The following is a 144,179-nucleotide window of genomic DNA, read 5'->3' on the forward strand; positions in this document are numbered from 1 at the left end:
GAGGTTTTTGACCTAATTCCTTTCACGGTCCCATGCCCCATTCTTCAGATCCATAAAACAATGTAGCTATTCACAAGAGCACAAGGAAATGGCAAGGAAGGAAAGCATCATGGTGTGTTGGTTGTGATGCATCAGCATCCATCCCTGCTTACATTCCCTGTCACCACTGAATCTCATAAGCTGCAGCCAGCAATTTTAAGCAGAGCATGGCAGGACAAGGTCCTTTAAAACAGGGAGTCCCGAGCAATAGCCCTGCTGTAATTGCAGCTTGTTATGGCAAAAGGACTTGTCTCACTGTGCTTTATCAGAGGATCTAATAAGCATTTGCAGTTTTTATTGTGCATCTGTCTGGTTTTACAGTGATAAAACTCACTTCAGAAACTCATTGTAAATCCAGTGAGAACATGCTGCAAATCCATGAATTTGTTTTAAGTGTAGGAAAGTATCACAGATACAGCACACACCAGATATCTTTCTTACTCTCAGCAAAAACACTGAGCCTGATTTCTTTTTCATGTCCAAGAACTTGGCAACTTGGCACTAAGGTCCTTCACCCCATCTTGTCAGCAGGTCCCATAGTTTCTCCCATACTTCAGTAAGGGCATGCTGTCTCCAACCAGGAAAGTGAGTGGCTTGGCCAGCAGTGGAGCAACTTGAGAAAAGTCTCCTGCAATTTTTTTCCTCTTTCTTGGTCTAAATGCTTTCTGATTACTAGGAGAGGTTAGGGAACCTTAAGAGAGAGTAGAAGGCCAAACACACTCATAAGAATGATTTCGTTAAAGCTGGGTGGCTTTAAAGGAGTTGTCACTCCTACCTGAGCCACAGGAGAATGTAGTGTCCCTTCCCTGACCACATATTTCAGTTCTTCAGTGTTAGAACATGGGTTATATCTCCAAAGGTTCACAATCACTCCTGCATCCAGATTCCTCTATGAGCTTCTCTCTACAGGCATCAGCTTTTGAGATATTCTCTACACCACCACAGTTTTAAGACCCTCCTTGTTGACATGGCCTCTAGCCACTGAAGTACCTGATCGTGTTGCTTGTGAGACACCATGCTGGCTAGGCCAGAATAGACAGGGACGTATGTTTCCTTGGTTCTCCATGGCCTCTGTTTCTTGGCAGCACAAGGAGCCTGTTTCTGGCCCAACCTCCACCTTCCCTTGCCACACTGATAGATATGCTCAGTATGCTAATGCTAACTGAGCTCCAGCAAGCTTCCAGCTGCCATGTCCCTGCTGTCTCAGAGTACACTGCACTTCCCCCACAACTAACCTCCCTTTCCATTTCTTTAGACTTAAGTATTACAGCAATAGGAGTAAAAAAAAAAAAAAAGTAAAAAGTGCCCCTGTGAGCTCTGAGTGGCCTGTTAATGAATATTACAGGTTGCCTCCATGTTTTACTCCAGGCGCTGTGGGTTGGAATGCTCTGAGCCCAGTTCAAAGTATAAACTTGAAACAATATAGATAAAACCTTTCCTTGCCTTTTCCCCCATCTCCTCCCATATCCCCCTCCACCCCTGGGAGAAGGATATATATCCTTGTCAAATGCTTTGCAGGCTGCAAAGCAGATTCCTGGGGCCAGATGAAGGACACTGAACCCAAGACCTGCAGCAGAGGGTACAGACTGTTTGTGACTTGTGAAGCCAATTTTTTTGCCAAGCCCTCTAATTTATCTGTCCCCTCAATTTTACTCTGAGTGAGAAACCACTTCTGACAAGTCTACCAGCTGGACCAGCTGCACAGCAGTGCCCCTCTTCCCCTCATGCCCCAGCCAAGTATTTCTTCATGGTCCAGTAGCTACTGTCTTGCTCTTCCCCACCCAGGTTTCATCATAGTCTCAACAGCAACCGGTTTCTAATGTTTTGTCTAGCCAAACTGTTTTCACACCTAGCAAATCCTCACATTTCCAACAAGTGTACGTGTACCCTCTTGAGTTCTCCAGCAATCCTCATTGCATATTCCTTTTTTGATCTTGCTCTTAATCCCTTTCAAGTTCTTCCTATATATCATATCACATTTATTTCTTCCCCTTTTGCAAGAGACTGGCCATGTCTCTGCCCTGCACCCACATCTCAGTGGTGCAAGCAGCCTGAGGTACCAAGCGCTCAGGTACCCTGAGTTTTGAGGACCCCTGGACACTGCTGAGTCTCAAGAGGCTGGAAACATGAATTAGCAATTGAAGCTTGGGGGAAGGGAGGAAGGTACTCTCCCCTTTGGTGCTCTCCCCTACCTGCTGGCTTTAAGTAGGGTTGACAATGAGACAGACAAATTGTGAGAGAGGCTGATTTAGTGACCAGTGCTGTTCAGGCATGTGCTTGTCTTCCTAAGGAAGACACGGATAGTAGCTGTGTACCAAATGCAGCAGCAGGAAAAATCAACAGAACTTGGCTTGACTTAACTGCTTTTCTCCTTCCCACTCCAGGAAAACTAATATAGATTTGACTATTTGCCCCTTTGCACAAATCACGTTGCACACACAACCCATTTTTTACCTGCTTGCTGAAACACTCTGAAACTGGGCCCCAGGTAGTCAAAAGCCCTTCTGTCCAGATGCCTATGGCTGTTTGTGCACTGCTGTGTTAGCCATCACCTGCTGTGATGCAGCTGTCCACATTTAGAAGGGGGAGGATGGAGAAGTCATACAGCTGCTTTTGATCTGCTGCTGCTTAAATGTGAGGTCTGATGCTAAGGGAAGAATGTGGATGTGTATATATGCATATATAAAAGATAGTTTTGTGCTCTACAAACACAAAAAGCTCTAATTTCATACAGCCCTGCTCCCTGTACAGCCCTGTACTTAATTTGATGGAAGCTCACAACCCAATAAGCACTTCCTCACTAAAATACTCTCAGGTTTTTTAAATGTTTCTGGTTCTTGCTGTACTGTTTCAGACAGATGCCTAGACCTTTCTATATGTGAGTGAGACTGGCTGAATATTTCCTGGAGGGGACACACCAAAATATTTCTTGGTAGTAACACTATCTCATTTTTTTGGATCACCTCTCCCTGAAGCATTCTTTCACATCCTGTTTTCATTTGACTACAGCTGTGATTTGGATTAAAGCTACTGCCATTTCTCCCTTGTCAGTGTATTTCTAAATCATAGGAGTGCATCTTTCTTCATGCAAGTTTTTAAATTATTTCCCTACTCATTGTCCTAGTATCTGTATAGCTAAAGGCAGGGGAAAAATCTCCCATTGCTATAAACAATACATTGGCATGCACAGTCACTGAGCTGTGACAACCAGCCCAAATAATACCTGACTGTGGCATTGCCAGACTTGCACATGCCAGACAGTGTTAACAGCTCTCCTGTGTTTTCCCAAGTGTGGGAGAGACCATTCAACAATACCAACAAAAAGGAACAGAAACCAGTACAAATGCAAAGACTGCTTGATATGCTGGTAAGAATTTGTCTGTTCTTAGGAGAAGAAAAAGTAGCACTTTAAAGGTTAAAGTGCTTCCTTTTAATTGAATAAAGCAGCATCTCAATTCAAATCCATGGCAGACAGCAAACACACTGCTGATGAGGCAAGCAAATATGTAACTTTTCCTCCCACAAGTGTTACTGGCAGAACACTTCTAGTGAAGCGTTGAAGGCCATTATCCATTTTTCACAAGAGGAAAATTACATATTTATTCTCTTGCAGCTCAAATAAATGTTGCCAGAAGCCTTGTGCAGATGGGCCCTATTTATGGTAACACTTGCCAAGATAAGATTACAAGATGCTTTCAGACCTGGTCAGATGCTGTGTCTTACACAGTGCTAGTATCAAACCCTCACTTCAAGCACCTGCTCCTTCCATCAGTGGCCTGTCCCAGCTGCTTTCCTGCCCATCCCAGGGCTCTTCGGTCACCCTAAAACTGCGGAACCAGAAGGATGATGTTCCACAGCTTCAGAGGAAGGTTCGCTGGTACAAGATGGTTTCTGACCTGAGCAGTCATCACTATGCTGCTGAGACAGGCAGAAAACAGCCTGGGGCACAAGTTACCAAGTGTCCTCTCCTCCCCTGCCTCCTCAGGAAGCTGGATTCAATAGTTACAAAAGGGAATTGCATCATTGACTTTGAGGGATAAAGACATGGTCCGCTGAACAGCATCTGACTTTGCTGGGTTTCCTGGGTCTGCTTATGTACAAACCAGAATTCAAAATGTATTTGAGTATCTGTGGAAAGTAAAGTTAAATTTACCTTTCCAGAAATCTATATATTTAATAACAGAAAATGTTGAGATGAGGAAAATGCTTTTCAACTGTAGAAGAGAAAGTACTGCTGACAATATGAACGTGGGACAGATTTCAAAATAAAACTGTGGAGAACAAAGTATAGGTCAAGAATTAGTGAAATAACATTAATTCAAGAGTTACTTAAGATGATAAACGTGCTAGAAAACTGTCCCACCTACTCATGTCCCCACAGAAATCAAAGTTGTCACTGAACTTGGCTAGCAATTGCATAGTATTAACTCTGTTGCTACTCTTAAACCCTTCTGATGAACTCAAGTCCACTCAACCCATTCTAAATTGCAGATGCCTCAGGCACAGAAATACCATTAGAGATCCATCAACAAGCACATTAGATTTTCAGGACAAAATTCAGCTTCCAATATGTCTTGTTTATTGCAAATTCTGACAATTCCTCCCCTAAAGGATTTAGGCAAAAAAATTGTCAGGCCTGTTCTGGTCCTTACACATGGTAACTGCTGCTATAATTTCATCTCTGGAAAATGTAAACTCTTCTTGGAAATACAGACTTGCACTCTGGAGTGGGGTTCATATTATGTATTTAAGTGGCTCAGTGGTTCAGTTTACCTTCAACTCTTTTAGCTAAAAATGTAACACAGGTGAGCTGAGGGAACATAACGTGATGTTTGTAAAAGCTCAGTGAAAATTAATTTCCAGACCTTAACAGATATAGAGGATGAAACTGTAGCACATACAGGCATTGTTATGTGTATTTAGCTTTATTTGTATTAGGACATAAGTTTCAGCTATTTCAGTTTTCTTTTCTGTGTTATTCCCAAGCATGTGTGATGGGCTGAGCTGCAGTATGTGATGTGTAAATCATGGCAGTGTTTTGGCAGTGAAGCTGACATCAGATGCACAGTCAACCTCCACCTTGCCAGCTATTCACACTGGGTCTGGTAATGCTGGAGCTGTTGAAGTGCAGAGAAGCAGCTACATCAGGCTTACGGTAAGGATCTGTGAGAACCACAGAACAGTGCTTGTGCAGACTATAGTGCCTGGTGATTTAGTTCTGGATTTCTCCTCTGGATTTCGTTTCTGGTGGAAATCATGCTACATAGTAGTCTAAAACATGCAAATCCCCTGGAATGATGAGGGCACTCAGCCTCTGGTAGTTTGGGGCTGAACCTGAAGAAGGCACAGACAGCACAACAGAGGACAGCGCATGCTAGTGTGACTAGTCTTGTCTCTGGTAAATGAGAATATGGACTACAGCAGTAGGCAGTGGGCCAAAACTGTTGAGTGAAGGACACAGGCAATGCTCATGTGCTCAGAGACATGCTTTAGAAAGCCAAGGAGCTTTGTGGCAGTGCTGGGCATGAGCTGGATCTAAGTTGGGTCACTGTAGCTCTTACTCAAGAGACCCCTCAACATCTCTTTTTTGCCCCATCAGTGAACAACGAAGCACTACAATTTCCTGCCATCCACAGAACTCTAGCAATCAGTATTAAACAGTCCACAGGTTTAGGATGCCACAAGAATGGTCCTTCCTTTTAGATAGACTGAAAAGATCAGAGGGACCATCATGTTCCTATACCACCTAAAACACTTCATAAGCTGACTGAATTTGTGATCCCACCTGTACAAATCCAGAACGTCACTCTGCAACTGCAGATAAATAATTGGGATTGAAGCCTAACCTGGCCTCCTTTACACAATCATTATAATATATTTTAAGTAGTGCCAGACTACTCTACCACAACATCTCAGAAAACCTGGATGCACACATATGCAGAATTATACTTAGGATGTAGGATTTGCAGCACTTGACTCACCTTATCTAGTCATCATTTTCCTCTACTTCACCATGCTCAGCCCAATTAAAACCAAGTGCAGTAATTCTTATTAGTGTCATAAGTTTTCAAATGAAACCTTGGACACTGGAGATGGTTAAGGGCCCCCAAAAAGAGACTGCTGTCTCAGGGTGAAGGAAATCCCCCAGGGCCTCTGCTCCTCCTGGGAATGAGAACCCCTTGCACCTTTCTGCCCCAGCCTTTACCTGCTTTTTTATCATTACCATCTCCCTGAGAAAAAAACATTGACTGCTGCACGTCACCACAGCAGGCATCACAGCAGCAAGCAAAACTACAAAGGCTGAAAGCCTGATCTTAGCAGTAGAGAAAGTCTGATGTTTATAGAAAAAAAACCCCTAAACTGAGGGCCCAGCTTCCCCAAAAGCTCTATCCCCTCTCACTGAGATGACTGGGCAGTGACAATCGGGAAGGGTCCCCATCTACTGGAGACAAGCTGCACGTTATTGTTTAACTGCTATAACTTTGGAAAAGATCTCTTTTCCAAACCAGGGTGGGCTCAGTTGAATGTAATTTTATTGGGTATCGTCTCTGACACAGCTCCTTGAACGTGTACTTACCAAAAATGAGGTGTTTTCTCATTCTGCTGAGGAATACAGAAATGAGAACAACAAAAAGAAGCCACATCATGGTACCTCATGGTAATGTTTTAAACCACAAGAGATAAAAGTAATCTTCCACATTTATTTTCCAATTTGTAAAGACAGATTGGGATTTATCTGATATTTAAATAGTCATTGATCTTTAGAAAAAAAAATCCTGTATAGTAGGATAGGGACTAAAGGAAAGGGAAAACTTAAAAATACATTCATACACAAAGACAAGAAACATGTCAACACCACTTTACCACTTTTGTATTTTATTGTGGAACTGAGTTTATTTCCTTTACATCAAATATCCTCAATGGAAGAGGGGATATTGCACACAAATATCATAAAAGCACTACATATTACTTTCACTGGAAACTAATTTTCTACATTAGATATGACTGGATAGAATAGAAGTGATGCAGGATTATAAGACATAATACCATACACAGCTGCAGACTGACACAAACACCATTCAGAACAAGAGAGAGGAGGTGTGTGAGGTGCTTCTCAGCCAGCAACAAGACTTTCTTTCCATAGTTTGGAAGATAATGGCTGCATGCAAATGCGTGAAAGCATATTTCAGACTTCATCTTTTACAGTTGTGATTACAGCCCAGTCTTGAAGAGGCAGCCCCTGCCACCTGGAGCTCCTAGCTAGTCTAGTAGAGAGAAGCCGCTTTCAAGATTTTTTTCTTTCTATATTTTACGCCATTGTTTTATTTAATTACTTAAATTTTTTTAGATTTTTTTTTTTTGTAAAGTCACAACAAACAGACTTTTTTCTTTTTTTTTTTTTAAATTTTAAATAGCAAACATTTTTAAACCAGGTGAATAATATAAGCATTCTAAGAAATGCTTACCCCTAGATGCTCTTAGTGTTTTTTCAATTACTAAGTGAAAAGATGAAAGCTTACAGTTTCTTTCAAGTGTAAACATTATATTTTTTCATCTTCTAGTAAATCCAGACCCACAAAATTACTATTTCTCTCAAAAACATCATTACTGAGCAAGAACCTCTGGTGACAGATGAACAAAGAGAAGCGTATGACAGAAATGTCCCAAATGCACAGTAAGCGCTCTTTGGAGCTTATTTGCTTATGGTGGGAGGGATTGAAAATTCAATTAACAAATTTATTAAATCTTAGTAAAAGAGTACCAGAACTCTCCTAAAATGCATAAGCTATCATAGACAATTAAAAAAACCCCAACATTCATATACACAGTTATCTCCATTCACCACAGTATGTAAAGTAAGTAAAAAAAAAATCAAAAGTGATTTCTATGAAAGATGGGGTGAAAATAGAGGTCAATGAAGTCAGGCCCACCACAGGACTTTGAAAAGGCATGCAAGAGAAGCCCTGTCCAAGTTCAGGAGTGGGAAGGGATCCCCAAAGTTAATTCTTCATTGAATTATATGAAGCAGAATATTAATAGCATAAAGATCATGACTGGGAATGCTGTTATGGGTAATACCATCATTGAAACAGAGTGTCCTTTACACTCAGATATTGAATCTTTACAATTAGAGTAATCAATAATAAACCATGCTCCTAGAAATCTATGCTGATCAACAGCACTCATCGTTAATGTACACAGTACATTTTGATGACTGTTACACTAAACTAGTTGTGTAGTACTAGGATTAGCACAGGTAGATTAGTTCGACAGGCAGGAAAGACATTAAGGGCAAGAGGAGCTAATGGAGGAGCTCATCGCTGTGTTGAACCTAGGTGCCATTGCCATTTGGAAGGGAATGGATGGAACAGGCATTACAATACCTCAAAATAGCCAGACCAGGATTTTAATATTCTTGTAGCAGCAAAAAAAAGCAAATGTACATGTTAAGGTAATCTGTAACTGTCTAATTATCGCTATTATTTCAGAAGTAAAACAAATGCTTCAGCCATCATAAACTTGCTCAGGGATATTTAAGGCTTGATTCCAATTTAATTTACAGTAGGACCAGATGACAGTAACTTCCCTGACAGTAATGAAATTGCTCCTAATTCACAGGAGTAAGTGGTGTGAGATTAGTCACAAGACCACTGATATACTTAAAACAAAAGCAGTGATACAAATCATTTCAGGTATTGTCAGAAAATCAGAAAATCTGTTCCCACCCACTCAAAAAGTCTGAATTCTGACCTATATAATAAAGTAGACAAATCAGAAAGAATTGTAGAAATAGTGTAACTTATTCTGCCAAACATTTTGCCTGTATCTTCGTAGACTATATATAAAAGCAGTTTTAAGTGAATGATATGAGCTCAGCAAACATGCATGTTTCCACAATACATTTCCATCTGCCTTTTGTGCCATAGTCATTCTGAGTTTAACTACTTAAAAGGTATAGCAATAAATAAAACAGCATTGCTAGAGAGACCTAAAAAAAGAGTAGACATTAAAAATAAATCAAAACCCCAACAACCGACAAACAGGAATTCACAGCATTAATGGGCCTCAGGGAGCCCATATTTAGAAGACCCTAAAGCAATATTAAAAAAAAAACTCATAAAATTAGGAGTGCAAACATACACCTATTAAACAAAAATATCCTAACACTGTAAACTGAAATAAAGTATAAGTAAAGAAATAAAATGAGGTCATAGTTCACAGCCACAATGGTGAATCATACAGACCAGCACATATGTCCATGCTGGAGGCCTTTACACCTTTTTCAAAATCAGATTTGCAGATCTTCTGCAATGCAACAACTTTTTTTTAATTGGGATAAAATTTCTGAGACTAAAAAATCCAAACTGTCTTAAATCACAGAGCAGTGGTGCTGTTCCTCTGCAAGCAGTCCAGAAAAGGAAGGGAGATATGAAGGAGGAAAGGAAAGGAAGAGTAAAATAAAAGTAAAGGAAAAAGCAGGGAAAGGAAGAGGAAAGGAAGAAAGAAAGGAAAGAAGAAGAGTAAAAGAAGAGGAAATGAGAGAAGGAAAGAGGAGGATAGGGAAAGAATAAAGGGAGGAAAGGAAAGAGGAAAGAGTAGGAAAGGAAAGAAGAAAGGAAAGAATAAAGGAAGGAGGAAAGAGGAAAAGAGAAAAGAGGAAAGGAAGGGAAAGAGGAAAGGAAGGGAAAGAGGAAAGGAAGGGAAAGAGGAAAGGGACTTATTTTAGCTTATTGCTTCTTCTATCTTTTTTCAAGATCTTGTGAGGGTTGAGAATGTAGGTTACATCCTTGTAAGTACTGGGCAATCAAATCCTCAAATCCCATTTTCTCTCATCATCAGTAGAGTAATCTTATAACCAGGGTGTCCTTCCACTCCCCTCCCACCCAAAAGGTACTGGCAGTTGACTGTTTTCAATAAATTGTACCTCAATATCCATTCTCACTAGAATCTTAAACAACATTATTCATTATCTTACAAAACTACTAAAAAAGTTGCCTTCGCCTGAAAAATTTTTCTTTGCATTTACCTGCAAATGAAAATGTTTGTTAAAAAATCATGTATTAAAAGTTCATGCAGCACTAAAAAAAAAGGTTTCTGTACATTTGTTCCCATGTTCACTCTTAAATTAAAGAAATAAAATAAGGTAAGACAAAGGAAGGTTGAATACTGTACAGGTTCGCAGGTAACCTTTTTCATCATTCTGAATGTTTCACTAAGTTTTGTAACTCTGATACTGGACACCACTTCAATCTTGCTTCCACAGTACGAAAGAAACTTTGAAAAAAAATGCTCATCTTGCCTTGTTGAGCTGTGCAAGTGCATCAATGAAGTGTTCACATATTTAACATATGTAATTCATAGCACCAAACCGTTTGACCCAGTCAGATAGGTTCCTAACACCACAATGCACATTCATACTTCTTTACTGGTGTAACTATGATCCTACACAGATGTTTTATAAATACGCTGTCTCAGCATTAAAAAATAAGTGCATCAAGTTTCTTTGTACATTCAAGTCACTTTCTAAGGCAAATTGTCTACTGTATGTATTCCCGACTGCTTTGGTATTTTGCTTCAGTTAATTGACAGTGGACATGGGTGTTCAAGCATGTGGACTGGTCAGTTCTGGCTAGAGTGAGTGGGCTTTCACTGGAAGCATGCCTTAGACCAAAATTCTGCATGTTGAAAAAAAAAAGGTTCTAGATTTCTGGATAGGGTGCAGACTACATGCATATTTGGCCTATGACTGTTATGGTATGTCAGTATGCAGAGTTCAAATTAAAGTGGAAAACTGCTGATGAGTGATTAGGCTGTACATCCCTTCCTAGCTACGTTCCATTTCTTTTTATTTTTGAGCTAACTTAATTCTTTAAAAAAAGGATCCCCATAGTGATAGCTCAGATTAATACAAATTTAAAACTTTCTTCTCATGTAAGAATATAAGCAGACTGCAGTAAGCGATACATCTATTGCCATGAGACTAATGCAGACCTAATTATTTACTACATTCTCCTCCTACCCCTCTCTCTCTTTGTGTTTCTTTAGAGGGCAAATGCCTCTACCTGGCAGAAGTCAGTTGGGGTTGCTAGTGCATGGTTTCCAAATGTTCAGCAGAGATGCAACTGGAACTGTATTTTCGCAGTAATTTGTACTCTACAATGGGAAGACTGTTATTTCCCTTAGCAATCAACAAAGACTGAAAAATATTAGTGATTTGCATCACTCTGACACAGTATAGCATTTGGCAGGTATATAGTTCAGCAGTTGAAATAGATGAGTTGAATTTTTAGAAAAGGTGTTTTCAAATTGAAGAATTTCTGGAAGTAAAGTTTAATCTTGTGATGCACGGTTTTGTTCTTACAATTCGATCTTGCATGCAGGAAAGATTCATCTTGCATAACAACGGTGCTGCTGCTTGCCAAAACCATGATGTTGAGGTCCTGCTGTTTCTCATGGGTCTCTTGGTACCATTCCCTCATCACTTCTGAGTCATGCGTTGGGATTAATGTCACCTGCAACACAAAACAGAAGTTCTGATGAATGGACAACAGAAACGGTTGATAAGCAAAATGTCTTTGTAAGAAGCCTGAGCCAACAAGTATGTTTCCCTTTTGGAAAGAGTGGGTCTTTGCACTGATACTCTTTAGATAATGGACAAATATTTTATTTCCTCATTTATCGTGATGGAAGGCATATGAAGTTTCCAAATGCATGTAATAACTGTATAAAGTGTGCAACATACGCTTTTCTTCCCTACTTACAAAACACAACGTTTCCAAACATGGATCATATCTATCACCAGTAAAAGATGAAACAGCAACTGGCCCTTAAGGCCAGCTCTCAACTGTTTTATTCACCAGGAACAAGTCTGAAGGGCCAGAAATATGGGAGCAGCTGAGTGTTGTTCAGTCCTGTGCTTCACTCATGCATCCTCTCTTATCATCAGTGAAACAAGGTGCCCAGCTTGGGGACTGCATTCCCTGGCAGCTGCCAGCCACTCCTCAGAGGTGCTCTAGCTTCTCAAAGCTGTTCCCCAGACAAGGTTAAATTTCCAGGCAGAGATATGAGTGAAGAGCCTACCTGCATGTTACTCTCCCACTGTGCCTTGCCCTCCAGCAGGGAGTCCAGAACAGCCCTGCTTGGCTCCTCGGCTGCAGAATCATTCCCGCTCACCACATAGTAGGATGACCGCACCCTCTTGAAAAACTCAACGTCAACATTCTTGCTATTGCTATGGTTGGGAATGTATACCAGATCCAAATACACTGGAGGTCCTGGAGGCACTGCTGAAGATTTTGTCACCTTAGTATTCCCAGGTCCTTTGGAAACAGAAGTATTTATCACTGGTTAAAAACATGCACTTATTAATTACTGTTATAACTACTGAGGTGAATGTGTCCAATTATGGCATTACCCTCATACCTACAATGGCACGTTCCACTTTTGTTGTACACCAATTGTGACTGTAAGAGGAGAAAAACCTGAATAACTGGAACTATATAATACAACAAAAAAATCACTACCACAAACAAAAACTCATCTGAACCTTACACAGTAAAATACTACTATTATCCAATAATTACTATGCAGGGCTGTGATTACTGAATTACCATTCAATAAATGGTGGTATTATTTTCCAGGTGAAGAAGTGCAGCTTTTTGAAAGTCTCACGCACACAGGATTATAAAAGGACTATAAAGGGTCTCACAGGGAGCCAGGCAGATTTGAAGCAGGCCTGAAATTTGAGGTAGACAGCAAGACATGGTAGCTATTGATATGCTCAGACTGCCTTACAGGTGCTTTAGAAAGCACCTGTAACGTGAGCAGAAAGAGGGTCAAGGAGGAACTTGGAAGGACAGAGACATTTGTAAAGCAATTCAGGGAACAGAGTCAAGTGCTTGTTTGCCTGCTGTATCCTAATTTGTACACTCAAATCAGCCACTTATCACAAAAAGTAGGAGGAAGCATGTCTTTGCTGTTGCACATAATATATACAGTACTTGTTCTAAGAAGAGCTTCAGCGAAAAGGAAGTACAACATTTAAACACACTGAAGATAATACACAAAAACCCCTGTCTTTTGCTACAAACTAGATCATGGTGTGAACTGAAAACTGGGATTCAACCAGTAATTTTATCCAGATGATCACTATTCACAGTCTATTAGCCTCCTCATGTTGATGAAGCTTGGTAAACAATTATCTGAGCAATACACTCAATTTAGGGTGACACAATGTAAGGCCAATGAAGTCCAGTTGTCTAGCATATCCTGCCATTCATTAAAGGGCAATACCTCAAATGATATGATAAGATTTCCTGAATTAGAGAGTTTTACCATTGGGGGTTTTTTACAAAATATTTTATCATCTCTGATGAAAAAAAATCTGTGATATTTCTTTTTGAATTGTGCATACCAACACTGAATAAGTTATTAGTTACACTTTACACTTAAACGTCATTACTAATAGAGCCCTGTCTTATTCTGGCATATAGCTGAGAAGTATGCCTTAAGGAAGAAGACTCAGGTGGAGCTAAAGTGATGGAGAAATGCACACCGTGAAAAACTATATTGCTGCTTTGAAATGTATCTACTAACAGAGATATGCAAACGATGGTGTAAGAAAGGAACAGTGCACTACTAAAAACAGGGAAGACAGTTGAATGCTGCTTTGTTTGTACAGAATCCCAGACCTGCTCCTTGTAAAAAAGCTTTTGACAGAACATCAGTCCTCACAGCAGCAAAATCAAAGTATGCTCCAACACTCCCTAACAAGGTCTGCCGGAAACAACAGATTAGCACAATGCCTCCTTCAGATATCTAAATCATATTTTATTGCTACTTAGAATATACAACAGTCGTTCAAAATGACATTAACTTTCTGTATGTTTAATCATCACCGATGGTGTAAGACTTTAATCCGATTATGTGACGTACATGCTTAGTTCACTGAAAATGCTTTCACTAATGTTATAATTTTTTTTAAATGCTTCTTTTAAAATCAATCCAGTAATGAGAGCATCCAAAGACTGATCATGACTTTGTCTCCCACACTATTGAACTGCATTAATTTATGTTAAAGAGAATTGTGCCTACCTATTTCCCGCAATGAATAAAAGAGATCACTTTGCTACTGATTTCACTTCACCTACAGCAGTGGTACTTTTAATACTATTAGGTGATTAACCATTTAGACAGATAGTATTAAATTCTTTCTATTTTATGTACTCTCTGGGTAAACTGACACATCAATTTTCTCAGATTACAACAGTAAAACTAGTGAATTCCATGCATTTAAACGTGGTCTTTACATGCTGGATTTACACTTAAAACCGGAACTTTTTTGAGGATTTGCTACAAACCACATTCTCAGCTGATAAAAAGCTAACTAACTTCACTGCCACAACTAAGAAATTGTAACACTAGGGAATTGCTATTTGTCTTTACCTGTGGTTGCAGTCTTTGCTGACTTGGATGTTGTTGTATTTGCTGCATTCTTGGTGTCCTTATCTTTCTCTTCCACTCGAGACTTTACCTCTGGATTAGACACATTTTTGGTTGCCTTCTCCACAGATTCCTTCTTTTTTGGAGAAGCTGTTCTGGAAATTTTGTCTAAAGATTCTTTTATAGCTGGCTTTGGTGAAGCCACTTGTTTTGATTACCATCACTTTTTTTAACAGGAGAAGATGACTTGGCCTTTGTACCCTGCTTTTTTGTCTTTTGTCTTTTCTTTGAGGTCTTCTTCAAAGGTTTACCTAAATTCTGATCAACTGGTAGAGCTTCTGGATCAACCATGGTAACATCAGGGTGCCGAGGGGAAGGGCTGCGATCCTGCATTGGGACAGGTGGTGGGTCAATGTGTTTGTACGTAATTGTCTTGTCCGTTGGAATGGTTTCTGACTCATCTTCTGAGTCAATGTTAGCATCTGCAGTGATGGAAGGACATTCCTCAGTCTCTGGTGGAACATCTGAATCAGTCTGAGATGGGGCAGACTCGCTCACAGATGTGGGAGGGGTTTCATCACACTGCCGCCCTTGCTGCTTTCCCCCAGCAGGCGGCTGAGCTCCCCCAGACTGAGTTAGAGGCTTCTCTTGATCTTGAGACTGTTCTTCATTTGCAAACCACTCAAGGGGGTTTGGGTTGATAAATGAGGGTGAAAGTTCAGTTTTCGGATGTTTATACTCGCAAGAGGACACAAGGCATAAGTCAACATCTTGACGGGATTCTGCTAATGATTTACTTGGAGTGAAATGTGCACTTGTGTCATAGGAATAGCTAGTAGCTTCGGGTGACCTGGTGGCTCTCCCAGTTGTCTCAAATGAGTAATCTGTGGCTTCAGGTGAACTGGAGGCCTTCCCAGTTGTCTCATAGGAGTAAGCCATGGCCTCTGATGACCTGGTGGTTCTCCCAATTGTCTCATAGCAGTAGCCAATGGCTTCTGGTGACTTAGAGGTTTTCCTTGTTGTCTCATAGGAGTAATCCATAGTATCAGGTGATCTGGTAGCTTTCCCAGTTATCTCATAGGAATAATCTGTGGTCTCAGGTGACTTGGTGGTTTTCCCAGCTGTCTCATAGGAATAATCTGGGGCCCCTGGTGACCTGGTAGTTTTCCCTGTTATCTGATAAGAATAATCTGTGACCTCAGATGACCTCATATTTTTTCCAATTATCTCATAGGAATAATCTGTACCCTCAGGTGACCTAGTAGTGTTCCTGGTTATCTCATAGGAATAATCTGTGGTTTCAGGTGACCTAGCAGTTTTTCTGGTTGTCTCATAGGAATAATCCATGGCTTGAGGTGATTTAGTAGATTTTCCAACTGCCTCATAGGAATAGCTAATATTCTCGGGTGACCTAGTAGTTTTCTCTCTGGCCTCATAGGAATAACTAAGTTCTTCGGGTGACCTTCTGCTTTTCTCTGAATCTTCTTTCTCTGGGCTGAGTAAAGGTTCTGGACTGCGCTTTGTTAGGGATTCCTGATAACCAAAGGCTTTGACAGAGGACACTTGCTGTGACAACAAATGTGTGTGACTAGTTGATACTGCTTCTTTGATTGCAGGAGGTGAATCTGGAAAAGTAGGAGAATACAGAGGAGAAGATTCCCTTGGAGTTAATGGAGATAGGTCAGATTTTGGTGACAGCTTTTCGCCTAGGCTCTGCACCTTTTCTGAGGTAAAAGAAGAATATAGTGACATATCTCTGTGTGGAACAGCACCTGAAAAACTTTCCTCTGGCAGTGGTGAAGCTACCTGGGAAGGTGTATGAGCTGATGAAGTTGAGGATGAAGCTTCAATTTGAGAAACTGAAATAATTTCTGAAATATCTTTCTCTTGAGAGTAAGACGACTGCTCCGTGGGTGAAATTTTCCGTGCAAAAGGAGGCTCCTGTATATCTGAAGGGCTATAATCTACTTCTGTTGGTCCATTTTCAGATATGGTGTATACTAGCACCTACAGCAGGATATTCTGGAGACTGCCTAGTAAAGTCCATTGCTAAAGACTGCTCAGGGGAGTCCTGACCATATGCTACTGACATAGCTGACTGCTCAGGAGATCTGTGATCATGCACCGGTGTTCTTGATTTTGCAGTTTTAGGTGAGAAATCTGGTGGAGAAATAGACATGGGCCTTGGGCACTCTTCTTTAGATGGAGACATTTCTGTTTCCTGAAAAGTTGTTGGTGTTTGTACAACTGACACTGAAAGGGAATCATCAACTTCAGTAGAGTGGGGAGAACCAACCTCAGCATGCAAAGAAGGAGATACATCATCAGTAGTTGGTTCTGGAAATGAACTAGTGGCAACAGATGCTGTAGAGACAGAAGCTACTCCTTCTATATGGGAATAGGTGTCTTCTGCAACAACCTCATCAACGGGAGTTGCAGACTTGTCAGAAACAGTGCCTTCAGAAATTGACATTTTGGTATCTTCTTTTAAAGAGCCAAACTGACTGCTATCTACTTGAGTTGGTGAGAGATCATCTGCTAACTTCCGCTCATGCAAGATCAGTGAAGACTGAGAGCTGCTGGGTTCTGTATCCTCCATTTTCCTTTCCAAGCTGAAGCTTTCCCTAATAACCATAAACTCCATGCTTTTTTCATCTTGTCTCTCCTGGAAAAGGCCCACAGAGCTGGCTTCTGAAGCTGGGCTCATCTGAACAGGGGATTTTTCTTTTTCAGGTTTCCCCTCAGAAGGACTTCCATAATTTCTGGTGGAAGACTTTAAATCAGCACTCAAAAATGTATCATAAGTGGTCTCTGAACCTATCAGTGGTGGACTCCGTAGAGGCGAGAGAACCTTTTCAATAGGAGATTCTGAGTCTGGCACAGGCTCATCCATAGGGCTTATTCTGCATTTTGTAGACTCATCTTTGACTTCACTGAACTCAAAGCTAACAGGTGCTTCTGTTGACTTTTCACTGGTTTCAGAGGGAAGCTGACTGGACTTTTCATCAGTGGGAGACTGATAATAAGGTGTGTGGCCAGCACTACCAGCAGCAGACTGTGAGGGAGATGCTACTTCTAATGTTTTATCTTCAGGGCTTGCACAGTGCTCCTCAGCAATTTCTTTGTGTACATCAGGCAATCTAGCAACAGGGACTGACTCAGAAGGGACCTTGATCTCGTTTGGAGTAAGTGAAAAGTTCACACTACGTTCACCCAGTGGTGTTTTGGCAACAGGTGATGGAGGGGACAAACTGGCAGCTGGACTCTTGGCTGAACTACGTTTTCCATCAACATCTTCTTGATAGGGTTCTTTGACGTCTAATTTGGCAGTGCCATGGATTTCACTTTCTTTTTGCTGGTATACATCTTGGAACGCAGATTTGCAGAATTTGTCTTCCTCTAATGAAGAAGGTGGTGAGATGGTGGAAGCTGAGGCATTATAATCCTTACCTTCTGTGGCCTCTGTTTTGGATCCTTCAGATAATCCATTAAAAGCATCTGGAAGTGGAGAAAGTTTAGGTCTGCCAAACCCTTGAGAAAACAGTGATGTCTCACACTTGGTAATGTTCACATACTCCTGAGAGGGTGACTCACTTTCCTCATTGTTAGTTTCATCACTCATGACATCTCGGGGTGTTGACATTTCATCCATTGGAGTTGGTTCACTGGATATTTCAATGGTAGACTGTGTGTAACCTGAAGTAGCAGTGAATTCCTCAGGTTGATCTTCTCTATTTTCTTCATCAGAAACAGTGGCTTCACTTTCTGAACCACCAGGTAGTGTCTCATCATGGATAGAAGAGGCTGGTTCAATTACTGGAGACTGAGACTCTGAGCGTTTAGTTGGTGTAATTATGAGTAAGCCATATTTATCTTCAGCTTCACCCGATTCTGCAGCTTTGTCTACCACAGCCATCACATAATCTTCTTCAGCTTCTATTTTTTCAGTTTCCTCTTCATCTCTGATGTCTTCTGCTTTGTCTTCCTCATCTTCTTCAGTCTCTTCAGTTTCTGCCTTTTCTATTGCTTCTTCCCTGTCTTCTTCAGCCCGTTCATCAGACACCTCGTAGTCTGCCTTTTCAATATACTTTTCATCTTTAATGTTAGCATCTACTTCAGTCATTATTTTTTCTGAGCCACCTGCAACTTTTCTTGCTTCTTGCATGTACAGTTTTGTGGCATCCAGATGGGTCTTTTCTTCTTCATTTTCATCTCGTTCTTCAGCTTCTTCTGTCTCTGCCTTTTCTTCATAATCTCCTGCTTCAGATGATTCTTCCAAGCCAGTTCCCTCATCTTCAAACTTTTCATTGTCATCAACGCTGTGCTTTCCCACAGGTTCCAATTCTTCAGGTGTCTGTTCACACTCACCCTCAGCCTCTGTGGTAGTTATGCCTTCATCAGAGGACTCTGCAGGTCCTTCATTATCCAATTTTTCTTTTTGTACTGTGCCATTGAGTTTCAGTTCATCCTTTATAAGTGCAACTTGAACTTTTGTTTCTTTTGTTGTTTCTACTTCTTCAGCTTTTAATTCCTCAAAATCCTTTGTTAAGTCCTCTGGTGAAGACATAAGGGATCTCTCTGCTTCAAGCTCCTTTTCACCAGCTGTAATTTCTGCAGCTGCTACAGTTGTGGCTCCAACTGCTGCAAGGGCAGCTTGTGTTCCACTGACTTTGAGGTCCTTCTTCACAGTTTTAACTTTTCCTTTCTCCTTTGGTTTTCCAGCAGGTATTACTTCTTTTTTAACAGGTTCGTCCTTCTTTTGTGGTTTAGGCTTTGCTGCTGGCTTTTTAGCTTCATTTGAAGAAGCAGCTGTCTTCTTTGTTTCTTTAGGAATCTTTTTTACATCCTTTTTGGCTTCTTTGTCTTCCTTCTTAATTTCCTTCTTCTCTTCTTTTTTAGCTTCTTTTTTAGCTTCTTTTTGTGAAGCTTCTTTCTTTATTTCCTTCTTAGTTTCCTTCTTCTCTTCCTTTTTCACCTCTTTTTTAACTTCTTTCTTGATGTCCTCTTTTTTTGGTTTCTCCTCTTTTTTGATGGGTGTTTTCTCCTCTCTTTTAGAAACCTCTTTCTTTAGTTTTTCTTTTTCCTCTTTCTTTTCTTCAGGTTTTGCTTTGCCTTCCTTTTTCACTGTCTTCTCCTTCGACACTTTTGGTTTTACATCTGTACTTTGTTTCTCAGGAGTTTCGGATTTTACTAATTGTTCTTCTTTACTTACTATGTCTTTTTCCACCACTACGGGTTTGGTCTCTACTTTTGCTTGTTTTTCTTTTTTAACTGGAACTTTTTCTTTGCTTTCCATCTTCTGAGGCTTTTCTGGTACCAGACTAGACTTCACAGGCTCTGGTGTTTCCTCTTTAGATTCCTTTCTCACAGGCTTATTTGGTGGTGTCTTTGCAGCAGGCTTGAGACTCTCCTTGCTGTCTGTTCGTTGTTTCAACTTCGCCTGTTTCACAGCTGGACTAGCAATGTTCCCAGTTAGGTCTTTCTGTGTAACCATTGGTTGTTTAAGGAAGTCTAAGTGTTTGAGTTTTTCTAGTCCTTCTAGAATATTATATTGGGTGCTGTTTCCAGGAAACAGAACTCGGATTATTTTTTCTGCAGGATTAGCTGGATGCCACACAATCAGGGATGAGACAGAGGTGAAATAGGACAATGGAATGTCTAGTTCTTGGCCATTCGGTAGCAGGAATTCAGCTTTATCTTTGTTAGTACCACTCCACTGCTGCATAAAGTATTGCATCTCTTTGCTACTTTTGACAGGATTAAGCACATACATCTCAAGCTTGCCAACTCCCATTTTCTGAAATAAAATTATGGGGTCAATGGTATTTCCTGTGTTTCTGAAAAGAGGTTCTGGTTTCATAGACAACTTGTTTAAATACTGGAGAGTAAAACAAGCTTCTTCTACACTCCTTTTGACTCTAAAATTAGGATCCAGGTTTTTCAGATTCTCAGGTACATTAAGAAATACAACTCCTAAATCAGGTGAGATCAGATTTTTCATCCAGTCACTGTTGGTAGTAGACCCTTGGGACTGTTCTTCTTCTAGTTCAGCTATCTTTCGCTGAAGCATGCTATTGATTCCTGGCAGATTGTCATCTCCAATGTGAGTGAGCAGAATGGAATCTACTCTGTCCAAGTGCCGGATAAGTTTCCAAAAGCAAGACTTTCTTTCAGATCCTCCATTGATAAGCATATTGAATCCATTCACTGCAAACAATGCAGAGTCCCCCCTTCCCCCTGGGAAAATATAACAGCAGGGTTTGGAGAGTTTCAAGAAACCACCTGAGGTTGGAGGTTCCAAAATGTCAAAAGGTGATGGCACTTCTACTGATTCTGACAGATACTCTGTGAATTCAGAGAGTCCTTCCATTTCGGGCAATATAGAAGCCGAGTTGAGTTTAATGTTAATAAAGTCTTGAAGGTTGTGTCTGTCAAGGTTGGAATTTTTCCAGTCCCCTTCCTCAGGGCAGAAAAGAGTTAGGCTGGCTTTGTTGGCAGGGTGTGTGGTGCTCAATAATTCACCAATCTAGGGTTATAAAACAAAAACACAAGAAGATGCACACAAATTCACTTTTTTAATTACAATAATGTCAGAACATAATATTTCCTGATCAGTTAGATAATACCTTTTTCATTTACTTCTGCAGTGGTGAGTACCCATCCCAGAAGCCAAAGTAACCTGTTACTACAATTAGTTCACTGCCGTATTTTTTAAAACACAAAGGAGGACTTTGTCCTGGTCACTATTGCCCAAAGAACAATAGCACCCCAGGTTTCCTAATTCCTTCCTCCATATAGAAGGATGGTACAAACTTTTATATTGAGAGGGTATGAGGATTATGAAGCTAAGGCAGCCTGCACTGCCACTACATCTCTACCATTGACTCATGAGTCTGCCTGATGCTCCAGTTCAACCAGAAGAGCCAGCAAAATATCTAAAGGACAAAGCAAAACCTCTTAACAGTCAGAAAGTAACTGCATCATGGAGGAGGCCAGCATCCTCCTAGGGACAGCTGCCATCCTTTGTCCTTTTCTCATGAGATATATTGCACCGCACCATCATTACTGCAGGCTGGCTCCTTAAAAGCCAGTACTGCTCCCAGATGTATCAAGACTGGCTGCAGAAGAGTTTTTCAGCACAGTGGCAATGATAGTGGAACTCAGGATCCTGTGTGGAGGAAGCAAAGAAGTAAGCAGGACTAGAATCCTGAACTTTGACCTCTTCCAAGACCTACTTAGAGGAATCCCACAGTTTAGGCCTCTAGAAGACCAAGAGAGCTAGTCAATATTCAAGCATCACTTCCTTCAAGCTCAAGACCAGTGTATGCCCATGAGCAAGAAATTAGGCAAAAGAGGCAAGAGACTGCCATGGATGAGCAAGGAGCTTCCAGCAAATCTCAAATGGAAGAAAGAAATTCATGGGATGTGGAAAAAGGGACAAGCCACGTGGGAGGACTAGAGGAACACTGTCAAAGTAAGACGGGATGTAACGAGGAAGGCCAAGGACCACTTGGAATTGAGTTTGGCAAGGGATATCAAGGACAACAAGAAGTGCTTCTACAAGTACATCAGCAGCAAAAGGAAGATTAGGGAAAATGTGGGGCCACTGCTGAATCAGATGAGTGTCCCGGTCATGAAAGACACAGAGAAGGTGGAACTAGTGAATGCCTTTTTTGCCTCAGTCTTTACTGCTGAGGCTGGCCCTCAGGAATTTCAGATCTTGGACGTAAGAGAAGAAGGCCATAAAAAGGAAGACCTTCCCTTAGTCGTAGAGGGTTGGTTTAGAGATCACCTAGACAGACTTAACACCCATAAATCCATGGGCTCTGATGGAATGCACCCATGGGTGCTGAGGGAGCTGGCAGACGTTGCTAAGCTATGCTCCATCATCTTTGAAAAATCATGGAGGACAGGAGAGGTGCCTGATGACTGGAGAAAAGCCAATGCTACTCTCATCTTTAAAAAGGGCAAGAAGAAAACTACCAGCCAGTCAGCCTCACTTCTGTCCCTGGAAAGGTGATGGAACAGATCATTGTGGAGGTCATCACCAATCAGGTAGAAGAAAAGAAGGTCATCAAGAGTCATTACCATGGATTCACCAAGAGGAAAATCATGCTTGACCAACCTGATAGCCCTCTGTGATGGTATGGAAGGATGGGTTGATGAGGGGAGAGCAGTGCAATGTTGTCTACCTCGACTTCAGCAAGGCTTTTCACACTGTCTCCCATAGGTAAGCTCAGGAGATGTGGTTTAGATGAATGGACAGTGAAGTGGGTCAAGAACTGGCTGAATGGCAGAGCTCAGAGGCTCAGGATCAGTGGAGCAGAATCCAGCTGGAGGCCTGTAGTCAGTGGCACTCCCCAGGAATCAATGCTGGGTCCAGTCTTATTCAACTTGCTTATCAATGACCTGGATAAAGTGATAGAATGTACTCTCGGCAAGACGATGATACGAATCTGGGGGGAGTGGCTGATACACCTGAAGGCTGTGCTGCCATTCAGTGAGACCTGGGTAGGCAACAAAGGCAAGTTTATTCCTGCACCTGGGCAGGAATAACCCCAAGTACCAGGACAGGCTGGGGCCAACTGCTGGAAAGCAGATCTGCAGAGAAGGACTTGGAAGTCTTGGGGGATGATAAATTGAGTATGAGGCAGCAGTGTGCCCCTGTGGCCAGAAGGGCTAACTGTTATCCTGGGTTGCATTGAGAAGAGCATGGCCAACAGGTCGAGGGAGGTAGTCTTCCCACTCTTCCAGGCCCTAGCGAGGCTACACCTGGAGTATTGTGTTCAATTCTGGTCTCCGCAGTTCATGAAAGACAAGGGGCTACCGGAGAGGGTCCAGTGGAGGGCCACAAAAATGGTCAGATGTCTGGAGCATCTCTCTTATGAGGAGAGACTGTGGGAGCTGGTCTTGTTTAGTCCAGAGAAGACTGAGAGGGGATCTCACTAATGCACATAAATGTTTCAAAGGCAGTGCCAAGAGGATGGTGCCAGACCCTTTTCAGTGGCACCCAGCAGTAGGATGAGGAGCAATGGCCATAATCCATAAGCTGAAACACAACAAGGTCCACCTCAATATAAGGAAGAACTTTCATGGAGGGTGGCAGAGGAATCTAACAGGCTGTCCAGGGAGGTCACATAGTCTACCTCTCCAGAGATACTAAAAACTCACAAGGTAGGTGACCCTGCCTTGGCAGGGGGGTTGGATTGGATGATCTCCAGAGGTCTCTTCCAACTCTAACTATTTTGTGATTCTGTGATTAAGAAATAAGTTATTACTTCAGAGGTGGAAACAGCTACAAGTTTTTGGGCCATTCACTCCAAGCAAGACATTGGAGATGCTGGAGTGTGTCCAGAGAAGGTCAACAAGGCTGGTGAAGGGTCAGGAGCAGAAGTCCTTTGAGAAGTGGCTGAGAGAGCACCAAACTTCTTTAAAGAAGTAATTCAGATGTAAAATGTCAGTGGAAAACATGCCAGCACATCATCATGGAGAATACCATAGCCTTCTTTGCAGAGGCTCAAATATCAGTTCAAGCTGTAAGAACAGTTTTCATCAGCTGAATAATTGGCAATTTTTGGACCACAAGCTGTATCAACAGCAGAAATGAATATATAACAGATTAAAGATGTTTGATTGCATTAGATCTCTGTGTGCATTGGGCCTCTCTGTGTGTAGGTCTCACTTCCTTTCTTTGTGTTACATAACTTATTTTCAGCATTTACCGAAAATAGGACTCAACAAAGATACAGTGGTTGTTTGTAGTTTGGTTTTTTTTTTTTAAAGTCCAACCAATAGATAAATAAAGCTGAAAATAAATATTTTCTACCTTCCTTTGTCATCCTTTGTTGAGTATCAAAACCATTTGACAGGAGTATAAATTAATCTCACCCATATATCAGACACGGCCCTAATCTGAAAGGGAGCAAGTGAAAAAAAACACGAAACAAAACCAAATAAATGGAGAAAAGCCTGAAAAGGCTGAAAGATAAGGACAATAAGGTAAGCACTGCTGTTGTCTACTGGAGAAATAAGAAAAGAGGGGTAGCACAGACCACAACTCTGAAATGGATTTAGGATCTCAATGAGATGTCTCTGATCAGGGTTGAAAACACATTATTAGGGAGAGTTAAATGTAGTAAAAAATCACTTCCTCTGAATGAATAAATCCAAGTCTGTTGCATACATAAGGAGATAACTTGAGTAAAGACTGTTTCTCATACAGAGCCAATTTTCTGCCTAGATAAAAAATCATATGGTAATACAGTGGATAATTAATATATTGCGCCAATGATATACTGCACCAAAGTCTGGGGTTAATCCTCTCCCATTTATATTAATAAATCCATATCTGGATTTATGCTCCATACTTCTAAATTCTGACTTTTGCTCCTAAAAGTTGGCATGCATAATGCAGACAGTGTTAAGCCACTGGTAGTCCAGGCCAATGAAAAGCTGAAGAAAGATTATTCTAGATATAGATCAAAACTGTTAGGAACAGCAAGTTCAGAAATGCCCCAGAAAAGGTCTCAATGGGTTTGCATTTCAGATGGTGACACGGGGGACATCAACAGTTCCACTCATTTGATAACATGGAGATGGAACTGCTCCTTCTCCTCTCCAAATTCAAAGTCAATCTGGGAGCAAATAAATATGTCTATGAACCTGATTGTCTTTGTGAACATTGAGAGACATCTGTTGAGGAATCCTTAAGTTTTAAAAGTGCTGGTGAAGACAAACAGCAAGTTGGCTGCTCAGAGAAAACACAATATTGTTTCCTACCCTGAACCACAAAGGTGCTGGTGTTGAAGAAGCAAGGGACTATGACATTTTCAATCTTTCAGCATGGGAGAAATTGAAAATCCTACTTTTAGATATTGCGTGAAGGGAGCTCTACATGTTAGAGATGGATTTCTGGTTAGACTTTATACGAGTATGTGCCAAAGGGTATTTACTTATTCGTAAACACATTCCTTGACCATAGCTCAGATTTGGCTCAGTGAAGTGGAAATGGGCAGAGGCCAGAAACACCAACTCTATGCAGTACTCATCAAACCTTACATGCTTATAGAATCATATAATTGTTTAGATTGCAAAAGACCCTTAAGATCATTGAGTCCAACTGTGAACCTTGCAGTGGCAAGCCCATTGGGATCAGGATTGCACATGAATTCTTTCATCTCACTGCCACTTAGAAAACCACTTACCACTTTTTTCTAGATCTTTTTTATGATCTTTTTTTTCCTCAGTTTTTAAAAAATGTCGCACACATGAACTGCAGTATGGCAAGCGTGATCTTTCTTTGGTTTTGTGAAAATGTGTAGAAACAGCAAGACCCAGAGGCTTCAGAAACAATAGGCTGGAAGCTGGTGCTTGCCAAGAGCCATGCCAGCTGGCTGGTGAGCACACTGCCAGCTGCAGGGACGAGCCAAATGAGGCTTAGTCATAGCCCATGGGAGTATGCCCTGCACACTCACTACTGTGGCAATCCCTCAGCAACTGTAACTGATAGCCAACCTCCCAACTCTGCTTCCCAACCAACAGTTTTGTTTCCTAATAGTAATGGTGGTATTTGGCCCTAGTTTTTCATTTATCACAGAATCACAGAATCAACCAGGTTGGAAAAGACCTCTGACTGAGATCATTGAGTTCCAACCTATGTAGTCATATAGTGATTTTGTGTCGCTAACTAGAGATGTAAGGAGCTTGGGTTTGTAATTTCAAAGAAAAGTAACTCTGAGAAGTGCTAGTGAGTATTAGGTCTCGTGCATATTTCAGAGAGCAGGAAACCAGTTCATTCCCTAACCTACAAACATATGTTGAACAAAGAGGCTCTGGGAATAGATCACATGGATACAATAAGGTCATGCAAACTTTGCTAAACTTTCAAATCTCAGTCCACTGACATGCAACTAATTAATATTGGAAACTAAATCCCTAGGGATTGAGCCATCCAGTTTATTTAAATATATACTTTACACAGCAGCCAAATTAAGTGTGACAGCTTGTTTACTATGGATTCCTGCCCTATGGGAGCTTTCAGACACAGTACATTAAGAAAGACAGCAAAATAACAAGTCACGAAACAAATGGCATTAAATACTGGTATAGCTCATGCTTATTTTTGTGGTATGTAAAAACCAAAGGTTTTACAGATTTACTGGCCAAATTTTAAACACTAATATAAAGAAGTTAAGCAGGTAGATGGTACCAAAAAATACAACTATTCCGACAGCCACCCTCTGTCTTATTAATGCCACCCATTACTTAGCTGCTCGAGTTCAATTTGACTGCTTTTTATCTGCACCTCAGATGAATAACCTGTATACTTTAAACACAGCACTCTCTCCTTCGATTATCAAAACTTCCTTGATTTCCTCTTGTAATTTAATTCCCCAAATCAAAATTTAATACTTTTGTTAAGCAATTTACATGAAATCTAAAATAAAATAAATAAATATTTTGAAGCCTATAATTAAGAGTAAAGACCAGCAGTACCATGGCTGCTTAAGCTAACTCTACCAGAGAGCCATTTTTAGTATGCTAGAAACCTCTGCCATCACACAACAACGTACGGAAGACGCTTTTCCAAACTAACCTCTTGATCTGTGAAGATCTCAATGAAGTTCTGGAAGGAGAAGGACCCTGACTGAAGAATAAGTTCTCCCGTGTTTTCAAAGCACTGTCCAGTGAGAACGAGGAGCTTGTGCCTCGCAGCATCTGTGATCATTAAGCGCACCTAGAGTGAAGGAAAGAAATACATCAATAATGGGATTTACTATGTGTTTCTGCATTCCACTGAGAGCATACAGTTTATTTCTCCTAATTTAAAACCGTTGTCTGGACCAGGACTGTCAAAACATTATCAAGTATAGTGCTGTTTACAAAAGACAATGAGAAAGGTGAAAAAGGGAAAAAAGGAAGGACTAGATGCAATTAAAAAGAAGGTCTGAAGAATAAACCAAACTAATGACATGGAAAAAAGAGCAAGGAGCAGAATAGAATACATTTTGATTGAAAAAATAATTTTTTCAATGAACAAACATATTAATAATATAACTATTGGTATACTTCAATAGTATTGTATCAGGACAAACTTGGTAAACTATTTAAAAGCAGATGCTTGTTACTTTACTTGACCCTACTACAGCTACTAATCATTCTTGTTTACTACCCCCAGAGGGAGATTTACTTGCATGCTGAGAGAAATCCATGTATTCAGTATACTTCTATTGGCTGAACTGAACTCAAGAACAGAACTAAATAAAACCTATGTAAAATTCTGTACTGTTGAATAAATATTTTGCAAATACTTCAAAAGTATTTACGGAAAACTGAAAAATCAATTCAGCCTATGGTCAGGTACGAATTTCAAGTCCTTTGTTAAGGAGGAATTAAACTAAATTAAATTCAAATAAATTATTAAATGAATAGTGATTCTAGAACAAGGCTATCCACATACTAAACTAAATGAGCAAATGAGCAAAGTCCATCTGGGACAAATCCACATGATGTTGCATCCAAGCTCCATCTCCATGGAGATGACACAATCACCTCATCTCTCCTTGCAAGACATTCTTTCATTTTTTTTTTATTGATTGTTAAGCAATCAGTTGTTCTAAAAAACTCCTGGTAATGCCTGGGAGGCTGAGCCAGGAAGGCTTAAACAGAATCTCTGCTGAACAACTCACATTTTCAGTATAAGTAGAAAAGAGACACTGGAGAGTTTACATCTAAAATAATATCCCAACTCTACCACGTTTTCATTGTTATTTTACTAAACATGTGACCCTGATGCCGAGCAGCAAAAAGTTCCTTTCCTTTAATTAAACGTAAGACTAATGCTGGTCTATCACTGATTGAACTAACTATAATACTGAGATATCCTTGATGGATTGAATAGATTGAGTGTATCTATTTCTATTTTAGACAAAAATATAGACAAGTGCAGCCATCTGTCTGATGTGCATTGCTCAAATTTTCTCTGTTTTAGCTGTATTAAAACAATATCAGAACTGGCTTCCTCTTCTATGTTTTCTGTTGTTGCTGGCAGCAGTACTCATCACTCTGCCAACTTTGGTGTAAACTCACCGGGTTTTGCAACAACAAAACTGTTTCCTGACTTGTGAATCACTGATACGTGACTGTCACATAATTCCCCTTCAACCTATTTTATTAACTGATGATAAAATACATTCTGCAGAGCTAGCAAAGTATGGGAAGAAAAAAAGTAAATAAATGCTTGCAGATTACAGAGCATAATGTATCATACACATGGAAGACCTTAAAGATACACATAAATTCTGTGTCTGGGTACAAGCAAGGCTTCCTGAAGGACTAGCAGAAATTTGTCTCCTGATTTCAAGACCACTCATTTTCATAAAGTACTGCAAGGTGATGATTTTGTTCAGTTGAACTGTTAGTTAAATTCCCAAATTGTTTGAAGGAAGTGCACAATCAAGAGGTAGCCTCAGTCCAAATGAAGGTAAAGACAGAGTGTATACAGAGATGGGCACACGAGCAGATCAGTGTTTTACCAGACTTATGGTAGGCACAGGAGCAACAGAGAAGGGACTTCCTAAGAAGGAAGTAAATATTCACGGGCATTTCAGAAACTTGTTTTCTTCGGGAAACTTGAAACTCAACCTCTCTCTCTTTGGGCCTCTTTCTTCTGGGAGTTATTTTGGCATTTGACAGAATATGACAGGAGCTTCAGGCAGAACCTTGCTTGGACTGCCACTAGGTATGGCAAATAGCAGCCAGAATAAGAGGAATATCATATTTCTTTCTGATTTTTATTTTATTTTGTTTGGGGCTTTGTTGTTGTTGTGATGGTGGTGGTTTTTTGTTTGATTTGGGGTTTGGTTGGTTGGTTGGTTGGTTGATTGGTTGGTTTGGTTTGCTTTTTTCTGAATGAATAGTTTCAATTTCCTCTTCCGGTAAAGTTAGAGCTTCACAGTATATCACTGTCTCCCCAGATGCAACTTGGAAATCTCTTGATATGTGAAACTAAGTTTTCTATTTGCCATAGTGGGCAGAGCATGTCTACTCCAACCTCTGATTTAATTCTTCCACCTCTTTTTTATTGTCTCTTTCTGGATTGTGTCCAGTCAGAGCCTTGCTTAGCTAGCCAACTTCAAATCTCAGCTTTTAACTTCTGACTGTGACCAGTTTGGCAAGATGAACACAAAGAAAAGATTGGCTCCCACAGTCTAGTGAGATGAAATTAACAGTAATGTAGCCAAACATCTTCCAGAGCCAAAAAAGTAAGGCCAGGGTTCAGAAGTCATTAATGGGCCTCAAATCATGTTCTTCCATGTGGTCATCCATCAAAGGAATGACAGGCACTAGAGAAAGAAATAGCATTTCCCAGCTTTTGGCAGTTTTTTAGTTCTTCTACTCCTCCACGCAGGCACACGCATTATAGCTTTATAGTCTGAATAAATGTATTGAGTGCTGCTACCCAGGTGACACCCTTGTTCTTACCAACCACCTCTAGTGGCTTGTAACAGATTTTCATGCGTGGTTTTTTGGTGAATGAGCTGCCTTTAACTAAGATGACTTTTAAACTTTTACAACTTCAGAAATTTCGTTTGTTTTGGACTCCTTTCTTCTGTTTGCATTTAACATTACTTAAAGTTGGTAACAAAATAGATTTTTTACCATGCACCACAAGCTTCACTTCCCAACAGAAATTATATTGTGGCAGTACTTCCCAACACAGGCCAGCAATGAAATCATCCCTATTATTTCAACCTTCAGTTTCACTAGCTAAATATACCAGTTTTGTCTTTGAGCTACACAATCAGTTCTTTGATTCTACCGAGTTCATAAGGAATTGGTAGTCTTCTTGTAGGCACTCTCCAGAGTCCATTAATCATGCCACGTGGTTTTTGAAGGACAGATAGATCAACCTAGAGTCACTACTACATAGTTGGTAATTCCTCTCAAAGACCCAAATTTGTCCCTGGGCACCTTCAGGCACTTTCTTCATATGTAAAATTGACATCCAGAGCTAACAATGGCGAAGCAGAAGAAAATCAGATGTACTTTCACCAGAGCTGCCTCCGCTGCATCAAGAAGAGAATTTGGTGCATTAGGAGAAAAACAATGCTGGGATCAGAAGCATGTTTCTCTCCTATGCCTCTGACAGTTTGTCAGGAGTCTGGGAACCCAGGGAAAAAATCCAGGGAATAAATCTAGGAATGCCTGATGTTTTTCATATTTGCTCCTAATATGCCCTTTCATTCAGAGTTAGGACCTGCTCAAAGTCTGCTACAGCTCTCAAAGACAGTATTGGAATTTGTCAGTCACTAAGCTGGAAGGCAGTGACTGATTCTCTATAATCATCTAACTATGTCTGCTTAAATGCTCTCATCATGTCCACTTAATGGACCCTGTATGAGATGTCCAGTGAAGTATTTCTGACTTACCTCAGTACTAACTGCTTCATCTGAGGGATTGATGAGGACTACAGTCTCTAAGATATCACTTCTGTGGTGAAGAATCTTCTGACCTGCAAGCACAGAGAGAAAGAAAAAGATAAGAAATTAAATTCAACCATCATGGTGTAAGCAAAGTTTCCTGTGGGGATGGTTGGACACTTGCTGCGCTGTCCTGCTTTGTCTTCCTCCTGCTTACAAAAACTGCAGCAAGCGATGTCAGGCAACAAGAGTGAAAGGGTATACAAATAGCATCCAGATACTGATTTAATAAAGTCTGTGCAAGTTTGGAGGAGCCTCGGAACCCACTGCCTTTCATAGTATGTCTCTGTAGTTAGTAGTGATACTCATCGACTGGGAGTGGATGCCAGAAAAACACAACAGGACTGTTGATTTTTTTTTCCTTACATTAATTGGCAAGTTCTTATCAGACTCTCTTTCTGTGAGAACTGCAGTGAGATTAATTAGAAGCCATACTGTCATTCAGAAATCCAGACTGGTAATTAGTCTAAAAAACCAGAAGAGCTGTCCCTTCTGAGCAAACTGCTTGGCTGCTTGGTGCAATACTAAACAATTAAAATAATTAATTGGGCTTAAAAGGGAGTATGAGGGACATAGAGTAAGTTACTTATCTGCCAACTTAGAAAAACTCCCCTGTCAAGAGATGTAAATTAACGAGCTTGAGGATAGTCAGGCTGAAAGGAGCTCTGCATGCCTGAGGGCATCGTCTGAGAGGACGGGCAAACAGCCATTCCCACACTGCCCCCGGCTCGGGCAGGCTCAGTGCTGCCCCCGCCCCTGCCCCGAGCAGACTCAACCTTGCTGCCGCGAACTCTACCCATCCCAGTGATGCCCTCCTCTTCGCTGACCTGCCTGCACCCCTCCTGCCTTCCTCCTCCTTGCCCTCTGAGTTCCCACTGTGCTGAAGCTGTCGCTGTCGCTCTGGAGAATCTCTACATTTATAAGCATGCAAGTTTACAATCAAATGGCAGAAAGTTAGGGAAAAGGGAAAAAACCCCACAGCGTTTTCAAGTAAAATGTGAGATGGGGTTGTAGTCTATTCTCTTTGTGCATGACAGTGCCTAGAGTCTCAGACTAATTAGTTTAAAGAAACCTAGTTTTCTTATTTCCTTTTTGCTATACTTCCTCAAAAGAAGGAGACAGACTATATATTACAAAAGGGGAGGAGGGCAGGTCTCTTTCTCTCAGGAACATCCAGTTCTGGCATTACCCTTTGCAATTCAATTTATTTTTATAACTTTGCTCCCTGTTTAACAGGAACGCACATCCAGATGGCTCTGCTACTGCAGGCTCCTTCAGAAGATGCTCTATGGTCTGATATTTCAGTTGTTCTTCAGATTTCCCTTAAATTAAGATATTAGGTGGAGTTTATTGAATCTAGTTTATTGAATCATCACCCTTTAGCTGACACAGAAATTTCTTGCTTAATAGTTGGTGACACTGAGCACATACTTTGCTTCAGGCCAGACTAAGACTGATATATCATTAGACATTAACACATTAAACACAGGTAGAAAAGAAATGCAATTAGCCACATGCTAAGTTAGACAACGATGCACAGTGTCCACCTGACTCAAAGAACACACTTTGGATTTAACTGAAGCTGCTCCAGGTCAGGTGTCTGTAGCTGGGAGGGATTTGACCCCAGCAGCTACAAATCCTGCTGACCAGCACCAGTGGTGGTTACTTACATCCTATGTTCCCACGGGTCAGATACCCAGCTTTAGTGCTTGTGTGGGTTCATGGGCCTTGAGACTGATTTCCAGAGGCAACCCTGTTGGTCTGCACCATGTACACAGTGCCTGCTGGGAGATGCATGCGTGACTGTCTCTCTTTTCAACTCCTTGGCATCAACATGTGTTACTGCTTACCATACAGGGTGGGGACCCAGCACTGGCACAGTGAGTCACTACAAGGGCTCCCATCCCACAGAACACCTGGGAAGTTTGCAGCTATTTGCTGATATTGGTAACATGGTCCCATGTCACTGCTTGGGAAGTAAAAAAAAAAAAAAAAAAGGCTTTTTAAAACTATTTGCAATTTTATAAGAGCAACACAGGCTTGCTGCCCAGGTTGATACCCTGAGATGCTCAGCTGGAATGAAGGAAAGTCTCCCACGGGAACAGTTTTATCAGACAGAAATTAATTATCGCAGCGTGGGAGCAGAAAGCTCAGCAAGAGCATGTCACAAATTGGCAAGAGACTGCAACTTACTAAATTACAGATGGAGCGGGAGAATCTGAGACTTATGTGGAAGATCTGGGATTGCTTTAACTCTACTGGATTTTTGCAGCCCCTCCCTGTGCACATGATAGATCATTTTTGTGATGAGACAGGAAGAAAGGAAGGAACTTTCAGGTCGCACAGAAGTGGTTAAGTGAAGAGATTTTACCTGCTTATAGTTTCTGGGAAGCAAGTCAAAGCCCTATCTTTGGGGCTTTATATCTTTCATATATAAATATTATTTATGTTTGGAAGAAATCATCCTTTGATTTTATTAAGTAAAGCTTCCAATTAATACCCTATATGAGTAAAGAGTCTTGGCAGCTGTTTGATTCAGAACCAGGAGAGAAGTAAACAACAAGTGACAGTTGCTTAAAGGGTGACTTCCGCATGCATCATCCCATTTCCTATGGCCATAAGATGCTATTGCTCCCCTACTCAGCCAAATATCAATGCAATTTCATTTTAGGATTATTGAGATGGGGATGGTGTCAGTAATACTTCCTAGAAGTGACTGAACAGAATTCTTAACTTACACAGTTGATCTTTTCAGGCCAGTTAAGCAGTGTGAACATGAGGCCCATTTTTAACTATGTTAAATTCGTGCAAACACAAAATGCAAATGAATGGCAAGGGAAAGAAACCAAATCCTCTTTCAGGTCTTGTTTAACCAAGAATCACTACTGACACACTTTTACTGGGCGTGCCTGTGCCGCCTCAGCCCATGCATTTGCATGCTGTAGGCAACAAGTTACTGAACAGAGGGTTCCCATCAGCTTCTCCTGCCACTCCAGGTGAACCTCAACACTCACTTGCTCCCCATCAATGCTATTCCCACACAAAGTAAACGCAGAGGAAGGAGGTAAATCTCTCCTGCAGTAATTCTTGGCAGAAGGGGTGAAGGTATTCCTTCTCTCTGAAGATGGTAGCTGTTTTGACACCTGAGCTGGCATTCAAACACATCTCTTTGGCAACTTTAAACATCTCTTGTTTTTCATTGTAAAGAACTTGAAAGCATTATTTCACCAGCAGAAGACATGACTGCTGTGTTACTAGCTGCTGTGTTACATCAGCCACCGTGTTGGGTGGTATTAACAGATGGATGGTACAGCCTTCAAGGCTAGCTAATGAAACTTCCCACAAGCCATGAATAAGCAATGAACTGTCTGCAGCTAGAAACTTCCAGTGCTCTGCACCTGTAAGTACCTCCAAGATGCAGTCCCCCCAGCTGCCTCTGTCTTGTGGAGGACAGTGAGGAGAGAACACTGAGGGGAGAAAAATCCTCCAAAATGAACCGTAAAATATCCATTCCTGGAGTTCTTTTTTAAACTCTGAGAAGACACTTTTAGCAGACAAATACACTCACTGAAGAAAAGACATTTTCCCAATAGGGCAATGCTGCATTTGAGAGCAGAAACACGTAAACTTTTCCCACATTTCTAGGTATAGATGGCAGAAAAAGCTTGGTGTATTTTAATTCCTATTCAGGACAATACTTTGTTTATTGATGTCCACATGTAATATCACCTTCAAAGCTTTTGTCCTTTTTGCCTTTACATTCATGGTAAGCAAGAGCTGGATGACTGAAAAATATTATTAACTAAATGGTTTTGTATTTATTGGTGCATAGGTGGCTTGGAAGAGAAGTGGGAGAAGAGAGGAGGGGTTTTACACTCCACTTCTATGCACCCATGAGCTAAAGGTCAAGGCATGTGCAAATCAGACATTCTTTCACATTCAATTAAATTGGTAGAAGAAAATACACCTTCAGCAAAACCAGAAGTAATAAATAGCCTACAGAATACAACAAAGGTATTCACAACTGAACAAGAGGTCATATGAAGCATGATCTTTGGGCTGCTAAGCCTCTGAAAAATAGTACCAGGGCTTGTCAATGACTATGCTGGGAAGCAATAACTGATGTTCAAGAATCATCTCAAGTAAAATCTTTTTCAAATTTACCATGTCAGATGAAGGTTATTGGAAGGTTATAATATCCCTTGCACATAATACATTTAAAGCAATAAATTCCTTTGGAAAAAAGAAGCTTTTTGCCTAGCAAACAGTAATCCAATAATTCATAAATCTTAAATAATTTTAAACTGTTTCATCTTCTATTTCTAGGACATCAAATTTGTCCTCCAAAATCAGATGTGTTAACATTCTGTTCATCGTGGTTGTTCTATATCATCAGCAGAGTACTCAGAGTCTGGATGACTGGCCATCTGAAGGTTACTATGTCTTATACTAACTGAATAAGTCTATTTTAACTTGTTTTCAATACAAAAATCTGTGGGTATAAATTGTCAGTAATGTTGTAATTGTGACCAGCCCCCAGACACCCACACTATCAGCCTGGAGGGACTACATTGCAACAAAAAATTCCAGACCAAAGAGAAAGGATCACGATCCCCTTTTACAGCAGATTATTGATTATCTGAAGAAATCTTGCATAAATTATATGGAACACTCCATCATCTCCACCTTCTTTGTTGAGACAGGGCCACCAAAGCATGCTAAGTTTCCTGCTGAACGAAACTGCAAGCTGGAGAAATAGGTAAGCGTATCGCATTAAGCAAGGGAGTGGGTTTTATAGTCACTGAAGGAAATCCTGACATCGTAAAAATCTGGAGTTCTGTATCTGCAAGTAAGAAGAAAATGATTTGCACACTTGATGGAAAAAAACATCCTGTATAATGCCCAGGCACTGTACTACAAGAACAGGACTTCAGAAAACCCCTTCCAGGAATGGTGTAAAAGCCCTGCAGGTGATGCCAGTGGCTGCGGAGAGTAATCAGCCAGCCTTGTAATTAGCTGACACGATGGGGAGTGCATAACACAGGCATAAATTCATTTATGCCAGAGAATACAGATTCACTGCCTCCAGGGCTCAATTCAGCCCAAAGGCTTCTTAAATTTAAGATGCCTGCAAGGACAGCATAGTAATTTTTTCCAGCAAGAACTCCTATATATGTGTGAATATCAGAGTACTTTACACATTTCTATGTGAAAATAAAATCCATATACCTGCTAGGATGACAACAGGTGACAGCTGTGAACAAAAAGTCAGGTCTACTAACATTGCTGAGCTCTCTGATGGTGACATGGACTTGGAAGAATGACGCTTACTGCAAAGAGTGACTGCAGTTGACAACTTCCTCATGAGGGGAAGTGGAGGGGCAGGCACTGATCTCTTCTCTCTGGTGGCCAGTAAAAGGGCCCAAGGGAATGGCCTGAAGTTCTGTCAGGTGTCGGGGTTGACAGCAAGCCTGTCAGCAGCCTGGCATTTATCAATGAAGCAGTGGACATAAACTGGATTACCGTATACCCCCAAAAGGAGGAGAACACACCATGCAGAGGAATGTGGGCAACTTTCAGAAAGGAAGAAGATGGAAGACAGAAATGGACTTCCTGTACTTTCCGCAAGTCAGGATGACTCAACAAAAACTGTGTTTACTAGTTTGCAACCAATCCTGGTGTGTGTATACACGAAAGTACCAATAGCAGGTTGACATGTGGATGGCCTAATGGCCTGATGTATGTATACCAATAGAAAGTGACATGTGTGTGGCCTGATCTATGTGTACCAATAGCAGAATAACATGTGTATGGCCTGATGTATGAAGGCACCAATAGAAAGTTAACATGTGTGATGTGTGAAAAGTATGTTTGCAACCTGTTGCAATAAAGTGATTACAGCCTTCTTGTAATCCTGTCCCTGCTTTGAAAGAAGATTCTATGTCACTCTGCCCATCCCGACTTTAACAGCAACAGTCAGGGGAGGTTTAGGTTGGATGTCAGGAAGACGTTCTTCACCCCAAAGGTGGCTGGGTGGGGGAACAGACTCCTCAAGGAAGTGGTCACAGCACCAAGCCTGAGAGAGTTCAAGGAGTGGTTGGGGATGGTTCTGTGCAGGGCTAAGGGTTGAACTCAATGATCCCTGTGGGTCTCTTCCAACTCTGCATATTCTGTGATTCTGTGATTGCAGGGGACCTCACTGCTCTGCAACCATTCCCATTGAAATATCCTGAAGTAAATTCAAGGCATTATATCTTCTTTTTACACACCCCCTTCATCAATAGACTATTTGTATTATCTTTTCACACTAAATATTGATTTCTTGCATGTTTGCCAACTTTGTGTGACATCTAGTTTGCTGTCAAAATACAGCTATTTATCAAGTGGAAGCAAACTGCTGGCCTTTCACTAACATATCTGTTCCTGTCAGGGCAATTTATTACTTTCAACTCCAATTTCTTACCTTCAGAAAATTGGATTTTTCACATTCTTGCTATTTTACAATTTCAGGGCTTTTGAAGGACTGCTAAAACATTAAAATCAAAAAGGAACTCTGAAGAAAAAGTTGAAGCAAATCAGTCTAAAGTACAATAACAAGAAAAGTTTATATAATATAAAGTAAACTAAAACTGGTTTATCTCCCAAAAAAGGGAGTATGCTACAAAAACTGAACCAAGTACCCTAGTGATTTCATTATTGATTTCACTGAGGCTCTGGACAGAAGTGAAATTTAAAACCAAAGACTGCTGAAGACCCCAATAAAATCAGTCAAAGAAAAAAAGATTACATCTCCTGCTTATATACTGAACTTGTAATGGTAGTGGAATCCAATGCTCCCAATAAACGGATTCACCCTTGACTTTAAGAAAAAATTATATCCAGTAGTCAGTCAGCATTCTCATTTGATGGCATGGTCAGGCACAGCTGTCTCCAAACTCTGCCATTTCTGTTCTTCCATTATCTGTGTCATTTACAACCCATATGGTGGGTAAAATTTAAATCCCAGAAGCCTTGTCCACCATTGTTTAGCAGCACTGTGATTTCAGTGAGAGAATGGAAAGCAAAGGACATAAATCTGAACTGGCACAGCTGGAATGCTTTCCAGACACAGAAGTGCAGCTGAATGATCCCACTCCAAGAAACTATATCCTGTAATTATAGGAAGGGGGGTGGTGGGGGAAATAGGAGTGTTTAGATAGCTGAGCAGTTTAACATCTGGGCAGAAAGTGAGGGAAGAGTAATGTTTGTTTACTAGAGGGCCATGCAATGTCCCTAGTCATGAGAACTGCCTTGTTCAGCAGCATGGTTGTAGTCAGTGTAGCTTCGAGAAGACACCTGTTTCCAACCCAAGTGTCTGACATGGGCTTTCTTCCTCATGAATCACCTTTCCAACCTTGAAACAGAGACAGCTAAAAGACTGCTGCAGTCATCAACTAGTTTACCCTTACATCCTTTTTATATGAATTATATTTTCCATTATTTTCAAGGCAATGTATAGCACTTATTAATAATACTCCATATAATTAAAAATTAGGATCTTCCTCCAAAATATTCACAGTTCAAAGTGGCTTTCTGAAATGTATATCTTAATCTTGTTTGGGAGTATCTCCACATATTGATTTTGTAGATTAAAACACTATAGACACTGTGAACTCTGAACAACTACTTTCACAAATAATTTTATCTTTAGAACATGTCTGATAGGTGTGAAAGTATTTTAACCCCATAAAATACAGATAGGAAAAGAATTTCCAAGGTCATATGGAAATAGAAACATGAATCTTTAGAAGCCAACCAGAGTGCTGCAGCCACACAATCCTTTTGGTTCTGCAAGTACATCACTATCCTGTGTTTTAGAAAATACTTAAAAAGCTAAGTTATGCATAATGGATTATTTTTTGAGGCACTCCCTAAGTCATCTTTAGCTACTTCCCAGAGCTGAAATTCTTCCATAAACCACTTGCCTGACTGTTAAGATATCAATATTATCTAACAATAACAATATTATCACTGCAGACCTTGATAATCTAGCTTCAAATGGCAAGAAAAAGAGAAACCAATGCCAACAGAAATTTCTCAGAAATTTGTCTGGGGCTATCTAGGCAAAAACCAAGCAACTTTATCTTTTCCTCTCTTAGATTTTGTATGTCATAAACTTGAGGGCAAGCAGGTAGGTAAATATGAGGTTCTCTGTAAGCAGTTGTCTTGAGTTACACATCTCCATTACAAGTAATGATCTTAAAAAGCTCTTCAGAGCAAGAAAGTGGTATGTGTACCACAGTCAGCCCTATTTTTTAAACTGTAATCCTTTCATTGTCTTTCATTAATCTCTCTCATTAATCTCTCTCCTATGCTTAAATCTTAATCATGAAGAAAATGGCAAGGACTGCTCTAGGATGCACTGTAGAAATAATTTGTGAACCTGGAGATTTAGTTTTCAGCAGCAGAGCACATTGCCCTGGTACTGCGTAGAAACTGGCAGCCAACACACACCACGATGGGAGACTGCAGTGATGCAGAGCTGACTCATCAGTACTGAAGGTCAATAAAAGTCCTCATCTGAAACTGCATTTGGGAGTGTTACTAATCAGGGAGAGAAGTAGAGCTGCGCAACATCAGACCTCTCCCACATACAACCTTCTCTGTCGAGAAAAAAGGAAATTTCTTCTTTTACCTCTGGAAAATATCTTGGACCCAGAAACTAAAATAATCCTGAGCAGAACAGACCCCTTCCCACTATAATTTATTTAGAATACTTCCTGCAATGTGATAATTTAAATTTCCTCAGTTATTCAGAAAAGCAATCTCTCATATCCTAACTGTCAAATAGCCAAATAAAATCTTATTTGGAAAAAATTGCTACTTATTTCTCAATACCTCTGTGGCATATTACCTCATACTTCACTGTTTATTGAACACACCATATATTGTAAGTCACAGGACTGGTTAGAAGCTTAAATTTTTTTTTATTATATCAAGTAACTGATATATTCATATTACAAACAAAACCATTTACTGGGCTGTTAAAGATGCTAAGCAAATTTGTGAATCCAACATGGCTGGCACTTTTTGCAAGGGCTAATTTTAGGGGGGGAAAAAACCCCAACCATCAGATTTACTTTAATTACTTTTTAAAACAAAATATAATTGTGCCGATCCAATATTTAGCACAGCATCTAACTCAAATCTAAATGTACTCCATAGGAAAACTGTCGCTGAGCTCAATGACGAATGGAAAAGGTTCTATGATTATAAATATCTGCTGTTAAAAACAAGATAGGGAACATCAGCATTATGTTTCTCCTTAGTGGTATTTAACCAAATAGTCAAGATCCTTCCTGTACATCAAAAAATACCCAACAACCTCAGTTAAATTTATTTTACTTCCTTTCAAATGTTGCTGTTGCTAAAACCTCTTTTTTCACATCCTTTTATTTTCCCTCCCTGTGCTGCAGTGCCTGGCTGTGCCGTTCTGCCCCCACCATCCCGATGGCCAGGGAAGGGAAGCTTGCTGAGAATCTTTTCCGCTTCTCTGCAGCACGCTCTGCAGATGCTTCGTTGCACTTCACCACAACTCCCACCTTTCATAAGGAAAATGGAGCACAGCAGCAGCAGGGAAAAGCTGATGTAAATTTAAAATGTGTAGTGAAGGGATAAATATTGAAATTAATATTTCAGGAAAAAAAATAATTCAAAAGTCTGCCTTTCCTCTTTACAGACATCTCTACCTGAATATGTTTTCAGTCTGTTATTTCTCTTTAGAGACAAGTATCTAAATTTTGATCACTTCAGAAGGTCTCTGTTACTGTTTCTAAATTGCAGCAGCCTTCTTACTAATGGGCTTTCATTGTTATGGCAGCTGAAGCCAAATCCAACAGCTCCAATTAGATTCCTCTGGAGGATATTTCTGGTCTTGGTGTCATTACCGTGTATGCAACTGAGTTTTAAGTTCATCTGCCATCCTTGTTGAAAGTCTGACAAGTCAATACAACCTATAAGGGCTTCACACACAGGGAATCCATTCTTTCCCTAGAGCACATTTTCTTTGTCATGTATTTATTAAAGTTTCTCAGTTTAGCTATAATTTCTATCCTTCCTTCTAATTCAAATCAGAAAGGATTTCCTCTCCTTTGGCAGCCTATGATTAATGAATGACAGATCTGTTTACAAGCACTAAGGCTGTTGCAGGGAGGCTGGCACTACAGATCAGACACTTCATTTTGCAGTATATAAAATTATTTATGGTTGAATCTTCCTACAGTCTGGCAATCAGTAAATTTTCTTGGGTAAAAAACTCCACAGTTCATAACCTACCCTTGATACTTGTACTGTAATGTTTATAATGTACAAGAAACCCCCCATGTGTTTTGCCAAAATATCTCAACAAATTTACCTAGTGGTGCTCTTTGAAGAACTGTGGAGTTCTTCTTTCTCAGATAACATCACAGCTTTATTGCTATTTCCTGAACAAATCACATAATCATCATAGCTGAATTACAGTGGAAAAGTTATATTTTTTAATACTTGGGCTTACTTTTGTGCATTTTAGAAACTTGTTTTCTGTTGAATGTATTATTACTATCAACTAATTACCAGCTGTGGAATATCGCTGAGCCTCTGCAAACACTACAAAACATAACAAGATGCTCTGTTTGTAAGCCTTTAATGAGAAGCAGGTTTAAGCTTTTCCCCTGGCAACCATCCGGCTTCCCAGCTCCACAGTACAACTTGCCCAAAGCTTTTATTCTGCTTTTACATATAAGCAGTGTTGCTAATCAATTTCTGGATGTGAATTCGCTGTCCCTTTCTAACAGCAACCATTTTCCTTGTCTGAAAGAGCAGAGCAACATTTCTACTCCAAGGCAGAGACCTTGCTCTGCCAAGAAAAAGACTCAATTAAAAGCCTCAAAACACCTTCATCCTTCGATTCTTTACTGGATGTGTGCAGTTCTCCACTGTGATGATTTTATATAAATTGCAAATGTAATATGAAATCCATTGCCTCTGCACAGAATACAGGCAAGTACTACTAATTAATTCCAGGTTTTACAAAGAAGAAAATGAGAAGGCACACCTGTTTCAACACAAAAGGAACACTCTTTTGGGTTTCATTTCTGGAATTAAAACAAGCCATAAGTAGTCCCTCCAGTCTTTGGCCTTTAATTTTCCGATGATGTGCATAAGTACAACCAATTGGACTATATCGTAAGACTGAAAAAGTCAACACTATCCTGTAATTAGAAAATCACAAACAGGAAGGGAGGGGAAAAACAGCAAGTATTTTCAGGAAATACAAACCCATATCCAAATATTATCTTGCAAAGGCAATGTCTTTTAATACCTAAACTCCAAAGCAATTATCCTTATCAGTGGTTGAAACTGTAGTAACAAAAAGCAAAATATGAAAAACAAATAGTGATAGCTCATATCTGCTGGTACAAGAAAAAACAGAAAACAATGAACCAGCAAGTGTGACAAAAAGCAAAAATTTGCCCTCTGAATGACAAAGTGAGCAGACTTTAGATGTCAGTCAAGAGTCTAGCTTGGATTATTTAATTTCTTTACTGGCCCTGTACCCTCTCACCACATCACCTTCTGTAAGGAAAAATCAGCAAGGAACAGATCTAGTTCTGAAAACACCTATTTTTAATCTTCAAGTACTCAAGTTGTTAAGTCGTCGTCTTTTTAGGAAGAACCACATACCCCTAGAAATAGGCAGCCTCTGAGCTGAGGAGCAGAGGACTACTCTTGCAGACTCATACTGGGAGAATCCTTTCTGCTTTATGCAGCCACAGCAAGCTTTTACAGGAGGGTGCAGAACTCACACCTAGTGAAACAGTCTACTCCTGCATAATGCAAGAACTGCTGTGGAGCATCTCTAACTGGATAAACACCCACCAAACTCCCAGAAAGCTAACATGCTCAGTACGTATCAAAACTATTTACTTTAAAATGAAAGAAAGCAAAAGCTTACCCTGTCACAGAACACAAAAGGTTTTATTAAATATGAGCTCTGCCTCAGGTTCTGTCTCTTGCAGCTAAGTATTCTTACCTTTTACTAAATCTTCATTGTTTTTTCGGAACCCCCTAAAGACCCTTTAAGCCTCAAGCATACAAATCTCTGAAAATACTTAGTGGGAATAATAAAATTTTGGTCTGGTCCTTTGTGAAATTGTTGGAAACCTCTAGCATACTATGATTGCTTAAACTTCAAGGTCTATTCTTCACTTTTTGTGCATGCTTAACTCCTATTAATGCCAATGAGAGTTATGCGCATACAACAATAAAAGATTAAACTTCATTGTTTAAGGGGCAGTGTCAGCCCTCTGTGCTTTAGGGAAAAAACCTCAAGGATATTGCAAGTACTATGGGGAGTTAATCTCATTACACACTACTGATAGCATTTGTGGCAGTGTTTGCTTCTTCAATCAACCATAGGTGACCACCTGGTGCCCTGTAACTAGAAATCTGCTTCAACAACACATGCACAGATCAGGGTCTGCTTGGGAGACTAATCTGTAAGCTGCTATGGATCTATTCTCCTGACACTTTCTCTCCCACTGAGAACAACATGTGGTTTTTATTTTCAGCTTGAATATTTTCAAGTAAATGATAGAGCTTTTAAAAGTAATTTTGCACGACACAAATCCTTAAAAAGTAAAGATGTTTCATTGGGAATGAACATATCGTGATGCTTTTCAGTGCAAACTTCACATTAGCTAGTCTTCTTGAGTTATAATTTGATTGGCTTCACCAAGTAATTTCCAAATGTAAAATTGCTGCAGGGATGATTTTAAGTAGTCTTCAGGACAGCCATCAGTGAAAATAAAGACATCCATCAAAGAGAAACTAGTACAATGAAAATCATACCAGATGTTTCTTTTATTGGTCAGCATTGTCTTGTCTATGTAAGTATTATGAAAGATAAGCATTAAATGTACAAAGGTATTTTTAACTAGGCTTTCTTAGTGCATACCAATTAAATCAGCAGGGTCATGCTGACTCAAAACAGCTAGCGACCTAGCACACAAATGAGCTTCACTTCACATTTGAACAGAAAGGACACAATCACTAAGCAACTGTTTGTAGGCACCAACTGAATAATTAAAGCTGGTTTCATCATATAGATGACACATCATGCTGTGAAAAAAAAAATACCCCTGGCAACCTCTGCTTCTGAAATCTAGAGAACTTAAAAAAAGAAACACTAGGCTCTGTATTACAAGTAATTTTGCTGGCTTGCATCCTCTTCGGATGCTTTAGGGTAAAAGCACAAAGAATGGTCATCATCAACCTTTTAAACAAATTTTGGTTTTCTAATTATTTCTGGCAATTGACACCAAGTAGCCTCCAGCAATGGATTGCTAAGATGACACATTTTAAGTGTCAAAACTAAAATCTACAGATGTGTTGTGAGAATATTTTTAATAGAGCTGATGTGTTGATACAAACATACAGGAATGAGAACTGTAATTAAAATACAGTACTCTCATTTCATATGTTTTAAAAGATGTTTTGTATCCATATTCCATTTAGGGATTTCATAACAACACTGAGAATTTATTTAAGCAGTAGCTCTTGAGCAATACAGAGTGGATCCTACAGATCTAAAGGTTCTGTTTAAATCAAGGGGTCTAGAACTGCTCAGATTTTTAAAGAGAGCCAACCCACTTTCTCACTGATAAAGATGGTCCCTCCAACTCTTAGGCGCCTCTCCCCAGTAAGGTCCAAGCTTTGCCTTTACCTCTGTGCAAGGATTGCCCTTGGAAATGTGCTGCAAGAGTCCTCTCACCTTTGGCTCCAAGGGTCATACTGTTGAAATTAAACTGTCTTTTTCCCCAGATAAGACACAAGAGCCAGAAAAAAACCCAGGTCTTAGGAGTTTCTTAAAGAAGACCCAAATAACAGGAAAAAAATCCTCAGCTCTCATTAGTTGAGAATGAGAGAGTGTGGTAAATTCAGTAGATAAAGGGCAGTTTTGTTGCAAATTTTTAAGTATACATCATTTATCAATAATCAACATCTTTGATTTATCTATTCCTGCAGGGTTTAACCTCAAAAATTCTGCAGAATTTAAAGTGGTAGAAGTGGGAATTTTATAGCATTTGGCAAGACTCCCTGAGGACATCAATAAGCTTTAATATCATGCCCTTGGACAAGCACGCACAAAAGGAGGCCCATTCCAAGACACCTTGAAGGAGACCTCTAGAAAAAGCAAGAGAAAAACATCTTCCTGATTGAGATATGATGGTGTAACATTGCGTGTTTTCTAAGAAGAGATGTGTACAGGGTAAATGAAAGAAATCAAGTCTAAAAGTAGCATTAGGGCAGTCAAGTGCTGTACAAATTCAGAATGAATGTGCCTGAAGCCATACCTGTCTTACAGTGAACAGTATGCACTAGCACTGTACAAGTGGCAGGAAGCAAGGAAACATCCATCCCCTTTGCACAAAGGGTGAGATTTCACTGTGTTCTCCTAAGAAAAAGAGTGTTCTCTATTGCCTGCATTTCTTACCTTAAAGGTAATTTCTGGACACCTCTTCTTCAAAGTACAGTCAGTGCACAGGTTTTTGGTTTGGGGTTTTTTCCCCCCAGCTGATACAGAAAAGGACTTTCATTCAATTTCTAGCTCACACAGTGCCACAGGATGTGCTCCATATCCCCCTTTCCTCATTGGTACACAGTCCTACTTAGACTGACGAAAACTTCAGCCAACCCAGCCAACCCTGTTCCTTCCTCATTTGAAAAAGAATGGGCACTGAAACAGCTGATTTTTAAACACCTGGAAAAAATAAATCCCTGGTGATTATAAAAAGAGCTGTTGCTTTACAGTGGCTTTCCCCACATAAGCCTAGCGTGACTAAATCCCATATGCTACTACTCAATTTTTAATAGGCCATTGGGCAAAATTTCATTCATTTTTTATGAACACTAGATTTAAAACTGAATACAACTGCTGGTAGGCATGGGGTAAGAGATTGTATATTTCCATAAAGAGGTTTATATATGGAGTAAGAGGTGCATATAGCTATGAGAGATGAAATGAAAAAACATATATGTTTATCGCTGCACAGCTGGATACATTCAGTGCTTATCCTAAAGCTGCTTGTATAACATTCAGTTAAAGCAGAAAAACAGAAGACCCATTTACTGATCTGCAAGGCATGGGGATTTTAGAAACACATCAAGATCACCCTTGATGAGAGCAGGTACCACCTAGACATGAGAGGGCCTTAGAACTATCTCAGGATAATTCACACTGGGAATCCACAGGGAGATTGCACCCCACTTTGAGGATCCAAGCTCTGCGATGACGGGCAGATTTGCTGAGGTTAATTTACTTCCCCGTCACTTCCAGAAAAAAACTGGTAGGTCAGACCCATGCTCTCCAGTGCTTTAAGTAATCACTAACAGGATAGGAATAAATTAGATTTAGATTTCAAAACAATGTTTCTGATCCCCTCCCTAGCATTCCTTCCCAGACTGAAGGTCTCAGCAAGATTCCTGGATTTCCAGCAAGTCTTCTTTTGCCTTTTTTCTCTGCATGTGAGACAGTGCCTGTGCTTTTGTTTTTAATTTAGATGACAACAAAGCATGGGATAGAGACCAATCAAATTCTAAGCACAGATAGTGTCTGGTATGAGTATTAGACCCTGACACTTCTATTCAATTTGTTCATCAATAAAACCCTCATTACGATAGTTACAGTTAAAGGAAAATGTTTCTCTTTTATATGCCAAAGAACAAAAAAAAAGTATGAAAGAGTCTCAAGAAAACTAGCACACTTATCTATAAACTGTCCTTGAATTGGTTGCTACAAAACAAAACCAGAAGTTCTTTGGCATAGCTCTCATTGCATAGAGATTTAATATATTTGCTCTTGGTGAATATCAGATCTTGATCTGCAACCATGAACACACATCTCTGCTGTTCCCCAAGGTGAAACCATGTAGCCTTGTATTTTATATCATCAAGACACAGTACGTTTGCTGTTATTTCAAAATATTTATAAAATGTCCCATGCAGCTTTCCTTTGAATGTAATAAATTGCTTTTATAATCTACTTTGGGATACTGAGAATTCAACTGGCATTGTAGTATTTCATTTAACGCATAAAACTCTCAGAAACACCTTCTAACAGTCAGCTAAGTCAGATGAGAGAATTCTTAAAATATTAAGGGCTCATTTATATCTTCAGAGCATGGGTCAGTTTTCAAGCCACATGAGTTGTGTATGCACACTACATGTGTGGGAAGGATATTCATGAGCACAAAATCAATTAGTAGGTCTGACCTGAAGTTCTAATTACACTGACTTCTATATAATAACACTGCTATGTATTACCAAAACTAGGAGATGGTGCTTCATTTTCATTTGTCGGAACGTTGATCTATGCTAACAGTAATATGCCCACATTTACCCTGTCCATTCCAAATGCTTGAGCACTTACAGCCCTACTGTCAGACTTACTCTATATACCATTCTTCATCCACATACACACTCAGTTTCCATAGTGCCCTCCTCTCTGTCATTTTAATCTCTAAGAAAAACATTCATTGCTTACTTTAGCATCAGATAATATATTAAACAATAGGTTCATTTAATTTACGGATTGCAGGACATCTTTACAGCTTGTAAGGCAGTAAATTCTAAACCTTTCTGAACCGCAAAAGATCTTAATTCTTGCTCTGAACAACTCGATTTCAGTGTTTGCCTCTTTCCTGTTTGTAAATCCAAGATCTGAACACCATTCAGATGAATTGTACCACTGAGGTACAGTCTGATGGCTTGCAAGTATCTGTCTTCACTCTGCCAAATCCACTGCTGGCTACCTGCACCTCCTGGTGACTGGGAAGGAAATAGGAAAGCAGTAAGAAACCAGATCCTCTGGAAGGGTTTGGCTGTCTGACCTTACAATGAGGATAAGATGCCCCCTCCCAGCTTTACACCACTGAATTTCATTTCCTTTGCACCACCATCATCGCAAATGTTGAACATGTTTGTGCTGATTAATTACAAAAATCTCACCATTTCTCTGCTCATTCGTGCTGATTAATTACAAAAATCTCACCATTTCTCTGCTCATTCCCTTCTCCTCTTGTTCCTTGTCTCCTTTCTGTCTAAAGTGTAATTTTCAGGGGCAAAAACTCACATGAGAAGTATGTGAACTGACATAAACGTGCAGTACCAACACTGAACATGAAAGCAGCATGGCCATGAGTGCAGCATGTATTAGATGTGATGAGGCAAAGGAGATGTATGGGACATTGTCTGCAAGTCCCCCAGTGGAGTGGACACGGGCAGTATGAGCACATCAGGCCACAGCTGTTGCTACTACAATCTTACTGTATAGAAAATAATGCTTTTATGGTAAGAGGTTTTAAATGAACTAATTTTTACAACATGTTCCATTTGGAAATTGTGGGGGCAGCAAAAGGAAGATAAGATTTGACACATTTGCTAGTATCTGAAAAATCCTTTATATAAGGAAAAATAAGACATTTTAGCAGAATGTGAATTCTACTGAAAGGGCATTTCAATTAAAATTTGCTTAGCTCAAACCTTTGACCAGCTTAGCAATCTTTATTTTTAGCGACAAAGGTCAAAATTCTACTTTTGGTTTCCTTTCAGCATTCCTTCCTTGAGCTCCTGGGAGCATTGGCTTTGTTCCTGACAAAACCCCTTCAGGCCACAAGGACAGGGGGTTAGTGGCTGTGTATGCTGCATTTACATTTGGAGTGAGTGCTCTGTCTCACAGCTGCATCTGCTGGCCTATAGTTTCTGTCATTATTTGCATTTCAAACAGAATCAATGGAAGCAATGAACTACAAAACAAAGTGAAGTTCTGCAGAGAAAACCAATGCCTTTTTTTAATCTGACTCAGCTGCTGGAGTACTGAAAGATGGAAAACTTGATAAGATTGCACAGTCCCTAATGCTGAGTATCATTTCAGGTGAGACCAACAGTACTTATACGTCAAAAAATGTAATTTAAAAGGGAAACTGCTTCTATAGCTGGTGATAACCTGGTTTTCATAGGTAATCACCTATGTGATTAAAGCCCAGCTAAAATACATTAAAATACAATTCCAAAAACAGTGTAATAGAAAAGAAATTGAGGCTTAATAAGTCTTCCTCTTTTCTTTCCTAAGTATCTTATGCTGCTCTTCTAAATGTTTCATGTGCTGTAGAAGTCTGCACTTCCTGCCTGGAAGTTTGATTTGCAGTTCACAGATTAATACCTATCTCAGCCCTATTGCTATGTCCTTTAGGTCATTTCTCACATTGATCCAAAATTTGAAAACCTGCTTTGGAGGCTAGTGTCAGATATAAGGGGGGAACTGAAGGCAGTTACCCAGATTCTGGAAGAAAATAGAAAAGGCAGGAAAGTCAGAGAGAAGCTGCAAAGTCACTATTCAAATTTGATGGATGTTTCTACAACAATGGTCAAACACCGTCCTAGTTTATATGCTTCACTGCAGCATGGCAGCACTTCTGCAAGGTGTTCCTACTGTACCAGCATGTCTGCAAGCAGGTAGATCTTCCGTAGGGAGCAGAATAAAGAGAACTCTCCCATCTTCACCACAACTAACCACTCCGGCCACTCCTGCTGTAAAGGCAGCATTCAATCCTACATTGCATAAGAGGCTCAAGTGTGATTTAATCCTGTTCATTCTCCCCTACTTCCAAATCACACTGTCATCCACGCTGTACCTCCAAATGATTGTGTATCATCATGTTTGAATACTACAGAACATTTCTGGCAAAAAAATCCCCCACAACTATTCCCTGGGATGCAGGGCAGTGAGGGAGCATTAGTATTTGAATTGGCTGCACTGATCCTGTGGCTGTGACGTCAGACCTCTTAAGTTGATGGCTGGGACACTAATAGCAAGAGTACTTCATTTCTTAATGGACCTCTGGGTTCTTCAGTGCACTCTCACTGCAAATAGGCATTAGTCCCTTCCTTGACTGTTTCTGGTTTTTTCCTCTTCAGAGTTGAGATAATGCTAGCTATATAATCTTTGCAAAAAGTGGCAGAATCAAGGTTACTCTTTTACCTTCTGGTCCTTGATGGGAAAAGTGTTCAAAGGATAGCCAGATCCTGCAGGGACTAATCTCATCTCTTTGTAGATGTCTGGATGCCCTTGGAGCTGTGGTGACTCAGCTAGACACAAAATCAAGGTTCTGTCCACAGAACATCTCTCTCATCCTGCAGAATAGTCTCTGTGTCACAACTGAATTCAAACACAGAAGTACTTTGTTTTCTGCCTACTTAGTATCTCCCTGGCTAATATATTTGCTAGTTTTTGTTATAATTCTCTGTCTGCAGTAAATAAAGTTGTCACATAGCTGCACTTCAAATAAAGCAATGTCTGTTTAGTGTTTGCATTTCTGTTTGTAAAGTTGTTTAATGAATGTTTTGGAAATGCTTGCATTCTATAACTTGCTGCACACAGGGATCTTTGTTCCAGTTATGACTAATGTACGTGATTTGCAATAAAAATAACAGAAGTACTACAGATCCCCTCTCATGGGCTGGGACACCTTTCACTAGACTAGATTGTTTGGAGCTCCATTCAGCCTGGCCTTGAACACCTCCAGGGATGGGGCACCCACAAGTTCTCTGGGCAACCTGTTCCACCCTCACAGGAAAGAACTTCCTCCTAATATCTCATCTAAACCTACTCTCTTTTAGTTTGAATCCATTCCCCCTTGTACTGTCACTACACGCTCTTGAAAAAATGTTCCTCTTCATCTTTCTTGAAGGCTTCCTTCAAGAGCAATTGGAAGGCTGCAATTAGGTCATCCTGAAGCTTTCTCTTTTCTAGGCTGAACAAACCCAATTCTCTCAGCCTCTCCTAGAACAAGAGATGCTCCAAACCTCTAATCATCTTGGTGGCCTCCTCTGGACTCACTCCAACAGGTCTATGTCTTTCTTGTGATGAGGACCCCAGAGCGGGATGCAGTACTCCAGGTGGGTCTCATGAGAACAGAATAAAGGGGCAGAATCACCTTCTTCAATATTGTTCTTCTGTACAGAAATAATTTGGCTGTGTAAATTTCTCATGTACCATGTATCACAAATGGTGGAAACAGAAGAAACATCCTAAGTTACAGACTAAGGGCAGATCCAACTGGCCTTCAGACAACAGACCTTTTTCCACTGATTTCAGTGGGAGTTGGACAAGCTCACTAGATTAATTAAAAACAACAGTCTAGAAAATGTGTTTTACAAGATAAAAATACACTATTTTTCACACTGCCAAAAGTATTTTAACTTGCTAATTAGCAATCCCAAGGAAACTTAACGTTGACAGATTTTAAGTGAATTAATACATCCACCATGCACCACAGCGTGAATTTTCCTGTGACTTCAAGAATAAGTTAATTGTGAGTTTGTTCTTGGTCTAATATTGTGAATTCAGACCTAAATTATTCATCCTCTCTCATATACTTCTATATCCCCTCTGCAAGTCACATGGAAATTACCTCACCATCCACGGCACAGATTCCATCTAATGTAAATTGGCACAGCAACAGTGGATTCACAGTTATCCTAAGTTTAGCATGCACTTAGCAAGAAGCCTAAGAAATTCTACTTCAGAATGTCTTCAGTAAGTAAGCAGCTACCGTGGACTGAGTTTTGCAACATATGTGTACAGCAGAGGTCCCAGCATAAACTCTCTGGTTCAACTACAAGATGGATTAAGAGCTGTAGTAAATAGTTCAAAATAAAAAACAGTATCTCAGTAGAATGCCTAAAAACAATTTAAATTAAAGGTCAGGGTCTAATTTTACTAATTTAGGTCCAAGCACCTGCGAATATGTATGTCCTTTTTTACCATCATTCAAGCTCTTCTCAACAAATTCAGACTACGGAGACAAATTGGAAGACAAAGAGAAAGTTTAGAAAACTCCACATTTAAAAGAGCTATTTTTTACATCTCCATTAAAAAACCAAAACATAAAAATACAACCAAGTGTTTAAATCTTTGAAGGATAGGATCCAGCCAAAACTCTAAGTCCACTGACTGAGTCAACTGAGTGAGAAGTTCAGAAGTACCCACGTAGTAGTAGAGCTTTTGTGATTTATAAAAATATCAGAAGACAATCTCTTGATTTCATATCTGTTCATCCCACATATTAGCTTTTTGTTGTGCCTTAGGTAAATGTTAAAAGTTATTTTTAGGAAATATGTTTGTGAAAGTGCTAATTATTTTAAACCATTACCTTTAAATTCTCACAGGTGTTTATTTCTCTTAAGTGTATGTGCAAATCAGCACCCAGATTGCCGCCCTTCTTTGGTCCACGAACAGTACCTGCCAGTTTATGTTTTCTTTTTTGTTGCTGTAGACAAATCCTACTATCATACCAGATACTTATCCAGTGACAACTTAAGACAAGTGAAAGATGAAAAGGAAAGTTATTTCACTGCCCTCTCTTACCTTCTAGCATGTCTGATTTTATTCATTCCTGTCTTTTGTGATCTCCTTTTGCAGCACACACGGCTTATCAACTGACAAAAAAATAAATGTATAACAAATATTCTACAAGACCAGACAGAGGGATTTACTAAATATAAAGAAATTGCCTGGTCAGACTTCTACCCTCTTCCCTGAGGGTAGATACTGTTGCTTCTGACATCTCTCAAGTTCTTGCAGCACCGTTTCAAGTACTACTAGCAACTAGCAACCAGTCTAGTTCTAACATGCTTTAAGGGTCAATAGGGGAAAAAAGGCAACAATTCTTACATAGATAACCTTAAAATCAATTTGCACAACTGGAGTGCTGCAATGGAAGGCTATAAACTCTTCAGAATGGATAGGCAAGGAAGGAGAGGCTTTTAGGTAGTCCTGCATGTTAGGGAGTTTTGATTATCTACATGTTTTGATTATCTACAGCTTAATCATAGTCATTATAGGGTTCAGTGTTTACAGGTAATAATCAGAGGGAAAGCCAACAGAGCACATATTCTGGTGAGAGTCTGTTACAGATCACCCAATAAGGATGAAGAGGCAGATGAAAGCAGCTAGGAGAAGCATCATGATCTCTGGCCCTTGTTCATGTGGGGAACTTCAAATTAACAGATGTCTGCTGGAAATAAAACACAGCAGAGATAAAACAGCCTAGGAGGTTCCTGTAGAGTGTGGAAGATACTGTCTCAGCACAGCTGATGAGGAAGCCAACCAGGGAATGTGCCCAACCAGACCTATTGCCTGTGAATAGATACAGACTGGTGGGTGATGTGATGGTTGGGGGCCATCTTGCACACAGCAATCATGAAATGAGTTTTTGATTCTGAGAAGTAAGGAGGGGCATCACAACTGGAATAGTACCTTGCATTTATGGAGGGCAGACTTTGGCCTGTTTAGGACACTGACTGACAGAGTCCCTTGAGAGACAGTACTGAAGGTCAAAGGAGTACAGGAAGGCTAGACATTCTTCAAGAAGGAAATCCTACAGGCAAAGGACCAGGCAGTCCCCATGTGCCGAAAGACAAGATGGTTGAGACAAAGACCATCCTGTCTGAACAGAGTTTGGCTGCAGCTCAGGAAAAGAAAGAGTTTATGATCTTTGGAAGAAGGGGCAGGAACTCAGAAGGACTACAGGGAGGTCATGAGGTTATGAAGGAAGAAAATTAGAGGGGTAAAGCCCAACTAGAACTTAATGTGACTACTGACGTAAAAGTTTCACTGAAGTAAAAATGTTTCTATAAATAGAGGAGCAACAAAAGGAGGGCTAGGGAAAATCTCCATCCTTTATTAGATGTAGGGGGAAACATAGCAGCAAAGCGTGACAAAAAGACTGAGGACTTAATGCTTTCTTTAATAATAAGACCTGCTGTTTTCCAGCTACCCGAGGCTCCTGAACTGGAAGACAGAGATGAGGAACAGAATGAAACCTCGTTAATCCAAGGGGAAGTGGTCAGCAATCTGCTACACAACTTAGAACTGCACAAGTCTCCAGGGATGGATGCAATCAACCCAACGGGAGCTGGTGGAGGGGCTGAGTACATTTACATCATTTGTCAGCAGTCCTGGGTAACCATGGAGGTCCCAGTTGACTGGAGGCTGACAAATATGATACCCATCTATATGAAAGAAGAAATACTCAGGGAACTACAGGCCACTCAGCCTGGCCTTGGTGCCAAGGAAGGTCATGGGGCAGATCATCTCCAGTGCCATCATACAGTATGTACATGACAACCAGAGGATCAGGCCCAGCCAACACGGGTTTGGATCAACATGATCTCCTCCTATGACAAAGTGCCCCAGTTAGTGGATGAGGGAAAGCCTGTGGATCTTGTTTACCCAAAGCTTTTGACACAGTTTCTCACAGCATTCTCCTGGAGAAACTGCCTGCTTATGGCTTGGATGGGTGTACTGTTAACTGCCAGGATAGCTGGGCCCAGAGAGTGGTGGTGAATGAAGGTTCCCCAAGACTCAGTACTGGGGCCAGTTTTGTCTTCCATCTTTATAATTGACCTAGGTTCAGGGATTAAATGTACCCCCAGTAAATTTGTGGATGACACCGGGCTGGGTGAGAGTGTCAATCTGCTGGAGGGCAGGAAGGGTCTACAAAGGGATCTGGACAGGCTGGATTGATGGAATGAGGCCAACGGTGTGAGGTTCAACAAGATCAACTGCACCTGTTGTTCAGTCACAATAGCCCCAGGCGGTGCTACAGGCTGATGGCAGAGTGGCTGGAAAGCTGCCCAGCAGAAAAGGACTTGGGGGTGCTGGTCAACAGCAGCTGAACATGAGCCAGCAGTGTGCCTAGGTGGCCAAGAAGGCCAATGGCACCCTGGCCTGTATCAGCAATAGTGTGGCCAGCAGGGCCAGGGCAGCGATTGTCCTCCTCTACTTGGCACTGGTGAGGCCCAGGAGTACAAATAAAACATTTGTACAAAATACACAAATAAAACATTTTCAGGACTTTCTTCATAAGCTGCTAGTTTGAGTGGTTTAGAATTTGACTATTGTAATTTTCTTCCCTTAGAATAAAAGCATGGGAAACTGAAAGTCTACTGTACCATTTTGAAATGAGTAATGAAAGTTCACAAAAACACTGGGTTTCAGTTACATTTCTGGTGCTCCAATTGTTTTTGTTTCTTCTATAAATACAGAAAAATACAAAGTATCATTTAAAATTGCCTCTCTCAGCTTAAAAGTTTCCTATGAATCATCTAGTTCTGGCCTTTATAGAATTCAGTGGTTTTTTCTTTTATGAAAATTATGTATTTCCTATGCTGATGGGCTTGGAGTCTAAGTAGGTGGGAAACTCACAAAAGAAGTGGAATAACATAAGAAACAAACAAGCAAGTCCAAGGAAGTGTGAGAAAGGGAACAGAGAGCAAGCACTGCAGACTGGGATTCTTATCCTTAGAAAAGGAACTGGGTTGGCAGCTGCCAGGAGAATGATCCAACAGTCTGGAAGTACCAAGGGTTTCCAAGATGTCAAACACACATCATGGGCTCTCAGGTTCCCTGACTCCTGCGTACAGAGCAAGGGCACACCTGGATGCTCCATGGAGGGAGTCAACTCTCATGTATGCCTTCATTTCCATTAGTCTGCACTATGCTGTGGTCCACACAGCCATAAGGGCCATATAACCAAAATGACACCAGCACAATTACCTGTAAATATAACAGCTTACAGCAGCACTGACTAGCTGTATTTGATAATACATGGACTTTACCGAGTTCCTCTGATAATAATGACAATTTTCTCAGCCTTCTTTCTACAAAAATTCAGAATGGAAATCTGTTTAAATAAGGCACTAAGTAAAGATTTGGCTTCCCATCTCTTTCAGTAAAGATGAAGGGAAAGAAAATTTAATTCTAAAATCATTTTTCAAAGGGTCTTGTGTCAAATTTGGCCTCTGCATTGTTTATGCATATTATACATACAGGGTATGTATTGTTTATGTATATTATACATACAGGATGTGAACTGCTAACTATTTATGCAGAGTAAACATTCCTGTGCACATATGGTCTCCCATTTGGGGACTGATTCCATACTTCTCCATTTTATTACTTTGTTAACAAATGCAAATTTCTTTGTAATGAAACCAACCATTTATAGTTCTGAACTATGTGACCATGTCAAGATTTGCTCCAATTTACCCCCAATTATCAGGTATGTACGGTAAAAGGGAGCTGTTAGCAAAGGAATGAGATAGCAACCCCCCAAAAAACTATAAAGAAACACAATAATGATGAATCTCTAACCTCAAATATTTTTATGCCAATGACTGATCTGAACAAGTCATCTGACCAGGGAAGAGCCACTGACCTGGTAAAATTTTAAAGGTTTAAGCTTTCTAAGAATTCTTCTTTAGCACTGATTAACCTGAAAATGATGTTTGAAGAGCGCACGTAACACCGAGTATACACTGCACTCACTTTTTTTTAAGGGGAACACGAAAGCAATTTCCAGGTCTGAATTTCAGTCTATTAATAAGTATTGCCTCCATGGGAAAAAAATATATTACTTTGGAAATAGCAAGATTTCCCTTGGGCTGATACTGGGAAATAACAGGCTTTTTAAAGGTCTAGATTGAGGGGGTTTTACTACCCTTTTTTTTAAAACAAGTAAAATTAAAGCAATACCAGGTACATTGCACTTTGATATAACCAACAAAACATTTTTGCTAGTAATGAATAAAGCCCACTCAGTGAGACTCTGAGTAACATCAGGGAAAAGAAAGTTTCCTCTAGTCTCCCTCATAACCTGCTTCTCTTCCTCTCAGTCAGCATTAGACCAATTCTCTTCTAGGGCTGGCTGCAGGGCGGATGGATGTACCAAGTCTAGCACTCTGGAGTGCTCTTGTTTTAAAAGCTATCTCAAAACAAAGCCGCACAAGAAACAAATCACACCTTTTTTGAAACATCCAGAGTGATTCTAGAGCTCTCTTTCTGCAGCCTTACCTGGATGATTTTCAATTAGAAAATGCAGAAAAGCAGTGGGCAAACTTGCTCTCATTTTAACACTGGTGTCTACTTTGGCTTCTGTGTTCTATACTTATTACTGACATAGCAAGAAAGCAGCTGGTAACTGTGAAAACTGAGTGGGTCTCTGGCCAACCCTATCTTAGGAGATTGGCCATTCTCATTCAACATTTGAGCGTGTTAGAAGGTATGTGAGCAGCTACCACAAAGAGGTCTGAGTGGACCACAGCCCTAGCTCCATGGATTGGTGACTGGGAGTGTTACGCTGGAAAGGGTACACTAAAGAGCAGAAAGCAAAAGGGTCAAAAAAAAAGGGAAAAAAATGCCCCTCTCCCTCTTCAGGGCTTCTTTTAGCAGGAGCTACGAAAAAAAAAATTCTTGATGATGTTTTGATATGAAAATATTGAAAAACTGGACTTAAGTAAATCTAATAGAATTGAAAGACATTCTTTCAGCCCATGTAAAAATGAACAATACGACAGTAAATTTCTGCCATTTTATTCTTTTATAGCCATGGGGGACATCCAGAGATTGCACAGAAGGTGAGTAAAAGCCATCCAGTCTGTCTGTTTACCACTGATCTTCCACTTGATATATTCCTTAGTCCCTATTGTTCCTCCCCTGAGAACTGCTGTCACTAACACATCAGTCCTCATGTGCCTTAGAGGACAGATTTCCAGCCTCTGAGAAGCTGTGCTAGTGTTGATCTATTCATCATCTGGCAGACTGTGCTCTCACAGGCAATTCCATTATTAATATCCATCTCAATGACAGAGTACATCTTTTACATGTCTGGTTTCCAACCACATAGATCCAGGTATTATGCTAGGTCCCTTTTTCTGAAAATGGAAATCACCAACCTAGTGCAAGTTGTGTTTATTGCCTACTTTCTTTCAAGCAGCTGGATTGACAGAAGTTTTGCCTTAAAAAACATCCTATATGCTTTGGTGATAAGCACACTGCTTTGGCTGAACTAAGAGAACTAACAACAATGTTCAGCTTTCCACGTAACACCAACAAAAAATGAAGTTAAATTGATCTTTGAAATCTGAAGCTGCACTTTAAAAGATTAATATTTCAAAATTAGGTCAAGAACACTGGGAAAAGACCCTTCCAAGTTATTGGAGCTCTGCACCTAACTTTACATTATTATTGTTGTTTAAATGAGAAAAGTAATCCAGTGAAAATTAAATGAGCAATTTTCATTTCAATAAAGCCTCTGGGCATTATTAGGATTCACAGTACAAAGTGTCATGCTGCTTCATAATAAATTGATCTGAACAAGGTAGTAAATATCTACTGCCTTTATAACTAAGAAAACATTTTGCATTACCAGTGCTTCTGAAACAGACTGACTGAACTGATTTTCTCCTTAAATACACAGCCACAGGTTAAATGCTCCAGCATTTTCCAGTGGCATCATCCATCCTCCTATACTTTGGCAGGCAAAATAACCCTAATTAATTAGTGTCTTCAGCTACTGTTGTACTTAGTAGCAACCCTCCAATATTGTATGTTCTGAAGATATCTCCTTAAGCGCAGTAATTGTAGGCGTTGGTTCGTTAGTAAGTATGTTCAACATGAGTTATCAAAAATATTTTTCATGCATAACAAAGAGAGCAAATTACTAAAACAATAAAAGAATATCTAAGATCTACAGCAGTCAATCTACATGATGTAATATTTAATTAACATAATTAGAAGTAGATTTATAATAACTTAATTTGCCACCTTCTTTTTTCTGAAGGAGATCAGGGATACTCTGTTGTTTCTTGAAGAACATTTACGCCCTAGCTGGCAAAATGTCAGGTGAAATTAGACTGAGCAATGAAAAAAATGCTATTTTGGATGTGGTAGACTCCCTTTAGAAATCTTGCTGATTGCATATGGGCTGTGTAATTACAAACACTTGTGAACTGTACTTCATTATAATGACAAAGTGTCGGCACTGGTAAGATATTTAACTCTCCTTGTAATAAATGAACACAACTCAAGTACACTTCTAGAATCATCATAATTTTTTTAAAAACAACACAGGGGATGCTTAAGGAACACAAAACTAACATAGTTGCATTCCCTCCCAAATGTTAAAACAACACAGTGTTTAATTTATTTTCTCATTTTGGGGGAATAGAAATCCCATGACTTTCAATATTTCTCTTGACAAAGAAATATGGAGACTGCCATTAGATTTCCGCTGGAAGCTTCTGTTGTCTTATGTGATAGGCAGAGTTGCAGTATTTTTCTTTTCTCCATATGAACTGTGACCCATTTTAAGTGTGGCACACTTAATTTTCTAAGGAAATTACACTAACAGGAGAACTCTTGCTAGATGTTGATGAATTGACCTATGATTGATGACAGTTCTAGCTTGTACAAGTGCACAAGTATTCTTTCTTAACAAAAAAGTACTTACCCATGGAGAAGAGAAATAACAAATAACGGAGGGATTGATCCTGACTTCACTGGGATCAAGAGCAAAATTCTAGCTCATTTCCAAAAGGACAATTTCATACACAAGATGTGCTACAAATTCAGTTTATATTTGAAGACTCCAGCAAAGAAAAGAGAGGTTTATTTATGCTGAACTAGTTAAATCATCTGTATTTGCCAGTCTGAGCATACTTTTTAACTTTGCAATAGTGGTCTTTACTGTATTTTTTAGAGATGGCTACACTTATACAAAATTACATTACTGTGTAGTTCATAAGATGTTAACCTGGAAAATGCACATTTTAAAACAGAAATATTTATAATATATAATATTATAAACATACATTAAATAAAGCCATATATAAGGAAAATGCATTAAAGTTTTTACCTTGACTTTGTCTGTTAAAAATTTTGATTTATGGCTTCTGTTTCAAGACCTTTATGAATGCTCACAAATGAGCATATTTTGCATATTATTCCAACATGTTCTCTAAAGGGAAAACTGTTTCCCTTGCAGAGAACACTAAAATTAATTTGAAAAGAAAAATCACAAAAAGAAAATCAACAATGCCCTGATCATGCAAGCCCTCCTCATGTGACATTTACTGTATGGCCTCTATAAAGCTGGCCACTCGTGTTAAGTGTTTAGAAGACTAGATCACTTCATACTTGCCTTTCACATCATATTTGCATAACCATGATAAATTTAATGGAATTAAGCTACTGAAAGTTCTACCCAGCACAGTGGTTGCATATTACTCTACAACTATGTATTTACATTTGGGCTTGATAATTTTTAGCCAGTGCCTTGACCCATTTTACATAGACTCTACACTGCTTCAAGGGAAGGACAGTGGTCCCTGAACCCAACTCCCTCTATCCAACCTAAGTATCAAATGAGAATAGCAAGGCATAGGAATGCAGATGAAACTAGAGACAAAACACGGTCTGTCACGTAACTGTTAATCCTTTTTAATATTCCACTTCACACCAAAGAGGATTTAATTGCTTCTTAAATGGCTCTAAAGCATCTGAAAGAGCAAACCTGTCTAACAGAGCAGACATTTATTTGAAAAAAATCTCTATAATAAATATTGATCTATCATAGCCATAGATTGTTCTGGAGTCACAGCAATCTCTCCTTTCCTAATTAAATTGTGCTAATATGAAAATGAAGGCCAAGCCCATAAGGCACAACAGATCTAAGAAAGTGTGGAAATGCCTGGAAGTCATGAGCTCTGGGAAGAGAGGCAGAAAGGCTCAGGAACTCTGCCTGCATGCTGATGAACTCCACCAGATCGTAATCCATACAGATGCAATTTAAATTCCCTTCCATATCTTCAGCCTCAAATTCTTCTAACTGACTCCCGGCCATGAGATAGGCAGAGGGGGGGATGACACAACAGAGGTGATAAAAGGCGAAAGACTACTCCTTGCCACTTCTCTTCTACCCAGGATTTGAAGGTTGTGTCAGCCACAAAGACAAATTTGGAGGGATAATCAAAATGTCATTTATTTCATCTCCCCATGGCATTTTAACTTTTACCCTTAAGCATTCCTGGATTTAGGACTGGCAACAATGTTTTAGCAGTCACAAAACACACACTTCCGCAGCCATGTGGTAGCACTTAAAAGCATTTCACTCGTCCTTGACATGGAGCTTTGTTAGAGATGGCAGGCAGTTTTTTCACCAGCTTGGCTTACATTTTGGACAGACCCTCAGCTTCCTACAGAGGCTTAAGTTTAACGGAAGTCAGAAAACTTATTGCCTTGCAGATTTGCAAGGAAACCATAGGAAAGAATTGCTAAGTTTTATTTCAAGTGGTGCCACAGCAACCCAGAAGTGTTGCATGTTATTATACATGGAACCTGTTACAAAGCATAGTTGCCCACAGCCATTTCCCTCAAACTGTCTGTAGATGTCTACAAATTGCAATCCTTCAGCAGCACTCCAGTGCTGCCCTAATGTGTAACAGGGTAGATCTGGAGAGACCCTTCTGTTTTCAGTAAAATTCCTCATAATTTACACTTGTTCAAGGCAGAATTTGTCAAACTGTTTTAGTAATCAGAATGTAAGATAAACTGCTGGATATGGTTTTGGGTGTTTTTTTCTTTTTTTTTTTTTTGTTGTTTGGGTTGGATTTTTTAAATAAGTGGTAACAGACAGCTGCTTCCAGTGAGCATCCACAGCTCTGCTACTCCACCACAATTAAATCAACTGAGAAGTATTTGATTGTCTATTTATCAGTATTTGCATATATGAAAAGATTTTCCCTAAACAGATGTATGCAGGTGTTCGCTTTCATAAAAAGGTCCTCACATGTTTGGTTTTTTATTTTAATACAGCTCAGAAATCTGAAGGAGTTACACGATTTTGAGAAGGCCTAATCTCAGCTTTTCATCTTTACAATTATTTTCAAATCAAATTGAGTGATCCCTCTCCTGTTTACTCTCTAACATCTGGTTAGTAGCTTCCTTGAAGAGAGTTAGGTGGCCTTATTTTGAATTTTAATGAAGACCACGCTGCATAAATCACTGTTGTTAGATTCCCTACTGGCACCCTTGGCATAGCAGTCCTCAATGAGAAGCTGAAGCAAGACAAAAAGAATGCCATTACAATACTGCAGATGAATAATCCAAATCATGGGTTGTCCACAGCATCTGAGTGTGACTGCCACAGTCAGTCTTTGCATAGTTGAGGGGCAAAGTTTAGAACTAAAATTCAGGTCTCTTGATTTATGATATATCATGTGTTCTACAGTCACTTAGAAAGACATGAATTTTTTTTCCCATCTCTAGGAAAGGCAAAATGCCACACTGGGATTTAACTTGTATGAACAAGTATTTTTAAACAGACAATACTGGAATTGCTTTGTCAAACTACCTGCTACTGTACTCCTATATTCCTAACAGACTGTCATGGCACTGACTGAGACGGGAAAAAACCTGATATATACTAAACTTGGCAAGTGAGTCAGACTCTACTTGCTTAGGTCTCAGGTCTTTTATTCCATGCTGTGCTCTAAATTCAGCATGGGAGACAGGCACTACTGTACATCTTGGTGTGGTTTATATTGCAGCTTCAAAATAGGGGAAGCTCAGGTCTACTAGAGACATCCTGAAAATACAGAGAATGTATGATCTGTAAGGCTCATTTTCTTATCTGTATCCACAGATGTGTTAATTTATGCACAAATATAGCCGTATGGGTAACAAACTTGCTTTTCTCCCTACTGGCTCTGCAGAGTTAATGTACTGTTAATCATTTTCATAAAATGATCACTCTCTGTGGTCTTCAAACTGAGGGAGCTCTTGCCCTGCATGAGCTATACTCTGCTTCTCCTCCACTGCTGGTGAGAGATCTGAAGTTTGCTGAGCTCACTTCACATTGAGGGATTCGTCTTTCACAGTCAATAGAGCTGAAGTCTCTGAAATTTAGATTCCAAGCAAGATCTCAAATAGAAACATATGTCCTACATCAGGAACACAAGTATTCATCCTGACTTTAGTATGTGGTCATTTAATGCACAGCAGTGAGCATGGGCATTGTGGATGCCATCTACTGGCAAAAAAAAGCACAAGGGAGCATAATTCCATGGCAGGCAATTCCCAAAAAAGGGAGAGTAAGAAATATGATCTGGGGTTTTAGTGTGTTTGGTTTTTGTTTTTTTTTCTTAATTGCTCATTTAAAGTTTTTTCAATAAAGTAACTTTGCAGGCTATGATGCTGAATTTTATGTAGAAACTTCAGTATAAATGGATTTTGAATGGGAAGAATACTACTACACCTTAGTTTTATACTGGAAAAGCCTATATAATAACAATTTTTAAGGCATCAGGAATAACGACAAAACATGAATAGAGCTGCAAGACTGAGATTGCTTTTACTTTCCTATTCTTATGGAGGGTAAGCCTTATGAGGAGCAGCTGAGGTCACTTGGTCTGTTCAGCCTGCAGAAGACAAGACTGAGGGGAGACATCACGGTGACCTTCAACATCCTCACCAGGAGAAGCGGAAGAGCAGGCACTGATCTCTTCACTCTCATGACCAGTGACAGAACTGAAGGCAATGGCATGAAGCTGAGTTGGGGGAGGTTTAGGTCAGAAATCAAGAAAAGGGTTTTCACTCAGAGGGTGGTTGGGCACTGGAACAGGCTCCCCAGGCAAGTGGTCACAATACCAAGCCTGACAGAGTTCAAGAAGCATTTGGAAAACACTCTCAGGGACATGGTGTGATTCTTGGGGTGTCCTGCCTAGGGCTGGGAGTTGGACTTGATGATTCTGAAGGGTCACTTCCAATTCAGCATATTCTATAATTCTATGATTCTCCTATTTAAAAAATATCAGGATTTAAAAAAAACATTTGGTGAGAATACCTCTGACAGTAAAGATTGAAAAAAAAAAATCAAACTCAGCAATGAATCTGTTTGTTATTGTGTCATCTGCTATAGCAACTGTGATTCCAAGCTTTATGTAGCCATTTGTCATTTGACCACAAATAGTGTCCTGTTAACTCCACTTCCAAAATAATGACTATTGTCGTACTACTACAGCAAGGCAGACCCACAGAAGCTACCTCTCTGCTGGTTTCAGAACTGTCTCTCCTGGTTGGAAAACATCTTCTCTTTTTTTCCCCTTAGTGATTACTGATGAAATGTTTTATTGTGTCCAGTCCACAGCCAACAAACAACTGAGTTACCTAGACTATCTAACAAAAAACAATTGGTCTAATATTGCCCTAATATTTTCTGAGAGTATCCCATCTTTGCAAGTGAGTCACAGACATGGGATAATACAGGGAGTAACATTTGGTGGGGTTCAGCAAGGACCTTGGTCTAAACATAATTTGAATATTGCTTAGGTTAAGTTAATAATCACTGACAAGGAGACATCAATTTGTTCAAAAGTAAGACCAACAAAAAAGTTAGAAGCGACAGAAGTTGTCTCCAACATACTTAATAGCAGAAGGAAGCCAGAAGTGAAAGGAAGAACTACAAAACATAATTTGTGACCAGAGTCATCCCTGACCACAGCTTTTCCTAAACTCATCTCTTAAAAAGTAAACATTTATTTGTTGTCAGCTGTGGTGCAGCTCCAAGAAAGGCAGCAAGCCTGGAAGAGCCAATACTTACAAGATGCCATTAAAAATTTACCACTTAATTACCATGAATTACTGTGACATATAGGAAGACTCCAGAAGGAGCAGCACGGGTAAAGGAGGAAAAGTGTCATCTAGGATGAGCACAAGCTTCTCTCAAGTCTTGAGAACATCTGCTAATTTGTGTTCTAATATGAAAATTCAGCATTTCACTCATTTCAGGAAAGCAGAAGGGAACAGGATACAATGTTTAAAATAAGCTCAAGAGATACAGAAAATCAGGAAAAATGGAAAAATAATTTTGGATGTTAGTGTCACAGAAAAAAAAGCCTTTGATCATGCTTTGTCCATGCAAAAAACTACCCTTGCAGGGACACCAAAGCTGTCTCTGAAACATGGTAGTATAGTGCTGCTAACTCAGAGCTGTGGCGAAGCTCCATACTGATATGGTGAGACTCTCCTGATGGTCTTCTGAGAGGCCCATCACTGATGAGATCATTCTGCTCTGAGGAACTGAAGTCTGGGGCTGAACTGTACTTGGTTAGAGGTACCAGCTCATCTGCAGCTGCCCAGGTAGCTCTACACAGGGCTGCCTTGTACCACCACTCTTTCACTTTCTATAGTGAAGGAGAGCTTTTAGGGTGGCCCCTTCTTTTAATATCATCCCTGGTTTTTTGTGACTACAAGTCAAGACAAGAAGGGAAACTGTTAATTCTGTCAGGACTGGAATATTGCCCTGTGTTGAATATACATCACTACTGCCCCCCTGGAGAGCAGCAGGCACTGTGTTAAAAACTTATTCGATTCTCAGAGTACTCTAGGAATGTCTGAAAGATACATAAGGAGACAGGCAATTTCACAGATGCTCAGCTGTCTCCAACATCAGCAGGGAAACAGACTCCAGTTAGGAATGGACTGAAAGCTGGAGAAGCATCAACTCTGCTAATATATATCATGCTGTGTGAAACTCAAAAAAGTAGAGACACATAAAATAAAGTAAATATCTAAGTTCTTCCCAGATTCTCTGCAAGAAACTGATTCCTTGGCCTAGAATTTTCTTTCAGTTTAGAGCAATTTAATTACAAAGGGAGCACACAGGCCATGAAATAGTCCAGAAGTCAAAACAATACCTTTTTAGGTAGGTACAGGTCTAACGTGATTGTATTATACTTTTCAATGAACTGAATAGTAAGTCTATAGTGTTTAGGGAAATCTGAATGCTTTGCATTGCCTCATTACTGTGTATAAATGGTTGTGGAGAACCCACAACCCACACCAATCAGCACAGCCCAGTAAATGGGTTTCCCCCACTCAACAGCTCCTAACAAATTAATAGTACCAGATCCTCCTATTCAGTATGAAATGAATAGGAGAATGTTAGCAAGGTCTTCTTCCCCTACTTGATCATCAGGGCTGGGCTTCATGAATGAAGATTTGGGAAGGGCTCTACCCATGTTCGTTACAAGTGCGCTGGTGGCTAAAAAGGCCAGTATGAGATAGACAAGTCTGGTTGCAGAAGGCACAGCAGAAAGACTCCTTAGGTGGTATACTCTGCAAGACACGATTTTTTGTGCGTTGTCTTTTCTCCTCAAGGGTGATCCTGGGTGCTTTCTCAAAAGCATCAGCAGCGTTATAGATGGTGTGTCTTCAGACCTCCTGACTGGAGGCAAGAATAGACCAGTTATGTTGATCAATATGGCCAAGGCTGAGATGTTGTTTCAGGGAGTCCTTGTATCTTTTCTTCAGGGCTCCTCTCATGCGGCAGCCAGTGGCAAGTTCACCACAGAGCACGATCTTAGGGAGGCGGTGGTCCTTCATCCTGGAGACGTGCCCTGCCCAGCGCAGCTGTGTTCTCAGTAACATGGCCTCAATACTTGTGACTGCTGCTTGTTCTAGAACAGATGTATTGGTCACATAATCTGACCAGTGGATGTTTAGGATTGTGTGGAGACAGTGTTGATGGAAGCGTTCTAGGAGTCGCAGGTGGTGGCGGTAGATGACCCATGATTCCAACCCATATAAAAGAGCAGACAGCACGATGGCTCTGTAAACACTGATCTTTGTGCTCTTCTTCAAGTGTTTATTTCGCCAGACTCTTTTATGAAGCTTTCCAAAAGCACGATATGCCTTTGCTAACCTGTTGTCTATCTCTCCGTCAATCTTACCATCCGAGGAGATGAGGCTACCTAGGTAATTGAACTGCTGGACTGACTTGAGCTCTGATTGGCCAATGGTGATGTGGGGATGATGGAAGACTTCCTGAGGTGCAGGTTGATAGAGAACTTCAGTCTTCTTTAAGCTGACTTCCAGCCCAAAGAGCTCTTTTAATCATGAAGCCAACTCCTGAGAGATGCCTTTCGGTTCTGGGTTTACCTGACTAAAAGAGTGTATAACCGGCACGCTGTTCTCTGAGGTTGCCTTCCTCGTGGAGACGAACTTCACTGAGAGCAGCAATGTCGATGTTGAGACGTGACAGTTCATGGGCAATTAGGGCAGAGCGACGCTCAGGATGTCCACTATCCACAGTATCAAGCATGGTTCTTACGTTCCACCATGCGAGAGTCAATTTGGTTACACCTTTGGAGGCAGGTGCATGCCTTTGTCTTTTGATCTTTGTGTGACCACATTATTAGAAGATGCCCGTTGGCTGCAGTTAACCAACCAGGTGAAGGGGGAGATGAGCTTTGGTTAGGCCACCTTTGATATACGATGACATTATCACACCAAAGCTAGAGACAAAATGTGATTCTTGTTATAATTACAGGCTTTAATAGGTACAGAGGGTTGTTAGGTGCAGAGCAACTACTACTACTAGGGACTCCTCAGCAATACAAATGGTGCAGCCAAACTAGTTATGCACCTGAGATGGTGCTATGATCAAAGAAGCCAATCCCTACTTTTTAAAGAGTTCCTTAAATATTAATGCCATCTCCATTTGGATTTCTTTTTGGTGACTTCAATGTCTTTCCTGTGTTATGTTGAAAGGTGACATGTTTTCATCTGATAGCAATTCACATTGTAGAACATAATAAAAAACCAAATGAAATACCATTTGAAGTTGTTTTTTTTTTAATATAGAGTGGATTGAAATGGAATAAGAATGGAATTCTTTAAAACTTCCTGTTGTAAGATTAAAATTTATGAAGTTCCTTAGAAATGTTAAATGTATGAAAGCCTAATTAGTATTGAAAAATATTTAAATCTTCCACATCTAATGAACTTTTAGAATTTCAGCTTTGCAGCTAGTAATGATAAGTCTGAAAGAATCAATGGCACTCTACAAATTATTATGAGTAATGCCACTGAATTATTAGTTTGAGACAAGCATTAAATCCTGTCCTGAAATACTCTTGAAGGCTTGCCCCCTATATCTATTTAAAGTACTGGCCATATAATAAAAATGAGCAAAAAAATTATTTTCTAAGTTTGTCTGTTATGCAAGCTACAGAGTTTCTAGAAGAGTTTAGTATTTCTCACTGGGATTGACTTAACTTTCTTCACAGCAGTCAGTAAAGTGCCATGTTTTGAATTTGAGTCTAGAACAGTGTTGATAACACCAGTGTTTTGGCTACTGCTGAACAGTGCCCAGATAGCATCAAACTTCTTTTTCTCCACTCCATCCACCAGTGAGTGGACTGGGGGTGGACAAGAATTTGAGAAGAAACAAAGCTGGGACAGCTAACATAAGTTGGCCAAAGACATGTTCCATACCATATAATGTCATGCTCAACAACAAAAGCTGGAGTAGAGCAAAAAGGTGAGGGTTTTAGTTATCAAGGTGGTGACTGTTTAAAGACTGGCTGGGCATTAGTTTGCCTGTGTGAGGTGCTGAGCACTTTCCTTCACTGTGCTTGCTGGTTTGGTTTTGGCTTTGGCTGGGGTTTTTTTGGGGTTTTTTGCCCTTCTTTCTGTCATCTGTTAATTCACCTTTATCTGGATTCATGTATTTTCTTACTTTTGCTCTTTCCACTCTCTCAGAGGTGAAGGGGATACTCAATCCACCATAAAGAGCTTACAAAACCTAAATAAGCTTATTTGTGAGTCAGGAGATGGGAACCAAAGCTGGGATCAGCCTTTTCTCCGGAAGAGCTACAGAACTGTCATAAAACTTGCACAACTTCCAAAGGCTGCCATTGGCAGTGAGGAGTCGACTTCCAGGTGAAAGTCTCCATGGTTCACTAGAATCACTCAGATTACACAGCCTAAAAATATGGTTAATCTCATTGGAAGAGGGTTTTTTGCTTGGTTTTCAGGGTTTTTTTGTGAGTTTTTTGAAAACCCCAAGCTTTCCAGAGTTCCAATGGGCAGAATGTCGCACACACAGCTATGCAGGAGACAGGGGTATAGGGACACAGGACAGTGACTCATGTCACCATTATAGACAAGTTTTACAGACAAGGCTGATACCAGGAGCCACAGCAGCAACTCTCATTCTATAGCTGGCAGCAGGGATAAAACCATGTGCTCTCCATTCCACTCAGTCTAGAGACAAGGAGTGTCTCAACTCTTCTTACCTGGGTCTGGTCATATTTCTAAATATAGCAGTACATAGTTCACTGCAAATAAAGTAACGTTTTTGTCTGGCAAGAAAGGAGTTAAAATGTTCACTTTCTCCCTCACTATGTGATAATTTGGTCATTGTTCTACCTTCAAAATACTAGATAGCATTTTCTCTAATCCAAAATCCAATCCAATTATTTCAGTGGCCTTTGGATCAAGTCTCTTCTCATTATAAAGTCCAATTAAAACATTTAATGTTTCTCTCAATAACTGATAAACTAGACGAGAAAGTAACACAAAATCCAGACAATTAAAACAGTAAGTCTTTACAAAATTAAGAAAAAAACAGACATCTGAGAAAAATGTTGCACATGACAAACAGATATTAGATTTAAGAAGTAGCAATGATATTCTGGTTACACATTTATTATAAATCCATGATGGAAGAGATGAGAGGTAGGTCATCTAAATGATGCTGGGCAGGGGTCAAAAACAAAATAATGTTGAAGTTTTCAGTTTCAGAAATCCCACATAAACAAAACCTTAGAAAGAAAGATTGAGGAATCTCACAAGGGACAAATAAGGAATTATAATTCTGTAAGATAACCCTTAATAAAATAACCTTTGTGAACATACCATTAGTTATGCTTAATTATCATTCTAATTATCCTCTAAAGAGGAATGGGGATTCAAATTTCATAATGCAGTTAAAATTCTATCATTATTCATAACTAACTTAATCCCGTGCCTCTGGTAGCTGCCTCACACAGGTGAAAAATCTATTCTCATAACATGTGGGCTATTCTAAGACTATTGAACTCATTGTATATACTCATGATACGCAGCATTCAAAAATAACCTCTCAGTAATTTTGCTGACTCATGCTAACAGCTTAGCATCAGCAGATACTGGTATTTTGGCAGCAATGTAAATTCATGCTAATTTTCTTTGAGATCTTGCCTAAAAAAAGAAGAAATGGAAGTCAATCCCAGAATGATTGTCACATAAGTGCAATAACACTCACTGGAAAAAAGACGATAAAGTCCCTTATTAGCCCACCTCTGGAATTTTGATTACTACTAAGAAAAGGTTTTGACAATTCTTGTATCCATAACATATAGGCTGTTACATTGTAATTCTCTCCTGAACCATCAAAATCCTAGGATACCTCTAAAAAAAAAAAAAAAAATCTCACCAGCAGTCCAGAGCTCCCCAGCCGAGAGCCTCCACAAGGACCTGGGGCTCCCTGGCCTTGTGCCGTGGGCAGCACCACTGCCACAGCCCTGGACCACTGGCAGCTGCAGGTCACTCTGCAGGGACACCATTCACAGCCACTGCTGCGTGAGTCAGCTCAATTCACTTTTCAAGTCCTAGTCTGCCTCCATTTTCTTTCTTCCAAGGCACAAATATTTAAGAGACACAAAACAAGTCTAGTATGCAACTAAAATTAATCTCTGCAAATGCATAATGAGGTAAAATGACTCCAGTCAATAGATATTCCAGCTATCCATAGTCTCTAATATCAGAAGAATCATATTTATAGCATATCCCTAAATGTGCATACCAGACTACTTGAGATATTAACCAAAATTAATTCCTAGACATTTAGTGATGGTACTCTGATACTACATGAGAAATCTGGTCTGGCCTTCTTGTCTTTTCTTTCTTCCAAGTGATAGGTTTTGCTCAAGTACCTACGTCCTCTGACTTGACAAATTTTGGCAAACTGAAGTTTTCAGTAAATCAGCATTAAAACCATGTCCTTTAGGATTTTATCAGTGACTTCATGAGCTCACATTGCAAGCTACTAGGTGCAATGTTAACTGGATTTAGATCTACTTTGACAAAGGCAATAGGACTATACAGCATTTTGGCAAAGTATGAAGCTGTGGTCATTGATGACCAACATTCCCAGATCCAAAAATTCTCCACAGCTTATTCCCCACAGGTTACTAGCAGTCCTAAACAGTAACTTTCGAAGCGGTAACTTTCAGAATGGAAGTTATTCAGGCTTTTTGGGATAATCACAGTTTCAGAGGACCATGACCTTTCTTTAGGAAGCCAGACGGAAGAAAGCCCACTGCTGTTGCTGCTGCAGGTGGCTACCAAAAGAAAATCAAACATGTCTCACACTTTGCCAAGGTGCCCCCTGGCTGCAGGCAAGTTGCCAGTTATAAAGGCTTAGGCACAGGTAAGGAAGGAGTCACTTAAGTCAGCTGTAGGCGTCTGTACTGGCTTATGGGCAACAGGAGGCCTCCTGGTATCGTTCAGATAGGAAACACACATGTTCTTGGTAACCACAGGACAATGTACAAAGGACAAAGATTGAGCAGTATTTATTAGAATGTTTGGGGTGACTAGCTACTAAACAGCTATTTAAATTAAATGGATTTCATCTAGACAAGGGCTTGAACATACACCAAAGCAACAGTCAAATATTCCCAGGTAGAAACTGAGAGACAAAATGGCAGCGTGGAAGTCTTACAGAGGGGCCCTCACTGGTTTCACACTCCCCCACGCCCCTAAATCCATTTACTTAGTCTTTTGTGAAGCTGCTTTATGCAGCTGAAAGTTTCTCATTAATTAAGAAAAGACTGGTAAGTGCAGCTGCAATTTCAATGGAGCTCTTTCCAAGACTCTCCATTTGCTCTGCCTCACTACCAGATGCACAGTTCCTTCTCCAGATTGTACGTTATAATTCATTGTTTGCATTTTTTGTACTTTTGACATTAACGTAAGATGGAAGTTATCATTACATGACAGAGAAAACAGAGGCACTACTGGAGTAGCCCTTTTAAAGTCATGTTGCCTGTCGTCTTTGCAACCACTCAATTAGTTGTGCTACTCATTTTTCACCAGCACCTAACATCATCTCTCCAAGATTTGTTGTTATTATTAAGGAGCCTGCTAACTCAGCTCCTTTACAAGAAAGCAGAAAAGATCTTCTGGCATTTCCAATCTGAATCCTATTCTTCAGGAATCATAAATCACCCACAAATTGCGCAACAGCTAAATACAATGTGCACAGATACCAGTGTGACAACCCATTCCCTTGAAAAGAACACAAAAAAAGTGTTTGGATCCAGTCATGCTCCCTGCAGTATCAGTATGTACATTGCTATCCACTTACACAGTGAGAAGGATTAGACCTTAAATTCTTTAAGTGAAAACACAGGAATGCTTTGACAGAGATAATTTCTTGTATGTCTCTCCTTTGACATCACAGGCATATGTCATGAGGACAGAATTGGCCACATTTCCTCCAAGCTTCCTTTTGGTGAACGAGCCCTACCCTTCATATTGCTGCTGTGCGTATCCTCGAGCTGTTCTGAAAAGCATAGAAGCATGTACTGAGCCAGCACTGCAATTACCATAATTAAACATGATAATCAAACAGGCTTCAGTCAGCAGGCAGACCTGACTACAGTAGGAGCCTTCCTCAAGAGTAAACTGTCCCTACATGCGAGTCACACAAAGACTTCGGTCTCAAAGGGCTGAAAAAAAAGCTGTTTAATTACATTCCACAGACAAACCATCACCTTGGATGAATACTTTCCTTGGACAAAAGGTCACCTAGTTACCTAAATCCCACAGAATTTCTGAGTTTGAGACCATAAGGGAACATGTACTTACAATCATCTCTTTAGTATGAAAGTTGACCATTTCAGCAGCTAAACACCCAGAATTCAACATTTGGGTGCTGTAACAGAAATCAAAGATTCTGAAACATTATTTTAAAAAATGGCAACAAAGAAACCTTTTCTCTGCCAAACAGTAGAGAGGATGCAAAGGAGCCTCATGCTTCTCTAATTCAACATCAGAAACCAGCAGAGAAACTAAACTAAATGATCCTCTGATCTGTGCATGGGGATTCTGGATATGCAAATGGGCTTCTCCAGAAAATTTTAGACACAAAAGTTGGTTAAGAGGGATAGCTTTGTGCCTGGATATTGCCTTTATTCAAGTTTCAGCTTCCCTTAATTCTCTTTAAACATAGATTTTCACATTTTCTTGTTTAAAGATTGAGCAGTGGTGAAAAATACATTCATTTCTGCTTGTCAGAGATGTTGATGAATTCCAGTCACATGCAATTAAGCTGTAATTCAACACAATGACAGACTAAACAGCCAAGTTAGACAAACAAGGAAAAAAAAAAATCAACCAAAAATACAATTCCTAGAGAAAAATTCGCAAACAATTCTACATTCTTTCTGTTGAAAAGGGATGATAATCTTATTTATCATATGAAATAAGAGTATTTTCTTATTTTAATTTATGCAGTGGTACCAGAATGTGTCATCTAAACAAGACAGTAAAAATATTAGACATGCTGTAATATTTTTGCTACAGGAGAAACATGGAATCCTTTTGTCTCCCTGAAGTTTTAAAGTAAAACATACACATGTTAAAAATGGGATGCATTGCATTTTGCCTTCCTTAAAAATAAATCCCCTCTCTGTAAAAACAAAGCAACTAGTGTGACCAAGAATATGAATTGGCTTCATGACATTTAAACTGAAACGAAAGGCATGTATACTAGGCCTGAGTTTACTCCCAAGATTTTGCCTTGAGTCAAAATCTTCGTGCTGTGTGTTGTTGTATTAGTTCTACTGGTTTTCAAACCAGAGGAAGAATCACAGAGGTATGTAATTGTTTTCTTAACTCTGACAATGTTTTACTCTCTATACATATGGGAAGATACAGAAAAAACTACCTTAATTTATGCTGCAAGAAGAAAAACTAATTACACAAGACATTTTTGCACATTGTTCAAAACCGCGAGATCAGTGCTGTCATACTAACGTGGCATCAGGATCTCTTTGTCAACAATGTATACCAACAGGCTTTAGGAATGTGATGTAGTAGCGAGATACAACATTTCATCACCCTTTTTCACCACTTAAGAGATACCCCTGAAGCTGGATTTGTAACACACATTAGTACTAGGTTGTAGTAGACAATGTGCACATGGCCACAGTGATTCCATCAAGAACAACCTCTACTACTCATTGAAGGTCAGATATTTTTACATGAGAACCTTGATTAATTTCATCCATACTCACTCAGTATTTGTATTAGAGAAATGAAATCTTACAAAACTTACCAAACACTTGATTTCCATACAACCAGAACAAAACCAAATTTTACACTTCACCAAATTGGAAAACAAATGTTTCACTTTATTGTATGAATCCTTGACAGGAAGGACAGGCTTGAAAAAAGGTAGCAAAAGAGTTTTAGTCTTATGAGCCCTACGAATTTCTAATTTCCTCATACAAGACAAAGAAAGTTACTGTGAGTGAAGGCAGACTGACCACAACTCAGCTTTTCATACTAAGGATGAGAAAAGTCCATGTCCCTTGGGAAGAAACATAGGGCTTGAGCTGCACTTGTGCAACAGCCTTGACATCAGTTCTGGCTCCATCAAAATGTAGAGCAAATCTTTCAGGTTATTTTTTTGTATGTATTCTACCTACTACAATAAGCTTCAGTATCTGGGGCTACTAAATTGGTGCTACATAAAGAAAGTGATCAGTCAAAAAGGTAAGTTTTCTTAACTTTAATAAGGCCCTAAAACCAATGTAATTTATTAGTTCTGCTCTTAAACTCACCTCGAACTTCAGGAGAGAATCGAGCTGAATGGCGAGACACAAAAAGTTTCAGTTCTTGATCCAAGTTGCATTCGACCAAGTTTGTGTCCCATGACCGGATTCCTAAAATTCAAAATACAAAACACATCTAGCTTGAAACATGAGCACTGGAAGTTTTAACTGAGTATGTCTCCATTTGCATCCATGCTATTTGCATATTTCTAAATGCCAACCCAGCCTCACTTCCTTTTGAGGCACACTGCTATTTTTTAGAATGTGCTAAGAAGGACTCTGGCAGGAATCAAAAAGAGCAAATCTGCCTTTCCAAAGGGGGACCATTCTTTAAGCTTTAGTACTGCTGGTCCCATACCCTCGTAGCCATTTTACAAGAAGTCACCAATGTCCCTGGCTTGACTTTAAAATAGAAATACACAGGCTTACAAAACTGAAAGAGTGAATCACTCAGAGGACACTTTTGCCACATTGCATATTGCTCTTTTGAGGAAAAGAAAAAAAGACAGCATTACATAGCATGTTGCTAATTAATATTTAAATATAAAGTATTAAATTGCTGACTTCATTCAAAAGCTTTGAAGCATCCCATATTTTAAATTAAAATTTGTTATCTTTTATTTATGAAGTGTCAAAACTCTAGTTTTGTGATTTAAAAATGCTATGCTTGATCTTTTTTCTTTTAAAAACTGAACAGCACATTGCTGATTCCTACTGCTTTTCCCCCCCAGTTACTTAGAACATGAGACTCTTGACACAATACAAAAAATGTATTGTTCCAAAATATATTTTTAAGGATTGAAATTCGACCAGGAAAAAAAAAAAGGCATTAGAGCCAAAAGACAAGTTTCTATTTTTTTCCATAAGATTTTGATGGCTAATTAAAAAAAACAACCAAAAAAAAAAAAAACCACAAAAAAACCCCACCACCCAAAACCAACCAACCAACCAGAAAAAAACCCCCAAATTAAAACACCAACAGGAGAACATGCTTTAGGTCTTTCTATCATTTGCTTGTTTTGAAATTGTTATGAAAAATCTTCTGGTTTTGAAAAAATGATCAGGCAGCAGCACTACAGGTCAGTCCAGGCACTGCTGCAATTCTGAAAATCAAAATAACACTGATTTTCTTTTGTTCTAAAAGAACATCATTAAATTCACACAAATTAACCAGCAAACATAAAAGGGATTGCTGGTGAGGAAGTGTCTGGTGGCCCCTCCCCACATGCTTGACCATGCCTTTGCATGAAATCGTTGTTAAACCACTGTGGGGTTTGACAAGGGGATGCCTGGGGAGGTGTGTGGACAACCCCTTACCATGAGTCTAGCACTAACACTGCTGGTAACTCTGTCAGGGTTTCAGGATGTTACTGTCAATGCCACTTCCCATGTTATACATTTTGTTTCAAGCCAGCAGAAACATCGGGGCTTAGATGGCAGAAGCCATGTTGCTGGGCTGAATGATGAGAAGAAGAGAGGGAATAGCAGAGAAACCAGATCTACAGTGCCAGTCTCCCACTGCAGCTCTGAATAGGTTCCCCATGCAAATATGAACATCTGCATTTCAACTGCCTGAAGCCTCTTCAAGGAGAATGCATCCATGGCTTTTCCTTGCCAGCATCTAAGTCCACATAGAAGCATGCTTACTATTGTAATATGCTATGAGCTATTAAGTGGCTACCACTTGAATCTCTGGAAAAATTTGAAAATACAGTATTATGTATAACCACTTGAGAAAAATAACTCAGCTATAACCAGCCACCTCCACTTTCTGAATGATGCATCATTGTTCCGAGGCATAAGCAGCACGCTTCTTCTGCAAGTCTCCTTATTTTCTTTTATCAAAAATCTCTTGGCCATATGGTGCATTTTTGGGGCAAGTTTTGGCAGACAAAGACAGCTCAACAGACTTTAATATTTTCCAGGTGTTGGAATGTTTGAGAGCAAGAAAGCAAAGATGATATAATACCATACACAGAGCGTATATGAAAACTGTAACTGTTAAACCAATATTGATCATAAAGTTGAAGTATGCTGAATGAATGAATGCTGAACTTCAAGAAGCTTGAAGATAAACAGCTCACCGGCCTATCACACCAAGCTTGTGTGGAGAGACTACGAAGCTCTCTGGAGGTCAGTTAAGCAATATGGACTATGATTCAGCAATGCTGCTAATGATAGGACCTGTCCACTATGCCTAGCTGTTTTTGTCGCAAACACAAGGGATAAGATTCTGACTAGATGTCATCAAGAATGCTGAGCCAGGCAATGTCCAAAATACGGGACTCAACACAAAATAAATAGGAAAAAAAAGAAAAACAAATAAACAGTTTAAAGAAAGCCTATATGCCCTATGCACACAGAAGTCCTAGAAGCCGAACCTGGACATTTGGATAGAATGTCCCAAATCTGCCACCGCATCATTCAGCGGTCTGGATGCAAAAATTATGCATGTACATTACAGAGTAGCATAATGTATTAAATACTTGATACAACAAAATAAGGTCTGGGGTAGAATGAAGGTAAACCTGGAACTAAAATCCAAGGTCAATCCAATGATGTAGATCATTAATAGCATGGACGTAACTGCTGTAAACATGGCTGAAGTGGAGCTATTTCTTTCTTTCTGCAGTCTTCAGGGTGCAATTACACTAGACACAGGACTAATCAGACAGCAGGCAGGGCACACCCAGTAGCATTTCCCAAATCAGTGGAAAAAACTTGAAGCTTTCTCTTCACTCCCTTCTTCTCTTTTGGTGGACAGTGGGTTGGAAGATTGTGCCCTTAGCAAAGTGACATCCCAAATGTAATTACTGAAAATGCATCTTGCCACGCCATTCCCTCCTCATGATATATTAAGAAATGACTCTGCATTCCACCAGGTTGCGTAGCATCACGCCACTGATGTGTTATCAGCAGATGTTTTCTTCGACACGTTGCTCTGCAGTTTGGTGCACAAATCCACAGTTTTCAGTGATGGTACTCAGGAGATGTACCAGAGAAGGCAGGGAGGCTGAGTTATCAATAACCAAAATGCATTTAAAGCTCTTTTGAGCATAAAAGTTGAAAGAAGTGGGTTTTTCCAGACTATAGTAGACTCTCCAAAGAGAAAGATATTAGCTGAGCCCATATTTGTCTCAAGTAGATAGAGCTTCAGACTCTCATCCAGAACAATGTACCTCAAAATTTCATGAAGGATTCCTCCCAGCAGGCAAAAATCTCAGTCAGGTGGTCTGATCCTAGGAGCAGCAAGGTGACTTCTAATCCAAAATTACAAATTAAAAAGCCAAAATGTTCCCTTTGAATATCTAAACCTGTAAATGGGCGTTTTGCTTAGTGGCAGGAGAAAGCAGCAACTGAGCTATGCAGCAGCAATAGAAGATTCAAGAAGAGACTGAAGAGCATTTCTTCAGAGGAAGGGTATTGGCTGTTTTGAGGGAAGAAATTTTAAGTTTGTTCTACAATTTTAACAATTTAATTAAAATGCAGCCAATTCACTTTGACACAATTGAAAATTAGACAGAATTAAGAAAGTGCAGTGCTGAAGAGGCTCTGAATGACAAAGCACCTGCCTCAGTAGTTCTTCATTGCTACAATGGTAGCAATAAAGATGAACAGGTCATGGAGAAACTGGTTAGCTAAGATGAGGAAGCCTTTTACCACAAGCCATGGTGAAAAAGAATCCAGAGAAATAGCCAACTAAAGCAACAATGGTTGAGAAAGCAACAATAGAGACAGATGAGGTCCTAGCTGTACTGCTGAACCACACCTACATGACAAGGCTGCTATCAATTCCCTGTTCCGGGGTCTCTTCCTTCCCTCTAACAATAGCAGGTTTCTGAAATCTCGGCTTTCTCCAGCCCAGAACAAAAAATGCATGATATAAAATCAGGTATAAACTGAGTTTAACAAACTATAGGTTCTGGCAATAATTTTCTTTGTGCTTCATTCCACTAATACTGCAACGGTTTTTTTCCCCCTCTCTGCATATACGCTGCAATCTGTTGTATCATAAACCACAAAGAAAACTTATTAAATTGTCATTTCACTTGCAATACAATCCTGCATCGCTGTTTAAAGAAAAAGGACAAATAAATACCGAGTCAGAGCAGTCCGCAGCCGGACAGTAACGAGGCTGAGCACTCAGGTAATAGCCTTGTTACTCACATGGGTTATCTTTATTGGAATACATATATGCGTATATAGAGCTTGGGTCCTGAAAAATTCCCCAGACGGGAGAAAAGTCCCACCACCCAAAGTTAGACACAAAGGCGCGGCTGCGCTCCCACTCGCGCAGCCTCTGCCGCCGAGGGGGAAAACGCCCTGAACCCGCCGGTTTGGTCTGGCGGCGAGGAACGGGGGACTGCGGGCGGCAGCCACCCCGCAGCTCCAGCCCACCCACCCCATCCTCAGCCGCCCTTTGTCCGCCCCGGGCTGCCATCGGGACCGCAGTGCGGACCGTGCCACGCCCACCCGCCGGTGTCTCCGGGCAGACGGGCTGGGCGACGGGCGCTGCGCTCCCGCCCGGCCCCTCCGCCCCGCCATGGCGGGCGGGGGGCTCGCTGCGGCTCCCGCAGCCGCCGCCCCACCGCGCCGGCACCCCGCCGGGGAGGGAAGGGGGGCGGCTCGGGTATTGCGGCGGGACCCTCGGGAATGAAGAGCCGTAGACCGCTGCTGGGCGGCGGGCGCGGGATGGCTGTCGGGGGGCGACCCCGGCCGCGCCCAGGGAGGGGCAGCGCGCCGGCGGGGAGGGTCGCGGCGCTGCCTGTGGCGCCCCGGCTCCCGCCGCCTCACCTCGCTCGATGTTGGCGATGGCCCGCCGCAGGTGCTCCTCGGTCACCAGCTCACCGATGACCACCAGCAGGTAAAACTTGCTGTCCAGGAAGCGGTGAGAGAGGCTGGGCGAGGTGGAGGTGGGGTTGGCGATGCTGCAGGAGGGCTCCGAGTCCACTTCCACCACCACGGTGGCCATCGCCTCCGCCCCGCGGCTCCGGGGCGCTGAGGGGACAGGGGCCGCTCGGCGATGGCTCCGCAGGCAGCAGGGAGAGAGTGAAGGCGGTGGGGAGGCGGCGGCGCTTTTATACGGAGACGGTGCAGGGCAGGGACATGGTGAGGAGGAGGAGGAGGAAGGGGGGGAGCCGGCGCATCCTCCGCGCCGCCGCCGCCGCTTTTCCAGCATCCACAGCTGATGTCATCTGCGGCAAATCCTCCCCGCGGCGGCCCCCGGAAGCAGGAAGGACGCGGGGGGCGAACAACGCCCCGAGGGGACGCCGAGGGCTGTACCCGGCTCCCGGCCCTGGCGGTGGGACCCCGAGCCCGCGCAGCCCCACCCGGCCCCGGCACCGCGCCCCGGCACCGCGCCCCGGCGTCCCTGGCTCCTCGGGACCAGCCGGGGCGTCACCCTGCCGGGCTGGTCACCCAGAGGCCCGCCGGGGGTCCCAGCCTTGAAGGAGGGTGGTGAGGAGCCGCAGGTGATGCCCTGGCAGACCTGGGGCGCTTATCTGGGAAGGCCGGCATCGGGACTCCAGCAACCGATGGGTGAAAAGCAGTACCACTGCCCAAGGCCAAGAGTCCTCTCTCCTGCATCTTGCTGTAGCACTGCAGCAAAATTTGAATCATACTTAAATGCACACCCCCACCCAGCAATTTAAATATTCTTGATAACTTTTTTCACTTGAAAGCAATTCACTTAATACAATATTTCAGACATAGCCTTTCTGCACATATTTAATGCCCATGGATATATGACATACACCAGAAAAACACTGGTTTTGGACAAGCTGTTGAAACCCATATTCTTAAAGCTCCAGAAGTTTGAAAGGTTTTGGATAACAAATTTTTACCAGGCTCAAACAACTGCAGGGACCAATGGTATTGGAAAACCTCTACAGTTACAAAACGAAAAGTTTCATTTGCCTTCATGTGGATATTACAAACTGCTCCCCAGCACTCACTGAGACACACTGAAGAGATAACCACCTCCTAGAAGTATTTTACCCTCTCTTAAAATGGCTTAGAGCAGTCAAATAAACCATCCTCTATGAAATGTTCCTCTCATTTTACTGACATAAGCAATGCACTGCTTTACACTAAACCTCTTGTTTATATGGCTGAAATGATGCAGGAGAAATTTCATTGTGACCTAGGAAAGGATATAAACTTTTACAACCTGTTTTTTAAGGTAACCTCTGTCCCTGACTAAGACACTCCTCTGAGTGAAGCTTCTTCCAGTACTGGGTGCTCAAATGCACTGCCTGCTGCTCAGAAATGGAGTGCTTGCCTGGATGAACCAATACATCAGACCTGTTTTCTTTGTACTTAGTTCCAGGGCACAGTGGACTTATTAACACGCATTTCAAGTTGTCACTACTAAGTTTGAAACACCAATGTTAAACGTGCTGGTCCATAATATTGTATCTGTCTATAGTAGCTAGTGTTTTTAATATGACTAGTTCCTCTGCATCACTACAGCCCTGAGAGCCTTGGCTCATAAGGCATGATGCATTTGGATGTTGCAAATACAAATCAAAAGCAGACTGTTTTTCTGAGCTGCCATTAGTCTGAAGGTTATAGAGTACAGACAAGCATTTTCACAGCCATATTAGGTGTCTGAGATGACACAGTAGTAAAGAGCATCAGAGCTCATTCTTCACTACAGCTGACACTGCTGATAGAACAAATGCAATGGCAGAGATGCAGGAGAACTAGCAGCAGTTTTAAAGTTTGCAAGGTATTCAAAGGAACAGAGTACTGCTTTTTGGGTACCCCTGTTCATCTGAGCCCCACTGTGACTTTACTGTTTCCTTACTGATCCTGTCAGTTTCCATGGGATGGTATAATGTCCATCCCCTTGTGGGCATGTCCTGTATGACCCCCTCCCTAATAATCTATTCTAATTATAGATACGCTCAAGACTTGCCACATGGAGCAAACTAGCTTCCGGCTTCTCCCGCTGCAATACCTAGCTCTGGGATGTGCCTTTATTTCGATCACCAACAAGAGCAGCTAGTCTCTGGAGCATGGAAGAGGCTTGCCAAGGGAACTTGCCAACTGGTTGCAGAATAGACTGATAACGGTTCCTGGACATGAAGGTAAAATGATTACTTGTATCACGAGCACAGCAGGTTAAATATGATACTCTGAGAATTGCACACCAGTACTCAAAAGGCATTATATGTGCTTTTAAGCATTTTCTGATTTTAAGGAAAAATTAAGACATCCATAACTGGAAAGGTGCCTGTGAGTTTGAGAAGAGGTGAAAAGAATGTATTTTATCAGGGAAGAAAATGCTTACATATACGTAGGGAATACAGTTATGTCTGAAATAGCTTGCTCAGGTAGTCTTCTGTTTTATACAGCACTGTATAATAGTGTACAGCTAGAATACGGTATATAAAAAAAGGTGAACTGTTACAGTCAAACTGTCTTGTGATGGAGGATGTGTCACATTAAAACTCTAAAGACAAGAGGTTGCCTTCAGAAGAAAATGGTCTTCTGCCTTGTGCTCTTCAACAGATGCAGGCCTCTTCCCTTGTCTATTGAAAAGCATATGCCACCTCATCTGAGATGGAAGGTAGACAAGAAAAGATGCTTTAACCTCTTGAACATGTCTCTGAGGAAGCTGCAGGGTCCCGACTCTGTGGTCAGGTTCACACTGTGACTTGTCCTCTTGGTATCTCAGTGAGGTAGATTTGTTTGTCATCACCTTTCCCTATCTGGATACCCATTTATATTCTGCAATATGGAGCGTATCATCAGGTCTACTGCGCAGTGAAATGTGGAGATGTGCTGCATAAAGCTGACTTAGTATCCAGTGACCCTCACTGTTTGAAAGCAATACCAGCTGACTAGCTACAGCTAAATCACATAGATTTTTTTCAGTAGAAGAAAGAACAAAATTGTTGGACTGTGGAATATGTCTTGCTGTTTCAAAGAGACAGTGATTGAGACCTTCACCTGTCTGGCTTTTGTACGTTTTGGTTTGGTTTTACTGTTTTAGTGTGTTCATATTGGAGTCCCCAAGTTGAATATGGTCAAACATTGCTGTATTTTTTAGATGTAGTAATTTTTAAAGCAAAGAGGCAGTTTTAAATAAAGTGCTTGAAGTCTAAAACATGATTCTTGGTGGTATGTGCCATTTGTTACCCACTAATACTCAGGTTTCATTCAAATCCTGTCTTCAAGTTTTAAATGAGGTTTCAGTGATGTACAAACCCTTAGGTTGGCCCTTTGTCTGAGGCCAAATGTCACTCCTGGCATAAAAAGAATTACATACCCATGGGGATTACTTCAGATCGATTGACATCCAGACTGGGGAATGAGAAGGTGGAGAGCAGTGCTGCAGAAAGGGACTGGGGGTTGAATATGAGTCAGCAGTGCCCTGGCAGCCAGGAGGGCCAACCATGTCCTGGAGGGCATCAGAAAAAGCATCCTCAGTCGCTTGAGGGAAGTGATTGTCCCACTCTGCTCTGCACTGGGGCAGCCTCACCTTGAATAGTGTGTGCAGTTTTGGGCACTGCAATATAAGAAAGATATTGAGCTCTTAGAGAGTGTCCAAAGGAGGGCAACGAAGATGGTGAAGGGCCTTGAGGGGAAGCCATAGGAGGAGTGTCTGAGATAATTTGGTTTATTCATTCTGGAGGAGTTTGAGCAAAGACATCACAGTCTACAGCTTTCTCACAAGGGGAACTGGATGAGCAGACGCTGGTGACTCTCTCCTCTGTGGTGACCACTGACAGGACCAGAGGGAATGGCACGAAGCTGTTTTGGGGAAGATTTGGATTGGATATTGGGAAAGGTTCCTCACCCAGAGCACTGGGCAATGGAATAGGCTCCCCAGGGAAGTGGTCACAGCACCAAGCCTGTCTGAGTTCAAGAAGTACTTGGACAATACTTTCAAGCACATAGTGGGACTCTTGGGGATGGTCCTGTGCAGGAGTTGGACTTGACGATCCTTGTGGGTCCTTTCCAACTTAGAATATTCTATGATTCTTTGAATTTAAGAACTTCACTGAAAGTGAAGTGTCTCAGAAGGCTGTCTTCACTGAGAGAAATGCCAATCTGAGGACTGCACAATGTGTCATGAAACACGTTCCTAAAGTGGGTAGGATTTCATAAGGATAGGGAGGAAGCTCGAATTTCTAGAGATGAAGCTTTGCCAGTCTACACCAGAGGTAGACAGAATCACAGAATAGCTGGCGTCAGAAGGGATCTCTGGAGGTCATCTTGTCTAATTCTGCTCAAGCAGGGCCACTTACAGTATGTTTCTGACAGCTGTTTCAGTGGGATTTGAGTATCTCCACAGATGGAGACTCCCATCACCTCTCTGGGCAACCTGTGCTACTGCTCCATCACTCTCAATGTGAAAGTGTTTCCTGATGCATGATGAAGTCAAGAATATGGCACCAATATTATAGCAGATAATACTTGTAACATTTCCTACCTTACCTAATGCCTTCCCAGTGTGACCATCACTCCCAATACTCCCACTCCCCCATGGAGTGTGGAGTGTGACCCCACACTCCACATTTCCCGCAGTCAGCAGCTCTACCCTCCCCACATGGTCCAGCCTTTACCTCCCAGAGTCTCCTCCCTGTGATGCTCCTTCAGGGCAACTCAGCAGAGCACGCAAGAGCAGCACAAGTGCAGAGGGACAGTCAGTACGTTACCCTGATCCCAGCAGAGCAGAAGTGTCACCCTCCAGCCACTGGCCATGATGTGATTAGTCATGAGCCCTTCATGTCCCTGCAAGCACCTGGATATGGGGTTCATAAAGACAACTTTTGCCTTCCACCATTTTTTCAGGCAGGGAAGCATCCTCATCTCTTAATATTCTCCAGCTGGTGCTGCCGGAGGAGCTTCTCCTGCAGCAGTGATATGGCAAAAGCCAGGATCACCAGAGAGAGCTGTACGTGGATGAGCAGCCAGAGATGTGGACTCCATGAGAGACTCAGAGTCCATGAAAGACTCTTAATTTAAGAGGGGAAATAACTTCACGTTTTAAGATGGTAGGCTTTATTTTGATCTATATACAAAATAAAAGTTACTGATCATTCATTTCAAGTATTTTAAATTATATTACTTGAATTTAAATGATTACTTTTTAAATTGCAAAGGAGAGAAAAATTTTATTTGCTCATGGTGAAATACCCATTTCAGTTGGTATTTCATCTGTTTCCTACTCCTCCCACTTTCCCCATAGTAAAAGAGAAGTTAAATATTAATAAAAAAAAAGTGAAGAAAGCAACACTAGTGCTTTTAAAAATAACATTTTCTCTCACTTTCAGCTTTCTGTCTTGAAGTGAGAGAAAAATAACACCAAGTAACATTTTGCTTTAGTTGCCAGGGGAAAAAGTTAATTATTTTTTATCAGAGTAATTTCCATCTGTTCAGTGGAAAAAGAAGTTAGAAACAAAAAAAAGGAAAGAATACTTTATTTAACTGCAATGAGAATTAATTGAAAAAAATTTCCTCTTGACTATTAAAAAAAGACACATTAGAAAATAATGATTTTGTGTAATTTTATCCTGAAATTTGCTAAGAAAAGAACACCTAGCTTTACATGAAAAAAAAAAGATTGTTTCTCCACTGTTGAAGGGAAAATAGAGAGGTTTTAAATAATTAGATCATGTTTACTAATTAGGATAACACTTAAAATTCAACAATAAATGAAAATAAAAACATTGAAAGCAGTGATACCCATTGTACCACAAAGCTGGATGGATAAATAAAACATCATTGGCTGTCTTACAATAGTAAGACTAAATAATTACCATTAGGCCGTAGTTTTGAGCTTTCTTTCAACTCAGGGTTCAGTTTTGTACCATTCTGAACAAGAGGGACAACGGTCTGTTAATGAGGGATATAGTTTGGGTTTCAGGAGATGGGTTTGGCAGCTTTTTAATTCTTATTGAAGAACTGCAAGATACAGAATTTCACTTAGCTTCTAAGGGTAAAATGCAATGTATGTCCTGCCACATGAACCTGAGCAGCCCTGCAGTCCAGAGTCCCCACATATGCTTCCTTTCAACCCAGTTTTAGAGCTCACTCTTGACTTAAGACAGGGTAAAGCAAACTGTGGTGGATTTTGAATGACTACATGTGCACTATCATCTCCTTAATTTGGGAGGCAGCTGGAAGCTGAGAGTTCTTGCACTGTGTTGTTGGCTGCCATGACACCCATGTTCAGCCTGGCTGCAGGCTGCCTAAAGTCTGTCTGCCCTGGCAGCACACCCTGTGCATGGCCCTGCTGGAGAACCATCAGCGACCTTCTATGTAAGGTGTTAGTCTTGTAACTCACCGCAAGCCCGTATTGGTGGGCTGTCAGCCTAATGCTACTGCATCCTAGCTACTCAGGTGGCAAAAGCACAGCGAGGTGCTCTAAAGCAAAGGGCAGTTTTCATTTGTTTTTTTTGTTTTGTTTTCTTTCCAAGCTGAATTGTCTAAAGCTGCCTCTGGAAACTGAACAGCAACTGGATATTTTACGAGATATTCTCATCTAATCGTAAGGTATGCCTTAAAATACTTTGCTGAGGTTCCCTGCTAGCTCTGCTAGTTCTGTAGGATTTAAAATTGCTTATTATTTTACAAGGGTCCATTCTCTTGTTCTCTTGAGCACACTACAATAGAAATAGCATATTGCTACCGCATAGAGAATAGGAAGCAAGAAATTCAGGCAAGCATAATTCATACAGTGCAATGACAGGCTTCTGAACACAGAATGGGGGGATTTGCCCAATCTTCCTACTGCAAAGGTCCAACAGAACCTTCTCCTGCACTGGGAACATCACAACTCTTCAAGGCTACAGCAATTTCACGTATTTCATAGCTGCAACCAGGGTAGTCCATCATTTTGCACCCTTGCCCAGGATTTTTTGTGCATGCAACTATATTCCTGCAAGGATCTTGATGGGGCCTTTCCTTCTAGTTCTCTTACTATGTTGGAAATTACAGTGAGTCCTATTCCTGAGGGAATAGTTTGTGACTGATCCTGCCTAAACAAGGTTTAGCCATTCTACTGGTGTAGCCTTTAGTCTTACTGCTACAGTCATCCAGTCCTTTAACTGTTTCAGCTACCACAAAATCTCATACTTTTTGCATAGATCTTGATACTCGAATAGCATAAACAATAGGAATGGTTAACTTCATTTTATATGTCTCAAAACAAACATTTAATTCAGACCACTTACAAGACTGACTGTCTGGTTCCTTTCCCCTTTTGTGCACTTTGTTATTATTAGCAATATTATTATTGGTATGATTTTGCAGCATCATTTTAGCATTTTTTTTGTTTCCCTGTGTTTTCTGTCTACTATTTATTTGTCTGTTCCATGCATTCTAGTAGGCTGACACAAAATAAAGACAATTTAAGAATATTTTTCCTCTGATCTTTTATTTCTTTCTTCTTTATATGCTCTTTAATTTAACAAGTCACTCCTAGTCATTGGTATTTTGCAGGAGGTTGGGATGTGCTGTCTAAGAGTTGCATTGCAGAATTTAGCGAATGACACTAGTGGAGAGCATGCAGCAGGTGTGCCCAAAGAGGGCAGTAAGCTGAGCATTTTGCTAAAGGACCCCAGTTTTGGGAGTGGGCAGAGACTGCCACCCCTGTGCATTCTGATATATAAGGGGTCACCATCAGTGTTTGCCTTGTGCCCGTGGGATTGCCTTCTAGTCCTGCTGTGGCAGGACTCGAGTCCTTATGGAGCTGGAACCCTACCATGGGACTGACAGTGGTCTGCCATGATTTCCTTCTAAGAATTGCCCTGATTTTTTCTCATATACCTTGCTTGCCAGAAGTTGCATTATAACCTCTTTGGGTAATTCTAGAATGGTGTTATCATATTTCTGAAATACAGCGAAATTTTGCTCTTTTTCACTACTTGCAAAGGCAGGAGAGCAACAATGGTAGAGCCTTGCTGAAACTATGATTTCCAATGCAAAAATATAGATCAAGCACATTATAAAATGCAGGAAAAGAAATTTTTTTTATGTTCTTTTCCAAATATTCATGGTATGATTTTTGGGGTTGTCCTGTGCAGGGCCAGGAGGTGGATTCAATGATTCTTTTGAGACCCTTTGAAATCAGGATATTCTATGCTTCTATGAAATATTCCATTCAGTTTCACCCAAGATAGCTTGAACTTCTTTGATTATGCTTTTTTTTTTTCAACTTCTCCTTATGCTGGTTCCAAACACTTTTTGAATTCCAGATTTAAAAGGGTATGGTTTAGTCTTTGAAACTCAAGGAAGTCAAGATTTGTATTAGCCTGATCTGATATATTTAACTGCAGTCACCCTGAATATGTACTTTTGAGATAGCAGTTATTATATTGTCATTCTGTGGAACAATAGTATGTATCTGTGTATGTCATGTAAATTATATAGGAAACCCCTCTTTCTCCTCCCAGTAATTCCACAACTACTATTTTTTTACATACAGTAATATTTTTTCAGTACTGAAATGCTGGTATTTCTGAGATAACAAAATGCGGTTGCACTCAGTTTTGTGAAAAGGCATGAATGAATATGTCCTTCCCAAGCAAAGTCATGGAAATATATTGCATAGGTAGAATGTAATCTCCATTTTGGGGTGTTACAAAGGCGCTGGCTTTTAGCAACACATGGTTCGAGCTTTTTTTTGATGTTTCTGAGAAAATCCCCATTCCACAAACCTTAATGTATCAACTTCGTAATAGGAAATAGGTTTACTAATAAATTGAGGGAGCAGTGTTATTTATCTGGACATCCTCACCATAATCTGTGCATGTTTTCTTTGGAGGATTTGCATTGAGTAGGTTCAGTCCCAGTAAATTGTGTCATCATTGAGAGAAAGCACTAGAAAATTCCTTATGACCCATCGGTCATAAAAATATTTATTGCTATTTTCCTGCATTTGCACATTATATTTTTAACAGCAATAAAATCATTATAGATGATTCATTCAGTGAAAATATTTTCTTATCTCCAGAGGAGTCTCTGATTACCTTTTAATTTTTTGAAATCTCAAGGCTGTAGGCTCAGTCTTCCAGTTTGGCCACAGCATTTTTCTTGGGTTCAATTAGTGTCTCAATCTCATTTGATAGTAACGAATTCAGTAGGGAGTATAAGCAGCTGTCCATGGCCCCTTTTATAGAAAACTAAATTAAGACTTTGGTGGAAAGACCAGTGAAACTGTATCTAGAAGAAAACAGCAAAAACCACCTTATGGTGCAAGGTACTGAGAAGAGAAATAAATAGAAGAAGAAAAGATTGAGAGACTGTGCCAGTTTGGGCAGGGATAGAATTAATTTTCTTTACAGTAGCTAGGATGGGGCTGTGTTTTGGATTTGTGTTGAAAGCAATGTTGATAATATAGGGATGTTTTCTTTGTTGATGAACAGTGCTTACTGCTAAGGCCTTTTCTGCTCCTCTCACCACCCCATCAGCGGGAGGCTGGGGGTGCACAAGGAGTTTGGGAGGCAACACAGCTGGGACAGCTGACCCCAACTGACCACAGGGATATCCCAGACCATATGGCATCATGCTCAGCATACAAAGCTGGAGGAGGATGAAGGAACGGGGGGCTGTTCAGAATGATGGTGTTTGTCTTCCCAAATCACTGTTATGCGTGATGGAGCCCTGCTTTCTTGGAGGCAGCCTGCCATGAGAAGCAATGAATTAATTTCTTGTTTTACTTTGCTTGTTCATGAGTCTTTTGCTTTACCTATTAAATTGTCTTTCTCTCAATGCGTGTGTTTTCTCACTTTTACCCTTCGGATTCTCTCCTTCATCCTGTTGGTGAGAGAGTGAGTGAGAAGGTGTATGAGGCTTAGTTCCCGGCCGGGGTGAAACCATGACAGAAATAAAGTGCAAAGGACATTGATTAAGTTATAACAAAATGGACAAGGAGTTATTTTCTCCCTCAGAAATATTCTCTGAAGTCTAGGTCTTGGTTTTCTGCCCCGAGGATTGTCAGGGTTGATGATAAGCTTTTTTTGCCCTTTCAGGAAGTACAGTTCGGTGGCTAGCATAGTGGTATGATTCCAAAGGGAATTGCTGGCTGGCAAAGCCCATGTTCTGCTAGCATCCAGCACAGAAAAGGGGTAAACATCAAGGACTGTGAAATATTTATAAGAAAATAAATTTCTGAATAAAAACAACATGAAATCAAGACAGTCGTTATTTTGTCTGAAAAAGATGCCCCAGATACTGTGCAACTTCCTGTTAAAACACATACTAAAACCTGCTTTCAGGCTGTTGGCACTGGAGGGAAAGTAGAGTAAGACCAAAGAGCGGATGAGCAAGAGGGCTTTGGTATTGTCAATTGAAATTGGGTAGTAATTACATAAATAAAGGATGAGCAGATGTAGGGAGAGATTTGGATAGATACGGTAGGAATTGAAACAAACATTAAACATGGTCACTTCTCTTCCCATGCATTCTCCTTGGAAGTATCAGCATGAGAATTCGTCACTTGGGGAAGAGGGACAGGGTTGGTTCTGGCACATTTCCTCTTCAGCCTTAACCTTGCAAAAGCCAAGGCATTGCACAAAGGACAAGTCAAGGTGTTCACTGACCAGAAGAGTCACTTCATTCCCTCAGACAAGCAGAGTGATTTCTTGCAGCAATGATTGTCTACATTCCCTATGGAGCAGAGCACTGGCCATGCAGTCAGCACTTTGGGCATCTCCTGACTCTCAGGATACCTCCAGCAGCTCTCATTTTCTCCTCTGGGCACTTATGAGAGGTGAACAGTATTGATTACACTCACCAGCTGCCTCCAGGATTTCAAGACTGAGCAAACAACTTATTATTTTAATCAAATTTCAGCATTTTTTTGAATGCATGGGCCATGCTGTGTGGTTGCAGATTACCACAGAGAGAATTTCAACCTATTGACAACAGAATAGGTTTTCCACGTTGCCTCCTACAGCTCCTTGGAGGGCACCTGAAGATTCTCATGCATCTACAGAGGACACTGAAGCCCCTGTACAGAGGACACTGAAGCCCCTGCTGTAACCAACAAGATGTTTGTCCAAAGAAAGGGCCCAGCATCCTGTCACAGGTTTGCTGTACAGCATGCTGCTCCTCAACTTCTTTTCAAGCAGTGCCAACATGCTCTGGCTCCAACTCCAAATGCTAATGGAATGCTCTTATGAGTAAGCATTTTCTGGGCTGAGTACACTGTGATCTCCCTGAACTGCACGTCTTTGGGAGAAATTTCTCAGGATTGCTTGCAGACCCCTTCCTCCCTCTATCTCTGCATTGTACCATTGGTGGCTTGGCCTGTCCATCCACTATTGCACCAGCAGCAGGAGCAGAAAGACTGATGAGGGGCATCTAACATATTTCCAAATTGGTGTTGCCGTGCTGACAAGGGTACTAACCACTAACATTTTCATTCAGTGAGAATTGTTTTCCAGTGTCTTCTCTATAAATTTCCATTTAAAAGCTTCTCTTAGGGTTTTTGTTTCTCTGGGTTTTGTTTGGTTGGTTTCTTTTGGTGGGGGAGGGGGTTGTATGTGTTTGGTTGGGGTTTTTTTGTTTGTTTTTTTTGTGGGTTTTTTTCATGATCATGAGCAGGAAAATATACTCAAGAATCTAATAAACACTGAAAGCCAAGCTGGGTTATTTTGGGTTGATGCATCTACAGTGATATTTTGCACTGACAATTTAATTAACAGTTCTTTTGATGATAAATAAACCAGAATAAAATCCAGCTCATCTTCCAAGAGCTGAATTTGTTCTCTACTGCTAATGGTAGTAAAAATTGATAAAATATTATTTTACTGTGCAGTGTAAGCTTAGATAATTCTGAAAGAATGAGAGGAGCCCACTAGCCAAGGGAAACCATGTATTTTACATTTGTCACATAGATGTCTTTATATTAAATCATGTAGTTGACCTTCATTATTCTTCTGTTTTCTCATTTATAAACTACAGGTTTGCTTGGCCTTGGGAAGCTATTTGAAATACACAGGAGAATAGGTAGATATAAGTTCTTAGAGAACAGCAAAGTAAGAACTCTTCCTTCTCTGGATTTTTGTTTATATCCATTTCCTTCTGCTCAATTTCCTACATGTCTGGTTTGCTTTTAAGAAATTTTCTGCTAATGTGACTCAGTTGTTTGGGGGTTTTTACCTCAAGCATTTATGCTCAATGTCTTTGATTCAAAAAGCAGGGAGATGTCCATATGTAAGGGAGTGAAGGTGAGTTCACATAACATGAGAGGATGATCATTCTCTTTTTGCAGTCTCCTAGCTTGAGGGGCCCTCTCATCTACTCTCCAAACATATTTTAAGCATGCTGTGATAATATTAACACAAGGAGTTTATCATATATAGAGTTTATCATTCTCACAGAGTTTAAGATCCAGGCATGCTGAAGAAAAGTCTACAGTAAATTGACTTTTTTTTTTCATGAGAGACTGAAAAGCTTACTGTGTTGGGGTAGTAGTATACCCAGTACAATATAGTAGCATTGCTCTCTTTTACTTGTGATACAATGCCTCTGGCTTAGTATAAACTCATTAAGCAGTACGCCCAGTTTACTGAAATTCTGAGAGCTGATAACAATAATTAAAATACTACATGACAAGTAGTATTTTATTATATAATCCCAGAATGCCTCAGTGAGTTGTTAGGCACATAGCCAACTGCTTTGAACCACCTGGAAGAATTATTTTTACACATATTGTGGATGGTAGGAAATGATCTGATGTGCTTGCATATCTGCAGTTATCACATTCTAATTGCACTGGTAAGATTTCATCTCCTGAGTTTATATTGGCTGAAGTGATAATGATCAGGGGTGACTGTTGCTACTGATTTGATGACTGATGGGGCTAAACATATAGCCCAAGGCATAACAACAGGTCCTTAGTCACCAGGCAGAGCCCCAAATACAGCTGTGGATGTTATTATAAGCTGAGACTGACTGCAGGTGTTTCAGGTTTGCGGGAAGGGCAAGAAAAAGCAGCATCTTGGGTAAGCATAAGGTATGCCTAATGAAAAAAGTGTGCTTGAGCTACATGTTGTAAATGTGCTTAACATTTCATAGCCATAAATATGTGTAAATTGATCTGAGTAACTCCTAGCTTTTTTTTTTTTTTTAATGCTTAAAATTTTTGCAATCGAATTATTTAACCTGTCTTTAAAGGTTTGTGCTGGTTTGAAAGTTAACCAGCAGAGGAAACCAAGCCAACTCAAAGAGAGATTACAAGTCAGAATAACAATTTAATAAAATAATACAGTAAGTACGACCACACAGACAAGCAACAGGCAATAACCCACAAAACTCAAATGTACAACCCAGCACCCCGGGGCACAAACGAAGCAGTGCTACCTGGGCCCCCCCTTGAGTCCAAAACAAAGGGAGAGGGGAAAAACCTGCTGGTGGGAGAGCTGCTGCAGTCCAGCCAAAAGTGGTAATTGTACTCCGGCCAAGGGTGGTGAGGAGTTGCAGGTTGAGAACGATGAGCTGCAGTCCTCCTCTGGATCCCACGAGTGGTCCCCAAAGGTTCCGAAACTCCAGGTTTTTATACTCTCCAGTTCAGGTGGGAATGTTCAGTCCTCCCCTCAGAGCAGGGAGTTCCATAAAAGGGTATGAGGGTGCTCATTCCATAAAAGGATATGAGGGTGCTCAGGAACATTCCCCCCCCCCCCCCCCCCCCCCGCAGGCCTCTACTGACAACAGTTTCTGGGAAATGGCATGGAGGGCTATAGAATACACAGTTTGGGCTATACCCATTCAGTGATGAATCGGTCCCAGCTGTTCTAACCAGGACAAGGTTACATTTCAAGAAAATGAGACATCCTCAGTCTGGACACCTAGTCCTCTGGCATCCAGTTTAATCAATTATTGCCTTGATTTTCAAATTTGTTCGTGTACCATTCCAAGCCTTTGCTCACGATGGGTCTAACGTGGGGCATAATGAAGTCACAGCAAAAATCTCTGTTGTTTTACAGCTTCAAGATACTGTCAGGTTAAAATTAGAAGCGTTTCTCTAGTCCAGACCACAATAGCTGCATCTCTTGTCTTTATTGCAACCTTAAGAACATGATGGTCTGTCCTTGAGTATTAGTACTTAACAGTGATACATGTGCATTAGGTAACAATCATATCAGGATTTCCCAACAATAGACATTCCAAGTTAAGTTTGAAAACTGCACCATGAGTATTGGGAACAGTCAAGTTCTCTAAGAAAGACACCTACCTTGGGTTTCTTGGTTAGGAAGGAAATTTCTGTCTGCTGCTTGTATTGTCAGGAGGGAATGAGATAGAGCAGAAGCCTAATTGGGGTGCTGTGAGGAGCACTCTGTGGGAACATCCCTTTTCTTCCACTTGTTGCAGTGGAGTCTGAGGTTGCTGAACCATTCAGGACACTAGATTAGGTGCCTAAAAAAAATAATAACTTAATAATAATAATAACTTAAGCTTACAATGTTAAAAATTTGTATTGTACATGGAAAGTAACTGAGTTGTTAGTTTTGGCAAAGGCTAAAGTAGTTTTGGTTGCTCAGCTAATGACATCTCATTGTTTCTTAGAATATACAGAATATTCATCATTCGTGTATGTCATGATTTAGGAATGGTACTCCCCAATTTAGTACTTCCACTGGGGCTCTCCAAACCATGCTGCTATTTGCTTGCTCCTCCTCCCCTTGCAGTGAGCTAGAAAGGAGAATTGGAGGCACAAAAGGTAAAGACCACCTGGTTGAGATAAGAACAATTTACTGGAAACAGTAATGAGATAAGAAAAAGAACAGTGACAACAACAAGATAAGAAAGCAAACAGTAACAGCAACAATATTAATAACAGAAGTGTACAAAAGAGAGAGTGACTCTCATGCAAAATCCTCACTCAGAGCCTGACCCTACCGCAGCCACAATATCCCAGCTGCTCCCTGTGGCTCAGAACTGCCATTAACACAACCACTCCCTCTGGCTTGGAACTGGCGTTACCCCACTGCTTCATATGTCAAGCTTACTCAAACAAAGGAACCCCTTCTCCCTGGAAGAGACTCCCTTCCCCTGCCCCCGACAATGATGTGAGGTGGTATAGAATAACCTCTGGGTCCTGGCCATGCCCCCTCCTGGCAACTGCAAAAATTAACTCTGTCCTGACTGAAATCAGGGCACTGTGTAAAGGAAACCCAGCTGAAGAGAATGAATACTTTGTCACTTGTTCAGTCCTTTTATTGCTGAGTTTCTCCTAAACTTAACTGTCCAATAAGGTGTTTGAAGAAAAATTGATTTTCTGCTCTTATTAACTCAAGGGCCTTTAAGCAGTTTTGCCTTGAGTGTTGCCTCTGGAACATCATGTTGTACTACTTTTTTAACAGTTCAGAATGGACATTCTGAAAATGCATTAACACAAAATTCTATGCACCAGTTAAAAAAATGAGGTTTATTTTCTTTAAAAATATTTCTAACTAAAATTGGAATGGAAATGTTTTATAAATTAAAGGTGGTTATGCAAATAGCTGCAGCTCAGCTTCTCCTTTTGATAATGTTACCCCTTTCAGAAAACCCATCTTGCTCTTTTCCCATTTTTATGCTAAGTGCTAAATGAGAGCAGTGATTGTTCTCAGCCAGGAGGCCTGACTGTGTCTCGTATTGACGTTATTCCCTTTGTGAGTCTGTGGCTGAGGGTGGATATGGTAGATTCCGTAAAACAATGTATTGATCATCCAGATGATAAGAACAGAGCAGTATATAAAAGAAGAGGAAAGCCTCTAGACAAGCTGTCTAATTCCTGAAAGAGCTTCCAAACAAGTCTTGCAAATTAGTAACTTTTTACTTGGTAAGGTTTTGTCTTGGCAGTTTTCTGTTCCTTACCCTGCATAGATTCATCATCTATTTCCTGATCACTTTGGATCAGCTGTTCAACAAACTATCTTTAAAAAATACCCCTAGGGTTTGTGGGAAAGTCTTTCATCCTCATTGCATCATTTTTATTCATTATTTCTATCCTGAGAGTCCTGCTGGCTAGTCCTAATATAGTTACATATTGTAATTTATTAATGTTGTATTGTACACAATACAACTTTAATAAATTTCAGACTGTATGTACAAAGTTTAATTCATATCCAGTCTCAGGATAATAGAGTTGGTATTGAGGCACAGCCACGAACACCGAACTACTTCAGTTTTATTTCCTGGGAGCATTTTACCTGCTTAACGTAAGGTTTTGGGTTCCAGGCACAGTGTTCCCAACCATGTCCAGTCCTAGGACCCCTGCTGATCAGCCTGTTGTCCCATGGGTTTGCCTACTCTCCTCAACGAGGCAGGAGTCAGCAGGTTTGTGAAGACATCACCCTTGGCTGCAATCTCAGCTTGACACCTGCTCTGGTTCTCTGAGCCTCATGCACAGGATGATGAAAATGTTGAGTATCTGCAAACATAAGTATGTGTGTGAACACCCGTAGGTATGTTTGTGCTAAGGGGATTTACTGTGCTTTTATGTCAGTGTAAAAAGTACCATGATTTCTGAAAACATTGCTATAAACCGATGCAAGTCATACCTGTGTCAAACTCCAGGAGCATGAGAATAGATTTTGAAAGATGTGCTCCTGAAGCCAGAGACCCATACCTGTATTTAAGACATAGTCTTTTTTTAAGTGGAGTTTTCCCATTGGCTTCCTGTAGGCAGAGGAATCTTACTGGAGACACCTACTTAAAAAAACCACCCTGTCTGTGCATATGCCAACACATATTTTAGTTATATAGACTAAAAGGCAGAAAAGATCATGCATCTAACAATTCCTACTGACAACACTGTTGTTTCCCTGCTTTATACTCTCAAATCTCTTTTGTTCTTGTAGTTGTGTAAATACATTTTTCAGGTGTAAATGAACACAGACTAAGTAACTGATCAATAATAGGTATGCCATAGATCCACAGAGGAATGTATAGTGAATCAAGATTTTTTTCTTGAATGCATTTCCCACAGCACTCTCCTGCAGAAACTGGCTGCTCATGGCATGGATGGGCACACTGTGCGCTGTGCAAAAAACTGTCAGGATGGCTGGGCCCAGAGTGCGGTGGTGAATGGAGTTACATCCAGCTGACAGCCAGTCCCCAGTGGTGTTACCCAGGGCTCAGTACAAGCACCAGTTCTGTGTAATATTGTTATTGACAATCTGGATGAGGGGACTGAATTTGCGGAGTACACAAACTTGGGCAAGAGTGTTGGCCTGCTGGAGCATAGTAAGACTCTGCAGAGGGGTCTGGGCAGGCTGGATCAATGGGCCAAAGCCAATGGTATGAGGTTCAACAAGATGAATTGTCAGGAACTGTTCTTGGGTCACTACAACCCCAGGCAGTGCTACAGGCTTGGGGCAGAGTGGCTGGAAAGATACCTAATGAAAAAGAACCACGGGGTGCTTGTCAACAGCAGCTGAACATGTGCCAGCAGTGTGCCCAGGTGATCATGAAGGCCCATGCCATCCTGTCTTGTATCAAAACAGTGTGGCCAGCAGGACTAGGGAAGGGATCATCCCCCTATCCTTGGCACTGATGAGGCCACACCTTGAATCCTGTGTTCATTTTTGGGCCCCTCACTCCAAGAAAGACATAAAATTATAAAGGCGTACACTTCTCAGCACTTTCAGTTTTCAGATAGCACACTGTTGTAACTCAGTTTTATCATTTCTAACTCAAAAGCAGCCTACATCTAAGAAAAATATTGTTTCCAAATATGCAGTTAAATGTATCTTAAACATAGTAAAATATTCTTTCTGTCTTTAGAGCCAAAATTCCTAGTCTTTTAGTTCATTATTACTTCTATATATAGTATTTGGTAACCATAATCATTACGTTGATTTTTTTTTTAATAAGGTTTGCTCAAAAAACAAGTAAGCTAGAAACTGTTGTTAAATGAAAGTGGAGTTTCTTGTTTACAGGATCGTGGGAGTGGGCACTTTTCTTTACAGGATGCTAAATATTCTAAGAAAAGTGATTTCAGCCCCTGCTGGCATTTTTTACCTCTTTTATTTCAATACCACTAAAGGAGCGTGGCTTTCCCTTGCTATGTTTTCTGCAGTACTGCCACCTGAGTCAGCTACTGAGTATAGCCAAGTGCTACACATACAGCCAAAGGCTTGCCACAGTTACTGCCAAACACTGTATAATATCGGAGATTACTGCCAAACACCATATAATATCAGTTTTTACTTCCTTTCTCTGAAATGGGGCTCTAATTTGTCACTAATGCTCGTAATATGTGTAAGAGCTTAATTGTGTTTGTGATGCCCTCCACTGTCTCCAACTTGGTGAAAACCAGTCCATAAGTCACAGGGGGGAGGGAGGAGGGAAGTCTACAGGCAGACAGGCAGACAGACATTGTAATTATGACAGTCCCACACCTTTTGAAACCCAGCTGGAAGGACGGCTCAAATTCCACAAGTCTTTGCAATTTGCTGTAACACAGAAGGGAATTTGTAACATCCAATGGTAATTTCATTTGCCTGACTGAGTGGCAGACCAGTTTAGATGGCTGTCTAACAATGGCTTGCTCTTGTGCATGCTCTGGTCAGGTGGATTACACCAGAGGAATCACCTGGGGATAGAAGATGCCATTTGGATTCTCACCTGTGACCATATCGTCTGTCATAAAAAAAAACCAACAACAAAAAACCAAACCAAAACGACAACAACAACAAAAAATGGGTGTAACTGATCAATATGTGAGCTGCAAGCATAAAGTTGTGAGCCCATACACAGGTTGGCGATGTACAATATTAACATATCATTTAAATCAATCTCGTGAAAGAAAAAATTATGGAAGAGGTTTGGGAAATCAGGAACCTGAATAACTTCTGTGTAACAATTAATAAGTAGAGTGTTTGAACATGTATTTACATGTCAAATAAGCGCTCCATCTTGGAAAAAACATTTAGCAGAAATCTTTTGGCAAACTTCATTCATGCAAGTTGATAACAGCAGTGAAAGGGCGAGTGGCACAGGGCATCATCTGTATAGTAACACCATCCCCAGAGCCTTATGAACTGTGTTTCCAAGAGCAGAGCTGTACAAGACAAGTGGAGCTATCACAGCTATCCTTTCCCCAGCTTTAGCCTTACCTTGAATAGCTGTGCTGCTTCTTGCTTCCCTGACAGCGTAAAAGAAATGCAGCCCATAAGTATACTGCTGCCAGCCCAGTGTGACTTCTCATTGTTATCAAAATGTTCCCCATAATGTGTAACTCTAGAGAGCACAGACAAACACAGCAAAACCCCTGCTTTAAGTTTTAGTTTGCTGTTGTAAGCCCAAGGAAAAATGCTATGCATGAAGTCTTCTGTGAAATACAAATGGAGAATGGGGTGGGAAAAAAAAGATGACAAGTGAAGATTTTTCCATTGTGCTACTGTCCTTGCTGGTGTGATGGGCTCAAAAGCTGCCTTAAAACTAGAGCTCTGCAGGTGGCTGCAGAAGACAAGCACAGTCTGTACTGCCTGGCTCTGAAGAAATTTCCAGTTTGATTGCTTAGGAGAAAGTAGCCCTGAAAGGTGCTATACCATCAGCAATTGCTGCCAAATGTGCTCCTTCTCTGGAATTTTCAGGCTTTTAGCTCTAGGACCTCATCCAACTGAAGGCTCAGCAGTGATGATAAAGCAAAGCTAAAAATCAGTTAAGCTAGATGGAGTGTTGTCTCTTTGATGTAGTCAAGGAAGGTTTCTAGTCTCAAACAGCAGCATTTAAGGTTTCCTTTGCATTGTTTGTTTTTCTTGCATTTTATCTGGACTAGAGAAATGGGGAGCCTTGAGACTTCTGACGTACCTTGTTATGAAAGTAGGTTAGTATTGCATTCCAACATCAGACTCATACAAAACAGGAGGCTATATATAACAAAATTTCTATCCCTCACCTTCTTAAAACATGTAAATATTTTCACCTTCTTTTGCTGTAGTGTTTTGACTCCTTTGGGTCCTTTGAATCTTATCTCTTACTCAAAGGCAGTGCTGAAGGATGGCTGAACTCCCTCGCATAGCACAGGGAGTTGTGCCAGAACAGATTGCAAGGAGAGTGATGCAGCACAACTCAGCTTCCTCCTTCTCTTAAGATAGAAACTGTCCTTTGAAATACATAAACCTCTCCACTAGGCATGCTCAGAAGCTACCCACCAACTGCGATTACTGTCAGCATCCACTTATGGCCTGGAAGCCCTTTTCTGAGGTGCAATATAGTGAATCACTGCTTTTATAGTCTTGAAAAATATGAACAGTTGAACTACAGATTATCATTGCCTCCCAACTCCTTTTTCTGCACTGTATTTATCACATAGGAACCAACTTAAAATCCATCTCCATACAAAGATAACACATCTGCCCCTGTGAAATTGACTGTTAAGGTAAATGCGTTTAGGTGTATCCTATATGATAATTAAAGTCGCATTATCCTATACTTTGAATGAAAAAACCCTTTGCAGATTACAGATTTTCTCCTACCAAAGCAAATTTCTTTAGCCCTTTCCCTTGGATTTTTCAAATGTCATAAATTTTCAGTGCTATTAGTTTAATTCAACATTAGTAAAAAACTCTTAGAAGTGCTACAATAGTGGTAAATTTTATCGCCTCCATGAGAGTATTGATCTGAGACTGGACAAGTAGCCCCCACTTACTTCTACAAGTAGCCACCAGTTACATAGCAGAGTGTCAAGCTGGCAGAATAGAAGTCAGGGTAACTTTAAGGGTAAGGTCACCAATAAGTGTGAGAACAGAAATACTACATTCAGAGAAATACAGAAATAACAAAAGCCAAATAATTAGCATAAATTTTGAGGAAAGACTAAAGATTACCAAATTAAAATAAATGGTAAATTTTTTTTATTAAATTTTCCATGGCAGAACTTGGACAAAGGCTTTTTGAGAAGCCTTACAAGGAGCTTATAGCTCCCTCATAGTCACTACCAGAAAGGAATATTATCTTTTTATTTCAACACATGAGAAAAATCAATGCAATCATGACATCAGGGTCACCATAAAAAGAGGCTTGCCCAGTAATTCAAACTATGTGGGCTTTGACAAAGAACAGAACCTGAGAGTAAAGTTTGTTCCTTGTTTCCTCTAAAGCTAGAATAATTCTTATGATTTATTGCACTACTGAAAATAGTTTATTCTCTAATTTTCAAAAGTCCCCAGCTGTCTTAGAAATTCCAGCCCAACACTATTATATTATTCCCTGAAACCCAGTATTATGCATCTTCATAGCTCACAAACACTTTTAGTCTGAGTGGTTTTATTTAGATTATTGCAGCTAGAATAGAAAGAATCACTATAACATCTCCTTGATGAAGCACACAGCCTGTACAATGCACACAACAATATCATTGCTCTTGGACTATCTCACATGGAACAGCCCCAAAACAGCATGTGACCCTCACTCTGTACCTAAGGAGGCACTGCACAGCTTTCCAGTGCACAACGCCATATGCTACTCAGCAACAATAAAGACTGTGTGTTCAAGGAATTGTTCAAGGCCAGGCTGGACTGGGCTTTCAGCAAAATGGTCTAGTGAAAGGTGTCCCTGCCCAGGGCAGAAGGGTTGGAACTAAACTTTATCTTTAAGGTCCTTTCCAATCCCAACCATTCTATGATGGTGAATATTCCAGATGAAGTTGTGGATTACATGCAATCACTCAACATTCTAGAAAGTCTCAAAGGTATTCACTCCATCCAAAAAATAAGTGCATAAAGTCCCAGGTCCTTCACGGGGGAATATTCCCTCTCTTTGGGTCCAAATATCTCTCTTTGTAGTGCTTCTGTAGCATCTTGAACTTAAAGGATAACTATCTACCAGATTCCACCAAAATAAACAGGAAAATGAGACTAAACATAAAGAAAGGAAGAGCCATACAACCTCTTTTTTTTTTCTTTTTTTTTTTTATATTGTCATGGACTCTTCATCCCCAAAAGAGAAGGAATAATATTTTTAACTCTTAGGTTAGTAGGTATTATTTTTTCCTGATCAAAGCACAGCAATCTCTCTCATGAATTAACTTTCAGCTAAGAATCAGCTTTGGTGAAGTAAAAGATTTGTGTTTCTGAAACAGTTATTGCAGGCTTGGGTAAGTACAATTGTGGATGAGGACCAGAGCTATTTCCAGGTCCATTAGTGAGAATAAGAGTGATGCTATGGTGATCAATGCAATTATTTTGCCTCAGACGAAAATGGCTTGGCAGGCACATTGCAAAGGGACATTAACTGAAATGTTTTTTTACTAGATAAATGACCAAGATGGTTTCTGTATTGTTTTAAATGCACGTTTGCTCACTTCTATTTTCCAGTGTGATACCCAGTGTATACCTCTATAATCACTTGCCCAAGCACAGTATTTGGTAAATTAGGCCAAATGATATCCAGAATAGTGATTCAATAGTCTGCATCTAATTGCTGAAAAATACACCTGCAACTGGAAAATACATGGAATGATCATAGAATCATAGAACTGGTTAGGTTGAAAAAGACCTTTAGGATGATTAAGTCCAATTGTTAATTCAATACTGCAAAGTCCACAGCTAAACCACATCCCTCCTTAAATGCTACATCTTCACACCTTAAGTACCTCCAGGGATGGTGACTCATCCACTGCTCTGGGCAGCCTGTTCCAATGCTTGACAACCCTTTCAGTGGAGTAATTTTTCCTAGTATCCAATCTAAACCTCCGCTAGTGCAACTTGAGGCCATTTACCCTTGTCCTATTACTTGTTACTTGGGGGAAGATATAGTCACCCACCTCGCTACAACCTCCTTTCAGGTAGTTGTAGAGTGTGATAAGCCACCCTACACCCCCACCTTATGATCTAAGGTCCTGGAAAGGAACATTTGCATACTCCTGCCTTTATCGGTACCTTTATTTCTTCCCTTTGAAGAAAGAAGACAGACAATTTGTTCATTTTTCATGATGAATTTGAACCCTGATGAGACTATAGTATTTGTCCTTTTTCCTTATTTCTTTTATCACTATTTTAAGGCCTTAGTTTTCCTTCAGTGAAAAGGAGCCTATTAACACAGACTCTTCAATGGTATGATTCCTTTCTCGGCACCAGTGTAGTAAAGTCTTTCATGTGATTTGCCAAAACCGAGATATCTTCATTTCCCTAGGGTTCGCATTCCTGCCTCAGCTGGCAGTGCTGGGAATGCAGTAATAAAACACGTTGGATGCATACAGAGACCTTCCTATAAATAAGATACAACATTTGGCTGTCAAAATGGATGATCATATTGTGTTTTACTGATAAACAGTGTTTATCTTTCATATTTAAATGCATTAAAAATATTTTTAATATTTTAACTCACAAAAGGAAAACATTACAAAGAAGTCATGCTTTCTTTCAAAGCACAGACATGCAGGCTGCATATCTCAGTGGTAACACACTGATACACAGTAGGTACAGCTTCTGTGCCATGCTTCTGGATTAAAGTAGAAGAAAATAAATTAAATGTTTGAGTTCCAAAATACTGGCCAGATCTTTTATTTATTGAGTTATGTGAAAAACCTTTATTTTCAGTAAATGCAGGAGGAAACAGAAAACATTTGGGTGCACTGGTATGAAACACTAGGAGTAAAATTACAGAGCAGTCTTTCTTCCAGAGCTGTTTAACACTTTTTTTGCCTCTGTCTTCAACACGGATGATGGATCAAGGGGGTCTCAGTGCCCTGAGCTGGAGGACCATGACTGTGAGAATGATCAGCTCCCAGTTGATCCTGAAATTGTGCAGAATTTGTTGCTCCAGCTGGATCCCTATATATCTATGGGGCCTGATGGGATTCAGCCCAGAAGCCTCAAAGAGCTGGCTGATGTCATGATTTTTGAGTGGTCTTGAAAATACAGAGAGGTCCCAGCTGACTGGAAGCTGGTGAACTTTGTCCCAATTTTCAAGAAGGGCAAGAAGAAGGACCCTGGCAACTACAGTCCTGTCAGTCTCACTTCCACTGCCTGGTAAAGTTAGGGAGAAGATTATTCTGGTAAGTACTGAAAAACAACTGAGAGACAACAGTGACATCAGTCATAGCCAGCACAGCTTCATAGGAGGAAAGTCCTGCTTACCAAACCTAATTTCCTTTTATGACAAGGTGACCCACCTAGTTCATAAAGGGAAGCAAGTTGATGTAATCTTTCTGGATTTCAGTAAAGCTTTCAATACTGTCTCTCACAGGATCCTTCTGAACAAAATGTCCAGCACACAGCTGGATAAACACATCATGTGGTGGGTGAGCAATTGGCTCATGGGTTGAGCACAAAGGGTAATAATGAATGGGGTAACATCAGACTGATGACCTGTCACTAGTGGAGTTCCACCTTAGGCCATGTGCTCTTGAACATTTTCATAAATGACCTGGACGCAGGACTGGAAGGGATACTAAGGAAGTTTGCAGGTGACACAAAACTGGGAGGAGCTGTTGACTCCCTCGAAGGCAGAGAGGCCCTGCAGAGAAACCTCAATAAATTAGAGGGCTGGTCAATCACCAATCATATGAAGTTCAACAAGGGAAAGTGCTGGATTCTGCACTGGAATGGGGCAACCGTGAATGTATGTACAGACTGAGGAATGAGATGCTGGAAGCAGTGCCACAGAAAGGAACCTGGGGTCCTGGTTCAATATGAGTCAGCAGTGCCCTGGCAGCCTGGAGGGCCAACCATGTCCTGGGGAGGGCATCAGGCAAAGCATCAACGGTCGAAGGAGGGGATTGTCCTGCTCTGCTCTGTGCTGGGGTGGCCTCACCTTGAGTATTGTGTGCAGTTTTGGGCACCACAATGCAAGGAAGATACTGAGCTATTAGAGAGTGTTTAAAGGAGAGCAGAGAAGATGGTGAAGGGCCTTGAGGGGAAGCCGTATGAGGAGTGCCTGAGGTCACTTTGTCTATTCAGCCTGGAGGAGACTGAGGGGAAACATCATCTCAATCTACAACTTCCTCCTGAGGGGAAGAGGAGGGGCAGGCACTGATCTCTTCTGTGTGGTGACCAGTGACAGGACACCAGGGAATGGACTGAACTTCTGTCCCTTGATCAACCAGGTGGGTTACCTTGTTATGAAAGGAAATCAGGTTTGATAAGCAGGGGAGGTTTAGGTTGGATATTAGAAAAGGTTTCTTCACCCAGAGAGTGGTTGGGCACTGGAACAGGTTCCTCAGGGAACAGGTCACAGCACCAAGCCTGACTGAGTTCGAGAAGCGTTTGTATGATACTCTCAGGCACATGGTGGGACTCTTGGGGACGGTCATGTGTAGGGCTAAGGTTTGGATTCAGTGATGCATGTGAGTCCCTTCTAATTCTGCATATTCTGTGATTCTGTCAGAAAAAACATTGCCACTATCTTATTGTCCAGAGCCAATCGGATCAATGTGAGACTGGACACTGCTTTTAAAAGGCATTGCACTGGTCTATGCTGATTTATTAATTCCATCCCTTGAGCAGGCCTTATTTAATTGCACACTCAGATAAAGTTTCCTAGCAGTCAGGTCAGAAAATTCATGAAAGAATCATGATGAGACTGGATTTGATCCTAATTTCTACATCTCTTGTCAAATCCTTATTCATGAAATAAGAATCAGTGCTGAATTTCCACTTTGTGATGCTATTCTGAGACTACATGGAGCTGCCGGAAGTGGTTCAGAAAAGTTCGGAATACAGGGCAGAGAAAATCTATCTGCCAGAATCTTTGAAAAGGGGTCTTGAGGGCTCTGAACTGACTTTGAGATTTCTGAAGAGCTGACTGATCCCTGCTCTTCAGAATTTAAGGGCTTCAGACAAGAATGGCCTTTTGAACTAAGATAATATGCATTTACCTGTCTGCTCTGTGCAAATCTCTTCTTCTTTGCTAAGGAGCCTTTTCTACTCCATGTCATTTTGTCTCTGTGCACAGCCCCCCCCCCCCCAAAAAAAAAGCCCACCCAACAGTCTGCAGGTCGGACTGCAGCAAGATTTTTCCCTGGTGATAGTTGCATCTCCCACAGCAGACAGGGCCGATGATCCTCGTATGGGTAGAGCAGCTCAGCTTGGTATGCTACCCAGAATCAGCTGTCACAGAGAAGCTGACAGAGCAGCTCTGTAGGCACAGAGGTCCCATCAGTGGTACTGCTGCATGTATAGGACATTGAAATGTGCAAAACCTGGGCCCAAGGACGTAGGATTGACTAGGATGGCCTCGCTTCTCTTAAGTAGTATATTAGAAAGTATATGAACAGCAAATAATAGGTGATGGCTGGTAAATAAATGAGCACACTGCACTGTCAGATTGTCAGTGCCATGTGTTGACATCAAAGCTGGTGGAGCTATTCTGGATTTGTACTGGTAGAAATAAGATCAGCATCCTGCCTCCTGTATGTGAAGTGGTGTAAATATAGAATAGCACAACATATTAAAATGAAACATGTGCTAGCCTTTTATATATACAGTGTGATTAACTTCAAAGTTACTTCAATAGCACAGAAACCATCTTATTTAAAAAAAAAAAAAAGAAGCCAACAAAAAAACAAAACAAAAAAAAACAAAAAAAAACACAAAACAAAAAAACAAAAACAAAAACAAAAAAAGCTTCAGAAGCAAGTATATGCAGTATACTAATTTGTCATAGTTTCAGTGTTGTTCTAAAGATAAGAAAAATAACAGTCCTATACAAACTTCTTTCCACTGCACATTGATCTTCTGTATTAGACATGTTTTATTCCACATCCTTTCAAGAATATCACTTTTTCTCCACCCTCTGAGTTGCTATGTGTCTGAGGTCAGGTGTGTCCTCTGTTGTACAGGCTTAGGAGGGGGAGATATGTAAACATGCTTTGAGTTACCACACGTGCGTGCAATCCATGCGCACTAGCCCCACACATCTCGGGGAGCATGGAAGACCCCAGTGGCTGTGCAGCCTCCTGTCCATCCCCCTTGTATTCATCCTGCAGCTGCAGCAAAACTGGACAATAGCCTTTCTTCTCCCACATGATCCCTGCTGAAGCTCCAGCAGTGGCAACAGTAGAGTATCGGCCATGAGGATAAAGTGATTCCTGATACATATTGTATATTATGGACTCCCTGGACTGTGCACCCAGGGCATCAGTGGGAGTTTGGAAGCCTGAGTAACACCTCCACACAGTGTTTTCCTGGAGTTTATTTGGGACAGGAGGCCAGTTCCCAGTCTAATGTGCATGTGTGTGTGGGTGCTGCCCATCCAGTGTCCTGGGAAAGCTCAGAGAATCCATCCCCTCAAAATATTGCAAGGGGACTGGGAATAAAAATTCCCAGTGAAGTACAGTCTCCTTTCATAGCCACACCAAGGTCACAAACCTCTTAATTTCCCAGTCTCCAAGAAAGTCTGCCAGGATAAAGAAGATACGGTTTCCTAAGGTAAGAAACCAGCACATTGTGCTGTATAGAGCAGAGACCCATCCACGCAGAAGTCACAAACCCTTACTTACTCTCCACCTGGCTTGAAGCATGTAGTTTCTTTGGGAAAAAAGGTATTTTCTTGTTGAATTATTCAGTTTTGCTTTGTCTACACTCAGATATACGTTATCATTACTATCATTACTCATTTGTCATTACCCACTAGCTCAGTTCCAGAGTGAGCAGCTTTGTGGTGGATATTGCAGAAATCTGAAAGAAAACAACAGTGACTTCTTCAGACAGACAAAAGTGTCCTTTTCCGGCCTGATCCTGGCTCTTCCTACAAAAGGATGAACTGCGAAGTACTCAAGGGCAACAGTTTCCCACCAATAATAGAATTAAACAATTCCCCCAAACAAACACATGCATGAGGAGAAGAATAAAGCAAGGGCAACCTGAGAAGCTGTTCATGTAGATTAACTGTGCACAGTTTAACTCACCACCTGCCTCCTCCTAACCTGCATGTTTTTTGTAGTTTTAGTTAAAGGGGAAGGATTTTCAGTGATCAATATTTCATACCACCGTGTAATTTTGGAGCATGGGAACTGCCCCAATCCAGACTGTCCCCAGGGGTCTACCAGAAAGGAAGGTCCCTAGAGTGGAGCATCCTGACAACTTAGGACATAGGACATAAAAGGCAGGCACAGAACAGAATCATAGAATCAGCTGGGTTGGAAGGGACCTCTGAGATCATCAAGTCCAACCCTTGATCCACTACAGCTGTGGTTACTAGGCCATGGCACTAAGTGCCACATCCAGTCTCATCTTAAAAACTTCCAGGGATGGAGAATCCACCACTTCCCTGGGCAGTCCATTCCAATGCCTGATTACCCTCTCTGTAAAGAATTTCTTTCTAATATCTGACCTAAACCTCACCTAGCACGGCTTAAAACCGGGCCCTCTTGTCCTACTGCTGTTGCCTGGGAGAAGAGTCCAACGCTCACCTGGCTATAACCTCCTTTCAGGGAGTTGTAGACAGTGATGAGGTCTCCCCTGAGCCTCCTCTTCTCCAGGCTAAACAACCCCAGCTCCCTCAGCCTCTCCTCATAGGACTTGTGCTCACGTCCCTTCACCAGCCTTGTTGCTCTTCTCTGGATCTGCTCCAGCACCTCACTATCCTTCCTGAACTGAGGGGCCCAGAACTGGACACAGTACTCGAGGTGTGGCCTCACCAGTGCTGAGTCCAGGCCAACAATCACTTCCCTGGTCCTGCTGGCCACACTGTTCCTGATCCAGGCCAGGATGCTATTGGCCTTCTTGGCCACCTGGGCACACTGCTGGCTCATTTTCAGCTTCCTGTCAATCCAAACTTCCCAGGTCCCTTTCTATCTGGCTGCTCTCCAGACACTCTGTCCCCAGCCTGTAGGGCTGCCTGGGGTTGTTGTGGCCAAAGGGCAGGACCCAGCACTTGGCCTTGTTGAACCTCATCCCACTGGAATCAGCCCAGCTCTCCAGTCTGTCCAGGTCCCTCTGCAGAGCCCTCCTGCTTTCCAGCTGATCGACACTCCCTCCCAGCTTAGTGTCATCTGCAAATTTGCTAATGGTGGACTCAATCCCCTCATCTAAATCATCAATAAAGTTATTAAACAGAACTTGGCTCAACACTGATCCCTGACTAATGAGCAGCTGCCAACTGGATGCAGCATCGTTCACCACCACTCTCTGGGCCTGGCCCTCCAGCCAGTTCCTAACCCAGCAGAGCGCCCCTGTCCAAGCCGTGGGCTGCCAGCTTTTTCAGGAGTATGCTGTGGGAGAAGGTGTCAAAGACTTCGCTGAAGTCCAGGTAGACCCATCCATAGCCTTCCCCTCAATGACCAGGTGAGTCACCTGATCATAAAAGGAGACCAAGTTGGTTATCAATGAGGAGGTTCAGAGACATAGCAACACGATCAATGTGATCAAAGCAATGTCCAATTTATTATTTAAATCAATAAACTTTTATACAGTTTAGTTTGTTTTGGGCACATGCTTACAACAAGATGATTGGATAGCTCAGTTTGTTCACGCGTCTAATGCTCTCAGTTTATTGGATCTGAGGTTCTGTCCATGCGACCTGAAATCATCCTTGGCATAGAAACCTTTTTCTAATTAATCAACTTTTAGGGTTTTTTTAAATCTACAGGTGTTTCATTATCTTCAGTTTCTCAAGGTTTTCTTACTATAAACATATTATGTTCTCAAACCTTATAATTAGACACACAGCTAACAAGTATAAACATCACATATTTTCACACAGCCTATAAATATAAACAATACAGCTTGTCACTTCCATGGCAAGTAAGGCCTACAGAGCGCAGGAAAAATTGTTCAGAGAAATCTCTCTGTTCCGGCAACAGTTGGTCAGACAGGACCTACCCTTCCTAAAGCTGTGCTGGCTGGGTCTGATCCCTTGTCCATCCTCTAGGTGCTGTGTGATTGCACTGAGGATGATCTGCTCCATAACCTCGCCAGGCACTGAGGTCAGGCTGACACCTGTAGCTTCCCAGGTCCTCCTTGCAGCCCTTTTTGTGGATGGGCATGACGTTCGCCAACTTCAAATCATCTGGGACCTCCCCAGTGAGCCAGGACTGTTGGTAAATGATGGAGAGAGGCTTGGCGAGCTCTTCTGCCAGCTCCCTCATCATCCTTGGGTGGATCCCATCTGGTCCCATAGACTTGTGAGGATCCAAGTGGCTCAGCAGGTCACTAACTGTTCCCTCCTGGATTACAGGGGGGATATTCAGCTTCTTATCTCTAGCTCCAGAAGCCAGCTGTCCTGAGGACAACCTGTCTTACTGTTGAACACTGAGGCAAAGAAGGTGTTAAATACCTCAGCCTTTTCCTCATCTTTGATAACTATGTTCCTGTTGATGTCCAATAAAGAATGGAGGTTTTCCTTGTCCCTCCTTTTGCTATTGATGTATCTGTAGAAAGACTTTTTGTTATCCTTAACGGAAGTGGCTAGATTGAGTTAAAATTGTGCCTTTATCTCTCTAGTTTTCTTTCTACATGACCTAACTATACTCCTAAACTCTTCCTGAGTAGCCAGCCCTTTTTTCCATAGTGGATAAGCTCTCTTTTTTACCCTAATTTCCTTTAAAATCTCCCTGTTCACCCAGGCTGGCCGTCTTCCCTGCCAGCTTGTCTTTCAGCAGACTGGGACAGCCTGCTGCTGCGCTTTCAAGACTTGCTTCTTGAAGCATGTCCATCCGCCCTGGACCCCTTTGTTTTCAAGGGTTGTTTCCCAGAGTACACTCTGAACTAGTCTTCTGAATAAGGTCTTCTCCTACCCTGAAGAGCCATTTCCTGCTCTTGCACCCACATGTCTCTATTACCCCACCAAGCTTTCATAAAGGCTATTCTTTTCCAAGCACAGAGAAGCATCTTCTAAGCTCTAACATATTTGAGTCTCCCAGTCCTGCAGATACCAAACTTGGTAGCCCAGGTTTTCTTCCAATTGCATGGGCTGATTGGCACTGAAAATGAATTGCCTTCAAGAGTGCATGATATCCCAGCTCCCCATCTGGACTCCCGTAGCTTTAGGGGTTTTGTGAGCAAACATGATGCTTTGCTATGAATTTTGAAGGCAAAACACAGAGCTGAATAACTCAGATCCCATATGTTTATTATTATATTTCAGAAATGGCCCCATCTATATTTTTGGCTGCTAATTTACACTCTACAGAACCCTTTTGGTTTTACAAATGTCCTGCAAAATGTAAGGTCACAAAGATGCTGCTTCCAGTTTTTCTGTTATAAGCAATTGAGGATGTCTTGCCCCTATTCTCTCCCAAAGGTAGTCTTCCATGTCCAAAAAAATCTCATTTAAAAGCCAGGGTGGGAAAAAATATCAAGATCTGAAAGACTATAGGGAACACAATACCTGCAGAGGTCTGTGTGGATTTCAGGTGAGAGTTAGGACCTCGTCCCCTTGTTCATCACTTAACAACAGGAGAGGAGCAGAATTCATCACTTGCATATAAATAAATAGATGAGCTCTGTGATAGATTGCAGGGATGATCGCCTCTTCTTCAGCAGCCTACTAGAAGGCCTCTGCCTGCAGGAAAACGTCAGGTGCTACCTTCCTCATCTCTGATGTTTTCTTCTGTCTGCCTGTATTGGATTTTGTACTTTTGTTCAATCCATCTTTCATATTCTCTCAGTGCCACTTTCTGCTCTCCTCCCTTTTCTCCTTCCTAACTAGACACTCCAAGTGTCTTCAGTGTAAATTCCAATCACTATTTATTTCCTTGCATGTTTACTGTAGGGAGATTGTAAGCACAAAAACATTTGTTTTCAATCAATCAGGGACTTTCAAAACTGATCAAACCTCTTCTCATATTGTAATTATTATTATAGTATTCTCATTTTGCTAAATGAGTTTTTTAACTTACTTTTTGCTGCCTTTGCTTTCAAATCGGTAATTACCAAAATATAGAGAGAATTCATGTTTAGTAAAGCTTATGTCTGTTTGCTCAACAGAAGAGAATGTTTGCTAATAAGAGGGCCTTTAAATAATCAGCTATACAGCCCTCAGGAGCAATGCAAGAAAACAGGAAACTGCAAGTCACAGTGGATCTGTAATGAAATGCTGTGTGAGGAGCACCTGAGCTCTACTAAATCAGCTAATCAAGGCAATGAAGGCCCTACTTGCATGAAACAAAATAGCATCTCAGGACAACCTTTGAAAACAAAATAATAAAAAGGGAGGACCTTAAGCACGCTGCAGCAGCAAGGTAAGGGCCTTCCTACTCTAGGGCTTCACAGCAGACATTGCCCAGGCAGCTCTCACACAGTGCCTGGATGCAGCAACAGGAGAATGATTCCTATTGCCTGCCCTGTACTCTAAAATTTTCTTAGATGCCTCCGTCTCATTTCAGAAGTATTGTACTTAACATTTGATGTCTTGGTCTCTTTTTCCATCAAATTATTTAGTGTCATCTCCTAGAGTGGTTTGCCACTTTCCATTGCTGGGAAGTCTTAAAACTGAAGTACTTCCTAGAGTATCCCTCTTAAAGACCCATTAAATGATAGCAGCACAATTTGAATCCCAACATGCCTAAAGTTGCTTGATAAAAAAATTTTCTTATTTTTCCATTTCTAGTATTTTTGGAACACTGCCACCTGCCTCAGAGCTCTTGGCCATTTGCCATCACTTTGAAAAGGGAACTGCCACAAAAGTCAATGGGAGTTAGCATAACACTCAGTGACAGATTTGGCACATTGCAACTCTAATATTGAATTTGCTTGAAGGGTCATAAGATTTAATCACTGTTCATATCCCCCTTTGGCCATGTAATAGTATATTCTATCACTGACACAGCATTAAAAACTTGAAATTTATTATACACTGAACCACCCATAGTAATTTTGCTATCACTCACCCTGATGCAAGTCAACTGTAGTACCATAGGCATTGTTTCATGACAACTCTGCAGTTCTTTATAGTCATCACATTAAGTTGTTTTTGTCCTCTTGCCACTTCTGCCTGCCCTAGGGTTCTATTTGCAGTACTAGTTTTTAAAATCCTACCTCTAAAACTGTATGTGAAACATATAGACATATAAGCAGGTATTCATTCATTCATTCATTCAAATTCATACATTCATTGTTAGATACTTCCTAGCTGGCCTTTGCATAGTTACAGAAATGCTAATTCTGAAAGCAGATATAAAGGAAGATTCAGTGTGTGTACATGTGACCTTAGACATCAGTTTGAATCTTGCTGGCATTCTGACCTTTTCCACTCACCAGCTCAAACTCAGAAATGTGGAAAAAAAAAGAAGAGAGGGAGGCTTTGTTTTCATCCAGTATATGAGCAATAGGTGACACTTCTGAAACTGGGCAATCATTTAATCACCAAGAGAATGAAGCTAATTCAGGTTGATTTTGGATGAAAGCACAAAGTGTTACTAATCCCAACTGAAACACAGCAAACAGCAATTACCATTCATTTGGAGAAGTAAAATTGAAGATTTGCCAACATTCTTTTACAAACTAAGGGCAATTAATAATTCTACACTAAACTTTTGCAGCTGAGTCCAAATGCTCACTTTGTAGTGTTTAACCTCTAATAACCAGAAAAGAACCCCTAATCAACAGCAAATAACCTCTAGATCAAATTTTAAATAAACTCTAAACTTGGCAAGTGAGCATCCCCAATTAAAATTGGGATCGCCAATCAGGATCTTCACCAGGGGCTTTCAGCTGTTGTCTGTTGGCCACTCCTGAGAAAGCTGAATAAGAAAAGCAAGGACACACACACACACATACATGTGACATTTCCCTGGGGAAATGCCCCTCCAGCACAAAGCAGCAACAAATGCGGCAGGTCTGGCTCTGTAGAGGGTGGCCTGCAAGCCCATTTTAAGCTCACTACCTATTATCCCACATCATTTCACCCCTTATTTTCATAAAGGCCGTTGCTACACCTTCCCTTCTGATTTGCTTCACTGTTCAAAGTGGCCATGGAAAAAAAATGAGTGCGTGGTGCCTTTCACAGTCCCTGGCAGCATGGAGATGAAAGATGTCTTTTGTAAACAAGACTCCCTGCTGCTGCAGTTTCAAACCATTGGGGCAAAACAGAGGCTGACAGGCTTAAAACCCTTTTTCATAGTTCCAGTTCTTCTTTCATGGTTTTGCTAGCTGAAATGGTGTTTTTCTAGATTTGTTACTGGGCTTGCATCCAATGTTTACATTGCATTACCAATATCTGCTCTATATTGTTTCTGTCAAAGTGTTTCAGCTAGAATACATTTTCATTTCATAGCTCTCCTGCTTCCCTTTAACTTATGACCTTTATTGAAAATAAACGCATTTGTTTGCAGACTGCCAGGCAAAAGGGTTGATTCACAGGGGCTTGGCATCTGTGAAGTGCTTTGCAATCCAGTGCAGCTGTATCAGGGAAGAAGTGATAGAAAACTACAAACTACCTGGGATTAGCTTATTCTAGAGGACCCTAACTTTCCTTTGGATTGGCAAGCACATTTCACTTCACAAAATAAAAACAAAAGCTTGTTAGGAATGACCTTCTTGCTGCTTCCCTAATACATTTTTTGTTGACTCTTTTAAAAGCATTTCTGTCCTTTTCTTTATATCTGTACTGCTCACATATCTCACAGGCCTCCTCAGTGGATCCCAGGTGCTTGCATGAAGTTCTTCCAGAAGCCAAATGGGGACTGGGTGAGTTCCAGAACTCAGCAGTGTTTGGCAACAAGGTCCAAATCGCAGTGCTGAGACATGGCATGTTACAAAACAGAGGCAAAAAGCCATTTTTCTTTTATTTCAGCAATTCATTAAACACCAGCCACTCAGGATCTCACATCTGCATTGTTTCCCAGCAGCCTGAAGGATGCTCTCAGTTTAAGAAATGTGTGCATGTTGTGTTCAGAGAGGAGCAGGTTGAGCTCTGTGCCAGTGCCCCTGACAAGGGGAAGTATTTAGAAGGAAGAGGATGGGATGGACATGAGACTGCTTGTGTACCCATGTGCTGTTACTGCAGATATTTCCCTAGAAAAAACCTCTTCACATGCAGACTTGGAGCTAAGGAATTTCTACCTGGGAGCACCATTAAGGAGGCTGCACAATTTTTCCTGAGTTTTAGATAGAAGCTGACACTGGATTAAGTAATTTGTAAAAGGCAACCACAAGTTAAGCAAATCTTCTGCCTTCTGCCCACCATCCTACTGGTAATGCTCTGAAAATGCATAGTGGCAAGGCCATGTGCTGTTGCCCCCAGCACAGGCCAGAGTTGGATATCTTCATTCCTCTGGATGCAGCAAAACGAAATCTTGTGGTGGCTTCCCCTAAATGGGCACAGCCTTCAAGAGTGGTGAAGGGCATGAAAAATGGGCCAGAGGTCAGTGGCGCAAGCTTTCTTTTATTTATATGACTACCAAAATGGTGCTTAGGCTGTCCTGCTAGCTACGTGCCAAGTCTTGAAAGCTCATACAAGTTCTAATGACCTTTGTACTGGTCAGAACAACAACAGCACCTCTATTGAAGTCTGAAGGTTTGAAGTCAGAGGGCTTTGAGATTCTGTGACAGTAAGTTTGGAACACATTTCTGGGGAAAAAACCCATCCAACCAAAACAAAAACAAGAACTACAATTCTTGTCAAGAAGTTAACAGTGGCATTTATATGTGGTCCATAAAACTTCAAGTTAAGTTGGTAACCTACCACACATGCTTATCAGAGTATACTGGAGGCTCAGAGAAACCCAGCTGATCAAGGTTGAGCTAGGGTGTAGTGGCAGAGGAAACAAGGGAATTGAACTAAAAAAGATGTATGGAGCACTTGGAACTCTTAGAATGGCTTGGTTTGGAAGGCACCTTAAAGATCATCTAGTTCCAACATCCCTGCCATAGGCAAGGACACCTTCCACTAGCCCGGGTTGCTCAGAGATCCACCCGGCCTGGCCTTGAACACTTCCAGGGATGGAGCATTCATGACTTCTCTGGCCAACCTATTACCATGTTTCACCACACTCATAAGACCCTTTTATAAGACCCTTTTAAGTACTGAAAGGCAACATCTACAACAACTCTTCTAGCTGTTCATATGAATTCTCATTTGCCTCAGCAGGCTATCTCAGGCAATGCTCTGAACTAAACCCTATCCCCTAAAAAAGCAAACACCACAAAACATAATAGATGATTATGTTATAACTTGTCCTAAAGAGACATGTATCCTTGCCTCTCAGATCCTGAGCTACAGCCTTGGAAATGAAGAGAGGTCTGGCAGAGACTTAGACAAGTCACCTAGACTGGCCCATTGGCAAAGAAAGATTGAGGTCTAAGTAGCAGACAGAGTTTCTAAATGTAAACTGCATATTTGTGTGGAAAATGCATTCTCAGAACGCAGCTGTGCTATTAGGGACAGTGCTTATCTCCCTTTGGAAAGCCACATAGATTTTTTTCTGGCCCTGCATGAAAGAGATGAGATCCTCTTTTCTTTTTTTTTTTTTTAAGGATGTTGTGTCAGTGTTGTCCTCACTCAAAGTTTTTGACTTTGAGTCAGTTAAACAAGATTACTTATAGGCTATGGGATATTTTGTGATCTCTTCTTGATGACTCAAATAGCTGGATCACTTCATAGCAAATTTAGGCTTCATCTCCAAAGCATATTTATTGTTCTTTGCTCTGAAGCTGAAACACCTAACCTTGTCTTTTCTCCTTTTTTCCATCACTGCATAAATAATGTGCTTCTGGGCAGCCTTGTATTGATCTATAAAGCCATCATAAATTTTCGAGGTTCAGATTCAAGTTGCATTAACTGGAAAAGGCAGATCACTGTAAAATGCAATATTCTCAAGGATCAATAAATCTTGCTATCAGAACGGATCATGATTTTCATTACCTCCCCTCCAATTCCAACCCACCTCTTCAGAGGGAAGCAGAACATCCTACTGTACAGGAGGAATGGTCACAACCAAGTTCCCACAGTACCCACCAGCGTTGTTCTTCCCATGGCAGCAGCATCACCACTCTGGCTATTGGACTAGGCATGGGTGCCAGAGCAAGAGAAGGGCTCGAGCTGGCAAGCTGATTGAAGTAGTGTTGAAAGAGCACTTCAGGCTTACCAGTCATCTTGCTGTATTAATAGAATTGGAGTGTGCCAGGTCTGCGTCAATCACTTGCATAATTCTTTTTACTATTTTGCTTTTTATTAGGGTTGATTGTTAAAATTTAATTATGCATATCAGTGTTTCCTATTTTAATTCCCACAAAGGATGAGAATATCCCTTAAATATCCCTTAAATATCAAGACCAACAGTGTGCCATTTAGATTTTTGTCCTCTTCCTGCATATTTTTAGTTGTAAAATCATTAGCATGGACAGCTGGTCATAACAAAATCTCATTGCAAGACACATTGCTGCATTAGACTTATTGCTGGCTGTTTTACCAGGGACAACTGGTCACAGAAATTTTATCCAGTGAGGCATTTATTCCAGGTCATGGATCTATTTCCAGCAGTTGGAGATGAAGTTTCACTACAGTTACTACAGCTACTTCACTTCTGCCTTTTTTCACTATACAGAAGATTCATATAAAGACATTTCTCATGTGGCCAACACAGCCAAAATATCCTGGATAACTGAGAAATTATAAAAGAACTGGTGGCCTTTCAGGGAGATTGGACACAGTGAAATCACAAATTCAAGTGTCTGTATCCTACTTTTTTGCTTCAGGGTACGATTTTAATCAAGACTGTCAAAGCTGCTTGTCTTTTATTATTACAATCACAAGGCAAATGACAGATCTAACATTCTATCAGTGCCATTAGCAAGAAGATTTACATATTTAACTCCTGTTCCTTTGGTCCAGTGACTTCAGAAGTCGCTCCATGCAAATTTGCCTCTCCAATGATCAGGAAAATTTCTTAGAAATCTTGCACCATTTATTCCTTTGCAAGTCCTATAATCAGCACCTACTCACGAAGAATTGTACATTTCTTTTGACAGCTGAAAAAGCTGAATTAAAAGCAATGTCTGATTTTAGTCCCAGTTGCCTTTATCACCTGGGCTAAGATCTGGCATAGTACAGTCCCAACAAATGCTAACTGAGCATTAGCAGCAGCACTGAGCAGAGCAACAACAACAACACAATTAACTCACATTAACTGATGACCTGGTGGGACTCCCCCTCCCTTCCTCCAGCCATCCTACTGATGCCTCTACTGGAGGAAAGACCCCTGAATTCAAAAACAGTTTTGTTGCTTCAAAGTCAACTTGTCATGGACCTCCAGGCATGACCTGCCGTCAAAGTTTTCCCCCATACATGGATGTGGCCAATCTGACAAGCTGATGAAAAAGAACAAACTAGACAGTTAGGTCAATATCTCAAAGTTTGGGATCGTAACAAACAAAGCAGATGGCTGGCGCTCAGTAGGATACCCTCTGTCTACAGGAGAACATTGCTGGTTTTTTAAAAAAAAAAACAAAAACAAACCTCTGGCCTCAGCTTTACCAACTGGGCTCATCTCAAGCTCTCAGTTTTCCCTGACTACAGTTCAAAAGTTCTGATGTGGTTTTCAAGGAATAAATAATCTAATTTTGGGTCTTTTTGCTTTAACTTTTTCTCAGCCTTGGTTTTCTTTCTAGACCCTTTATTTTAAAGTTTAAAATGCTGTTTATCACTCTTCAAATTTTCTATGTAATTTATAATTGCTCACTAAAACCAGAAGACAGATGCACCAATCAAATCTGTTTGGGGGGGAACACATGACTGGCATAATTAATAGCATCTTTAACATTAGGCAATATAGAATCACAAACTTCTAGGGACTGGCTGGCTCCTCTGGAGATCCTCTAGTCCCACCACATGCTCCTGCAGGAGCAGGGGCAGCAGGTTGCTCTGGAGCATGTCCAGTTGAGCTTTCAATATCACCAACAATACAGAACAGTATTGTTTCATTGTTAAAAAAATTAAATTATCTACAGAGAGCCAGAGTTGGCTATCTTGCTAATTCAGTGTGTAAACAATTTTTGGCGGTATTATCGTCTGAGATAAATGATGTCTCATTAACAATTGGGGAACTTCTTTTGTTAACAGAATATTTTCAGGTGCATCTTTCCATCTAATCCAGGAAAAATGCTTTTGCTTTCTTCTTTTCCAATGGTAAAAATTATTTTATTTGGGGGACAGGGCATTTTAACCACTTGCACAATACAAATGTCATTGCAACCAGAGTATCTTGTATACTCGGTATTTCTTTAATACCAGATGTATCAGCGTTTCTTATGGTGCTTCAGGAAAGAGAGTGTTGGGGCATGACATTTTTGGGTATGTGCGCCTGCAAACTGGTCCCATATCCTACGTCCTACACTACCACTGATGGGCTAGTCACAACCTTGTGGTCCATATTTCCTCTTCTCTAACAACCACTGGCATCTCAGGGTTTGGTTCTAGCTATTCTTTGCAACAAGGGAGATCTTCACAGAATCAAAGAATATACGGAGTTGGAAGGGATCCACAAGCATCATTGAGTCCAACCCTTAGCCCTGCACAGCACCATCCTCAAGAGTTACATCGTGTGCCTGAGAGGATCGTCCAGCCACTTCTGGAACTCTGTCAGGTTTGGTGCTGTGACCACTTCCCCGGGGAGCCTGTTCCAGGACCCAGAGCCACCCTCTGGGTGAAGAACCTTTTTCTAACACTCAACCTAAAGCTCCCCTGACACAACTTCAGACCATACCCTTGGGTCCTACCACAGAGAAGAGATCAGTGTCTGCCCCTCCTCTTCCCCTCATGATGACGTTGTAGGCTGTGATGAGGTCTCCCCTCAATCTCCTCTGGAAGCCAGTTGATGTAATCTCTTTCAATTTCAGTAAAGCTTTCAAGACTGTCTCTCACAGGATCCTTCTGGACAAAATGTCCAGCACGCAGCTGGATAAACACATCATGTGGTGGGTAAGCAATTGGCTCATGGGTCAAGCACAGAGGGTTATAGTGAACAGGGTAACATCAGACTGGTGATCTCTCACTAGTGGGGTTCCATCTTAGGCCCTGTGCTCTTCAACATCTTCATAAATTACTTGGACACAGGACTGGAAGTGATACTAAGGCAGTTTGCAGATGAAACAAAACTGGGAGGAGCTGTTGAGTCCATCAGGGAGGTGCTGCAGAAAGACCTCGACAAGTTAGAGGGCTGGTCAATCACCAACCATATGAAGTTCAACAAGGGAAAGTGCTGGATTCTGCACCTGGGATGGGGCAACCCCAGGTGTTTGTACAGACTGGGGAATGAGATGCTGGAAAGCAGTGCCATGGAAAGGGACCTGGGGGTTCTGGTTGATGGCAAGTTGAAAATGAGTCAGCAGTGCCCTGGCAGCCAGGAGGGCCAACCGTGTCCTGGGGGGCATCAGGCAAAGCATCACCAGCTGGTTGAGGGAGGGGATTGTCCTGCTCTGCTCTGCACTGGGGTGGCCTCACTTTGAATATTGTGTGCAGTTTTGGGCACTGCAATATAATGAAGATATTGAGCAATTAGAGGGTGTCCAAAGGAGGGCAACATGAGGTGGGAACTTTCATAGCAGTAGGTGTGCCTCCTGTCTCTTATCGGTTTATCATTTGATGACTCTCGGGCCCCAGGCTCCTTCTTGTGACATACAACATGGCACAGCAATTACCCCAGAGGAACCTGGGATCTCAGGAAAGTGCTCTTATAATGAATCCTCCTCCCCCCTGCCACATATACATCAGTCAAGACAGGGTATACAACCTTCATCTACCCTTGCCTGAAGCAAGTGCTGCCTGTTTTACCTCCCATCTGATCTGCCTGTCTGGTCACTACAAACTTATTACCTCCTGTGAAAGGCCATACTTGCACAGGACAACCTGCAAAGATGCATACAGTAAGTTGACAAATCCTGTTATCCTTTTTCCTTTTTCAGATGATGACAAAACCTTGCTGTCGATTCAAAACCCAATTCTGCAACAGGAAGGTAACTGAGCTTTCATTAAAAGCAAGCACTTGTGCAAAATGAAGCATGAAAGATGTGAAAAGGTAATGGGAGGGTCATTATCCTGGGGTGCAAGGACTCTAGACCTTGGGAGACATTCCTCCTTTACATGTTAGAAATATGGAGATGCATTTGTCATCAGAACAGCCAGGGTCAAATAGCAAGAAAAAAACTAATACAGTCCACTGTTTGCCTGGGCCTGGTGGGTGATAGAGCACTTCACTGAGTGAGAGGTACTGAGGCTGAGACCTGGGAGGAAAGAAGCCAGGAAACCCAACTCCATACAAGTGCAGAAAATGCTGAAGTGACAGCTCGCTCACATGTTGTGGAAAGCATGGGGTTACAGAGCTGTCACATGAGTCACAGCAGCAAGGTCTGTCACTGCTCTTGTCCCCTGAGAAGACTGGATGTGTATCAGGAAGGTGATCTCTGAAATAAACATACTGTTTTACACAAAAGCGTGTGCACACATCTAGAAAAAAATCAAGGTGTCTCCAAGCTCCTCTCCAGCCTGCATGTAAATCTCACAAATGCATCTGTGCTCAAGTAAAGTAAGCAGAGGTGATAAATGTTTCAATAAATCACATGGCTGGCTTCTTTCTCAGCATATCCATTTACGAACTGTAAACAAACCCCAGCAGGTAGTAAACCAACAAACCTTGCTATGAGATTATATATTTCTATTCTTCCAGCATGCTTACAGTGACAACATAGAAATCACAGAAATAATGTAGATGACATTTTCTGTTACTGCTTGCTTTGAATATTACTGTTAGCGGTAATGTTCAAAGGCTAGACTTTCAAATCCAGCTTGCATTACCTTGATTCTGATCCCACAGAAGAAAATGAGGTCAGCTCTGAGAAATACTGAGAATCTCAGCCATGAACACTATTGTTTGTACCCATAAAGTATCTTCCCCTCTGAGAAGGCAATAAGCCATTCAAATATAAATCACCTTATGTCAGACTAACTCTGGCCCCTGCCCTATGGATGGGGCAATACTCTCACATCAGTGAGAGTATTGCAGCTCAAACCATGCACCACAGACTGCTTTGTGTTAACCCGGCTTCAAGGGTCTGTCTCAGAAAAACTCTGTGGCAGAGTCAGATGCTAAAATTGCCTTTCCTAATTTCTGGAACACTGCTACAACCCCCATTTTTATGAGCTTTTCACCCATTCTTCAGTATTTACATGTGGATATCATGCTAATTTATGGTGTTTCTTTATTAAGTGTGTCTGAAAAAAAGATGGGTTTGTCACAGGTGCAGAACCAAAATACTTCATCAAACTGAAGATGAATTACTGAGATTATAATCTTATTCACAACTCAATTTCCTCAGTTTAAAAGAATGGTAACATCTACTTTGTTAACACACTTTTTTTTTTCTAATTAAAACATTATCTAAATTCATTTTATGTTGAGAATGACAACAATTTTGGTGATGATTTCTTGCCAAAAACTCACCCTGCAATAACCCTTTTTCCTTTTCAAAGCTTTTGTCTTACTCTATATTAGAATATTAATACATAAAACTCAGGATTGTCCTTCCAAAGGCAGAGCATAATTGTACTCCATTTTAGTACCAGAACATCATTCAGCAACAATGAAACTAATTACCAAAAGAACAGTCAGTGTGCCAACTTATTTTTTAAAGTACCACTAGCTAAAGGTATGCCCATGTTTTTCTCTGACTATTCCTTGGAAAACACTCTTTGCTTTTGTGCTAATTTCCTATAATTATTGATGCAATTTCACTTTTTTTTTGTTGATACTTACAGAGAGCAAATTTCAAATTCACAGGTTTGATACTCCAAGCACCCTTCTCAAAACACAGGCATCTCTCAAGCTTTTTATCACAAGCTATATACATCTAGAAAAGGCATGAAACCCTGAACACAACAGAGCAGGACGATCGGATTGGTGGTCTAGTCAATGTGTCTCAGTCTTAACACCAAATTCTCAGAGCAAAATATTTGGCATAAATCCAGAGTTCAAGAAGAAGGGAGAAATTTTACTGAGAAACTCAAGGATAGGAAATCATGGTTGTCTCACTACCATTCTCTAAGAAGAAGGAGCATTGAAACAAATCAAATAAATCAGCACCACTGAATTATTTGCTCAGAACTAGCCAGGACATATTTGGAACAGTGTTGCTTTAGAGATGAGGTTAAACTCAATGTTACTGCAGTCTTTGCTATCAGGTGAGTCATATTTCTTTGGACACCAAGTGGTTTGTTTGCTTTTTTTCCACATGAGTGAAGTGCTTATGTTCCCTTCTTGTCAATCAGCCACAGGGGATTGTCTGGCAGGTCTCAAAGTGTTGAGTGACAACTTCGCATGGAACACTACTAATTCAGTAGGAGCAACCATGAGGGGAAAAAAAATTAAACTTCTGCTGAACCCATCTCTGATTCTCTGTTCCCCAGGAATTAGTGCTCAACCAGGCATTCATAAAAGTCAGCTGAAAACTTACAGCAGGAGTCAAGCATGTGATTTCACTCGGTGCTCTACCATAAAAGTGCTCACATCACAAAGTAGAAAAGCGTTGCTGTGAAATACCTATCAAATAAAAGTAGGACAAAGATGCTGGAAGAGAACAAAGGGCTGGGGGGGGGAGAAAAAATTTGAAAAAAACACCAGCACTTCTCTTTTTTTTCCTTGAAACTACCAGCATGTATCTCTCTCTCAAGGTCTGTAACTGTGCTCTGTGTCACTCCACAGCACAGTCCAGAGATTTTCAGGAAGCCCAAGTGTAACACTGTGCTTTGGTTAATGTTCTTTATGTTATTCTGCTTGGTGATATGCCTCCAACGACAAAGAGGCTGAGATGGCTGTGATGCCTCATGGGCAGGGATGGCATGCCTGACAGGCAGCAGTCCCACAGAAGGTCCCGCTGGGGCCAGCCAGATGCCAGACCACAAGCCAGAAGCCAGTTCAGCTAGATGACTAATTTTCTGCACTCCACAACACTACTGAGCTGTTTCTGACGCCTCTCCCTCCTTTATCTCATGCGACAAAGGCTCTTTTACAAGGAGGGGCATTTCCATTGAAGGGTAGAAAATCTATGTATTCAGTATTTTGGGAGGAGGATGAGTGGAAATAATTACACACTACCACATCCAGTTGCTCTGGTTTTGCCTGACTGCTTAGTGAACTTCCAAAGGAAAGCGAATAGTCACTATAGAAACTGCCACATCATATTGTTGTTTATGTTGCCTCTGAGATATGGAATATTTTTTAATAAGACATTTGTATTTTTTCTTGTCTTTAGAAAACACTCTGCAATAAATAGCTGGACTGTGCTTTGTTGTGTGTGGGTGTGTTTTTGGTTTTTTTTGTTTGGTAGGTTGGTTGGTTGGGGTTTTTTAATTATTATTATTTCTTGAGGTTTGCTTTTCTACCATGGAATAGAATACAAGATAATAGGGTTTATATGGAAATTCATTTCCACAAGTGATAAATTATCAGTCATTTCAGACTGTCTGAGCTTCGTTTTAGTACCAACATGTGGAAGAACTGACAGTGCAAGATTGGTATAGCAAAACTGAGGACAAAAATAGCGGTCAATCCACAGCTCATTGGGAAGGAGAGGTACAGCAGGTTCCAGTCTGATGGCTGGTAATTCAAAACTAAATGTCTATGGAGAAAAAAGCACTAGCTGCTTGCATTGACTTTATAGATAATTGAGCTGTCACATGAAAGGTAAAACCTCTCAAAAAGTGCTGATACGTGCAAAATACCTTGAATCAGTGAAATTCTAAATAAATACATTAAAAAAAACACAGTACATGTAACCACCCAGTGATCATTTACCTGTAATCCACAGTGACCTATTTCTATTTTATTATCTTCACCATGATAAAGCTGAGAAGTTATAAATCATTCAATGGCACAAACCCACTGAACTTCTTCGTTCAAAATCTCACCTCTCAGTTCCCAAGTCTAGTTTTTCTTTTATTTCTCCCCACTGAAAGGAATGGAGGACTTTTGTCTGAAGTTTGTGATGTGTTGCCTGGGCTCCCTCTTTTCCCACAGTGAAAGCCTATTCTTGGGACATTTGCATGAATCAAGAATTATGTATTCAGAGGTGCAGGATTATTTCATGAGATGCTCTGGATGTTTTCTACTCTTTCAGCACAGCCTCCAGCTCAAAATATCCTGTTGCACCAACCCCAGCCTGCTTCCTCAGCCCCATGTCTTCCTGCTCCACTACACAGGCTCAAACATCCTTGCTCATCCTCAGATGGTACTGTCACCATGTGTATTGCTACCTGTTTATCTTTTCCAACCCCTCTCTATCCTGAAACTCTCCAGGATGCCAGCTGCCCTTCTTGCCTCAAAGCAGGCTTTTATCTGCTTGGTTCTGCCAGAGCTACCAAGCCTTTACTTTCACCCAAAGTTGCAGGCTGCCTTCTGTATGCTCTATGCCTTGTGCAGAAAGCAGCAGGCAGGAGGAGAAACATACCTGGGGCCTGGCTGGGTGCTTCATGCCTACATTGTGGGGCTGGAGGGCAGCGAGGACAAAACTGACTACCACAGTTGGGCCCAGATACCTGGGTGGCAGCACTCCCAGGAGCTAGGCAAGGAGCTCAGATCAGTAGGTGATCTGACCAATTGGCCTAAACTGTGTGTCTGTCCTCTACAGAGATGCAAGCCTAGCAATCTTGCATTTCTATCTTCATCCCTTCCTTGGAGCCACCACAGGTCTTACTCCACTGCTACCAAAACCAGAAAGGGCTCTTTTTGATTTTTTCTCTCTCTCTTTTTTCTTTTTTTTTAAATCATGCCTTCATAACATACTTCATAGTTTAACTCCTGAAAAATTACTGTTAATCAACCGTAGGGGACTGGCCATGGTCTGAAGACTGACATGAATTACAAAGTACACAGATCCTGGATCTCTGCCAAGCATTACTTCAGCAGAGTTTTCAGGTGAGTTTTGTATGAGACACTGGATAAAACCTATCCACCAGTGTAAACTTGAGCAGTAGATACTTTTGTGTATCAGCTTGGCAGATTCATATTGAGATGTCTGTCTGCTGCTAGATCTCAAATTTACAAAGATAGATGATAAATGAAGGCATTTCTGATGGGCCGAAGGAGTTTATTCACAGTCCAGTGCTATTTGATATATTTTCATTTAGATGAAAACCATACAGCTGGAAAAGTTGGAAGATGAGGCGGAACTGGTGGACTGCTGAATAGATCAGGTCATGGCTACTGTTAGATCTATATCCCAAAGGTAATACAACTTCATATTAACATGTTGCATTGTGTCTATAGATGTACATGTAGGACTGAAGGGTATAGGACACAGTCATAGTCTGGAAATCCACAATACAAAAAGGTTCAGAGTCAAGCACGTGAACCTAATGACCCTGCCCTGCCAGCATGCCTAACAAAACAAGTAACAAGCACAGAACTATGAGCAGATGAAGGAGGGAGGTGTAACTAACTCCATAGCAATATGTGGCATTTGTACAGCCTCTATGGAATCCCATACCTCTGCTGGGAACCACTGTGATGGACTCATTGCAGCATTGAAAAATGCGCAGAGGAAAACAAGGAGACTGACAAGAAGTCCAGGAAAAACTATTTACAAAGAAGCACAGTCTAGTCGCTTTAGCAAAGGAAAGGTTAAGAGGTGATTTTCTCCCCGTCCAGGAGTAGCCGCATGGGCAAGTGATCACTATTAGCAGAACGCTCATCAGCGGGCAGGGGCTTAACAAGATCAAATGGCTAGAGGTAGAAGCCAGCTGAATTCATAGCAAAAAGCCCAAATCCCCGCTATTTAAAAAATAGTAACCAATAGAGCAATTTTCTAGGCCTATGTTCTCACCTCAGTGTTTTATATCAAAACTCCCTGTTTTTCTTTAAAGATGTGTCAGGAGTTAAGCTCTTGAGGTTAGGAATAACTCAATTAATTCCTATGGACTAGTTACAAAGTATGACAACAGCAGCTGCAGATCTGACTTCTAGATCCAAGTAACACATCTCTCTCCAAGAGAGGTCAGTGTGGGTGACCAGGAAGGGCTGTGAGAGGGGCTGGGCACAGCATAGTGCTTCCAAGGACAACCTCGTCAGTCTCCTCTCTTGACAGGGCCAGGAACCAGCTTGAAGAGAGCTGGACATCCCTGGAGTGAGTGTTTAGACTCTCTGCACCACAAGAAGAGGCATGATGACCAACCAACCAGAAACCAGCACACACAATAAGCAGAAATGCCACCAGAAGAAAGACCAAACCAGCAAGCCTAAGGAAGACATCCAGAGTCAGCGAGAAGTGCGGGGAAGAGAACCCTCTCTGCTGGTCCCTGGGCCAGGGGCAATGCACAGCTCAGCCATTTTCCTCTTTCCCTGAAGCCACCTGATGCCCTTGGCCAGCAACTGCTACTGTGGTCCCTTGGGTCCTACTGGCCTACGGGCAACACTGGCATCACTCCAGACACCTAACTGTTGTAAAGGTATAAGACCAACTCCAGATGCTCTCTCATTTCTTTGCTCTTCCCTCATTCATGCTCTGATGATACCAGTCATTATCAGCTCTCCTTCATTAGGCCTCCTGCTCGTTATCACTGTCCATCTTCCCAGTTTCTCTCCTTTCACAACAGCTCTTAGCATTGTGCAATGTGATGAAGGGTCCAGTACACAAACCCTTAAGCACAACTTTTCCCTGTTGTGTGGCCACCAGAAGTAGGCAGATGCCTGTTGGAAAAAGCCACATTCCTTCAAGGAGCTGAAGTGTTTCCAACTGGAGTCTTCCCAGCAGGGGGTTTGGGTGGAAAAAAAAAAGCTTCCAAAAGCCTAACATAACAAACGGAAATACATAAAAAGGAAAGTATTGCAATGCATGGGATAAGAAACTAGAAATTATTCAGTGCTGCAAAAAATAAAATCAGAAGGGAAAAAAAGTGTTTCAAAGCAAGTGCTATGTTAGAAAACCCCGATGTTGTAGACACCCCGAAGACTGTAGCAGTTACCAGGATTACAGACCTAGTCATACAACATACTTGGGATATATTATAGCTGAGTGTCCTAATTCACTAGTAAAGCTAAATGTTTACACTGTCCATATATAAACCATTAGCTCTTCAGAGCAAAGACTGCATGTATGTAAACATGAAACACCATCAGGATTCAGTCATTAAATAGAGAGTTCATTCAGTCATTAAATAGAGTTCAGTAATACAACAAAATGTTCTGTACAGCTCCCGAAAGAACAGGTAACTGCACCAGAGACTTGTCTAGAAAACCATCATTAATTCTTGCAAAATGTTATCAGAAAAAAAATCCCCCGCCATCAGGAAGGAGAGCATTTCACCTTCCATCTGCAAACCTATCTTTGGTTCAGATGTGCATCATGTTAAGATGATAAATCTCAGCGACCAGATTATAGCCTCCTGCTTCTCTGGCCAGCTGGTCACCAGTAAAAGTGAATTTTGTCATCCACCACTAAGATTTTCATAATTGATCTGCACATTCAAACCCACATGGTGTTTGCAGAAGACTCCTCCACAGACAACCTCACTGCAGTAAATCCCAGAAGTTTTGGGCTCCTAGGTCAGATCCATGCCTGCCCAAGTGACCTATGCTACTGTTAGTATGGGATGGATTCCCACCAGAGCCTACGTCACATACACGACAATCAACAGCCTCAAGTGTTCACATCCCTGAAGCTAAAAGCCATGCAGTATCCTTCAGCCATTAAAAGATTGGTGGCCTTGTTTCTTGTAGCCTGTGCAAGCAGGGTACTCTCTATAGACAGATGACAGGAAGCAGGTTATAGTGCAATTTTAGTTCCCCTTCAATATTCACAGAGGCTTTTAATTGCAAGCTATATTCCGCAGGGATTGCCTTGCCTGTCCCCATGGTGAAGCAGGTCTGTTTACCACGCTCACACTCCCTTAGGAATTTTCCAAAAGGAAAATAGCAGCCTCCTTAAACCAGGTCAGTAGACAACATGTTGAAAAGGATATGAGCATTTGATCCCATATCTTGTCTCTTCTTTTATCAATCTGAGAGATGTTTTAGCTAAATCTAGCAAGTTACATTTTATAGGTATCCACAGATGCTTCCAAAGAGGCTTTCCAGACTGCACTTCATGTCAGATCCTGAGCTGTGACCATTGCCACAAAAGTAGCCTGATGTGGCTCTGTGAAGCTGCACCTTTGATGGCTTCATTAGTTCTTTATAGTAAACTCTCTTCACCCCAGTGTAACAGCAGTTAGAGACTTACCTTCCACGTGTATGCCGGATTCAATAAAAATTATTCCATGATTCCATGAGCAATACAGGATTTCCAATTTTGGTAGGTTTCTGTCTTTTCCCTTTTACAATCAGTGCAAAATTCTTGACTGTCTATCCCATAAATTCAATTTTTAAAGAAAAATACACACCTTGTGTTCTACAGTTTACATAGCTGTTGGTGTAACCCTTGTTAAGTTTTGTATTTGTATGTCTGAAGGGCAGTTCAGCTACTAGTCTAGTACAGTGCACGTAGAAAAACGATATGTGCGCTGAAAAAGCTCTTTTAAGGGAGAATTGTTGGTTTCCATTTCCCATTGAAACAAACTACAGTCCTTTGTGCAGGAACCTTCCTTACTAAGAAGTGTTAGAACAGTTTTTAATAGGCTTTTAAAACAGGAGTGCTTAGGAACTGAGAAACCTCCTACTTGTCTGACAGAGCAGGCAATGAGGGCTCTCACAATGACAGCTCTGATCAACTGGGTTACAAAGCATCACCCTGATACTGAGGAAAATGTGCAAAGAATAAATTCTAAGCATTTCATTGAGGTTTCAGCTATTATTTATTTTTGTCCTTTGAAACTGTCTTGTTCTTTGAAACAAAATCTTTCTTTCTGGAAAACGCTTTCTGCTGAGAAAGCATCAAAACAAAGCAGGTAAAGAATTTCAAGAAGTTATTGCATAGAAAGTTGGGTTCTCTATACAGAGCACAGCTTCTGCCTCTCCCATCATTCCCCCAACTTGCACTGTGCCTGTCAGGGTGCTAATTAGCCCACAACATGATTAGTCAGGTCAGACAGATCAACGTATTGTAAATTGAGTTCTAGAGGCTGTTAAACCCTGATATTTAAGTTAACCTTTAATTAAAATATTTATAAGCACAAAACATGGTCTCTTAACACAGTGCATCAGAAAGACACAGAAAATTAATTGACCTAGTAAAACTTAAGGATTAAGAAACAGTGATAATCAGAAGAAAGGATAGCAGATGCCGTTTTTATGGTAGCCTGGTCTTAGTTTACACTCAAGAGACATCAAGAGGAAAGCTGCAAGTATCTCCAGAAGTCAGTCACTTTTTCTGTAAAACATGAAAGCAGTAACTACAGTTCAGCCAAAAGGTCAAGAGAAAACAAATATATTTGGATGGGTGAGTGAAAAGAGTAACATGGAGCATTTCTAAAAATACTCCCGATGTTAATAGAAAGACATGAGCTAGCAGTTTAGCAACAGACAGAGGAACCGGTGGCTTCTGATTTCTAGCCCCAGCATCCTTTGTGGGCTTCAGCAAGCCAAGCTTGGTATCGATCTGAGGCATTTTTAAGGCCCTACCATTTCAGTGCTTTCTACATAAATCAACAAGTTTTAGCAAAATCCCTTATGCACTTTCAGGAGTTTCTGGCACATCTTCGTTTTTGTGTAAAAATAGCAGACCATTGGCATTTTTTGAATTTTGGTTATTTCAGTTCCTACGATGAGGGGCATCATTAGTTCCTTGACAGTTTTGTAGTTGTTTTTAGAGAAATAAAAAGGAAATGACCAAATACTAAGCTGTCATTTAGGATCTGTGTCAGATAACACTGCTCATTATCTTGGAGATACATGCTTATGAAAATTTGTACATGTTTCTAAACCACAGCAGAGATGGCAAATACCATTCAGGCTGTGATTCATTGCTGTATTTGACCTATTCTGTAAAGAAGATGTCACAGAGTAGAGGACAAGCACTGTTCTTGTGTTTCCCCCAGATTTTCATGTAGTTTTTGCAAGGCTGGGCCTGGACCCTCTTGGCCTGGTGGAGTTAACCCCCACCATCTCACCAGCTGGGCTAATACGCCATCTTTGACTGGAAGCTTGTAGCACTATTTTATTGAAAAGACTGAGGCCAGAAACACAGCCAAATGATACTGAGCAAAAGGGCTTAGCATGCGGCTCATCAGTTGTTATCCATCACCCAGCTGCACATTCTTATTGCTTGCTCTAAGTGCAAGGCAGCTTACATCTACCACAGGCAAGCCATTACATGTGCCTGTGACCATTGAAATCTCTCTGAGGTTTGTATTCATTTCTCAAAGCCTCTATTTATAGCTGAAAAATAATCTCCATACTTTTAGAGACACATTTGCTAGACCCTTTTAGTGACAGCAACCAGAGCTAAAATAGCCATGCACTTAAAAAGCAAGGTAGTTTTTTCCATACCCCTCAACTGAGACTGTTTTTTGCACATATTTAAATTTCCTCTTAAGGGCACACACTATGCAGAAAATGTAGGTGTCTCATTACAATCACATCCCTGTAAAGAATGTGCTGACTCCTGCTCTGAAGGTAGGGGTGAATAAGAAATGTAACCTAAAGCTGGAGAGAAAATGATCCGGTGGATAGAGAATAACTTAAGGCAAAATTAAGGTTAAAGCTAAGGTGTCTTTATGTCACATCTGGGATAATTCTTACTTAGAAACAAATTGCTACAGTAAATTTTGTAGCAAAAGCCTGATGCTGTGAATGCACGTGTTAATCCTTGAAAGGTAACAGATGATTTTTCTGAGGAAGGTGTGAGTTCTAAGCAGCAGTCTAGAATTTTCTAACACTGTGTGTGAGAGCTAATAATAAGGAGGAAAAAGACAAGAGAAGTTAGCAGAGAAAAAGTACAAAAAAAAGGAGTTTCCTGCATAATTGGCTAAAATTTTTGATGACAGTTATATGTTTAAATGGAGGTGGACTTGCTAAAGTTCACATGTGTTATGCATCAGAAGTGCATAGATATCAATCACGATGAGTTGTTACCTTTGATTGTGAGGTACTCCTGGGTTATAAGGTTAAGTCCTAGAGAAAAAGTACTGCTACTGGAAAGGATGGAAGTAATTGGTTACATGGATCTAATTTTAAACCTCTGTGTTTGTTAACAATTATTAAGAAAAGGAATTATGATAAAGAAGATATAAACTGGAAACACCGGCAAGCAAGAAGAGTAGCAAACAAACATAGCAGTTTATGAGGCAGCTGAAAAGTAGCACCAAAAACAGAAGCTAAGAAAGATTGGAGACTCTATCTTAAGTGATTATAAGCGACTTTAGAAGGTTACACTGTGACAATCTTAAAGGTAGGTCAGACCCAAACACTTCTTTGAAAGGGTGCTTTTTATTTCCTGTGTTTTTGCTAATAGGATTTTCTCCTCTCTCTCACCCCTGCAATGCTAGAGACCATCTCCTATCACTTTGTTCCTGTTACTGACCCTGACCCCTATTCATGTATGCCATATATTAGTGTAATTTAATTAATCCCTTTTTATAGCGGAAACTGAAATATTGCCCATTGGTGATTACTTTCGTTCTTTCTCTCTCTGCTGTAAACTTAGCTAACATCTTCACAGAGGACTGTCACGTGAAAAAAAAAAAAAGCCAAAAAAATTATGAAAGTAAGTGAACAAACAGCCAGATGGAGAGATTCACATGTGAATAACCACCATGGCTTGTCTTCATTAAGTGATTCATGCCAGTGGTAGTTGCAAAAGCTGATTGATTGAAGTGAGAGTGATCTTTAGCAGTCAAGGTGCAGGCATTAAGTGGGCTGATTTCAGATGTAATTCTGATGTTACCATGAAAGTATTATTGCAAGATGATTGGTAGACAAATAGATATTCTTTCCGTGCTTGTATTTGTGGTATTTCCATCTGTGGGTCGATGTGATCTTGCTTCGTCACTTTCCCTGTAAATTTATTTCTGCATCTCATAAAACTTTTGCAAACATGTTTTTTGTGATCCTCTTTCCTTACTCTCTTGAGGAGATCTTCTTCCCTAGTACACAAAAGATTCACACCTGCTTTAGAAACTCAGTCCCATCACCTTTGTATCACAGCCCCATGAACTCTCAAATTGAATTCTGCTGCTGAGGCTCTAGCTGCTGCAGGTATGTTATTGCTCTGAAGCAAAAATTGTACCTACACTGTATCATGATTTGTACTCAGTTGCACTCAAGTGTTAAAATCCAGCTCCACAACTATGAACTAACAAATCAGAGAGAGAGGGTGAGCCTTGAATGGACAGCAAACCTCACTCCCAGGAAGCCTCTCTGTCTGAGAATTGGAATACACACAGTCTTGGGAAGGGGCAGAAGAATCAGTTTGCTGTACAGCCTCCTGACTGAGGACTGTAGAAAACATCCATAAATTTAATCAGAAAACAAAAACATGTGTGAATTTAACTTTTAAATAAGAAAGTGAAATATCTTGTGCATTCAAGGTCTGAAACACTGTGGCATGATTCACAGGTTCAAAAAAAGAATCACGGAAGTGTTGGCTGAGATGGCACTCTGGCGATCTTTCTTATGACCTCCCATTTCAGGCAGGACTTTGTCTCTCTGATAGGTTGGTGGGGTTTTGCCAAGCCTTTAAAGCCTCTAAGGTTGGAGACCCCTCTGTGGGGCACTGCACCATCCCCTAGGGAGTAGGATGGCTGTCGTGAGCTTGTGGCCTCATCTCACCAGCTGCTGCTACCCAGATGGTGTCAACCCCACCACCTTGGCACAGCTGCAGGTGACTCTTAGACTGTACTGCAGAATCCTCTTTGCAGACCAAGCCAGCTCAGTTCCTTCAGTCTTTACACGTGCCTTGGGACCTAAATTCACAGAGGGTCTCTTCTAGACCTTCACAGGTTCCTCTCATCCCTCTGGAACAGGAGGCTAAGCTCCTTGCACAGCATCCTGAGTGCAGCCTCGCCCAGGGACATGGAGAGGGAGTTCACAATTCCCCATGGTGCACTGGCCATAATATCCAGCACATGATGTGCCTTCATCATTTAGTGCCCCCTGGAAAGCACAGTAGGAAAAATCTGAGAGAATGGAATTTATTTAACAGTTATTTTCATGCAAGCAGTACTTGCTGACAAGTATGTTTTCTGCTGCTGTTACTTACTTTCTTCCCAAAGTTCACCAGACACAGGACAAAGACAACAAGCTGCTTTTACAGAAGTGATTAGGAGTGTGGGAATGTACACAGTCCTCTAAGACTTGTGAGAAATACAGATAAAGCCATTTACAGCTATCTTTCTGTTGTATTTTTAAACCGTTGTGGAGCATGCATTGACATGACTTCTAAAAACCAAAATTCTTCTGCCAGGCAGTGCTCAGGACAGTACAGTTTTCAAGGCCATGGGTATTACAAGCCCCAGCTGAAGCAAAAATACTACTTACATTTATTTGAAAACATTTGATACGAAAAAGTACTGATATATTTTTACTAGTGAGTGATCCCTAATTTATGAATTACTGCAGTAGCAGAAACTCAGAGCTTTGGAGAAGCATAGAGGAAGAAAGCACTGTTTGAAGTGCATAGTCACAGGGCTGCTGAAGGTGCAGGAGGCTGTTCTCAAAGTCAGAACTAGGCTATCTGCAAAGTCTGAACATCTCTCCAACTAATGTCACACATGATAAGAAAAGATCTGCTGTATCATTATCTTCAACAAGAGCTCATGAAAATTTCAATGACAATTCTGCAGTTCTTGTGCATTGTTGATTGACCTTTGTGTTTACTTTGCAGAAATAGCAGCTTAGATTGATGTACAGGTGCTGTTCAAAGAAGGTGTAATCACAGCATTTATGTTTATGGAAAACCTGAGCACCAACAGCAAGACAAAAACCATTTGATAGTATTTTTCAGCTATGAACTTATGCTAAGTGTTGCAGAGAGTACACATGATACCAGTGGAGAAAAGACGCCCTATAAAAAATTAATTCCTCAAGACAGAAAAAAAAATCACTCCCTCATTCCTTGTTCTAGCAGAATGTGGATGTCATGTCAGCAGCTTGGACCTGCATGTGAGATGTGAGCATGTCACAATCACTCCGTATCTAGTCTGATATTACCTGTCAGAAATGAAAGGCTGTCAGGTACTGGTTTGAGGGGGAGGGGGGAACGACAGTGTGTGTATGCACACATATGCAATTTGCTGGATACATGCACACATCAAGTTTATAGGTCCACCAGAAATGTTTCCAGGGTAGAAAGAAAGAAAGCCACTTTCACTTGAAACCCTCGTCTTCATGTGTCTGCATCTTTCTGAATGAAATGTAATTTCTTGAATATTTCACGTTCAGAACCTCGTATCAGTGGTTTCTTTTTCCCCAGACACGTCAGGAAGATTTCACACAGTTCAGAAAATGAGTTTGCACCATTTAAGCAGTCTCTTCAGATGATTTTTCATGTTGACTTCAGTTAATTTAGATTGTCATTTCCTTTCTGAAAGACAAACATATCTTAGTCACTGAGGGTGACTTAGGGCTTATCAATGCTTCTATATGTCAGGGCTCTAGCCCCCTTGAGGAAGGTAAAACGAATTCCCTTAATTCAGTGCTTATTGAATAAATCCATTTGTTCCTAATTAAGGACCCTGAAACACATTAAGAAATGGAAGGAAAGGGAAAGGGAAAGGAGAAGATAATAGGGACGGCAACGAAAAAGGCATACCTACAAGTCATGGCCAGTGATCAGGAGCTTCTACTGTCATCTCTTGCAGGAAATCAGAAACATCTGATGGTGGCAGGTGCTTGCCTCTTCGAAGGCACGCCTAGAACTGCTTTGCAAAAGGTATGAGCCCAGCAGGCTGAATCTCTGTTCTCTGTTGCATGAAAGAGAGATTTATGAGTGTTTAGAGTGAAATATCTTGGGGCTTTTAAATATAGTTTTAGGCTGGGACTTTTATGACTCAAGGGAAATAGACAAGTGCATGTTAAATTTTTTGATTCTGATATGGTAAAAGGAAAAAAAATTATAGTGTTTGTGCTTTCTTGAAAAGAAAATTGCACAGAGACGCTGGGTTTTGTGAAACTTTCACCTTGGATTCAAAATATTTTCAAGTTTTGCAATGTGCTAGTGCAAAATAAGTTGTTACTCATTCAGTCATCAACATCATTTATGTATCAGTTGTGGACTCTATACCACACAGGTTACCTTGCGGGAATCATGGCTTTACTGATCTATGTGGATAATCGGAGCCTTTTAGCTCCTGTGACAGGCATTATGCTGTCAGGCCAGGGAGCAGCTTTCTGATGGGCTCATAAAAGAGCAACAGTATGTAGTTTTACACATACTGTGTAAAACTGGAGCCGTAAGGTCCAGCTCCCCATGCATTGTCAAGCCTTTAATTTAATAGACCGTTAAACACATTTTGAATTTAAGCTACAATTGTGATTTAAATTTTATTTTACTAATACTTTTTTATTGCTAGACTTTCAACTAAAAGCTTCAATTTTTCTTTTATCAAAGAAAGAGGCAGCACTCCGATCTGGAGTTTCTGGAAAAAGGTGTACCAAGGTTCAAGGAGCACTCTCTGTGTACACTGCCTCCACCAGGACAGTGAAGTCACATGATCCCCAAAACTTTCAGGGTATGGGAGGGCTGGGATCTGAGATCTGATAAGGACTAGAGGACTGGAGGAGGAATAACTGCAGGAGGAATGACTTTTTGGCAGGATTTCCCCCAGGGCAAGCATCCACCTTACTAAAAACAAATAGCTGACAGACACATCATGACTCCAGGCAAGAACTGAAATGTCACACCTGGGCTCTGACTTCTCTATAATGAATAAAATACACTCTCTGGTCTAATCTAAACATACACATAAATATATCAATAAAATGCAGATGATTAAAGTGGGTGTAATCTCCATACTACAAATGAGATACGCCATTCTCTGTGCAAAGCCAAACATCACTGCCATGCTGCAGTTATGTAGGGTTTAACTCACAGTTGGAGAAGAGAGAGCACGTGTGAGAGCTATCAGCGGAAAAAATTTAGGCATTTTGTCCAAGTCCAATAAATCATACCCCAAATCAACAGAATGAAGTATGCCTAACAAGATATCAGAATACTACTTAAAAATAAAAAGTCAGATGAATAGTATAATTTTTCACAATGACAAAGATTGCATAAAACTCATTTGCTTTAAATAATCAAGGATATTTCTGAATAACACTCTTATAGTACACTCAGACCAGTGATCATGATGCTGTTTTCCTAGCAGATGACTTCTCAGTAAGGCGTTCCTTTGTGAATCTCATTTGTAAATGATGTATATAACCATAAATTTGATGGGAGACAAATTTCTCAGAGTGTTATTCTGACAGTTGCTCTCTCTACATAGGCCAGGTCTGAGACAAAGCATGACACATCGCTTACAGATTCAGTGCAATAAAGTGTAAATAATCGGAAGCTTGTTGATATAATGCTGTCTTCTTTAGCACATCTTCAATAATTGAATAATTTTTTTCTCTAAGTGTCTTGTTCCATATTTTCAGTAATTTCCACAGTTTTTCCAATTAACCTTGGGATAACATGATTTGCTCTATAAATGCCTGTTTGTGTTGTGCTACTGTTTATATGTTCTGGGAATTTTCTTGTCTTGCACTCATCATTTTCCACATCACATGTCAATCCCGACATCAACTGCTTCTAGTAACTGTTGTTAGCAATAATAGGTAACATGATTACAGTATTCAGTGTTTAATTAGGATTAGGATTTAAGACCACAGTTTCTTCCTTCCTTTTATTGAACATATACTTGCCGCCCCTGGAGAATTCAACCTGCCCCTCCAGGTGCCACAGAGCATCACTTCCCTACTGCTCAGGTGACATATGATATAGTAACGTCCTTCATGAGACCAGACTGCCCCTGATTCATTAACCTCACTTTATCTTCTATTAAGAAACAAAACCAAAACCAAAGCCAAACCAAACCAAAACAACCCCCAGAAAACCTAAAAATGTTTATTAGTCTACTTGCAAAATGTTGTCAGTTTTTAAACTTACAGATTTTGAGGGAGAGCTTTTCTAGACTAGAAAATTCATTTCAGGCTAAAAATGTGTCACCTATGACCTGTAGAAATAGATATTTCCTTAATTCACCATTGTAATTTGATTTACTATGCCTGTTTCTGCTCCTATTTCAGTCACCAAAATCTGCTGCCCAAATGAATAAGGGTGGGTTTAATCCCTGAAAGTTTCTTTTAAAACGTTTACTTTTTAAGCTATTTTTACCGTGTTTTTCATGCCCATTAATTGATTCAGTTGTGTGTTTCTTTGAACAGAAATGTTTTATTGCTTTAGCACTTCAGAAATACGCTTTCTCTGAATGAGTTCCTTTTGCTGAAACTTTCTTAGTCCTTAAAAACCTGTTTCCAAAAAACATGAAAGAACAATAGTGAAGAGGATAAATTGTGGAGACAATAGATAGGAGGCTCAGAGTAAAAATGGTTTCAAAATAAAATCTGTTAGGAAATTGATTGCTCCTCACACTTTGTAATTAGCACCTCACTAAACTTTGGGAAAAACAGATCCAGAACAAAGCAGCATTCAGCTTCCAAAGGCATTTATGATTTTCCTATAATGTCTCATTTACATTTTTGCTTTGTTTCATATCATGTTTTGAATATTTCCATAATAGTTTGCCATTGTGGTCATTCTGCCATATTATATTTATCTGCCTAGCTCTGTGTGTGTGTTTATATTGATGTGCATGAGTGTGATCCAGCTTGCACAGTTGGTTTTATGCATCTAAACACGTTTCTGAAATATGCCATATCAGACACAAAATACGTGGTTTATTAAGTACGTATCACACAGACTGAATATAAAAATTCTGTCAATTCTTATTGCATATATGTAGTACATGTGTTTCTAGACTAGAAGATTCATTTCAGACATGATTTGTCATATTTGACCAAACTAACCTACAGGAGTGGACAACAGTATCTTACTTTCATGCTCTTTGTGGTGCCAAAAGGATTGATATTTCAATTTTTATCCCATAAACTGATATGTTTAATATATACTTCATTGAATACACTCTTTTTTTTATGGGTAGAGCAGGAAGTCTACTTGGCATTGCTAAATTTCTCCCAGACTGGTGTTTTATTTACTCAATCCAGACTGAAATGCACAACAATTTTTCAGTAAGGTCTCCCTGACTGTGAATTTTAAGATACTTTGAAATGCACACTTTGACAGTGTTGGCTGCTGTGCATACGCCTATGCCTACGCCTACGCCTATTGTTTAGCACACACAGGTATTTCTATATAGCTGAACACACTCTTGAATTATGCCAGTTTAAGAATTATGCATATGGTCTCCTGAGTGAGGGCATCATTCACCTGATGTCATAAACTTGACCTTCTTCCCTTAACCTGGCAGATTTTCTAGGTCTACAGAGGTGGCCCCTGCAAGATGTCTGGAAATGTCTACACTTCTAGAATACAATTACAAATTAATAATAGTAACACCACAAAGTAAAATGCTTCCTTGGCATACATCAGTGCAAAAGATCGGGCATGCCAAAGCAGTAATGGTGAAGAAAAGAAGGTGAAGAAAATTAGTATACATAACATTGAAATAGTACCTGACACACTGACAATTTTGTAAGAGATAGCTTCATCTCGGATCCAAAGGAACTTCCTCACATACCATGTAGTCCCCTGCAAAACAAAGATGAACTGAAAAATGCAGGGTTCTTTTGCACTTGCTCCCTCAAAAATTTGTATTTGTCTTACATGGTGAACCTGAATTAAAAATGGAAACACCATCCACACCAGATGGAGTCAGATCATTTATCTCCTTTCTTTAAGCAACACATAGTGGAAGGGAGAGAAGTGATTGATTCTGCTTCTTTTGTAGATAATTACATGCATAACATGAGCAAGAAAGATTGTTCTCAGCCTCACCTGTTGAACTTGCAGAACAAAACCATTAATTTTGGAGGAGGTAGCATCAAGAAGAGAGCGAGGGAAAGCAATTGTGCTGGCAACCAGCCCCTCTACCCAGAAGACCAAGGTCCTTTGGGGCTACATGGCAGCGTTGGCTTTGAATTTATGCCTTTTTGGAAAAGATTACCAAGAATACCGTCATGGTCCATGTTTTACTGTACTATTGGCAAACAGACTCATTTGTGGCAGGAGGTCTTTGGGTTTGGTGAGGAGCGAGGTGAGTATTAATCTCACAGGTATAGTTTGCAGTCAGGGTGCTTTAAATATGCTTCAGAAATGGTCTTTCACACTGAACAGAAATGTTCTCATGAAAAGCTTCTTCCCAGAGACAGGGCCCCAGAGGAAGCCTCTCTGTTAAGCGCTGTGCATACAGCAGCTGCCAAAATTCACCATCAGGTATTTAACATTACATCTTTATGTGAACCTTGTATAAGCATGAAACCTGCAGGGCTTATAAGAGAAATGTTTATATGGACAAATGAGATCTCTCACATCAGATGACAGTGCTAGGAGAGGCCAGGGAGAAATAAAAGGTGTTAGCAAAGCAATAGATGTATTCACTAAGCAAACCTAAAGAAACAAAGGAGAAATTCCTGCCCCAGCATCCAGACAACACAGCCAATGAGAAGAAAAGTAGGAATGAAAAATGCCATCATGAGTGAAGGGAGCTTGTTTGGAAGCAACATAGGACAAGTGATGTAGGATTACCCCTGCCTGCCCTTGCCCTGGATATGCCAGCTCCCTGGACTCCCTGGGGCAGGGAGTCACCCCTGGACAGGGTGGTGGGGAAGACCCCTCTTGATAAGTACAATACTCATGATTTTCTGTTTTGATACCTGTTTCTGTGATTGGTAGCATAATATTTGACCTTTTTTGATAGAAATCAGTGTACTTAGTCTTTTCTTTCTTTGACCTCAGAAAACTGCATACAGACTACTCTGCACTCAAAGGTACCAAATGTGTCAGCAAGAGGTGGATGACCTGTGAAGTCCTATGCACTCTTTGCAGATCTGGGAGACATAGCACCTCTACAGGTCATCTACTAACCTGCAAGGCCCTCGTTGTGAGCTGATAAGAGCAAACAACAAAACTATAAGGAGATTGTGAGGTTCATCAATAACTTCATTTTCATCACAGTTACCTACAGAAATAAAACCTGACTTTACATTGCTAGTGGTCTCCGGGATTTAAAAGCAAACCCAAGAGTTTTGCTTGCACATAGTGCAGTTCAGAATGAAAATACAAAAACCAACCAAACAACAACAAAAAAACCCAAACCAAAACCAAAACAAAAACCCCAACAAACAACAAAACCCCAACAAACAAACAAACAAACCCAACAAGACACAAACAGCTGAAGCTACACTGTTCACAATACTTATAAATTATGTGTTTGATAAACAGTTTCCACATGTAGAATCACAAATTACAGTAGGGACTGCAGATGTGGCAAAATTGGTCAGTTGCCTTGGTTTAAGTGCTCCCCAGAGGATTTGGATGTGTACCATGGAGAGCTGCAACTAGTCCTTGCCTTCCAGCTGACTTCCAATGTGACCTTGGACAAGTAACTTAATTCCTCTGTGCCTCAGATAGCCAGCCATAAAATCATGCTCTGATTCTAAATCTTTTGTTGACCTTGCTTATTTATACTGTATATTTATCGGAACAGATGCTGTTACTTACTATGTTTTTGTATAGCAGGTAGCAGAGAGTCTGACCTTGGCTGGAGGTCACAGGTAACCCACCATGTTCTGAAAAACCAGGTACCTAAGAGTGTGTCTCACCAACAAAAGCAAAAATAATGTTATGTGTCTCCTGATTCATGCCTCTACATTAATGAATTTGAAACAGTCTTACGAAAAAATTCAGCAACACTTTAGATATGCATGGATGGCAAGTTTTTCTCCATGACTTTCTGCATTGACCTCTGACATAGGGAATGGAAGACCATTGATTTTCCTTCTCCACCATATGGGGATATTTATTGCGCTCAGTTTTTCTGTTTCAACAGCTGATTCAGTTTGGTATGAATCCTCAATTGCATGTCTTGCCTCAGTTCAAAGAACTGTAAAACACTATACTCTGGGTCCCTATGCTAGATTTAGAGAGGATATTCAATACTGTAGTGTTGCTGTCTTGTCAAAGGCAGAAAATAAAAGTCCCCACATAAAGCAGAATATTCCATGCCTGTGTCTGTTAGTTCACCTAAGGATGGAGGCAGTGAGTGACTTCTGTCAGAGGACACCAGTGGGACAGTTGGTGGCAGAGTGGTTTATAGTTCCAGAAAAACAAGTCCGAGCACTGCATAGTGAGTGCTCCCATGTAGACATATGTAAATCGCTTAATTTCTGACCTTTTAATAAAATGGTCACGGCATCATGCTTCTTAGCACAGGTAATAAAACCTTTTCTCAACTGCAGAGTCTGCAGAGTCCTGCAGATAGCATGTCCTGAGCTAAGTGCTGCTCATCCTTTGCTGTAGCAGGTGTCTAAGTTCACCAGGCTAGGGCAGGCCCTAAACCTGTGTTGCTCTCACATCTCTGATAGTGTGAAACAGACCTAGAGACACATCCAATCTCCATTTTTTCTACAAATTCTATGAATTATTTTCCCTAAGACCATTTTTAATTACTTGTAAATTATATACTTGAGTAGTTTTTTTCTTCAGAGCACCTCTAGGTCAATCTTAAACTCACAGCAGGTAGTACCAGACTCACCAAGAAGGATAAAGCCTTTAACTTTACATCAAAACAGGAGCACCCTACCATTATGCAGGACTGCACAGCAGAAGCAAGGAGAGACACAGGGGTGCTCAGGGACCAGCTTTGCATTAGGGGAATAAGAATTAATTTTGCCCTGGTTCTATGGAAACAGCAACGAAGTACTGGAAAGGCTGGAAAGCAAAGAACTACAGGAGGTGGACAAGATCTCTCCAGTATAAAAAAGAACTCTGAAAAAATATTAGCAGTAGTATTAATGGGTTAACTGGAGCAGGTAGCTGAAATTTCCATGTCACAGATTTTGTGATGTACAACCTGAAATACGCAAAGCAGGTCAATCAGAGATGCTGAGGATTTTCATTGCCAGTCATGTTTACCATGCTCTTTCCACTAAGTCCACTGATTCTTCTCTCTCCTTTCCACAATAGAGAGTTGAGCTTTGCAGCTACAATGGAAATTCCTCTCCTTTCTGGGATAATGGAAAAAAAACCACCCAAATTTAGCATATACACCCACCCTTCCCAAGCAGGCCACAAAGAGGTGGAGAAAGATGGGACTAAACCCCTTCCTCTCTTCTTTCATGGTGCCTCCCCTCCACTGCCTTGCAGTCCCCTGAAGCTGGTAGGAGAACACTACTGGAGCGCATGCTCTACTGTGGGCCTGTCTTGTCTCAGGTAAATCATGTTTCTCTCAACCAAGGCACCCTGCTCTTTAATGCTGCCATTGCTTGATAGGAAACTGTCAGTGTGCAGCCTACTCTGTGCACATGACCATACCCTTCCATCCAGATGCTCAGCCTCACACAGCTTTTGCTTCACTGAACTTCGAATATTGGAACACCAGGCTTCCCAGGCACATATGGATGTTCAGTGTTTGGAGGCTGTTTGCTACAAGCTGTACTTTATGGAGTACGGTGCTGTGGACAAGAGATTTTAAAACCATTGAGGTCTGGCCTGGAGGGCAAACTTCACCTTTATCAGTGACCAGTTACAGAACAGGGTCCCATGTCACAGAAAAATCAAAGAAGGCATTTCTTTGAGGTTCAGGGAAACTGGAATAGAGGGGAAATACAGAAAATACCAAAGCAGGTCAATGTGGGTTCAATTCCTGCAGACATGAGACATCAACAGGATCAGGAGGAAACCCCAGGAAAGGCAGGGCAGGCAGCGAGGCTGCAGACAACCTTGCCAGGGCCATGGCCTGATCCCATCCCTGCCATTTGTCCCCCACAGACAGCTGACTCCTTTGGCAGTGACAAGAGGAAGCAGCCCCGGGCCTGGGCAGGCATCCAGGGAGCCCTGCTGGTTTGTAGTCAGAGACAAAAGCTCATGAAATCAGACTGTGCAGCTGAAAGGCAGTTATTCTGCTGTCTTTATTTTTTCTTAAGACAAGAAAAGCATGGATCTACAAGCTGAAGACTGCTGTGCCATGCTGACAGCATTTCTTGTAGATGACCTCAGCATTTGCTCATTCTGACATCACTGTCAGGAGCAATATAATTCAGGATAGTGTCCTGTGAAATGCTCCCTAGGCAAATTTACAAGAAAAATAAGGGCATGTGCCCTTCTGGACAGCAAGCTACTGTGTACTTATCTTTCCAAATTGTCTGTAGATAGTAATGAGAGAGGTTTGAAACATTCCCTTTCGTCCATTAAAACGTTCACTGCTTATCATTTCTAGTGCATTAAGAAATGAGAAATTAAACCCTGAGACTTTCATAGCATTTTCAATAGCTTTTTGGGGAAGAAAATTCTGGTGCAGAGGTCTTTAAAGAATTTCAGAGCAATTTCCGTCTTGTACAGACTTAAAAGTTGTGTGCTCAACAGCTGCTGTGCAAAAGAAATGTTTGTTGAAAAAGAACGTAGAAATGCCTTCATGAAAGTCAACAATTGCTTTTATTTCTGAAACAAAAGGAAGTGACCTGAACTCTAGATCTCCCTTTAAATCCTAGGAATAACTTTGTCCCTTTTTGATAAATCCCACCTCCTCAGAAAAATTTCCATCCTTGTATGAGTGAACTTTATACCGTAAAAGAAACAAGGACATCAGAAGCTGGACCAAACTGATTCATACAGTAGGACAAACATATTGCCTGAACATTTGTGCTAGTTA

General features: G+C 40.9%; 1 protein-coding gene and 2 long non-coding RNA genes across 3 annotated transcripts; 2 read left to right on the forward strand and 1 right to left on the reverse strand.

Moving 5' to 3' along the window:
- Positions 1-6,888: 6,888 nt before the first annotated feature.
- Positions 6,889-79,618, reverse strand: MAP1B (microtubule associated protein 1B). The gene is given in 10 exon segments (XM_032674978.1): positions 6,889-11,426; positions 11,429-11,552; positions 12,121-12,359; positions 14,485-14,697; positions 14,700-16,471; positions 16,473-21,007; positions 27,077-27,217; positions 30,912-30,994; positions 74,562-74,663; positions 79,347-79,618. Coding segments are annotated over 10 exon segments (7,416 nt in total). The 5' UTR covers positions 79,525-79,618; the 3' UTR covers positions 6,889-11,397.
- Positions 68,202-83,447, forward strand: LOC116780281. The gene is made up of 3 exons (XR_004354401.1): positions 68,202-68,212; positions 74,295-74,298; positions 83,365-83,447. It is a non-coding gene; the product is annotated as an uncharacterized LOC116780281 (long non-coding RNA).
- On the forward strand, positions 79,119-82,670 carry LOC116780280. The gene is made up of 2 exons (XR_004354400.1): positions 79,119-79,416; positions 81,455-82,670. It is a non-coding gene; the product is annotated as an uncharacterized LOC116780280 (long non-coding RNA).
- Positions 83,448-144,179: the final 60,732 nt, after the last annotated feature.

The sequence above is a fragment of the Chiroxiphia lanceolata genome, chromosome Z (genome assembly GCF_009829145.1).
Source record: "Chiroxiphia lanceolata isolate bChiLan1 chromosome Z, bChiLan1.pri, whole genome shotgun sequence".
Lineage (NCBI taxonomy): Eukaryota > Metazoa > Chordata > Aves > Passeriformes > Pipridae > Chiroxiphia > Chiroxiphia lanceolata.